Consider the following 119307-nt stretch of genomic DNA (forward strand, 5'->3'; position numbering starts at 1 on the left):
TCACGTCAAACAAATGGGCAACCTGCTCCCTGTCCTCCATAATAACTCTTAAGAACCTATCAGGAAGATGTAGTGCTGAAGACAGAAGAAGCCACTCATTATGAGCAAACCATAAAAGCTTTGTTTAAAAATCAAGGAGTGCCTTTTTCAGGCACTCAATAAATTCCCTAGGGTAAGCAGAAGTTGGGCAAGAACACTCGCTGAAAACAGGAAATAACTCCTTCATACTTCTATTAGCCCTAAGGACCTAGTGATTTGCCAGCTTCTTGTGTGGGCATTCCTCTGCTAGAAATGCACTTACATGACCTCCACCAAGGTCCTTGGTCACTCAGGATCTGTTTTCCTGCCAAAGAACCCACCCTGTTTATAGCCAATTCACATCTGGTAAAAAATGCTACATGTCTGTGTAAGTAACAGCAATTTTCAAGGGAGAGGTAAACTTCTATAGAAGCCTAGAACACTGACACCTGTGATCTAAGGAATGTGTATGTAGATTGCCGAAGGAAATATTAAGGTCTGATTAAAAAAACACGGAGAATTTTTGAGAATGTTTAGTCTTGCAGTTATAAGCTACTGCATGTAACTGAATGAAACCCACCTGGGACTTGGCCACCATCATCTTATCATATCATTTATAGTGTATGTTCAATATACCTTTGCCTTTTCAATGAAAGCACAACCAAGTTTAACTGGCTGCCTCACTAATAGTGAATTTCCTGCAGAGGTCTGAGAAAGCTGTAATTTCATATTAACAGGTTACTGTTTGTCTGCAAAAGCCATTTTCTAGTTTCAGAAAGCTGTTATTCTAATATTATGAGCCAACATTAAATTAAAAATGGTTCATTTGCCAGAAGAGCAAAAATATCTGAAACATTCCTTGGAAAAAAATGGAAATCCTTTAGGTGCATGTTAACAGGCCACATGAAGCATTCCCCCATGAAGTGGTAGCGAGTGCTTCCAGATTCTTCTATCGACATGAACACAAGCCAGTGAAATGTAGTGCCCGAATGAATGCTTAGCTCTTTTGCTCCCCACCTACATGAGGCTGGATGGTGGCCTGTTCTCTTCCCATCTGACCAGAGTGAGTTACTGCAGAGAATATTTTATATTTCACATTTGCCAGAAGTTTTTTTTTTTTTTTTTTTTTTTTGTATGAGAGATTGGATTAAAATGCACTTGTCTAGAGACAAGTGAATATTTCAGTTTTTCAACCAAAACACAGCCTTTCGTGAGACAGTATACAACAGAGTAATAACGGGCTATGCAATTACTGATATTACTGATAAAACTTTTATTCTGAATATGCCGTTTGCACAAGAACTGACACACCTCTAGGATTATAAACATTATTATCTTCTCATTCGTTTAATTGTTTTTTTTGTACAAATTTATACAAAATTGATTCAGGCTAGTCAAGTTCCACAAAAGTGTTATGTATTAAAGCACAGTTAGGGGAGGATGAGGTGTCCAGTCAGTGGCTGGGGGGAGGGGGGGGGGGCGGTCAAAACACACACCGAGCATCTCAATAGAACAGTCTGGAAAAAAAGCACGACCCTGACATTCCACACGAAGAGCATCAACATCATTGAGAACATTTTCACTTGCATCACTACATTTGATCCTGAATGGACAGCATCTGATTTTAGTACTGACAGTAGTTAATAATAATAGTAATAATTCTGCATGGTAGGTCTTTAGTGACTTTCGATTTAATGACTTTGTTATTCTAGACCTTCTACCCACTTCTCCAAATTTTCTTTTCTTTATCTTTGTCAGCTTATTTAAGAGGCAAAGTAACTTGGCCCCACTTCACACAGCTAAAGAAACATGAATGCTGTCCATTTCAGGAGATCGGCAGTAGAGCTGATGCATATAGAGAGAGGAAAGCACACAGGCTTCATAACGATATTCAGTGTGTTATACTTACGTTAATCGAAACACCGACGCAGGAGTACATGTACAGGGCTTGTTGTCAGTCACATCATGCAGTTATGTTACAGCTTGGTCAGAAATTGCCCTCATGTCACAGGACATCCCCACCATAAGGCCTGCCATATGTCTGGTGTTCTTGTGGGATTATTGTGTGGCACATATAATCATCCTCATTTCTAGAGAAGCACAGAAGTAGCCATCTTTTTATAGTGTGTTTATGTGTTTAAATTGTGAAACAAAACAAAAAAAAAAAAACTGAACGATACACAACAGCATTTTCTAAATGATACTAAATGTGCAGATGTTATTGTGAGGGTTGTTTTGGCTCCAGTCGTGTAAATGATTTTCAGAGTTGGGCAGGACTATGAGCCGCAGCAAGGCCACAGTAACCCCTTGCAGGGGATGAGTGGATGAAGTGAGCGCTCGTTTTCCTTTCTGCAATTGTTATAGAAGCGGATTAAAAGGGAGATGTGTGCTGTATGGGCAACAAGGGCTCGCAAATTCACCCTGCAATTATGTGGTTTCATAAAAGAGAATGAATGTTTTTGCAGTTGCCTGGGGGGCTATCTGTGTGGGTTTTTTGTGACTATTCTTCCACATTCACCAGAGCTTATGCATGACCTATTCATAAATACCTCCAGACTTGTTGAAAGCTGCCGACCCCAGTGGTCACTTGAGTCAGTCACCGTGCCTTGCCTGGCCAGTCCTTGTCATTCATTCCCCAACAGTTAAACCATTCAAACAAATGTGAAGGCTAGCAGTTTTAACCCTTAAAATGTAAATACCCGCATGACAGACATAAGGAATCACCTAATATTCACATGGTCTTTAAAGTGGGTTTTTTTTCTCAAAAAAAAAAGAAAAACCAGGTAGCAACGACTGTGTGAAGGTGTGCCTTTAACCCCAATGGCATCAAAGTCTGACAGGGTTTTGTAACAAAGATGAGGAGGAGGCAGGCCTTTCCAATCTGGAAAAAAATCCACCTAATCAAGTTGCTCAAAGAGGCACCAAAATGATTGCTCAGAAACCCTAGGATACATAAATCTGGTCCTAATTGTAATTCTGGAAATGTCTGAGATTTGTATGCAGGGACACAGATCTTACTTGAGCAAAAACAAAAATGGTAATTACACTGGATAAATCAGTCATTATATGGTGAAGGACAAATCAACATGAGTGATTCCACACTCAGAACACTGCATTGAGACTAACTCCCCATGGGCCAATGCATTTCTTACAGAAAGGTGTGGAAAGCCTTAAAAATAATGGAAGAAATCAGACAGAAGATGTCAAGGAGGTGAGAAATCTTATTTCTAGAAGTAACATTAAGATGAACAATAGAATTAATTTTGAATGTCTGGGGCTGATAACTTTTGTAACATCGGTTTCTGCATGATAGGTTTCACAGCTTTTAATTATGTAAGGCATGCCTTGCTCAAGTGACATAGCGCCTTACAAGAAAACTCAAATAATCCATTTTTTAAATAACATTAGCAAGTACCTGCATAAAATAATTATGCAGAAAACAATTCCCTTTAACTCAGGTTTCTATACAGTATACCATTTTATTGCACTCACAGTTACAATAAAAAAACTAAACAGGCAAACATTTGCATGCGGAAATCCCTTTCATACAAGAAAAAAAAATATACAAAAATTATTTTCATCAACAACTGAAATAGCTGTTATCAACTGAACAATTAAATATAAGTAATGTGTTTGGCTGCCTTTGAATATTTATATTGATTGCACACCAATGAAATTGTGATCTTTTTCACTGTGATTGTATCAACATGAATCAGAGATTAGGTTTGGTGCTCTGAAAAGGCCTTGATCTCCGGAGGTATGGTCCACAGCTACAGCTCAGGACGGGAACCAGAAGTGTAAAAACACACAGCTTCTTACCGCCAAAGTGACAGTGGTCACAGTTACAAAGGATAGCCGGCCATAGACTGCAGCTCACATCTTATGAATGACAATTGATCCATAATTACACGATAATCTTGTTTTTGATGAGGGATGTCACTTTTTGATCAAGGTCAGTGTGACTCTTCTAAATGTCTCACCAGCACCTGATCTTTTTTTCCCAGGTTTAGTCAGTCAGCCCTAAATCACTCAATATTGAGTTAAGCCAATCTAAGCTCAACACGCAAAAAAAAAAATAAAAAAAAAAATGAAAAAGATTTGGAAACCATATCACGGTACAATGTCTATGGGGATAACATCTTTCTACTGGAAATGTCTGGCAGTTTTATAGTATTAGATTTTTTTAAAAAAAGAAACACACCAAAAACTCTAAGATGCAAATGAGGCAGCTTCACTTCTCATCCTCCTCCTATGGGATAAGGCGGTCCACTCCTTGGTGGGGACTCTCGGCCTCGAAGTACCCCGCCCCCAATAGCCAACCTAGTCTGTAGAAAGACTAGGAGCACAGTCACTGAATTCCTGGGTGTCATCTTTTTTTTTTATGTCCTCCTTTCTAACCCACATCGACGCGGAACCTCAGAAAGAAAAGTTTTGGCAGGGTTTGAAATACACACAACTCTGCGGACCTCAGCCTGAGGCTCCGGGGTCATGATGGGTAGTGTCTAGATCCAGTCAGGATCCAGAGCAGGACCAGCTGGAGTCCCATCACAAGCCAAAGTGACGGGGTTAGCCTGGAGCCGCTCCCACAGTCGGAGTCGTCCTCCTGTTACCAGCATGGAAAAAGCCACGGTCAGGAATCACGCTTTTGCTGTGTATTTAGTCTTCCTACCCTATGCTCTATACTGCTATCCTTATGCTCTACTCTGCGAGCCAAACACTCCAAGTCTAGACTACAAGCTTCCCTGTTACCAGAGCCAGCCACGGAAGAAGTCAGATAGATGGTCCGGAGGTGACCAGTCAGACAGGGAGCCCCCAATGTTTTGAGTGGTACATAAAAAATCCAGTTAACGTTAACTGGCTGCTGGAGCCAGAGGAAGGGGCCTAGCTAGTATGCTTCTCCATGCCTTTCAGTTCACTGAATGTTAAGCTAGCATGTCAGCTACGCTGGGAAATAAAATGCCATGTATACATGCAATGCACAGCCAGTCACCAGACAGAGACTATGAAAAGACACCAGGCAATAAGGCAAACAGGATTTAAAATACCATTCACAAACAAAATTCAAGAATCTAATAGAAATCGATGTTTAATATCATGATGATTAATTGCCTTAAATTTGCATATATATCTCTTTTAAGGTTGCTCCAGTTACTACTAAGGCTGTCATTAGTACTATTACTAACGATAATGAAAAACACAGTATCCACAGAACTATGGCTTATGACTTGAGATACTGGTAGAACTATGAGACCCTGAAACAGAGCAGACGGAGGTGACACTGACCCTTGACACCACAAGAACACAGGCAGCGAAATGCAGAGCGGTGCAGAGGCCGAGGAGACGGAGCCGCGGCTGGCGGGGCACATGGGTTCATCCTATCAGCAATGTGGGGATGCGAGTGGCAGCAAGTGCGAAAGCGGCAAGAGAGCAGAGTGGAGGAGGAAAAGGGCTCCGAGAGGGGAATGAGCATGTCATGCAACAGCCACCATCACCCCACCACCGGCAAAGAAAGACAGAGAGAGGGTGAGTGAATGAGAGACAGTTTTTCAGGCTGCAGAGTTGAGAGTGAAGCGAGGGGGCACAAAGGGTGACGTGGCCAAAAGGAGGCTCAGGAAACAAGGTAAGCAAGAAAGTCAAGATTTCACACAAAAGACCCTTAATTTCAATCTGCTCGACTGGTTCAAGGTTAAGAAAGGAAGGGGGTGTCTTATTGTGTGAAAGCTGGATATTTATTTAATTACAGAAAAGAATGGAAGAAATGCTTGAAGAAATCATGGTGCATTCATAAACAACCAATGCTCGAAGCTGATCTGTGGCTGAAATATGGCTGGCATGGGAAGCCCGGTCACATGACCAGTTAAATCTGCAGACTGATTTTCTCTCTGCCTTTGAGGAGGGCAACTTACATTGATGTCGTTATCGAAACAGACGTCCGGGCCTTTTCTGTATCTAGGATTCTTGGCAAGTTCGCAAGGGTTTGGGCCTTTGGCTAAACCAAGTGTTCAGGAAACATAGGCCATCTTTAGTTGCCCCCAAAAACCAAAGTTGTCCCTTGACCTGGCCCTTATGTCACATGACCTAATAAACAATCCATCCCAAATTGTGATTAGGAGCGCAGGTGTTGCTAACAAACCAGGTTGGCAGTTTAAATCCCACAATCACTCTGTTTATGGACTTTGCATGTTCTGCAGATAGATGAATCAGCATCTCTAAATTGCAGTTGCCCATAGTGTGTGTATGTCCCCAAAACGGGCTGGCGTCCCGTCCTCTGCGTATGTCCCCTGCCTTGTGCCCAGTGTAGCTGGGGATGGCCTCCAGCACCCCTTACCCCCCACCAAAAAAAATAAAAGGACCGGAGAAGTGACTGTTAGGTTGAGGAATCAATAACGTGGTTTTAGTGCCTTGATATGTTGTGCGGGAAGGATACACAGCTGCTCTGATTGTATCAGAGGTCTCGGGTCACATGACAAGCAGGTCCCCTTGGCATCGGTGATGATGAATACTAAATTTGTGTTCTCCAACTTTTCAGCATAGTACATCCTGAAAAACATAAAAAAAAATTGCAGTTGAATTACAGCAGAGACATCCATAAGCATTCTCCAAAAACCTCTCTTCTTTTGCTAATGAAGCAACTAAAAGAATCATTTTAAAGATAAATTCATAACAAAGCTTGGTTCACAAAGAAATATCACAGAAAATCTGCAAGCAGATGCTTTAATCTGAGCAGATTCATCATACTGGTCTAGTACAGAAGCTGAAGTGTTTGTATATTTAAAGATTTCACAGTCTCACTGCAGACCTGCCGTAACGAACAGTTAAGGGGGTGCCATGTTTATACAGGTATGAGGTGCAGATGAAGTTACATGACTGAAAGATCAGCACAGTGGTCAACTGCTCTGGAAGTTGACACTTCTTTATGGTGGCTGTTAAAGTTTATGCACCCGACACCGTTAATGTGGAGGAGAGAACACAGCATTGCTGGTGCTCCACGTGGAATGTCGTATTTCCAGCCCCCCAGACAGTTTCAGGGGGTTTGCGAAAAAAGCCCTCCAAATGATATATTTATGGTTTGATGGGGCACCTAGGTCCACTTCTTGTGCAACCTCTCATCAAATTAACATCTGAAGGTGCGCTGACTTTGCAAGCAAAGAAGCAGAGCCACATCTAGGAAGCTTAGGAACCAAATGGCAAGTCAGGGAGAAGAGATCATTCTCTCAGATCATCTTTACACACAAATATCATAATCACTTTTCCACTAAATAATTCACCCAGTGGGAGTAGGGGAAGGTGCTTATCTCAGTAGCAGTCCATACTTCTGGACTTGAAGTTCACATTTTAGCCAAAGATGCTGCCATTTCCCACTTGTAGGGTCACCCCCCAGACCTAGGCTGTCCGTTACGGGGCACCTCTACCTGGAACAGTTTCCGCAGTCAAGCACTCCAGGCAAGGTCTTATCATCCTTCTCAAAGTAGTACTGAGTCTGCTCCATGATGCAGCTCTCCAAGATGACAGGCTCCTCATCATCCATGTCAGCTTGGATAGACGGGTAGACATACACATACAAGTTTGCAATTATATCTTTATGGGGACTCCCCATTCATTTCTATGAGGAAAACTCTAATCCCAACCTTAACCCCTACCCAGCTCTAACCTTAACCATAAGTAACCAAACACAATACGAGACTTTTGGCATTTTTAGTTTTTTAATTGCATTCACAGGTCTTTGTGGAATAACAGATTTTATTACATTGTGCGGAACATTTGGTCCCCACAATGTAATATAAACATAATTCACACACACACAGGCTGTCAGAACACTACCCATAATGGTTTTCCCGTTAGCCCAGAGCCAGTAGATTTTACTGAGAGTTATGCTGTTGAATATCAGCACTGGTCACAATAAACACATCTTCCAAGCCTAAGTGGGGCAGTAAACGCTATTCCATACGGTCCTCTGTGGTCCACAACACAGATATCATACTTGTTTGCTGACCATTAAAGACAAAAATATGAAACAGGCCTGCTCAACATGAGATCGAATAGATACTTTATTTGTTGGTTCTATAGCCATACAAACTAGACATCAGTGGTTCCCGTTTCTGGGGATATTTTATGTTCCACTCTGAATATATATTTTATATGGCATATAAAACTAATTCTATTTTTAAAAGCCTGTCAAAATAACATCATGGCCATTCTTTGAAATCCAAGACAATCTATAAAAATTTCTCAAGGTAAAAAAAAATAAAAAATTAAATCACATCATAAGTGAAACTCCAGAACGTGTCAAAAAAAAACACAGAAGATTGATAGCCTTTTTTTAAGTTTCTGGATATATTGCTCAATTCATCGCACGTGTATGTCGACAGACAAAGAGTGGTTCAAACACCCCGAAGAAAGATTTAAGTTATTTTAAAGCGCCCTGATAAATTTCTTCCAAACTCACCTGCAACCAGAGTCTCTGGAAACGCCAGACCGACGAGGAACTGCTGCAATAGTGACCTGTAGGTGAAAGAGAAAGATTACATGCTAAAAAGAGACTGGTTATTTATAATGTTGGACTATATCCTTCTGGTTTTGCGTTGAGGTTCAAGGTTTGGCCACTCGTCAGTTGCGAATGGAGTGGTACTTACCAAGCAGTCGTACTAGCCCACCAGCCCAGGTTCAGTATTTCCGCTATGGTGGGCTGAACAGGATAAACAAATGTAAGATGACCTTGCAGGAAAATTTAGGTCCCCTCCTCCCAAAATGGGATCCATTCCTAACAAAGCATTTTATATTGATTTTATTATTGCTTTGATTATTTATTGCATTAAAAATTGCAGGGAATGCAACATAATAAAAGTGATATTGTGACATAATTTAAACATAATTCCGCTGTTAGAGATTATCCAAACAAAACTAAGGACAAGTAGCCCTGCAGTGGACACTCACCACGAACACACGTCGGCCTGCCCCCCTCTTGCCAGTCCGACCTGGGGTGCATACAGACTGGTAGTCGTAGGTCTTGTTGAAGGTGTACAAAGAATTGTTCACCAGGTTGATCATGAGGATGGGATCGATCTCGCCGAAAAAGCGTCCGATCTGTGGCGGAAGGGAAAATTAGCAGGTCGGATTTGCAGCGGATTCTCAGTTCTTGGATATTTTGAGAGGTATCCAGAGACAACATCAAAACAAAAAGAGATGGAAAAAAACATCACTGACACATGAATCTGACTCAGAAGAAAATCTGTGTATCATATTGGATGCGACATCTGTTTCTGGTCCCGCTTTGCAATCTAGCAGAGGCCTTCAGGAAGAAAGACTCTCCATCTTGATGGATTGAATGTGACATTTTTCATCATCAAACATTTGTTACGTTGTGTTCAATCTTTTCATTAATAAGACCAGCGCCTCTTGAAATGTATGGAGCATACAGCAAATAAATCCACAAAACTGTCGCCTGGGTAACACAGATGGTGGTCAACAGCCATTTAAGAAATCCTTAATCCTCCCATTACCATTTCCATCTTTTCCATCCCATAATACTTCAGTGATTACTGTATTGTTTGGGGTGTGGTTCTTCACAGTGAATATGCTGTGAAATATTTTGAAAATATGATTCATAACTGGCTCTCCATAAAAGTGAACTCTGGCCCTCACAAAAATAATCCTGCATAAATAATAAGCTGCTGATTTATTTTCCATCCATCCATCCGTGATAAGCTTTGTTTTCTTTCAATTGTTATTTATTTAACAGATTGTGGAAAGAGAGTGACAGAGACCTACACATGATGGATGACATGCATGTGATCAGAACATGACTTAGGCTCACCTGAGAGATATACTCATCCTGATTGGACATCATCAAGAAGCCCCCATCATCCAGAATGACACAGTCAACATGCTGCAAAAAGAATACAGTCTGTGAAGGGGGAGGGAGCTGTGAAAGAGATTCAGTCCATTTTCCTCTTTCCACGTGGAAGTTTTATGTACCTTATCATTCTTCACACAACCGCAGATCTCATCCTTGCACTAATGGGAAGAAAAACACTCACATGTTGATGTTATTTGACAGAGCCATTCCTCTCGCTTAATGCATGCATCTGAAGGGTATATAGGTAACAAAGCACAATGCTTCCTTACATTAATCTTCATTGTAGCATTCATGAAGATCATCATCCAGGCCGTGACGTTGAGCTTCACGCCAACAACTGTGACCGGAGGAAAAAAAAACATAAAAAGAATGAGAGTGGATTTGGCGGCTGAAAAAGGCCCCCGACTATGCCTGATAACGTAGCCCGTGTCGGCATGTGACTGACAGCTTTACACACCTCAGGCTCACACTGTGTAAAAACAGACCGCACGGTCGGATCTGTCAAACACATTACGGCAGGGCAGTCGCGCGTTTATAAACGGCTGCCTGTAACCCGGGGAGGCTTTCCTCGGTTACACCGCTTGGATGACAGACCCAAGACGGCCTCGCGGGGGCTTCTCACCAGCTGGTTTCATCTTGATCCCTCCTATGTTCACCTCCACAGCTTTGCTGACCAGGATGCCCGATTCAAAGACGTCCACGCTTCCTGGGGATAGAAGAGCATGCTAAAATCTGTCTCTCTCTTGGTGGTGCTGGGCATGTCCACCTCCAAAGGCTCAAAAAGAAATTTGGCATATGGGGGGGGGGGGGTTTGGAAGGATATAAGTCTGATCTCTCCCACCGCAACCCAAACTGCCGAACTCCAGCTCAGGAATAAGGTGTGGTGGCTGGGGACGGGGTGCACTGTGGTGTTGGTGTGGGGTGGGGGGGTTTGGGGGAGTTTTGAATGAAAACGCAGCTGTTCCCCCAGTAGAACCCTGGACACAGCTGGCGTCCTGCACCTCACTATGTGTATGTGTCTGGCAGCAACACAATCTCAGGACACAGCCAGCCCTGAGGGGCCAGCGGTATGGAAGTGTGCATACTCCTATGGACCAATTACAAATTAATAACACACGGGAAATACAGAGGACACCTGCAAGTCCTGCCACATAACGTACTGTTGAAATACGGTGCTGTGAAGATGAAACCGTCATTATCCAGACTCCGCTTGTAGAAGCTCGACTCATACATCTCTGTGTTCTCTGTCCAGATATCCCCAGAGCTGTGTGCAAAGGAGAGAGAGAAGAAAAACAGTGTCCGGCATCAGGGTACAGATACAAAAGGTTAAAGTACTCCCAAAACTAAAGTCATGTGATGCAAATAACAACCAAATTCTGGGAAAACACAGAGAGTTTCTAAAAAGACAGCAGTCAAACTTCAGACATACCACATCTTTGGCTGTGCGTCCTATAAATACTCTAACAGCTCTACACACTGAGGCTAAAGAATGGCGAGATCTGCTTCAGAGCAAGACTGAAGCATGACAAAATGACAATGGTAGCCTTTAAGGCTACAACCACCAATTAACCATACAATACTGATGATACAGGAGCATCAAAACACACTGCAGAACGACCTTGAGGAAGCAGATTGACTCCTAGGGTCAATGGCAAGGGTTTCATTTACAAAGTGTAAGGTTCAGCAAATTTCACATCCCAAGATATGTGGTTCCCTCTAACAGAACTTCGTCTCATAATTACCTCAGCTCTAATTCAACAAATGCTTGCATATGTAGATGTGCACATGGAAGAACAAAAGGCTGAGAGGACAGGAAAAGGACAGGAGCCGTGGATACAAGAGAAACAGGAAGAGGAAGGACAGCAAGAATCAAAGCAATGAGTCTGGGGCAAATTTATCGCCATCTTTTTCTGCCCTGCCAACATGACCTAATAAAGAAGATCAAGAATGACACACAAAAGGCCTTAGAGTGGAGTAGACTGGAGTCTTCCCACCCATATGGAAAGACGGAAACCAGAATGAGAGGTAAATGGACACCACCAGTTCAAGGTTTGTCATGCCACGGAACCTCTGAATGTGAACAAGGTGAGAGGAAGCAAGGAGTACCTCTTTGGGTAAAGCCGCGTGATTCCTCCATCGGTAGCAACAAATCTGGCGAGGACACCATCTCTGCATGGGGAGATCTTCGTTACTGATTGCACCACAATCCCAGACACATTGAAAATTAATTTAAGAACTACTTCGTTCAAAAAGGGTACGCCATGCTTACACCTTTCCAGTTTAGAAATATTTAACTAACAGATGCTGCATACAGAGTAAAATATATAAATAAATAACATGAATAACTTGGTAGAATATCAAATAACATGAAAATGCACATCCAAGAAATAAAATAAAAATATAAGAATATAAAAATTCAAATAAAACAAATTTAAAGGAAACATAAAACAATAATCAACCAAAAAAAAGAAGTAAAGGGGTAATTAAAATATAAGTTCAAAGTATAGTTTAATAATTGATTTGATAAAAACCCTAGAAGCTCAAATTGACTCGAGAGCAAGAGAAAAAATGGTGGCTCTCTAATATAGATTTGAATTCATCAATAGAAGTAATGTATTGTGTCTTACACTGGTTGCATCTTCCAGACCTTCACCAGCTCACTTGTTAACCCAGCATCCAGGAGCAGCCTATTGACCAGGGCAGTCTTGCCTGAAGGGGAACATACAGACCCAGCTTGGATTTCTATAAGTAATTAAGAGACATGGCCAGGGCAAGCAGCAGGTAGCATGATAGGTAAAGAACATAGACCCATTATCTGAAGGTTACCGGGTCAAATCCCAGCCAGGACTCTAATGTCGTAACCTTGAAAAAGGTACTTACCCTAAATTGGCCCTGTAAAATACCCTGCTGTGTAAATCGACAAAAAATCGCCAGAAGTAAAAGTGTCAGTCAAGCAACTAAATATAGCAGACAAGTGACCTCTTTATTACATACAGCACGTTCCCCACCGAAACCTTTTACTAATTAGGAAGTAGCATACGAATGGCAAAAGCACAGAACTGATTTCTCGCAGCTCTGAGGCTGTATGTGATTTCTCGTCAACACATTTCAGGTTAAAAGCTTATGACGCTCACCTAACTATTACATCTTAAGAAAAAAAACACTGCAAATCTTACATCTATATTATTTTGGTCTTTACTACCGCTGTCTATCAGAATATAGCTTTGAGGTCTTTGTATACAATTGGACTTAATACATCACACATTTTACTTTTTCTAAATCAATTTCATGGTCTGCTTGATCTTCAAACAGATTCTTCAAAAGGATATATGGGGGAAAAAAACCTAAGTGTCTCAATAAATTAAACATTACTTTCAGAGAAGAAAGCTTTCAACAGCACACATTTAGACCTCTCTAAGGAAATGGCAAAACAATTCATATAAAAACAAACAATGACTAAATGTAAGCCTAGAGTGGGTTATAAATTGCCCAGATTAGATTAACGCATTCATACTCACAACACTAGGAGAATGACAGTTGTGATTTTAATGACACTGTAGAAATTGGGGTAGTTGTGATGTTCAGAATATCTGCTACAAATAATTTATATTGTACAAGTACTAATTATTGTTCAAGATTAACATTTAGCTGCCTATCAGATACATTTATGGAAAGCAACTACATATTTAAATTTACACAGCTTGATAATTGTTTTTACCAGAGCAATTTATGTTAAGGTACTATAGCAGGGTGATACTGACTTTGTCATTGATTCAGACAGTCTGTAATACATTGTCTCTCTGGTGAGATATGAATATCTGCTCTCACATTCAGATAATTATTAAAAGTGTACATTTATAAAAATTTTTTGTTCAGGTAGACACACAGACATGCATAATGTGGGGTCACCAAATACCATTCCTCCACTTGCTTTGGTCCACCGCAGCCCTCCGAGGATTCATCTCACTCAAGCATACATGCATGTGTACGTACATGTCGGATTGTTGGGCGTCTTCCTGTCTATGTACTCGTTGAAGTCCAAAAGAAACTGGGTGTTGTTTTCTGACAACTTCAGGTCCTTGCAGTACTCTCTGCAGGAAGGGAGACCTTATCTCACGTATGTCTATGGCCATACGATTATAATTCATGACCTCCTTGCTATATAAAACATCCTTGAGCATCTTATCCCATCAATGTGAAGGACACAGTCAAAAACCACTTTAATCTGACGCTGCTGCAGATGAAAGTTCAGGGAAGTATGAGGCAGCGGGGGAGCAGACTGAGATGTTAAATGACAGAATTTACTTTTTTCTCTTAAATCTTCTCTGATATGGTCAGGAAGAATTTTAAAGATTGCCACTCCTTGATTTTAACGGGCTCTGTCAACCGAAGGAGTGAGCATAACCGAGCAATGCACCACAGGGATTAGCTGGAGTCCCCCCGTGATTCAATGCACAAACACATATGGGCTTTTGGCTGCCAGTGTGATTCCCTTATTCTTTCTACACATTTTTACTGTTTAACACGAGTATTGGAGGATCGGGTGACACATTCCCGGGGAAGCCGCGAAGGTATCCAAATCGAAAAAAGAGCTCTCACCTCGGAGCTATGAATGTGTAGCCGTATTCTTCAAAGTTCTCCTGCTGCATGGTCTCAGAAACTGCATGAAGTGGAGAGCCGTAGTTAAGCAGAGTCTTTTTTTTCCCGTTTCTGCCGGAGGTATTCTCGCCGCGTGGACAAGACCCACAAACTCCGGCCCCAGACAGACAGTGCAAAACAGTGTTAGTAAAATCATGATGAAGCCTTACAGGAACACAAACGAGACAATCCTCTACAGTTGGTGTGTTTCAGGTGACGTGGTGCCTTCATGCTGCTGATTTTATCCAGAGGCACCGGCGATTAAAAAAAAAAAAAGAAAAAAAATATATAAATAAAAAAATTATTTACTAAATCTGACTGATATGCAGCAGTTGACTCAAAATCTTTATTGCATTAAAATTGTGGTTTTGCTAATTAAGTCTTTGCAGTAGTTCACTCAAAATATGTAATATTAAACCATTACCATCCATTGCTTTTTAATTAATATTAATATTCTGTCAAGACCGCTAATGGAGCTAAAACTCATTTTCACTTTACAGCCAGTCGGCTTTAAATTACTTTCCAATCCATCAGACTTATATATATATATATATATATATATATATATATATATATATATATGTGTGTGTGTGTGTGTGTGTGTGGTTTTTTTCATGCTATAAACTGTAGAGCATTATCTGACGCGTTCCCTGATGCCAATTAACATCTGCAGACCACTTGTTAATAAAGAATGCGGTACTCTGAGAGCACCATGCTGAACCAGTTAGTCTAGGTCTAATCGTCAGCACCGGCATACGGGGACTGCACCGAGGCCTGCTCATCGTCAGCACGGCTTCCAGCTCTAGGGCATTCACTCACCCCCTCCAACCGCCCCACAACCCCACAATGGAGTCAGACCTGGTCTTACTCAAGGGGCTGCCACCGGGAGGTGGGGCATCAAAGTGTTAAACACAGCACCGGGGGGTGGCAAGATGCAGCCAGCACGGTTAATGTAAAGCACTGGATCTTCAGCGAACGGGGAGTGTGTAATGAGCATGATTTAGGGGAGGGGGTTTCAGGGCACACTGAGGGGGTGGGCCAGAGGAGCCGAGAGGGTGGACAGCTCAAGCATGCGAGGAGAGGGAAGCACAGAGCAAGCATGGGAGGGGGGAAAAATGACCAACTAGATAATACTTGCCCTTTTGCCCTGTCGTGAAAATCCAGCAGAAAGAGAGATTACCCAAGAGGGAGACAGAGAAATTAGGGTAAAAACAACAGGGGGTTCAGTCAACAATATTTTATTCAGTCTCGAATAAAAATATTGCTATTCGATCAAATGGTAGAGTATACAGAATATACGGCAGCACAGAATATACGAATACAGGAAGAGGAACTTGGAGTGTACAGGAAGTGGGCATAGCATTTCTGGGCTGCTTAAGAGGCACTTATGTGCTCGAGAGGGAATAGTGTAATACATTAGAAAGTCTGCTGTGCAGTTAAATGCTCTTCAGACACTCTGGATACTAAGCATTAAATATCAGTGTCCAGTACACGCTGTTTTCCTCCCATTTTCCCTTTATCCATCACTCATCCTGGGAAACACACATTCCTCTGTGCAGAGTCAGCAGTCGTCGCTCCACCATTCCCCGGGTGCCCCTGCTAAGACAGTCCGCAGACCCCTCCGCATGCTGTGCTGTGGTAAATGTGACCTCAGATAAAGCATGCGTTTGCTGTCTGCATCAAAATTAACACAACAGACACTGTCGGGTACAATGGAACCCTTTGACTGTACAACAGCAGACAGCGATGAGACCAGGGGGTGGAGGGGTTGGTCAGACTCGAGCAGGCAGGAGGAGTGAATGGGAGGCTATACCCACTAATGCTGGGAGAAGAATTTCAGCGTTTGATAGCAGGTGTGTCAGACGCTGTGTGGGCTCAGGTAATATGAGATTCTATTTGGCATAAAATAAACAAACAGTTTAAACAATTTAAACATTAAAGGACCCCAATATAGATGAACCAAAACCAATTTCCCATGCAAAAAAACAAATGTCTGCTTTGACATTTTCATATTTTTATAGTGGACCTGAATACTTCATAAATTACAGTAGACTATAAGACTTAAAATAGTTCAGTCAGATTATAGATCTTAAAGGGGTTACTTAAGCAAACAAGGCAATAAACCATCTCAGCAAATTTGCTAGCTTTAATCTAGGTTGCCATGGAAACAGCACTGAACGGAGGGTTGTGAACGTAGGAAAAAAATTTGTTCTGTGTTACATATGACTTTCTGGTGGAAAGCCAATCATATATATGTTTCAGGGACATGCAAGGAACAGCGCAGACATCTATCCTAATCAGGGTGCTTGGCTTTCACATTAACCTCTTAAGGTGTCTGTCAGTTTTTAGTTATTTATAATGCTTGAGTTGATGTTTTCATACAACACAAACATAGCCAACTGGAACCTGTTTGTGGTAGGTAATCCATTTTTCCTTCCAAAGTAGACTCCCATCACTAGAAGATGAGAATATATAGGCCTTGTTACCCCACCATTCCCAGATGAACATTTCCTCACATCTTCTCCCGACACACCTCAGTTGCACCTACCTGACCTGGCCCATGTGGTACATTCAGTTTCAGTTTCCTTATCTCGTGTGACTGAACATACCTGAAGACCTCAGAGAGATTCCCGAGAATTTGAAAAAAAAAAAAAACAAAAAGTCACCACAAGTAATCCCTTTTGTGATTCACGTGGGACCTCCTTACGGACGAACCACTCTCATGGGGGCCGTAAAGGTCCCAGACAGATAAGCGGTTTGCACAGACCAGTGCTCTATCAGGACATCCGGAAATGCCAGAGGCCCGAGTCTTACAAGTCCAGAGCAGATACCACAAGCACTGGTGCCCTCATTCCAGATGAGGGTCTGATCCTGTGCACTGATGTTGAAGGAAAGAAACAAGTGGTGTCCATTCACGGGAAGCTCAAAGTCAATATTTCACCAACACCCAAATTTACTCCATTTGCTTCCAGCAAGAAACACAGGAAACAAGTGGTTTGGTTATATGAATAAAAGATTTGGCTTAAATAGAAAAAGTAACTGAGTGGGGGTGTAGGAAGACATCAGAGGAGGAGAGGAATAGACTGGAATATTTATAACCCCAGGGAAAGTAGGAGAAAGGAGATAGAAAGAGACGCAGAATTAAAAAAAAAACAGTTAGAGAGAGTGTAAGGGGGCAAAATGCAAAGAGCTAAACTCTTTAAAGAGAACAGTAAACATTAGGACAACAAAACATAGTTGTGGCTTGTCTTCTCAGACGTGAGATCTTTGTTGGAAAGGGTAAAAAAATTTATTTCAGGTTACAAAGACTCAAATGAAGTGTCAAATGAAGCAGGACTCCAAGGGGGATGAGGGGGCGAATCGACCCGATGTCAACATTACGGTCTTGAAGCATTACGGTTGCTTGTCCATTGAGGCCTGATCACCCTCAGTTTCAATTGGATAGAGGTATTTGTGAAACAATCATAAAGGACTGAGGATCTCAGGTAGTCCCCTGAGGTTTTCACCATGACCACCTGCCCCAATCTTACAACCACAAGCTAATGCATTTAGGTGCAAATAGAAGCAATTTCTCCCTGGTAAACAATACACGAAAACCGTTCACCAACTAATCCACCTCATCTTAACAACTTATAAAATGTGATGAAAGCATTATGCCTATGACCACAATTAAGTGTTAATAACCATCTAGTTCACAGTAGTCATTTGTCTGCTTAGACACGCTTATTACTTTTTGGTTCATTTATAGAGTAAAATGAAGATATGAAACCTCAAAAGGGTACAAACAGGAAATAAATAATTGCATTTGTCCCAGTTTGGGAAGAAGCTGGGGGAGAAGTCCAGTGCTTCAGGGACATCAGGCTGGAGAAACAGAGAGGTGGAAACAGATTTACAGGCCCAGAAACCCAGCTGGGACAACTGGGGTTACACTGGGGACCATGTTTCATCCATCAGAAATATCTACAGGAGGAGCCTATTGGAGAAATCCGAAGCAAAGGCAGACTGGGGGCGGCTGGACCGCATTCACCAGGCCCCGTTCTTTCAGCCCAGGTACTGGAGAGCTGCCAGGCTCTGAAGGCAGGCCGGCTGGGCCGCTGGGGCTCGGTTTGTACAGGAACGCGGCACAGAATTTTGAGGTCAGAATGTGCTCAGCCTTTGCGAAAGATTTCCAGACATGCTTGGCTTATATTCCTAATGATAAAATACCTGCAAGATCAAGGATAGATTTTACTCCCAAAGCACTTCCATCGTCTGGGGAGAATTTGAGCAATACCATATTTCCACAAGGCAGGGGAAAGGTGTGAGTTTAACATACTTGGGCTTTTCGAGGGGTGATCACATAGACACAAAGTATCATTGACATAAATGACAAATACGCAGTGGTCATTATGCTTCATTTTCTGCAACAAATACTGAGAAAAAAATACCTAAGGACGTGTTGTAGAAACCTTTGCTGTTGAATCTAACTACAAAAAACGCACAAAGAATTATGCTTCAAAACCTCTGTTGTACTCACATTGTGCTTGCATAATTGTATCTCCCATTTTTGCTTGAACGTAGTACTTGCTGTACTCAGGCATCACCACCGCCAAGCTAAAAAAAAAAAAAACAGAAAGTACTCATGAATCTTCATAGCATTCTTGCTGACAAAGTGCTGATGGAGGCCTTCAAAGTGCAGCGAGCATCACACCAGCTCGGACCGCCAGCTCTTAAGCAAATACTGGCGCTGTGCACCAACATGTTTTCATTTACGACTCATTTCTTTGTCCTAGCTACCTCAAAGTAACCGAAAACTTTTTCAATGACTGATCTGATTATGATGATTAACAAACTATAAATGAAGATTCAGTTATGTACAACCATCAGCAGTGCCTGGAAATACATATGCTTTTCATCAGTCAATGTCCGACGGATGAGTAATTATAATGGTGTTGTGTTACAGACACACCGCTTTATAGGGAGTTTGGCAGTTTTATGGCAGCTAGCTATATGTTAGACAGAATAAAGCGGCGAGATTTCAGCCTGGGTTCCCATTAGTCAGGACCTTTGTTACATTGTCTTTTTTAACAAGGAAAACAACCAGCATTTTCATTCCTCTCTGTTCTTGGCCTGCCGAGCCCCCTGCTCGGCTTGTTTCCTGTCAGCTGGCCCATTGGGTCGCCACACTGGCACACTGTCGACCTCTGAGGTCTGCTGCCCGTGCACAAATTCGATAACATGCAGGACAGATTCATTTAGGAATTGGCAAGTGGTGCACATGGATGACAGCAAAGCACGAGAGCGGTTCATCATTAGAACCCGATCGCCTTCCCTCTCCACTGTCATACGTATTGCATTTCAAAGTCCACCATGCGTGCCCCTCATGCAACAGTATGGTTCTCAAATGTTTTGGTGCTGTGGAAACTGCAGCCCCAATGCATGTCTTTTCAGAGCACAAAACCCTCCTGCCTCAGGCTAGATTTGCCAGTGCTCTATAAAGATAATTAAAGGTTCTGCCCGGTCTCAGCATCAGCACAGAACACACCTACCCAATTGTTTATCCAGGCGTAGTTCACTCCCTTTGAATCCAGGGGCAATCGTGTCTCTGCTGAATTTCTCTACCACAACCCGTTTTTTCATGTACTAACCCTGACTCACCAGGAGAGGCCATAGCCTGAAGGTAAAGCCTTCCTTCATTTTGCTAGCTCCCAGTGTTTAGTCTACAGCTATAGCTGTATAACGTGCACAATACTTGCCCGATAACCCTCAGTCCTCTGCAGGTGTCTTTCCACCTTAAAGCACAGGATCTGACAGCTATCTTGCACACAACTCTGGCATATTCCATTACATCAGGGTGCAATTTGGGTGCACTGCTGCCCCCAGCTGGTTCCAAAAGGTGATACCTTCTGTTCTCTTGAGCATTTTGCAGGTGGTTTTCTGTCTGGCTTTAACATTTAACACATTTAACAGACACGTTTGTCCAAAGCAATGTAGAAGTCAGGTGAATGGCACATTGCAAATATACAGGCTATCAAGGAGTCAACTAGGGACAAGTGCAGCTAGGCTGAGCCTCTGGTGAAAACCTAGGAATATGTATAAGCAGTACTGGGACAACTTCTAACAAAGGTAGAACCTAATAAGATTATTCAAGGGCCTGTGTCTCGATGGTACTATCATCCGCAGGCTCACATAGGGGTGTTTCTGTTCTCAGCTGATGGATTTGTCCTTCTCTACTCCAACAATGACACACTCCAGAGCAGTTCTGACACTGCCCCAGCTGGTGCGATACCTCACTGTGTTTCCTACCCCACTGTTCTACCACAACTGTCTAATTGCACTGGCTCTTGAATAGGGAGATGCTGCTGCTTTGGATGCCAGCCTACTCTAATACTGCCCTTCGAGTGACGTACAAGCTTGCTTTGTTCCCGGGTCTTGGCTCGCGTCACCTCATAGCCCCATGTTTGTCACCTTAGATGCCTCCAGCCCTGTTCTTGGAAGTCTGCTCTCCCAGAGGTTATGAAAATTGCATTCACCCCCAACATCTCCCTGTCAGCTCGACAACAAAATAGCTGCTGAGCGTGATGCCCTGGCATGGAACACTGTATGTGTGTGGTCATGCTTAGGTCAAGCCACCAAGTTCTCACTGCCATATTTTTTTGTATAAACCACCGAAGTTGTACGCTGTACTTCTGTAGCCTGACTTGTGGCTTCAGTTTGGTCCTTGCCGTGACACTGTCCTGACACATCTGCCATTCTATTCCTTTTCTCCATCATCCTTTAACACCAATCAAGGTTACATTGAGCCCAACATTTGTATACATGCTTCATGGTCCCTCCGAGGGTCACCACATTACCCCCACACACATTCTTCTGGATGTGTTGTCCCAGCTGAATTGGAATAGGAATGACACCAACATGAACAGATTTGTCAGATTTGTATAAATAATGTTATTTATGGTGCATAAGATGTTATTTATACAAGTCAAACAGCAACACCAGATTGTTTATTGGCCAGGCAATATCAAAACCTTTGTCAAATGCAAGATATGACATTCAACATGACCAATGGATTTTTTAGATGGTCATGACCAACATTCAAAATAGCTTCTAATGCTTCCTGATGTCTCTATTAACACCTGAAACATTCCTGACAATTACCATCTGCTCTGCAGTACCACTGACTACAGGCCCCACAGTCTCGACAAAGTTATCCAAAAGACATTTGTTATTTAGACACTGCCAACCTCAGGCTAAAGAAGTCAAAGTCAGATTGAGGATGGTGTGAAAGCTGAACCGTTCACAAGTGCAAGTTCACATGAGAAAAGCTAATTCATCACAGAAACATTACAGTACTTCGGCATCACTCAGCCTGCCACTAACATCCCTCGTGATTGGTCCTTCCGGTCTGCCCATGGACCTCCTACCCGCGCAGCCGCCAGCCACCCACAGCAGCGTTTCAAGTGACGTCAAGTTATAATGTGAGGACCCCATCACCGCCACATGCTGGGCACTTTCTGATCACCAGGTCTCCGGTTCATCACCCAGCCTGGACCCTGCCAAGCTCCGTCTCTCAGACAGCTCCTGCTGGCATTCTGAGCCGCCTTCCTCGTGGCAGCGCCGCAGACTAGCGCTGACGCAGATGTGCATGCATCGTCAGGAGGTCCAGCGGACTGGCTTGAAACATCTGGGGTTCCACCACATGCTGCTCCTGTTACAGCGTCGGGAAGGTTGCCGCCTGGGGAAAAGCCCTCTGGGTCGGCCTGCATCCGATCACAGCTGAGATCAATGGCTCCATGATGGATCCTTTCAACCATGCTGAAAAATGTGCCGTCTTACCCTTTGTTGAATTCTGAACATTGGATTTTTGGACATCCTCCGCAACTGCTCATGGCAATACATTTCTTTGTTGGGATACTGTTCTCCTAATTGCGTATTGCAAAAGTGCAAGGGAATGCTGTATTTTGGGTTCAATCCCAAGGGAAGAACAAGTTGACGGACTAATTATAATGGTGAATTTAAAGAAGCCAAAGTCGGCAACTACTAACTGCGGACTTATTGAATATACTGGTCTCTAAATCACCCTGGGCAATCCTTAAGTGCATTCAGTAGAGCAAAGATTCAGAAGGATGAAGCTTATTCAGTCTGTTTAGGTTTGCTTGTCATTTTGAACTCATTTATGCAACATGTAAAAAAGCCCTCTGATATCCTTATAGATAAGTGCTCTGATCCATGAGATACCATGAAGGAACTTCAGAGACATGAAGTTTTTAATAATGTTTAAACATACACTCTCTTGCAGCAGGCTACATTTTTAATCTGTCTGCCTTTCAGTTGAATATGTTGAGTATTCGACAATAGAGTTGCCATAAACACTCCGGCCCGTCTGTGACAAGCTCAACTGGCCAAGCGTTCGGTGGTTTGGTGTCTCAACAGCACCCTCAACAAGAGGGCAAGAGAGTCACCAGTCACAAGTCTGAAGATTTAGCCCGGAATTACAAGCACCTTCCCTGAGGCTAGTCATTCAAATGGATGGACATACTCACTAACACGTGGTAAACGGATGGGATTAAAATACATCCATTAGATGAGAATGTAAGGTATGCACTCTGTTGATATTAAAAACTATGTTACTATATATGAAATCATCGCGCCTTGCAGGGGGCTGGGGGGTTTTGCTGTGTCAGCCCTTGTGCGGAGGAGGCAACACCGTTGGGTCATCGGGGGCCACATGTTCCCAGCCAGGGTGAATTCTGTGCCACTAATGGTTCGTGCCCAGGCAAGAAGTTCAAAGCAGAATGTCCTGTGGTTACCTGTAGTCAGTGCCATTAACCGGAGCCCACGTGTAGATCCTGGTTCCTCTGTCAATGTACCTCTGCCAAAGGACACACACCAATAATGTGCCAATGCAACGGACAAAAGACCTAAGATATTTAGCTCAAATTCTGATCTAGGAAAATTAAGACTTTAAAACCTTACAACACTCAAAAAAAAAAATCTAAGCCCAAAAAAATAATCAGTGCTGCTTTACATTAACTGTATATGACTTATACATAATACATTCGTAACGCATTCATGGAACATTCAACAGCAGCATGTGAGTATCCCTTAGCATCTTAACATACATCTCCAACTTTAACATATATTCATAACAGACATTATATAATAATAACAAACTTCGTATTCATATAATGCTTCTCATTAATGTTTATTAAAGCTGTCAAGGTATATTAGGATATTAATTACAGCTTAGTCTCTATTGTCTATACAGCTCATAGACTGTACCTGCTGGTAGATTACAGTGAACGTGGTGTGAACACAAACAAGTGTCAAGACGTTTGTCTAAAAACACGAAGTAAGATTCATTGCCGCTGAAATAGAGGGACGAAATCAACACCTCATCCCAGCTATATGGGGCTTACCTCATCTTGAGACTTCACTAAGGTATCCACGGTATTTTCTCCCGTTTCTCCATCAATCATCATCCTTCTGATCTAAAAAGGGGAGAACTCTGATATTCCATCAAGTGGATCAACAACAAAATATAAAAGACAGGGGGCAGAATAGGTAATAGTTTCAACCTGTGACATCCTAATGATAAAAACAGAGCAGACGGTTTGACTGAGCACAGAAGGTGGGTTGTTCTGTCCAATCCATGCAACTGTACTATGTAAGATCTAACAACATCAAACACAACAGGTAGGCAGAGGTCATGTGTAACATCACAGGGAACCAGGACGATAGCCGAGACCCGTTCATCAAGCTTCTTTGCAATATGAGGAGCTCCACCCAGGTCAGGAAAACTCTGCATCACAGCTGGGTGCCCTTTGACTGGAGCATGAGTAGAATTCCTCTCTTTGCTCCTAGGCTCAGGAGATACCTCGATGGAAGGTCCGAGTAACTCTCACAATTATATTCTGTTCAGCTCTTGTTTGCGTCTGCTTCAGAGCTATTTCCAAAGCAGAGGGAGGCAGGAAAGGCTTACCAAGCATCCATATTCTATCGTCACATGCAAGACATGGAGCCTAGGCAATTAGCTACTGGGGTAATGGAGTCCGCCCAATGAAGTGAGCCTTCACGTGGAGCTGAAACCGGGCCAGAAACCCAACAAGATGGTCAGCGAAACCACTTCTACATACCTCCACTTTGATGTCATTCTCAAATTCGGCATCAAGAAAATCCAACGTAACCGGCTCCTGGAATTTGGGACTCTGAGATGGGAATAGACGTTGGACTCATTAGTCGTATAAAGGTTCAAGACATAGGATAAAGTTTTATATTTAGGATGAACCGTGTGTAATCTATAAACATGAAACGACGTAGAAACCTCAGAGAACAGACCTTTGGGGCATATTTACTGAAATGCAGAGCTATACGTGTAATTCAAACGGCTTTGAACTTATAACCAGAACTGAAAATAAAGAGGGATCCTGAAATGCACTTCAGTATGGTGTGTATTAGTTCCAGTTAAATAAAATCTGAACTTTAAATTCAAAAACAGCTGGATACAGCTGGGTGTAGCTCTCTATAGAACAATACTTTAACAACAAAAGAAATTTAAGGACATAGTCTAGAATCTCTTAGACAGAAGAATCATCTGACCTTTAACACGTTCAATAATTGTTATATATGAATTTCTTGAACAATGCAATTTCCCATAACATTTAATTAAATATAACCTAAATTGTTCTTCCATATTGTCAAATATGGATGAAAAAGCTAGCTGATGCTGATGGGGTGGATTTCATACTTGTGTTTAGCGAATATTGACATTCAACCTTGACCCCTCATCACAGAATTTGCAAATAAGGCGAGCAAAAGTATTGGCGAATGCTAATCTGATGAGACATCGAAGGGCCCATTTTCTCAAGACCCAGAGCAAAAACCTTAGAGGGTAAACGTAAAAACAAGAAGAGTGACAGCTGAATTTCCTGCACTGATGGGAAACAGGTGGGGGGCATGGGGGAACGAGCAAAGAACAAAACCGGGCTCTTATGAGAAACTCTAAGAAGGGTCAGCCTAGTGCAGCATGCAAAATATGACAGAGTGACAGAGCTCGAGAAGACAGATGGGGTTCAGAAAGTAGGATCTGGCCCCAGAACCCGGACGTGAAAGAGATACGTTAAAGACAGCAGGCCTTGAAACCATGTCTGTAATTATTAATCATGACAAACTCTCTCCATCTCACTCCTTGTTATAAACATCATGTTTTGCAGTAGGCGTCTGCCACATATTTAGCCTTTATAAATATGTCGGAATTTTAAACATACGTAAATAAGTAAGACTGCTAGCATTCAGTCCTGAATGCCTCATTATCGCACAGCGCTATGCTAATACAACACACCAGTACTAATATGGTCAAGCCCAGAGGGGCATCAGCTTCGATGAGCCCAGTGACTCCCTCATTTCCATGAAGCACCAAGCAGGGCTCAGGGCGTCTGGAGGCAGGCAGGTAGCTGTCGGGAGGGTAGGCAAAACCGGGCGCTAGATTCAACATGGCACTGCAGTTACTGACATCCGCACAGCTCCGCTGGCGATTCGCGCTCCACCTTGCATGCACAGGATGAAGGGATTTGTGCAGATCTCCCGATGAGCCCTTATTACGAAAAATGATCCCTGCTGGTCCTGCTTTGGCTCCGGAAATCCATCCCAGCCTGTCTAAAAGCTTACACCATCTCCCACCAATGTATTTGACAAATGTACACAGAATAATAGGATCACGGCACGTTTTCACTCTATACATGACTTGTAGTGTAGAATTGACACTTGTTGTAGCCTTTCCTGTTCAACATCTACACATATTTACAGGACCACAGTAAAGTATCTTTTTAACAGTCTACATAAATGCTGACCTTTTAATAACCGGACTAGTACATAACATATCAACAACTAGCTAATACACTGCAAGCTAGAAAACAGCATTGACCAAACCTAATACCTAATACTATTAAGTAACACAATAAGCTTGCTAAAGGGGAATGACTCTTCAGGTAATAACTGGCGGCGAAGTAGTGAAAGTGGCTTTTCACCGGAGGAAACACTGTACCAGAGGAACCAGCAGGGCTACAGGAATCCGACTGATCATCCCCCAGGGCTTAAAAAAACAGATCAGTACAGCTGACAGTGAGAGCGCTCAGTCAGCCGCATGAGAAAGGCACGCCCTCACCCCCGAACATCAAAGTCAGAACATGCAGAGCTGCACAGAGGCTGCATGGAGGTTGAAGAACATCCAACAGAGAGCAAGACTGCTGTTCTCATTTCACGCTAAATGAGGAAGGTGAAAAGGAGACATCAGGCCCAGGAAAGAGGACGGCTGAATGGTTCTGGTAGCACTTGTGGGACTTGTTCTGGAAGCCATATTAAGTGAAAATGAGCTTTCTTTGTGCAGGATTTCCCACAAAAATGAGGATTCTCTCTATCAATCATCCGTTGATGTGTAACAGCCAAACACCATATAGATATTTTGTTTTATGATTAACTATTTACATTACACTGCCCCCTGTCCCGGGCTGGGGGAGGCTATGATAATGGATGCTGTTCGTTTTGGGAAGACTGACTTTTGTCATCCTGGACTCTGTATCACAATTCCACATTTCTTGCTTAGTCGGATAACTTGTCAGATTTAAGTTACCCTAATTTAAAATGGACTTTATCTTTGATTACTAACATGTAGCTCAGATATCCCTAAATCTAACAAGTTATGAAATCCGTCTTTGTGATCCTGGCCCCTGGCCTCATGGGGGCCATTTACCATCGAGGATGTTTACCATGGGGGGGGTCTCCTGGAAGGTTCTGTTAAATTTGGATGATAATGGATTCTATGTTAGCAAAACAAGCTGGTCAAAAACGTAATTGAAAAATGACAAAGAAAACATCCTTGTGTGTGACTAGTTCTAGTCCCACTGGTCGTAAAACTTGGCTCACACAAACCTGGCTCACACAAACCTGGCTCACACAAACCTGGCTCACACAAACTGATTTAACTGGGGTAACGACACCCCCTTTTCTTTCTGTCTGTGACAACGTTCACTCCATTCTCACATTCGATAGCCTCTCAGAAGTTCCAAAAAAAAAAAGCAAAATTGTGATTCATTCACCTTTTTCACCACAAAACAAAGATTGATTTTTATTCAGAAAACAGAGCAGTAAAACAGACCTTTAACAGACCACAGAATAAATCAAACCTTGTCTTGGAATGTTTTGCATTGTAGATCTGTCTTGTATTATTTCATCGATTATGTTACGGTTTTGAATTTCGACATGCGAAACATGGTATATGTAACATTAATTCGCACATTCTGGAAAGCACGTTATAGTGCATACTCAATGACATGTACTTGGCATATGTGTACTTGTTTGGCACTATTCTTCCAATTACCTACAGCCAACTCAGGGTGCGGCTCTATTGGCCAACAAAACATACAGTATATGCCCCATAACACTGATCAATGAGGGCAAGGTAAAACTAACAACAGACAAGGGGAACAAACAAACATAAACAACCCATCACATGACTGGACATCACAGCTGGACATCACACCGATACTAAGCCAAATGTATCCTAATCAAGCAAAACGATATACAGCTGAGTATCTTAACTGAGAGATCGAACACTTGGCATATACCCTAACTGAGTAACAGGACAATCAGAATGTATCCAATCTAAGTAACGGGACGTTTGACACGTACCCCAGTGATGAGACACTATGCACATATCCTAACTGGGACATTTGGCACATGTCCTGACCAAGTAAAAGAACACTCGTCATTTGTCCTGACTGAGTAAGGGGACAACTCGGCACATATCCTAACCAGGTAACAGGACACTTGGCCTGTGCCCTTGTGATGTAACGGGACACTCAGAATGTCCCCTAATTGAGTAGCGGGACACTCAAAGTTTACCATAACCGAATAACAAGACACTTGGCACATATGCTAATCAGGTAATGGGACACTCGAGATGTACCTTACCCGAGTAAAGGGACACTCGGGATGTACCATACGCGAGTAATGGGACACTCGGGATGTACCATACGCGAGTAATGGGACACTCGGGATGTACCTTACCCGAGTAATGGGACATTCGGGATGTACCATACGCGAGTAATGGGACACTCGGGATGTACCATACCCGAGTAATGGGACACTCGGGATGTACCATACCCGAGTAATGGGACACTCGGGATGTACCATACGCGAGTAATGGGACACTCGGGATGTACCTTACCCGAGTAATGGGACACTCAGCATGTATTCTAACCCAGTAACTGGACACTTTGCCTGTGCCCTAGCCAAGTAACAGGACATTTGGCTTGGAGCCTAAGTAACGGGACATGCATCAGGGACCCTGGGTAATGGGACACGCAGCATGTACCCTGAGTTAACAGGACACGCATCATGGACCATGAGTAATGAGACATGCATCATGTACCCTAACTGAGTGAGCAGACAATTGGTGAAATGAATTGTGTCCTTCTGATCTCCCTGTAATCAACACTGTGAACACTGTGGCTCTAACGTCCTCCACCTGCCCCCTTGCTCCATGGCGACCCCCCATCGTTAACCCTCGGCCACGTGTCCAGAGGAACATGTGTTTCACATTTTTACTTTTCTCGGTGCTTGTGTCTGATCCAGATTACTTTTGTGGAGAAATGTGGAGAGAGCGTGACACAGAAGGTATGCAAATGGTGCAAATGCTCCCCCTCCCTCCCCCCCACCCCCCACACACACTTCTGCGACGACGCAATAATTAAGTATTAAGTTGTGAGTATACTTTTGCACTGGCCTGTTTGGGAGGGAAGTGGGCTGGAGATGTTCCACAGTGAATGGTTACGTTTTCAACACACAAACATGCCGCTGTTGCCATCTTACACAGGGAATGAGCCGGAAAATGAGGACGAAAGCAGCCATTGTGTTGCTATTAAGCGGAAACACATGCTAATGTGCGCTCGCTCCCCCAATGACAAAGTTAGAGGACTGTAATCATGTAGTCGCTTTCAAATCCATGGCTAGTCACGCAGGAATTCCGCAGAGGGTCCACATGCACACCACACTCCGAGCAGAATGCCGTCAAACATGCGGCAGCCGGTCGACCAAGAGCACATATATCCAAGAGGCGTGGAGTGGAAGAAATAAAAGCCCCCTACCTTTGGTTGAAGGTTGGGATGGAGCAAAACGTAGCCGTTCGGATCAATCGCGAAATAGTATCCATTGGGTCCAATCTTGAAAGGGAAAGAAAAAAAAAATCTGAAAAGAATTGAAAGTTACCACTGTGCTGGCAGATCGGCACGCATCCCTAATGGTTCGGACCAATGGAAGACTTTTATTTTGACACAGCCCCTCAGAGGAGTAAAAACACTCATCTGGAACCATGTAGCTCATACTGAACACTATTATTTATAGATGAAATATAAACACATAAAGATGCTCGCCACGCTATGTAGTCCCGTAAGCACAAGCCGGTTCTCATTTGGCTCTGTGGAGGAGACTCGCTGTCATATCCGAACCACTTAACATTGCACGCTGTCATGACAGGTGCCCTTGGCAACCCCAGGTGCTGAAAAACAAGCTGGATTATGGGAAAATGAGGGTTGATCCTGCTCAGGTTCATCTTCACTCGTAATGGAAGGAAGGTAGCTTTCATCTAGAGTCCGGTCGCTGCTTTGATTTGTATGTTTTTTTTTTCTTTTCTTTTTTTTAATGGAAATTTGGCTGATTTTGACGGACAGGCCAGACGCCATGGGAAATTGGCGGCGAGTTCCGGCAGACTTACGGTGAAGCGCGGAGTCAGCCTCTTGATGTCTTCGAGCGACACGTCGACCCCCATCACTCCCAGGATGAGCTGGTTTTGGGGCTTGGGGGGGAAATGCATGGAATCGGTAAGCGTACGTGGGAGGTTGACGCTATGGGAAGGGATTTTACAGAAGCTCGAGTTCATTGAGGTACTGATACCGAGAACAAAAGGCAGCTTCCCACAGCAACAGACACGCTGCCTTCTGGCAGTCAGTACAACTCTGATTTCAAAATGTTTCGAAAGTTTTATTTTTTTTGGTTATAAGGTTATCGGCTAAAGCTAATGGAATGCTTTATTTGACACTTTCAAATAATGAATCTGTCCAATGAAATATGTGATCAGCTTTAACCATAGACACTATGAAGGGAATCAACCAATCAGATTTAGCCAGAGATACTACCAAGTGAATGATCCAATCAGTTTTAGCCAGAGACACTACCAAGTGAATCATCCAATCAGTTTTAGCCAGAGACACTAGGAAGTGAATCATCCAATCAGTTTTAGCCAGAGACACTAGGAAGTGAATCATCCAATCAGTTTTAGCTAGAGACCCTGGGAAGTGAATCATCCAATCAGTTTTAGCCAGAGATACTACCAAGTGAAGCATCCAATCATTTTTGGCCAGAGGTATCGCTCCTCTGAATGAGGTACCTGTCTTGGGGTGCCATCTTTGTCATCCTTTACGCCTGTCTTGTTGAAGACTGGCAGCGTTCCTGTGATAACAAGGCCCAGCTCCTGTCATTCAGATAAGGAACAGAGAAATAAAACAAGAATTCACTTTGAGTGCAATATTCACTATATCACTCCATACAAGCCTGTAGCGTGTAGAAGTACTACATCCATCTAAAGTACTTAATATTCATCCATCCACACATCTCCCAAAATGTCCCTGTCTGTGTGCACTTAGGTGTGCGCAGTCTATATTGTTTATAAGCTTAATTAAAATATCATTTTACCTGTAGTAACTTCTTGTGAAGTTTAGTATTATGACTCATTGTCACATATTCCATTCCCATAAGACTGTCATTGGCCACAGGGGGCCATTTTAACGACATCGCATCTGGTCACTTGGCAGTAAATAAGACAACAAACATGCACAGCCTGCATAGCAACCGACGCATGCAGGAAATGAGGCGCGCTGCCGTAGTAACCGCTCAGACTAGATTATTCTGCAGGGGGGGTGACCGATGCCTACAAACTCAAAGTCATCATCAGGCCAGAAGCTAATACAGGGATGTCCTGGAAACTGCTTCCATAGCCTTGACTGGTCGTTTTTTTATCCCCCCAGGTTTGGCGGCAGCAGGGTGACGTCACATACCAGGGCGTCAAGGTAGACGTTGGTCCACTGGACCTGCTTGGCTTGCTTGTCGGCCAGCACCATGGGCCTCCCCAGCACGTCCAGGTACTCCTGCCATGGTAACGGTGCGTTTTCAATTCCGTGTGTATTTATAAATATGCACACTTTGCACACTGGAACAGTAGCTGTGGGCACGAGCTCACCTGAGTGTTAATCCTAATAGCTCCTATGGAGGGGATTTCATAATAGTAGCCTGGGAATAAAGGGAGAAGAGGATCAGCTCATCTGGGGAGGGGGGGGGGGGGGCATGCACAGCATTAAATACACTAAATAACCTGGAAAAGGGCCACTGCAACTTCATCACTAATGACTACATTTCCATGCCTCAAATGGGGGACCAAACATCGAATATTTACAGGTAACCAGCATTATGCTTAAATATTTAAAAAATGTCATCCCTGGGCCAACTGTGGTAATTATCCGGTATTTGCTTTCCGCTTGCTAATTGCTCAGTGTGAGCAGTGACCATAGGATGGCACTAAACACTGTGGCCGGCAGCATTAAGAAACAGATGGACCAAACCATCCAGAAAATCGCCCAGGAGCTTCCCCGGTGACTCCGAAATATCAATTTTCCTTTCCTCACAAAAACAGTGCTCAGAAACAGCTTGGTAAAAATGTACATTACTAAAACCTGAAAATGGCTTTTTGGCTCATGGTGGACATGCCTGGGGGCGCTTTGGATGTCTAGTATGAGCGTGGGGGGTCACCCACCTTTGTTGGCGCAGGCCATCCACTGGATCGGTCCTTTGTCGTAATTGTGCTGACCGACGGAGAAGGTAAATACTCGCACCTAGAAAACCGGCAGCAGGTCACAACCGTTCTGCTCCATAGCTGATGTGCTAAAAAATGTACTCTCCTACTCATCTTTTTATAAAATGTGACCTTTTACAAGCAATGGCATTAAGGTGAGTGAATATCTAGCGGAAAGAGGTGCGATCTGGCCCTGAAATTAATGTCGAGAGAGAGCCGTGACTGATCTACACCTGAACCAGCGCTACCCCGGGTTTGTCACGCTGCCAGCCTTTGACGGCGTACCTCCTTGGCAGATGTTCCAGGCCCTCAACACCGAACCGGCACCGGGGGTGACAACCCAGATTCGAAGGGGACGGTGACACATCTGTCCGTGGGACCGGAGGGCCCAGGTTAAAAACTGGGGGAGTCCAGATGTTATGGCACTAATGGGCCCATACTGCAAGGACGGGGGGAGATGGGGCGAGACGACCGGGCGTGCCCATATGTAGGGCCCAGTTAATTGGCTGGGGTGCGGCTGGGATTCCGGGGGTGAGACCGGCTGCTGGAGGCGCTAACGAGGGGGCGTGGCCAACGCTTCAAACAGCACGTCTGTGTGCCCGCACATCAAACACGGGCCACACTGGCTCCCAGGTACCGCACGCCAGAGCAGAAGGGGATTATGGGTAATGCTTCAGAGACATGTGGATCAGAACCAGGTGCGACATCAGGTGTTGAAAGGAAAAAGGTATGAAGATGCGCTCACAGACAGACGCGTACTGAATATTAAAACGGGACAGGTGAAAAGTGCACGCAGACTGCAGAACTCTTAGAAACCCAAAACTTAAAACTGAACACGAATGAGTTTAAAAGCGCCGATAGAAGTGCATCATTTACCGTGAGTTACAAACCCGGGTGCATCACGTCTGTTAAGGACTCATACAGCACCCCTAATCATTTTTACGAAAATATAAACCTGCTGTTGACATGACCGCACCTCTGCTGGCACTGGACAGGACACGGGCAACACTCTGCTCACCTTCTTGTCGAAATTGTACTCCTCAAAAATCTCTTGAGCTCTATCCTCCCCTGCATCGGTGAACAGCATTATAATCTTGTTGCAGTTTGCACGACTTACGTTCATCTGAGGGGGACACGTGAAAAGACATCTTTAATCATTGTAAAAATTTGCATAAAAATTTTGCTCACTCCATTGAAGTGAAAAAAAAAGGAATTTTTATTTTAAATAACTGATGTAATGGTAATTATAGCTGAGCAAGCGGTGCAGCTTTCTTTACGACCAGCAGATGGCGATATTTAACAAGCATGCCATACTGTCAATTGCACTACAAATGCAGCATTTCCACGCATTAACCTCAGAGTCCAGAACCGTGCTAATGAGTCATTTTGAGTTCATAATACAGGTATGACAAATGAATGGCAGCTTTCCTTTTGCCTGTGTGGTAGGTTTCTGCCAGGTCGATGCAAAGAAAAATCACAGAAGGATTTGTGGTGAGAACAGAAAGGACGGGTTGCTGAGAGAAGACTGTAAGCAGGGTGTAGAGTTGCCAGAGGTAGAAAATTCAGGTCCAGAAAGTAAAAATCCAGACCAAGATTTTGTTGCAACCAACCAGTAGAGTCCTCTGTGACTGTAACTCTTAATACTCAACTGGTTGGTTGCAACAAAATCTTGGTCTGGATTTTTACTTTCTGGAACTGAAATGTCCACCTCTGACAACTGCTTCATTAAGCAAACACGCAGGTCATGTCAAACTTACATTGTTAAGCTGCTCAAAGGCAAACTTCAAGCCCCTTTTGTAGTTGGTAATGCCTTTGGCTGAAATGGCCTGCACAGCGTCTTTGAAAACCTTTTTGTTGCGGCTGTTCGCCTGCACCAGGTGCTCAAAGCAAGCCGAATTCTTGACCCCCGTGTTGAACTGGAAGAGAAGAGGTGATGGAGGCCCATTACTAGTAGGAGCCTGGTGAAAACACACGGAACATGCAGGATGGAAGGTGGCTGTGAGCTTAATGGATGCGAGTGGCAAAGAATAAATAGGACTGAATGTGAAGGTGCAGGGCAGTTCTGCTATAAAGAGGCATCCCATTCACTATCAAAATAAAAGTACCCAGCCCAGACTTACTTAGCTGGATGAGACCCAGATTCGTGACTGTAAACCAAGAGAGATTTAAAAAAAGACACAGATGGTCTCCAAACTTCTTCAGACCAAATCTGTAAATTGTGCACAGTCATTACAAAAGACGTAATAAACAATGGAAAAAGAGAATCTATTTTGTTAGCCAGTAGCAACAAACAACAAACACAAAAATATACACAAAGCTCACATAAATATTGAGTCACCTGTATTGATTGTATGTGCAGAGCAATGCAGGTTCACTGATTTGACTCACTGATTTAATTTGCTTAATGGATGGATGGACTAACTAGACCACACATGTCGGTATGTTCATTTTAGTAATCAACTGGTTAGCTTGAAACTAGAGCAATCCTTGAGATTCCTGTTGCACTATGAATTTACCAAGTAAAGCTGGATTTCTTTTGAGGCTGAGGCTAAACTTCCTTCTGTGTCTGATCTCAAATAGAGGCTCTACTGATGTTTATAACCAAACCCACTTATGAAACAGCCATACATCTCATTCTTTCATATTTTCAGTCCGTGGTGTGTCAGTGGGGGTCTCTTTTTGCGGCCTATCAGTTACGGCGTCTGTGCTGCATTCTGCGCGTAACAGGATCCATAACACTCCACCCACCGACCGACGGACAGATGGACACAAGGGTATCAAGGCTTTGATCTGCCCCCATGTCCCGATCTGGGAGCTACTGCAGGACAGCACAGTTGAAGAACCTAGAAGACCATGGAAGCACCATTTTGAAACAGAAACTCCTCCCACTACAGAGGTCCTCGGTGGAAGAGGGGAGAAGCTGAGAAGGTCTGTAATGTCAGACCATCTAGAGAAAGAGAGAAGCAGTCTCAGGTCACCCAGTCTGACAGGCGTCTGCTAGCAGTCTGAAGGGCTGGACTAGCGGGCCTCCATTCTGAGCACAAGCATGGATTTGGCGCAGAGTGTGACATTGCAAAAAGGCACGAGGAATGCCAGCACGACCGAGCGGTTTCAAAAATGGACAGATGGGTATAGAAACACATTGGAATGAAAGGGAAACCCCCCAATCTCATGTGAGCTGGACACAACCCAGGAAAGTGGAAGGGAATCCTCCCTAAACGATTAATGCTTCACCCGATGCCGTGCATAAAAATGGGTGCGAATATCAATGCAGAATTCAGACCAGAAGCAGATCAACTTGCCCTCACTCCTTTCACCCCAATTAAGGACCAATCAACAGCATCAGGGCATCAGAACATGCTCCAAGCACAGTGGCAGGAAAGGTGAGGAGATCACGAGGACTGATTTCTTTTCCAGAACATGCTGGGGATTTTATGTTATTGTATTTATGATATTGTAATTGACCAACTATTAAAAATGAGCCGATATTTACTGCCGATAATTCCCTTTAAAATGCTGAACCATATTGCACTGCACACCTGAGTACTCAGCAGTTACGCAAATGTCTGCCTTGTGGAATTATTTTGTTAGTGAAAACGACGTTAGAAATGCATTTTTCAAACATTGCACTACTAAAATTTCAATTTCAATTACTAATTCAACGCAATAAATTTGATTACTCACCTTAAGGCAAGATAGTAAAGAATTTGAGGAGTTTCTGAAAAACAAATCCATTCCAATAAAGGAGGCTACAGTACGGCCAGTTAACGTTAGCCTGTCAGTAACGTTAGCCTGTCAGTAATGTTAGCCTGTCAGTAACGTTAGCCTGTCAGTAACGCCAACATTTGACAGCAAAAGAAAATTCAATGGAGGCAGTGCGAAATCAAAAGGTTCTACTCTAATATTAAGGAGTTTATCACACGTGACGATCAGCCTTCTCTGTTATAAGTGTTATATAAGATGTACAGTTATTTGCGCCTGTAGCCTCCAGGATAGGCTCTGGACCCCTGGTGACCCTGGATTACAGGAAATGGATGGATGGATGGATGGATGGATGGATGGATGGTACACAGCCATGATATATACTGCTCTATGACTGTTGTTGTATGCCAGAGTTGGTGTTTTCCTACCAAAAAATAAATATTGCTTCATATCTTTGGAATGTAATTTATTTATTTTAAAATTTATTTGGGTGGAGTGGCCCTTAAAACTAACTTTCATCGAACCTCCCAAACAGTTATTTGGTATTGGTGTCAGTTATCGAAATAATCGGCTATCGGTACTGGCGGGAAATTTCCTTATTCTGTGCATCACAACTTCATTTATTAGACTCCCTCAGGGCTTAGCTTCCTGCTGCTACTCAGAGGTGGAAAAACAGGAGGAACGACACGAAACTGCGGTTTGGGAGAATGATTTCGGGATGCGACACAGAGACCTGGGGCCGCGGTGTTTGTATGTGGCGAAACAGATCCATTCGGAATACAAACTCCGGCTAAAACAAATGTACACATCATAGGCCACAAACATGGACGCAAAAGCACTTGCTCACCCAACGTCAGCAAACTACCAGAAATAAAATCAACTCCCTACACAAGGAAAAAAAGACTTTCTATTTTCTTTGGTACTAATTGCTCTCTTTGCTTCCTGTCTCAACGGCCTTTTCCACCCAGATCCAAATTCGTGTCACCATTCCAGATAAGGCACAGTAGTGTCGCCGCTAATCGCTGACTGTCTTCCTGGGGGGCGGGGGCACGGTGGGTTGTTTCTCGAGCCTGATGTGGCCATCGGTGGGATTAACTCTTGTGATCCTATTACAGCTGCCAGGTTCCCATGATCAGTGACACAGAGCCAGATCGGGTTTTTATGTGTTGGGGGGGGGGGGTTGCTAATCTCATTAGCGCCTCTCTCCCATACAGCTCATTCAGACAGAACCAGGCCAAAGGGGGTGACTTAGCGAGCGACACGCCTTGCTGAAGCACATCCCCTCACCGCCGTCTGGCAGCTCTTTGCGCCGCTTCAGTCATTCATTGCGGCGCTGTTCCAAACACAGCTCTGAATTTACAGTGGAAAACGGATGTTTCTTTTCGCCGAGTTCTCAAACTTTAACCCGCAGAGCTGGACAGGCATTAAGAATCCCAAACCTTTTCGACAACTTAGACATTTGTTCAACAGACTCCTTTATCCAAAATTATCCAGACTGTCCCTGGAGCAACTGGGTTTAATGGCCTTGCGCAAAAGGCCAAAAAAGGCATCACTTTGTCCGGATTTGAACCAGCGACTCTTAATGCCTCACACCATCCCCTGACATAAGCTACACCGCTTGTCCATAGGCAAACAGGAACCGGGCTGTACCCGTCCTGTATCGTGAAGCGACACTATCGTCCATGCTGTGTATATCATGATTTACTGTGTACTAATTTAGTCTAGCAAGCCTGCGAGAATCGCTCTCTTATGTTAGCGCCAACCGCTAGCAGAATTAGCATTTGCTTGTGCAGATTTGCAGTACGAATCCATTCCATTCAGCTGTTCAATGGCAGCTTTTTTAATTACGAGGTTGGAAATTTGCAAGTCCCTAGTTATTGGGAATGTATCATTGCATCACAATGTGCGGTATTACTAATAATGAATAATATATATCATATGCCCTTTATTCTGTCAGTTAATTCATGCAGGAGTGGCACCACTCACTGGTGCCTCACACCTCTGGGACCTGGGTTTGAGTCTCTGCCTTGGTTCCATGTGTGTGGAGTCTGCCTGGTCATTCTGGGGTTTTCTATGGATATTCTGGTTCCCCCCCCAGTTCAAAAACACGCTGATGTTAGAAGAAGACGCTCTGGTCCATGTCCCTGCATAGGACAAGAGGTTACAGATGATAGATAGATCATCCATGCAGATCACTAGTATCTCTGTGCACTTTGACTGGATGGTTGGTGACGCACCCAGCTGAGTTTAGTCATGCTTTTAGCCATGTCAGCATGGGTACAGCTCACATAATTCATAATGGAAAACCATCTCGTTGCGGTTCGGCATCTTGGTGGCAGCGGACAAGTTCCATTAGACGTAAGAGTCAGACAGCTTGTTTGTATCGATTAGTTCCACCTTAACCCTTGTTGTCAATGAAGTGGATAAATTGGTCACCTCTGTTTTGATTTCCCTCAATATCTCCAAATTAGTCATCTCCGGTCCCCAGACTCATAATCTCCACCTCGTGTGAAAGATCCCCCCCCCCCCCAATTCTGTTCAGCAAGTTACTTCCCCTTGTCCATGAGTTCAGCTACTTGTTTTGATATTTCCATTCTCGGCCTGGCCCACAAGGCCCCTGCGTGACCCTGACAAAGTATTTTATAATAACTGTGGCTGCACGCTTCAGACAATATCCAGACAAAACAAAGCCGAACACATCGGCAACAATGATCTGCTGCATACTTAAAACAAGGCTGCCACCTCGTTTGATCTGTTTCACAGCGCAACCCTGGAGCGTGCAGAATGTTTTTGATGCAGCAGAGCCACGTACAGAGCACAAATAAACATATTGTGGTGAGTGTGTGAGTCGTTTTAATACAGGGGATTACAGCTCTTTGAAAATGGAAGTTCTTCTCTTTATTAACAGCCACTATTGGTTTAATACTAGCAGCGGCACAGACCGGGAAGCCAACGATTTTCAGGACACTCACAGTTACATGCCAACGAAACACACGCATTCCACGAACATAACCATCACATGGTGGCGACATTTACTATTTACAACCTAAATAAATTAATACACATATCCCCATTTGTGACGCAAAACATACCAGAAAATGCAGTGTCCTGCTGACCAACCCTGCGGCTTGATATTTGCATCAGCCAATCATGTACAGGGGGTGGGGTCAGGGTAAATGAAAACATTCGCCTCAGGGGGGCTTCACAGGTGGTGTGCGGAAGATTTTTGTTTGCTAAAACAACGTGGATTCCCTCGAATACGTTTGAAGTACACGGACACCTTACATAACCACGTTCCTCTTTGGCAACTCCCCAAGTGATGGATCTGCTCCCCTCCCCACAATGCCTTTGTGCGCTTCTGCGTATAACCATGAGGAACGCAAACAAATGGATTCCTGATCTAATCAATTCTTGGAAATCTGAAGTAGCCTCATTGTGGGCATTTTCCGAGAAATTCCCTCATGACACGGAAAACAATGATGCTTGGAAAAGCAGGAGCAAACGGAAACGTGGTGAATGAATTCAATCATCACGACAATCAGCATGCCGTTGGGAAGCCTTCGGAAGACAGATCTTTCTGAAAGAATGCTGTGCTGTGCATAAGCCTTCCAGGGGTTGACTTTGACTATTGATGACAACAGGCCCATTTTTTCTAACTGCAATTCTGTTATGGACCTGCCAGATTTAATACGGCTTCATGAAATACAAATATGGCCAAATAAATTGTGCAAATAATCACCACCGTTACTGTGTCCTTCAGCAAAGTGTTTATTTGCCTACAAAATCCATCAGGATTACAGTCTCCGTACCAGGGCTTTCCGGAATGTGCCGCTTTGCTCCACCTGGAGATAACAGTGCCGTTCACTAAACACTGCCCGCCTCGTCTGCCAGAATAGAAAAGCTACGAAGGCAGGGGGATGAGAAGAGAGAGCGTGAGAAAGTCCTGAATGTGTAAACAAGGTCTTATCTTGAATATCCTAACCAACAAAGAGAGGATTTCCCCCCACCAGCACCTGCATCCCCAAGCCTCCTTCCGGTGTTACGGGAGGCTGAGTCGCAGCATGGTAAAGCCCTATTCACAGCAGACTGCGCTCAGTCAAACAGGAGCCAGTCACAGCACAGGACGTCTGGCAAGCAGAGGTGGGCTTCAGCCTCTGCACTGCTGCGTATTTGCAAAATAATTCAAAATTTTACCTATTTACTACCGTTTCTGTTTATATAAATATATATATATATCTAAATCAAAGTACAAGTCGAGAGCAGGGTCAGTCAGTCCCTAGAGCTATTGGGATCGAAGAATGACATCACTCCACTGAGCATGGGATTTGAACCAGCAACCATGTGGTTATGGATACAGCACCCTAACCCACTTTGTCACAAACCTCAGGACCTACTAAAGCAGGTTTTTTCACCATAGTAACCAGAAGCTCCGCCTCCTCCTATAATACTCTCTGTACGGCCGTCCATCACCATCGCCTGGGTATGTATGTTTTATTGCGGCACATACAGAAATATGCAAGGACGGGGGGGGGCACGTGTCAGTACTGACAACTGATGTGTTCGATAAGGTGCATGCTGTTCCACGCATCAGTATCCCTTGATGCAACGGGGCACCGAAAGGAGATGTACCAAACAGCAGTGCGATTTTGCGATGTGTATTAATGAGCAGGGCCTTATGGGTAATTCTGGTGATGAATGATTCAGAGTGGGCTTCCGACAACAGGGAGAGGGGCCCCTAAATCACAGGGCAAGAACATCAGCGGCACCATCTGTGGAGAGAAGCACTTCACAGAGGCAGCCGGCAAGCCCACCGGATCAGACAAGCAAACAAGCAAACCGCGTTCAGGAAAAAGCCAAAGAGTCACATATAAAGGGATAAGTCCCTGCCAGGTCAAAGCAGAGCGGCGAGTCTGCCAGAAAAATGAATTTAAATAAAATGTTCAAATAAAAAACAAGAAGACTTCCTATATGAGTTAAATGTTGTGAAGCTTCTTTCAGTCAGGAGGGCAGAGGCCCACATGCCACAGGAAGGGAAAGTGAGGATTTCATCTGGGCATGAGAGATGCCTGGACACCAGCATAGGAGATGTGCTGAGATGTCAGCTTACAGGACAAAGAGACAGAGAAATGTTTCATGTTTAATGATTTATGTTATTTAAAAAACATGTGGACTGTCCACATCCTCCCTCAACTTACAGCTATAATTTAATATTCCTAATTTATGGTATAGCAACAATACCAAGTACCTATCAACAGCTGGAGTTTAAGGAGTGGGTTCAGATTGGATTAGGCCAAGTTATTGAGTTTTTTTTTTTTTTCTAGGGAAAACGATGAAGGTGAATGTCTGAAAGTACAGCCGTACGAATTCCCTGTGGTAGCAAGGATGCATCTTCCCTGTAACACCTGTCCTGTAATACAAGTTTCAATTTCGAGTCCTAATAAATTGAAAAAGCCACGTCGAAAATTAACGGCTGACAGAAAATGGTTGGTATCAATTGGGATTCGACTTTCCGTTTAATGGAAGCAACTGAAAGCAAGCCGAAGGTCTCTCGGAGAAATCTCCAGCCATAGAGTATGATGGATGGTGATTTCCTTGGTCCCACCTAACTGCCCCCCCACTTGTCTAGTCCACAAACATGGCCTACTGGAGGAATTTCAATTCAGCTCACAAACCGGGCCGCTGGTGATTTCATTAAACTCCCGTGTTGGAGTGGAGAAGTAAAGTTGGATCCATATTTCATTATTTCTTCACTGTCTCCTCTGACTGCAGAAATGAGACCTCCAGCATTCAGACTCACGGTCTCTGAGTTTAAGCCCTGACCACCGAAAGTGCTTCCTGCTCTTCTGAGAGGATGAGTGAGATGCTCAATGTTTGCTATCTGTTTCTGCCTCATCCAGAATTTGTACGGCCATTTCTGTCTTGAGATAAATGGCACACTGCTGTGAATTGACTAGAAAATATCAAAAAGTAAAATATAATGAGGATGAGAGATCTGGCATCGTGCATGCAAATAATTAGCTGAAAACACCGTTTTGTGTAGATCCAATCATCACGCCTGACCGTGAGATCACGGTTGCTGCCTTTTTGTTTTTTTTAAATATATTTTACTCGAAATGTTGTTCAAAGCTCATGTTCATTACTGTCACAAGGCTGACATCTTTTCAGCTGCTGAATATGGCTGAATGAAATCCATCTGGCATATTCTCAGCTATATTTGCAGACCAAGGTTTTACTGTGTGGGAACATCGCTGAAGATGAAATGACCTTTTGTTGGCAATACGTGCTCAGCTCTCGCAGTATGTACAAACCTTGAACACCGAAAAAGACATTCGGACTTCAGAACCATTAACCCTGAAATTACCACAAAGGGTGCCGGTCATTTGAGAAGAACCTTTCTAACTAAACAAGAACGACATGTAGAGGTAATGCCTCTAGAAATTCATACGCAATACTGACAAAACAAATTACGAGCGTAGATATGTCATGAAAGAGGATTAACTGTAGGATGAGTGGTGATGCTTCTGAAGAATCGCTTGGTTACGCCGCCCTCCCGGATACTCACATAGAGCACGTTGACATAATCGTCATCCGACAGGGTCTCCAGCATCTCGTTGACTGAGGTCCGGATCAGTTTCAGGGTCAGACCAGAGACACTTCCGCTCCTGTGAAGGATGTTGAGGAAAACCATGGGACACATTGCGATCTGTGTCATACTGGCTGAGAGCTATTCAAATTACCGATGGGGGGGGAATATTGGGTAAGCGGGAGATCTGGAGCCACACCCCTGGGATGAACTGGGCTGATTTGTTTTGGGATGAACGCCTTTATAAAAAAAATAAAATTAAAATTAAAGACAGAGTCCTTGGTAGGTGATGGGGGGCACAATGACTCATTTGGAGCAGGGCCTGCGAATGCCCCCCCACCACGACCCCGACCCTGCCCCCCCTACACATACACGCCTCGAACAAGCAAAGGACTGCCGTCACTTGCTAAGTCTGCCTTTTAGTGTTCAGACTCTGTCAGCGCCCATTACAGCAGGAAATTCTTAAAATCCAGCGCTGATCACCACGAGGAAATGAGAACAGCGAAGCACTTTCACTTTCACACATCCAGGCCCAGCACGGCCCCCCAAAGCTCACGATGCCTGACCGCAGATTCGCCCATTAGCCAGCGACCAACCGCAAACCATCGACGGAAGGTGGTGTCACGCCTGAGGCAAGGGGGTCTTGAAATTTTCACACATTCGGAGAACAGTCCTCCCCTTTCAGAAGATCGGCCAAGACAATACATTCAGTCATATTCACCATTTCCAGACAAATACAATGTCCCTAGCCGCTAAGCTAATTAGCTAATCACAAACATGAGATGGTTATTCTTGTGTGTAGTGTGTATATGTCTACATGCACGTATTCTGAGACAATGCAGGGTTATATGATGTTATGTGAGAAGGGCGGTTTCTTCTCACAAGCCCTGCATTTGAGTTTAACAGCCCATCCCCACAGTCTACCATTGCTCCGAAAGACATCACCTTAAACGTAACAAATTTTTCGTTTTCATCGCACCAAAGTTGATTATCCCGGAGTCTGAAGGCTGTCCTCTGCACCACAGACGGCAAATGAGAGGCCAGCCATACGCAGCTCCTCACCGTTTAACGGAGGGTCTGACATCCAGCAGAGAAGCTATTTCTGCAGGCTGCGTTTATTTATTTTCTGTAGAAGTTCTTGCCGATGTTCTGCTGATTTTTAAATTCATTTTAAGCAACACATGCCCCTTTTTAGGAGGCAGCAAAACTCACCCGCCTGTCCATTCACCCAGAAACCTTCTCCTCCACACCTCCAGGGGGAACAGCGGTAGAGAGAAAATCTCTGCCCCCCTCCTGAACACTTCCTGAACACAGCGAACCGACTCTGCAGCCCAGTTGGGGCCCAAGGCTGACGTTCCTAACAGGCCGGCAATGGCAATGACCTGATATAATCACATTTTTAATTATTTTTAGGTATTCTTCATAAAATTATGATTTTCATGCGTTTTGTGTTTGCCCTGCTGATCTTGAGCAAACTGTCCTTCCCATTAGCAGCGGTCTTAGTCCCAGCTCACTAAATCACTGGATACAAAAGGGGTCTTTTAAATATCTTTAGCACTTAGCACTTAAATTTAAATAACATTATTCTGTTAAATTATGTTGAAATACGGAGGGTATTTAATTTACGCCTGAGCTTTGTTCTGGGAAATGTGGGTATTTCAAATTTTAAATGAAATTCTTCACCTCAGTGAAACAAAATACAAATTTTTAAAGCATAACAATGCAATTCACGTGATCACTGGAAAATATACTTGAGGCGTTATTTTGAAATCACATTAAACGAGAACCCACTGTCCGTTTGGTGCGAAAATTGGTTGTATTCCCTTGCGTTTTTTTGGCAGGAAACAGAGCCACTCACGCGTCCACAAGAATCACCATGTCCTTTGGAGATGCAGCCCCCTGGATGTACCTGCAAACAGGACATTTCATTATTAATGGACTCCATGGGTGGGATGCCAGTCCGTACCGGAAATGCACCCCCACACACTACTGGCAATTCAGAGACACGATCTGGCCTCACTACTCGTCTTCAGACCATGTTAGAAAAGCCATGCGATACAGCAAAAGCCGTACCCCGTCCGGTGTATTGTAAGTAAATCAGCTCCTTATTCTTAAGAACAACCCCACTGAATGCATTTTCCAGCAAGATCTGACATCTTCTGATGGTACAGAAATACCCACCACAATTCAGCAAAGCGTTTGCAAGCACGACCCACTCGCACCGCGGTCTTACCACGGTCGTCGTCGCACGTCGTACAGGTCGATCTTCTTCCTCGAGTCTGTCCACGGAGAGGCTGCGATTGAAGCATACGTGCTGTTACGCTTCCGCGGTAACGATGATCGGGGCTCATTATGGTCAAAAAGGAGAATCGCAGTGCGTTACTATTTATGAAACAGGGATAACAAGGATGTTCTGACAGGTTTAACCAGGATCATTTTAACTGAACAAAGCAGCTTCCATAATTTTATTAGGGAATTTTATTAACGTGACCCTCATTCAGGGGTGTAATTGTGTATAACCGATAAGGAATCTCGCCCTGATAAGTTACAGCTTATGGCCTGTTGGATAATTAGCCCTGGTTCTTAGCGGGTTTGCCGAGTCACCAGGGGAAAGGCAATTGGTTCCTGCCCTCCCGACAGGCCGCGAGACCCGCGAGACCTGTCCTCTGGCTGTCAGGTGACATACAGAGTGGTAGGGGGGTGACATCACCCCCTCCCCTCCCCTCCCCTCCGGCTTCCGGAAAGGTCAACCGTTATCGCTGTTGCTACATAATCAATAGCCATGTTGGCACAGCGGTCAGCGGTACGCCAGCCCTGTGTGAAGCAGTGTTCCTCACTAGGGTGGGTGGGTGGGGGGGGGTTCCTATCAGATCCCCTAATGTTCTGTCACAGAAGCACGCTGTCGCCATGACTTGAAAGCGCCTGTGCATTTCGCCAGAGCCAGTCAGGTAGCTAACTGTAACGAAGTGACGTGACGCCCCCCTGTGGCGGGAGGGAGGGGTACTTCTGTTTCATTTTTATATAAATATGCATCCAAAGCAATGGAGCAACAGAAAAAGCAGGGGTCAGCCGGTCCCTGGAGTGACTGGGGTTAAGGGCCCAACAGTGAAACCACGGGATTTAAGCCGGCGACCTTTCAATTACAACGACAACCCACTGAGCCGAACTCCGCTCCCTTCCTGTTTCCATGCTTCAGGTGAAAACGTGATAATATTTATAATTCCAAACTAAATCCCAAAACACTTCTCTACAAAGATGCCCTCTCTTCCGTTTTTCTGACATTTTATAGCACGAGGCCCCCACTCTCCTTCCTGACTGATTGCTCTGTGGCCAATTAGAATCATTCAAACTGGGGCGTTTGTCACAATGTATAATAAGCACAAATGGAAAAAGGTCACGTTTTATTACCGAGACACATTTGCGACGACATCAGCAAGAAAAAAAAAAAAAAAGAAAATGCGGGAAAAATCAGGCTTCAGACTAACCTTTCACCGCCTATTTAAAGGGAATTTTCATTGGCCACCCGCCATGGTTACCGCACCCACTACAGAAATGCATACAACGTACTACAAAATAGACGATTGGGCTAAAGCCTGGCCACACCCATTATGCAAATCGCAGCTGTATTATTCATGAGCCTCTCACCTGGGTAATAGCGGGTGAGGCCAGTGGCACTGCCGAAGGCCTGCCACTGTAAGGTGGGGTCTTCCTCCCAGTTCTTCTTAAACACATCCTCCAGGGCTTCTGTCCAGTTCAGTTCATTCAGCATGATCGTGGCTGGCAAGGCGAATGAAGAAGAGAAACGCTTCTTATGAATTCGATCCACACAGAGAACAGCCCGACACGCTTACTGTACCTTTTCCGTGTATCACATAACAGCGTTTCCCAGTCCGGACCTCGGGGACCCACGAAGGTCCACGTTTTTGCTCCCTCCCAAAAACCTGAATTGTCTGTAGGTCCGTCATATAGAATAGCGATCCTTTATTATTCCATGGGTAAGAGCAAGCCTGAGGGTCACAGTGCAGGGCCGGCCAGCACGCAGCTGGGGGTTATGGACCTTCCGCAAGGGCCCAACTGCGCCATCAGTCAGGGGATTCAAACTACTCAAGGGGATGGCAACCTCCCTATCATGGACACCGGTTCCTAACCCACCGAGCCACAAACTGAACCAATAATCGATATTAATAAGCTGCACACTCCGAGAAGCTGTAAGTGAAACGGGTAAGCTTTGCTTTACTCCTGTGGAAACACATTAGCTTTTCAGGTCATCAAAAACTCCTTGGCGTTGAAGAGCGACAATGGCGTCCGCACCCTGGGTAGTCGGCTCCCTCTGGCCTGATCTACTTCCCGGATCCCCCAGGAAGATTCCAGAACACACGCATAATTAACACCCCCAGAGCTGGATAAATTAAAGACAATATCATCTTCCAGGCAGAGTATTGATGTGTGTCACACTCAATTTGCCAGCTGGATTGGTAAAGGAATCCCGTATGTGTGTTAATAAATGTCCTGCTCTTACAGCACCCCCTATTGTGCATACATGCATTAATGCAAAAATATCTTAATTGTGCATTTAATCTTTTAAAAATAGAAAAAAAATGACAAAACCTTTTATAAAAAGTCCTGCCTGCAACATAACCCATAGGTTCTGTTATTCTAACTATCCGCCCTCCGCCCCCGTCTGCCCCCCACCCCCCACTCAGCTGTCTTCTACGCACAAAGTCCCCATAAGACTGTCTGCTGCAGACAGATCCATCGTTATCACACATCTGACACTTATGAGCGGGAGAAATGGTCTCCAGCTCATTGGCAGCAACATCAATCTGCTCTGATGATGTCTCTGAGATCCCAGCCTTCATTCCCCTTCGCAGGTCAGCGTCGGACACAGCGGACCATACCAAACCCTGTTTAGAGGGGGTTTCAGGAATCCACGAAACAAAAAAACATCCTTCCTCTGAAATGCACGGAAAGAATCAGGCACAGTGTTTTAAACTAGCTACAAGGATCAATCACGGCACGTCGCGTTTATGATGCAGCTGTTTGGATTCCACCTGTTATGTTGCACATGTGTGATACAGCCTAGAAACTTTCCTACTGGTGGAGATTAGACCAAAAACCAGTCAACCAATCCTTGCCCATCAACAAGGAGCACAGGCACACAGACCGGCAGCTCTAACACGCCACGCGCGCATTCTTCATAGCACCTCGAGCGCGCGCGAGCCGGCTCGAGGCGTCGGTTTTATACACCCACGTGACGCCGATGGAATCGTTGGCCGAGTGTCTGACCGGCTTTGACCTGCCTTGGCAACATTCTGGAACTTTGTTGTGAGCCACCAGTGGCCTGAAATCGAGGAGCCCAGATGGTCGCCTGGCAGGAGTCCCCATCCAGCTATTGGGACACGGGCATTGTGACGTTGCCGCGGAATCCTGCCCGGTCACCGTGGTTACACACTCTCGGGGGCCAGTGGCCGCCATGTGTTTCTGGGCTTAGCGTTAGCATCAATCCATCACTCCAACCCGTAAGCAGCACTGTCTGACCTTCTTCGTTTAACTGTGTGCCGACCATTAAAGGACATCCATCCATCCACCTTCCATAACCCTTCATTCACTACTGTGTAAACGGGAACTTTGGGTCCATACCAGATGGGGGTGCCGTGTATGGCATCGGCCACCTATCTATCACACTGACGGCAACGGGATTTATTTGACAGACTCAACGTTCAGGCTGGAGAGCTGCAGACGGCTGCATTCGTTACGGCGCAGACACACTTTTCGGGGCGAGATCAGATTACAGTGTTAGCATTACACACATCTGATGGCTATGACTGCATACGCAACATTGACACAGATCAAGGCCCAGATCAGTAATAAGCAATTTAAGCTACTCTTAATATTTTTCAGGTCTGTACGTCTATCTGTATTTCTTCAGCCCTTTGATCTTGAGTAAAATCTCCTCCTATGCCGAGCCGTCTTAGGAAATCCACTCCGTAAGTTACTCGCTGTAGAAAAGGGTTTCTGAATGAAGATTGTATCTTTCAGTTCAAAAACAGAGAGCTGTTAGCCGTTAGCGAAGGACAGGTGACAGAACTGCTCAGCTTCTTTTGATACTCTTAAAAATTACAAACCATTCAAATGATCACACATCACAAAGTCATTAGTGTTATGTTTTCTTAGTCCACGAATCCCAAGGCTGATACATCCGCAAGATGTTTTCAGATGTTTTAGCAACTATGGGAAATGGATTGTAGCATTGGCTCAATAACCACTCGTTAACACAGTTAAGACTTGCTTTTATGAGTTTAATTTCTGAATAATTTATAGGGCTGAACAAACAGAGGAGACAGATTAGCATAATTATAGATCCCTGACTGAGTGCCAAAGTACTGCGTGTCACCACTGAAATATTGGTAACGGGTTCGACTCGAAGGGAACAGGTTCAGAATAATTCTTGACTTCCAGGAAGAGTGACAACTTCTTTTTTCTGCTGAACAGCAAATTACAAGTGTGCCCTAAATTGTATACTTGTCTGCTATGTAGTAGGCAAAATACAGCATGCAATGTGAGTACTACATTCCATGAAATTCTGAAGTGTGCAATCGATGGATGCCACTGTATGCTATCCCACAAGGGCACTGGAGTAGCGAAGAATGTCACTTGCGTAGAAATCTTTGTCAAGGTGGCAGAGGAAATGCCATTTTCTGTACAAATTAGAATCGAAAACAATGGCCAGTTAAATGACTCGGATACGTATTTTTTTTGTTGATAGTTTTTTAACATATTATTACTTTCGAGGGGGGTCAAGCTACATCATTGGTAAATATTTGGGTCAGCTAATATGCAAGATGGCGACCACAGTACGTCCGAGTGCATGCATACTGTTCTCATGCATACACACAGTACTCAATACATTAACAGTTGAGGAGTAGGTTTCAGTACCTACTGTGTGAGGATGCCCTGTGCACTACCCCAGCGGTCCATCAGAAATTCCCGCCCCTTTATCTCCGATAGAGTGTGGAAACCCCCCACCAGCAGGTCCAAGATATGGCGCTGGTAGCAAATATCTCCAAAATTCACATTCACGTTTAAGCCATTTTCTGACCCAGAATGTATATTGGGAAATAAATATGCTAAAGATCGGTACAACAGCGACGCGGCTTCCATGAGACGCCGGTTCCTTTAGAAACCCAGAACACCAGCAGCTCCCCCATCCATCACCGATCGCTCCGTTATTTAATTTCCCGAGGGGCCAGACCACGTTTACATATCAACGGCCTCGCGAATAATCAATCGTTATTTCCGGCAGACGAATCCCGGGCCATGCTCGTTAGCTCTAACGGGACAGCACGGGGTCCTAACGGATGTGCCCGGCTCCGCTCCTGCCTTGATATGCCAGACCACGCTCCGGATTGCGGATCCGCTCCATTCTGTCCTAATGGAGACGGAGGAGGCGTCGGTTTATCACACATCCCTTAAATCTGGGCCAGGACTATTCATCTAGCTGGGCGCCATCCAGTTGTTTTGGGGCTGTGCGTCGGTGCGTCGCACCATGAAATCGCTAATGGCCGCTCCTCCCAGCGATTGACGGCGGTGGCGCGACGGGAGAGAGGCGGATGCCCCAGTGCCCATCGATCACACACACTGCGAGCCGGCTATCGATTCGCAGCGCTGGCGTCTCCACTCCCCCTTGGCGAGGTGCTGGCTGCACCCCCGGCCTGGGCGTGGGCCCCACGCGAAGCCTGAGACCCACCATGGAGATCTGCACATGTTCTCCCAGAACGTTCAACCTTCGGAAAATGGTCAGAGAGTCCGTCCCTAACGGTACTCTGCCTGTACCCAGATAACGATAAACGTGTAGATACCAAAGAGGCGGAGCTTGGCTCAGTCTCACACCCCCATAGTTGTGTGTGTGCTCTGTGATTGGCTGTCATCCCACCCAGGGTGTCCCCAGCCTCATGACCTTTGATTCCTGGGATAGGCTGCATGTGACCCTAGAGGAAAACGGTACAATATCGGGACCAAAGTAATAATAATAAAACAATAGGGATCCAGTAAGAATAACAGAGAGAGCAGTGGGTAAGAATACAAAGTCTCTCTGTATTGTTCTGGAGGGATAAATGCAGTTAACAATATTACTGCAGAAATGTGTAAAACAGTTTCCGCTGCTGTAAGTATATTTGCTGCGGAAGCAGACAATGGCTTCTAGGACACAAAGCACATTAAGGAAAGTGCTGTTGACAAATGCAGAGACAGACCATCCCTCCCCCCTGCAGAAACTCACAGCTGCACAAATCCGTGGCTTAGTTAGGAGGTAACACGTAATTAACTGGATTTTCGCAAGCTGGAATTGATTTTGGTGTCCAACCCCACCCCGTTCAATAAGTGACAGGAGTAAATTGACACAGTACACTCTCCTGCTAGCTTGCTGTAAATGTAATCTATATGGTATAATCCATGTAATCTATAGACTTCATCCTCAAACCAGAGAGTTCTTCCAGTGACAGACATCACACTCCTAAAGGCAAGAACTGAGCTCAGCATTTACATACGGACAATGATGGTGCCGACTGTCCTCCCAGTAACCTGCAAACACGTAATCACAATCCTTCACTTTATTATTCTCACCCATTTTTCCATTCTCCCCCCCCACCCCCCACCAATTCTGAGGAGGCATCATTTAATCAGGGAAATCCCACCTGCAGGCTTTTCTCATTGTTAAAAGGACCAAAAAAAAAACATTTAAAAAGATCCTGATCCAGCACCGCTGAGGCTCAGCCCCCTAAAAACAGGCAAGCGGATGGAAAATACCAGAAGGCCTGACTGTAAACTCTGACACCATCTATTTCTTCAGGCGTGAGAGAGGAAGGGAGGGAGAAAGGGAGAGAAACAATAAGTAAGTTAAAGTGTGAGCCAAATGTGTGGGAAATAACACCAGACCCTGTACTAGACCTCAATTTTCTGACTGACAGGCTGATTTTCTTACTTTTGGGTCCCTTCACAGGGTACAGGCCCCAGAAAGGCAATTTGTCTGCCAATCATCACACTTCTCATAACAACGCCAGAACACGAACGCTTCGATCGCAACGTCAACACTTCAGCTTGGGATATCCTGCTCCTTCGCCAGCCCTGATGTTCCTGCTCCCCTCTCTCCTCGTGTGACCCTTATTGCTGCAGAATACAGCCGCCAAATTCCCCTTCAAGAGACCGACGGGAACCAGTGGGACCGGGGTGGTCTGGAACTATTCTGGCTGTGTAAGAGACAGCAGTGGCGCGATTACAGATTTACCGCGGGGCACATTCGCAAGATCACCCGCATCGGCCTGGATCACCCCAGGATATGGAAATCAAGCACCTGTCACCATGTACATACCTGAGCAAAATCCCAAATTACTTATAAATGATACTGGTGGTCAATTTAAGCAGCTAAAGCACACTACTGCACATGGAATGCAATACATAGGAAGGCTGACGTCAAGAGAAGCGATTTACCAGTGTAATAAAGCTATAACAATAACGAATCTCTTATGGCCAAAGAACCAGCTGTCACTGTACAGAGATCCATACTTCGACAAACAAGGAGGTCCGGAAATGAACCCAGGACCTCCCACGAGGTATCCTGCTGTCCACCGGTCACCGACCATGGTGCTGATCAATCAAATCGACTGAAAACGTTTAAGATTTTAATTAAAATCATGCGGCACAAAATGCAACATAAAAAAATCTGACTTGCGTTGTCCAACCATTTTAAAGAAATTGTGACTTTGCCCAAAGTTGCTCTCTATTAATTTATTTTCAGTATCAATGATTATACGCTGGTAGCCCTCGAATAATTATTCGAAAGACCCTTGTTAAGATTTTAGTAAGTGCAGTAACATGTAATGTGAACTACGTTTTTAAGCTGGTTGAGGCAATTGAAAGCCTCAAAGTAATTCCATCACGTTATTTGAACCATGCAATGCATTCAATTAACATCTCAATCACGCCTAATTAAGAGCTCAGCCGGACTAAACACTAGAACACAGGTTGCATGTCGTGAGCACAAATACGGGCTCACATACGCCATTACATCACACACTTTAAAGTGTGTCTCTTTATGTGAGCACATTGCCCCCCAAGGGCAATCAGAGAGTGAAGAGGTAAAACATAGCTCTTCTAATTTGCTGGGTAGGCCCATGGGATACTGGGAAGTGGGGAGGGGGGTAAGAGGGCGGTAAGGGGTTGATATTATTGCCACCCTTGGGATCCTCCCGGACGGCAAACATCGAGACTCACATAAGAGGTTCTGCTCTCTAACTTGAGCGAGCCATGCATCAGTCCTAACACAAAAACAACAAACTTCACTATACCTGGTAAAATCGGTAGCAGGGGGGCACGGAGCCTCAGTTTTGCCCCTCCCACTAATCATTTCTGCATTTCACGGTAAATGATCCAAATTTTTACTGTCATATTAACGGAAGAATATTATGGGTGGATGTAAAGTCTGGAGACCAACTGAGCCGATTTCCAAACAGATTTCCCCCCCCAGGGGTGACGCCCCCCTCTGTCACTGATGCCCCGTCCCTGGTTCCACATTCAGGTGTTGCAGCTTTTTAAGACCTGAAGTTTCAACCTCCAAAGTGAGGCATCCTGCTAAACCCGGTCTTCCATAACTGGGATAACATCCCACCCCGAACCTGAGCAGGAGAAGGTCTGGGCTCGCCGACAGAAGAACAAATCTCATTTTAATTACCGTTGTGGATTCGAGCAGCACATTCACGTTACTACCGCCTTCATAATCCCTTCAGAAGCTGCTGAATTACAGTTAAGCAAAGACGCGCTAATGGCGGACATGCTCCTGGATAGGAGGCCTCACATAATGAATTACATGATCTAAGCTAATTAGGACCGATTTAGACAAGGGAGGCCGGAAATTCAGTCACCACTCCTGTTTCTGCCACATTTATCCTATTAATCCGGTTTATTGTGGAAGGCATCCCAGGGCAATCAGACGCAAGGACGCTTCTCCAGACGAGATCCGATAATTAGGTTACCCCCTTCAAGACACGTGGCGAGTCGAGGCTGCGGAGTTCGGTTTCCATGGCAACGTGGGAGGCGATCGGGTTTACGGGCCGCGCTGAGGCTGCATGCGGGAATAATGAAGACGCACCTCGCGAAGGAGTGAGGGGAGGGGAATCAAGGCCGACTGAATCAAGCCCACCCCCCCCAAATATTTCTAGACAGAACACCATCGCAGTATCCGTGGCATCCTATGCTGAATCTGAAATTCCTTAAAATAATAAAAACCTAACAAAATGTACTTCAGTTTCGTTTATCTAGCAGATGCTTCTGTGAAAAGCGAGAACACACATTAAAACTTACAAAAACACATTAGCTGAGGTGCAGATGTACTCAGCGTTCCATAAAGCATGCCAAACGTGCACCAGGTGTAAGGATTCGTTTTCTGTTTTTATGCTTTTTAAGGAACACATCTGGCCTGATGATCCAGAGTGCAGGAGTTTCTCAGTTTTCAAGCCGTCGGCTCTGCTGACAGGAAGCAGGAGCCTTCGCCTCATTACTGCACCGTCTGGAGAAGGACAACCTGGGTACCCTGTCAATCACTGACCTGTAAAGACTATAGGATTATCTAATCGCTCTCCTGGGACAGACACAGAGGAACAACTCTCCACCTCCTCCCCCCCCCTCCCCCCCTGCAGCCATTACCACCACATCTGGCTCCACCCCCCTACTCAAGACATTCATATTCGATATAGGGATGACAGATTTTCCCATCAGCCCCTGCTGCGCCATTCAGCATGCTGCTCCTTGGGAACCTGCGAAGGTCTGCTGTTTTCAGAGGAAGACGTTTATGAAGGTGCCCAGACATGGGGGCCATTTCCCAGGACACTGGCTAGACCACCTTCTTTAAAGGCCTCAGGATGTCGTTAAGCTTTTTTCCTCCAGTTCTGCCAGCAGTGCTCTTCTGTTTTTCCCAATTCCATCTGGATTCACCAGAAGACACATTGCAACAACTTTCTCGTTAAAATGTGCCGCACTAAATAAAATTAGCATGTCCGATTGGGTGTCTGGGTTGATCTCTCCAGTATTAGAAACAGAGGGTGAAAAACAGGGAAAAGTTCAAAACTCCAGTGTTAAGTTTTTTCTTTTTAATCAGCGGCAAGAATAAAATGCCTAAAAGAAATTTGCCATAGTAACGATCTTAAATGGCATCTCTGGGCAGCATAACTGCTACATCAAGGCAGCTAGTCTTGGGGGAGTAAACCTTACTGTTAAATGCAAGGCTTGCACACGTCCATTCACAGCACATGCTAAACCTCCTGCCGGTTTATGTGAAATGTCGGGGGGGGGGGCAGGCCCACCCTGTTTCCCCTTACGGGGGGAGCGTTTATGCCAGGAATGATTTGCTGCTGTCTTTCAACCCCTCTGCTTAGTGACGTTTTCCAAGGGGTCGCTCTGCGCTTCGCGACACCTCGTCAAACCGATCAGCATGACTCACGATGACATGGCATGAGAAAGAACGCGGCGGAACGGCATAAAACAAGTAATTATAAGCGAGGAGAACCAGTGGCAGTCAGACACGGTGTTATTGGCCTGCCATTGATGGTGTAGAGGTAATTATCCCAAACGGTCTGGCAGCGATTCGCTGTTTCTCCCCCATGAGTCAGGTCGAGCGAAAGACCACCCTGGGGCCACGCGGGCCGGCGGCCGCCGCGCAGAGGACAGGACACCGTCAAGCTGTCGCTTTTCGGAGCGGAGTGGTCCAGCCGGACCAGCACTGGAGAAGATGGACAGAGAGCAAATGAAACGGGGATGTTTCCTGTGCGAGTCCAAGCAAAACCACCACTTCGGAGCAGCAGGGCTGTAGTGAGTGACAGGAGAGGGGGCAATCTGGGGGCCGATGAGCTTTCTGCTGGGTCCGGTCTCCGCCCCTTTATGCAGCCCTGTTGAGACCGCCAGTCAGCAACGTATCTCAGAGTGATAAGTGAAACAAATACATTTTGTTTTGTAAAATTCAGTACATGCCATCGGCTGGTGTTATTCACGCTTAGATGTCTGTAATCTTTCATGGCTGATAGCTGCTCCGATCGCCATCAAATGTGTCAGCGGTATCACAACAATCCTCCTCGGCCCGAACGCGACCGCCCGCGGTCTTAAATTAAACACGGCCACGTGTGGCAGCCGTTTGCAGCGCTGGCGTCCCGCATGGTGTGACGATTCTGGGGGGGGGGGGGGGGGGAATGTAGGGTGTGAGAGAGCATAAAGGACAGGAAGGTGTCTGGGGAGGGGGGTGGAGCTACATTTAGGCACCCTGTCTGCCAGATCTCCGTGGTCCGTCCCCTCGCTGCTTAACACCTTATCATTTGGTGAACAATAGGAGCGCGTTGGAACTGTCTGCCGTTACGCAATAGCAACAGTGGCCAGCGACCGGTTTCATAACGAAGACATCAGGACTGATGGGAAACGAAGCTTCCGGAACACCAGGCTGCAAAAGTAACATTTGTTGTGTAATTGTATTATGGTTTCGTGCTGAACAGAAATAATAATAATTAAGCAACAGCTGATGCAGAAGCGACTATTTCCAAAGGATTTTTATCGGGCCACTCTAACTGGCCATTATTCATCCCTGACCAGTCAAAATCTAAAAGTGGGCAGAGAAAATGGACGGATGGAAGTGCGACATCTCAAAAACCCTCTGAAGATCCACCAGTGGCAGTAAAATGAGCGGGACCAATCAGATAACCATGAATATGGGCAGTGACCTTACTCAGTTATTACCAGTAACAGACACCACTTAATTAATGGGACCAGTCACTGTCCTCCGGGTCCTCCAGTCCAGGTACCTCAGCCACACAATGGTAAAAGACATCCCCTCTCGGGGCTGGGTTCGAAATCGCTCATGCCCCATGACAATTATACAGCTTTCTAGAACATTCAGCAGCAGCTGCCATATTAGCCACAAAGCATAGGACATCCATGTTGGAATTAGGGGCCCACAGTGAACAGATGTAAAATGTCTTTTTTAGTACAACTCATGTTGAAGGCTTTAGTGGGGAGATAAGACTGTGTGTAGCACATCCTTTTAAATATACAACACAGCATATAAATATAGACACCAGGAAAGTTATTACACACGAACAAAGTTGGGAAATACACGTGAATTTCTAAAGAAACCCAGTCCTCCACACATGTGGATGCAATATTAATGCAGCAACATAAAACGGCCAAGAACGCTCAGCATGGCGAACCGGTAACGTGACGCAGAAGCAGGCAACTGCCACTCTTTCAAAAGCAGCGATGTTAAATCATACATACGCGCGATATTAAAACAGCAGGACACGATATACAGCTTAATATTAGTCGGGAGGGGCACGCCCATTAAAGTTTAAAATTTGTGATTTTACGATATAACAGCCCTTAACATAAATTTCCATTATAGACTTTCTTTAAAGTAAATCTCCGTGTCGCTTCCTGCAGTAAAATAAAATGAGCGAAATATTTCGCTGCGTCTTTGGGCAGAGCAGGACGATCCTGCGCCCATGTGTTTCAGGGCCCGCAGCGCACGTATCTTTCGCCACCTGCGGTCCCGATATGCGGTATCGGCATCAGGATCCTGCAATCGAACCGGATCAGACTCCTGTGCAAACGTCAGCCAGCTTGCGGAACATAGCGAGGGAGATTAAATGGTATAATTCAAACCGGGGAGAGTTTACATTAATTGGAGTACGGACTTCCCTGTAAAAAAGATGAAACAGAAATACTAATTACCTTATTTGTTCAATGATAGTGTGATCAGATATATACTAATAGTAATACACTTCCATCGACACAATGGCACGCCTCATTTGGCAATATTTGTACCGCAAGCCATCCGTTATATAGTGAGTTTTGCTTGGGATTTAAATGTTGAAAACATGCTACGAAATTGCTAGGAGAAACACCGCCGTCTTAGTATTTAACTATGACTGATTGCTAAGGGCCATCAAACTGCTTCTGTTCATCATCAGTCAATAGAAGTTACGCACATAATTTTGGATGCTCACGTCCCATTTAATAACCAGAATGACATTAATAAATGCGTAGCTCACTAATACACTGCAGTTACGATGCTTTATCTATAGCGGCATCACGAACATGCAGCTAGCAGACAACGAAGAATAAGTGAACGTCTAGTTACGAGCGTAGCTTTTCAGTGTCCCAGTGTGTTTTGCAAGACCTCCCCCCCCCAGTCCCATGCCACCCCATAGACAAGTGTCCCACATTCAGTCATCTTTTCACCCAAGACGTCAACATCTTGTACGACTTCCCCCATACTGCACTCAAACTGAAAGGCCAGAACAAACGCCAGAAGAAAGCGCCACCTACAGGATTATTGTGCGTAGGAGGCTGAACACTTATAGCAGCCTTAAAGGTAAATGATAACAATATTTCCAGGAATAACCAGTCTGTTTTTCCAGTATTTATTGTGGAAGGAAACATGAAATCAATCACACCAAAGACAGAAATAATCACATCAAAGGCAGCAATAATAATGAGGCCCAAAATTAAAGCCACCAAACATAATTATCAGCCCCCATTTCTCTCCACATGTCATAACTCACTTTCAGTGTCGGGCTCCATCCCAGAAACGACATAAGACACTCAAAATGGGATGCCAGCCCATCACAGTGCCCCCACATGGACACACCACGCACTGCAGGCAATTTAAAGACACCAATATTCCTGACCCACTTGTGGGGAGGAAGCCCATATGAACACGCAAACACAGCTGATGGCGTACTCACAGCCTTCGTAGATGTCGGTGGGAATGTGGACGGCTGTGAAATTGTAGGAGATGAGCCGCTTGAATGAGGAATCCTCTTTGAAGTCCGGCCTCAGCCTGTTCTTTGGTGTGTAGGTGTCATTTTCCAGCTGTGGGTCGAAGCAAGGAAAAGCCGTCACAGATCAGGCAGGAGAGCGGCAAGGGGGTGTGGCCTCACACCCCGGGACCTGGGTTCCCCAAAATCCTCTGATCAGACATCGACAGCAGCCATAAACCGGCGCAAATTCTGACGATCTTTGGATTAAAGAAGGGGTAACCAGCCGCCTGTCCCGGGACTGGGGGAGGGGTTGTTAAATTTCCAAAAAGAAACGACACACTTTCAGTCTACGCCATTTTAAGGACCTCTGACGGTAATAAGCAGTCAGCAAACAAGGCTGATGATATTTTCCAATTAATTGTGCGTAATCTTAGCAGTGGTTAGCAAAAGTCAGCTAAAAAGTTACCAAACAGTTAGCAAACAAGATAAGATGCTGGTAATATTTTCATATTAATTGGGTGTAATGGTGTGTGAGTGTGCCCTGCGATGGGTTGGTGCCCTATCCTAGGATGTTCCCTGCCTTGTGCCCGTAGCCTCCAGGATCGGCTCCGGACCCCCAGCGACCCTGAATAGGATAAGCGGTTTCAGGAAATGGATGGATGGATGGATTGTGTATCATCCTGGCATCAGTGGCTAGCAAAACAGTTAGCAAGTAGTTAGCAAACAAGCTACGATGTTGACAATGTTTACAATATTTTTGTATTCATTGTGTGTCGTCATCCATTCCATGAAATTTTTTGCACAATGCATGTCGGTCCACTGTCATGAAAAGGTTGGGACCCCCGAAATTAAAGTGTCGAGTAATAAAACATCACATCAGTGAAGCTGACATAGAGAACTGGCATATTAAGAGGCAGAGCTCAGAAAGCCCTTTAAATTACTAATACCAATATTCATTGCATATTTTATGAAGACCTCGTTACTTAACGGGAATGACATTTAATGAACATTTCCAGCACATTAGCATAGAGATGAGGCACCCGTCCTGTGCGGTTTTCGTCCGGCGTAACGTGTGCTGTGATTTATTTACTTGGATTCCTTTTGCTGTTTTTATAAATCGCTTGAAGAGTGTGAGAGCAGGACGGGGTGACATGAGGTTACTGGGAGCGAAGGCGATAATGAAAAACCCAGAGCTGCCAAGAGGACAGGAGGAAGAAAAGAGAGCGAGACGGAGGTCCAGAGATTGAATTACAAGACTCAAACAAGACCGAAGATCTCTCTCGATACGGAAAAGCCACCTAGCAAAGGATCAGGAGGATTTACATTGTTCTGCACATGGCAGAAGGTTCAGGACGAAAAGAAATAAATAAAATCTTGACGGAAGAAAGTCGAAAGAGGAATAAAACCGAGACGTTAGTTTGGACTCGCGGCTGAAACCGGCCCGTTTTCTCTCCAAGCGGCTGGATTTAAATTCTGCCTGAACTGGAAAGCAGAAACCACAAGCTGTGAAGCGTCCCCACTGACTGGCGAGACCCCCACTGACTGGCGAGACCCCCACTGACTGGCGAGACTGCCACTGACTTTCCGGAAGCCTCCATCAGGAGAGCCCAGGGAACGTGAGGAAATGCTGGCGGCGTCTAGGCCAAGGTTTCAATGTGGCAGGATGCCTGGGAATTTGACAGGTAGGCGGGGGGGAGCACCCCTCCAATCACAGATGATGTCTGCAGGTCACCGAGGATATGATTTCGAGGGGTGAAGAGGTGAATGTTCCAATCACGCCGAACGAGCCAATCGCAGCCAGTGCTACAAAGATGCCGGACATGGTAATCAGTACTTGCAAGAAAAACACAAAAAAAAAACAAGACAGTCTCCCATGGGATGGCAAACAAGAAACTTAATTTCAGTGTCTTCCGCTCCATCAAGTACAAATGTTTCCTCCAATTGCTAACAACGGCTCTCGGAAGGCATGCAAAACTCATTTCCAGAATGTTTCCGGACCACCATACCAGACCATCTGTCAGCCGATACTGATTAATTCAGGTTAATGCTGCCATTTTAATCAACATCCAACAGTAAAGGAACAGCTATATGGCAAAAACAATGCTCTGATTTCCCTACCTAAGCTCTGATCCTACTTTTATATCAGTTATGTGTAATTTATTTTTGGCCACACCCTCTCAACGTCACATGACACCGGAGGGTTGCAGGCAGAGCTGAGGTGGGGGGCAGGCACAAAAAGCAACGGACCGGGAAGCAAGAGCTTGCTGAGAGTTGGTTCATAATTAGCATTGTGCTAACAATAAAATGAGGGGAACCATGCTCACCCCAGTGAGCAAAGAGGCTACCTAGCGAAGCACGCAGAACAGATCACAGACTGAAAAGTGACAGGACTGCAGCTGTGGGGGTCTCTTCCTAACAACAATCAATCTTATATACTCCAAGTGTTCAAAATTGGACACAAGTGGTTGTCCTAACTCAACGAGAGGACATGGACCCTCACCAGACAATTCTCCACTGACAAAAGACCTATCTGGTGATCATGGGTACAATGCATGACACGATGTCTTGGCAGGACCCAATTAGAGCCTCACAAATAAGTGTGATGTGTGGACCTGCAACTTTCCATCCTGACTGTCCGGGGAGGGGGGGTATGCACATTATTCTGAGCACATTTACCATGGTTTTATAATGTTCTGTTTCCAAATAATTATTTGGCAACACTCCTCTCCAGAGGACATGTAAAGAATTGCAAATAGGAATATTATACATAGCCCTGAATTTTCTGATGGAGTGGCGTGAAATATAGAGCTGTAACCCGGCTTCAATGGGCCACAATGGCAAATGTAAGGGCTTTCAATTCTCTAATCAGGCTGAAGTTGTTTTCAATTCACTTTTAAGTTAAGGTAGACTTCATTGATCCCAAGAGTAAATTCTGAGAAAGTTTAATTAGAATTTGTTATAAAGATACAACATGAAGGTATGAACATTTACACAACAGTAAAAAAGGGGGGGGGGTTGATACTCACATTATCCTTTGCATTGTAATAAGCTATGTCTTCAACCTGAAAAAGGAGAGAACAGCAATCAGTGCAAGAAAAATGTAATTAACATCATGATAACTGGCTCCCTCCCCCGGCCTGACACCTCATGCTGTTAAAACAAAGTGCAAGGTGGTGTAGATTTGCTGTGGTGCGTTTTCACTGGCATAAAGGAACAAATAAGTACCTGACCTGTACCACAAACTGGGACCAGTTACGGCTCGGTTCCAGCTCGCTTTGGTTTTCCACTGCAGAAGGGTCGGCTTGGTAAAGGCGTTGACAGATAGGAGTGACAGTGATGTAAACCCAAAGAGATGCTTATTTGCGGTGCACATGGTGTACAGCTGTGCTCGAACTCAGGGACTGCATCCTCGACGGATGCGTAACCTTCATAGGCTGCGTCCTTCGAAGGTCCAACAGAAAGCTCTGTCAAATGCGATGGTCTGGCCTACGCATACTTTCTTATTTACGTCACCAGATGTTCCTGCCCTCACCCTTGAGTCATGAAGCGCCCTTCCTCTCGCCTCGCTGGGACGCACCACTTTACCTCTGAGCGATGAATCTTGGGATATGTTGGGCTGCGATTCAGCAAAAGGAGGACGCATTGCTAGACCGCATTTGAAGGAGCCTTCGAAGTGGGACAGCCTCGTCGCATCGCTGTGACACATTCGGTCTTCGAATGCGGTCTTGGAAGGATGCAGCGCCTGAATTCAGACACAGCCATCATGATTTACTATGTGCTAATTTCTGCTAGCACATCTGTAAGAAACACCAGTTACAACTTAGATTGTGAAATTAGTGGGTATAGTATATGAAATTATCTTCTGTAACTTTACATTAGGAATCCATTCCATTCAGCTGCTCGATAGTACTTTCTTAAAGAAGGTGGTTGGAAAGTTCCGAGTTATCAGGAATGCATTAATACATCACATTGTATTAACGCATCACATTGGTCTGCATTCGACCAATCAGATGGTGCTGATGAAGCCATCTCCTTTTCGTCACGCTTTCAGCCCCGCCAGTAGGCAAAGCCATGTCTGCATGAGTGCAGCTCGGATAATTTGCACTAGAAAGCGGTCAGGTAGCGGTACAGCTCAGGTACGACTCGGTTCTCGGTGGCAGTGGAAAAGCATCATTAGACTTGCTCAGAGCAGTGGGAGGGGCTGCAAAATGGGTGCCCAGTCACTGCAAGGTAACAAGAGTGGGCCCAGGTCATGACACAAAGAAGCCCTCAGGGGCAAGGGCGGGGGGTTGAGGCACACGCGGTGACGGTTCACGGGGCGCCGCCACACTTGGGGCACCCTCAGCCCTGCGACATCGCATTACTGCACGCGCAAGCACAGCTGGGCCTCGGATATAGCAAGCTGCATCGCTAAACATGAAGTAATTAGCTCCACAAACACTGTCATGAGCACCTGTGCTCCCTCCTTATCACCAGGAAACCCCCCCGGCAGGGTGTCCCCTGACCCCACGGCGCTGTGATTTAATAGCCCGTAATTCTTAACGTAAAATAAACATGCTGCTCTTAAGTGGCAATAAATTGCTAACAAGCTTTCAACCAAGATTATTCCCGTTATCTCATTTAACGGAAATTCTTTTTCCGCTGAGGTGAGGCCCCTGGGGGAGGAGTTTTCTATATGACAGTATGATTCATGCATTTTGAGTGAGTTCCTTCATATATGAGGATGGGACGATCACTCTGAACTATCGAAAATGACAGTGAATCAAGGGATCAAGTGACCAGATGGATGCATAGGGGGGTGGGTGGGGGTAAGATCCATCTTTACACACAGGTTTGTTGTTTCTGGGGCCCGACAAATCATTTTGGTGCCCCCCCCCAAGCATTTCGAGAAGCACTAATATAGCAATTGTTCCCTGGACGGCAAAGGGCCCCAAGCCTCAGGGGCCCCACGCAAGTATGTGATTTGGTTGGTGCTAGACACTATCATTATTTACAGCAAGTGTATCAGATAGACGCAGGTGATGGAGGGAAAATTCAGGTGGTGATGCAGACAAGAGCGGAAGTTCCTCTTCCCACGAGGCTGGAGGGCGTTTCCATGCTCGGTGGAAAAGTCTCCACCATGGAGATTGTTAGTGAACGTGATTTAGCCTAATAATCCAGAACACAATTCCAAAAGAGGGAAAGATGGGACAATCATGTCACTCTCAGTATCGCAAATTAAGCTACATTTATGACAGGTCAATTTATATAAGATGTGAATGTACATTAACGGCTGAATGCTGTAGCAATTAAATACCAACAGATCAACAACCATCGAATAATTCTTGCCGAATTAAGAAAAAAATCTCCCCTGGGTAACAAAGCCTGTGTCAAAAGTTAAAAAAATGAAGACAGATGTAGAAAAACCAAACAAATTATGGCCCATTTCCTACATCATTCTTCAGATCCTGGACCAAACAGGAAGTTCTTCAATTTATTTGAACAAATGCGGAAACCACTGTCAAAGTATATAGGCATTATAAGACAAGAGCCCAGCTCTCCATCTGAGTCTCTGCAGGGCCAGTTTTACAATTATAATGCGGAGGTCATGTTTAATTCACCAGCCCAAACCATGGTTGTACTATAGAAAATACAAAGAGATAGAGTCATTTATTTTGCAGGCTCCTCCTGTCTCAGGGATTTCCTTTTCCAAAAAAGCACCAAAACCCCTTAATACAGGAAGCATATTAGGCACTGGCAAGCAATATTGATGTCGAAGAAACGTAGTTTTTCATTGCCCGTCTATTTGCTACAACGGAGCTTCAACACCCTGCATCCACATGTCAAATAAGAGTTCAATTTCAGGAGACAGCCTGACATTTCGAAATAGGATGATACGTCTATCCCATTTAATCTATCTTAATTGGTCTAAACTAATATCAGCAATATCAGTTCGTGACCACGTGTGGAGAAACCTTTTAGGCTGATGACCCCAACGCGGAGATAATTATCCTGCCTGAAAACCAACCCAATGTAATGAAACCTTTAGATGAGAACTGAAAGCTTGACTATTTGCCTCATAAACTAGACAGATTAATGTTACCGACGTCCCCGATCGTCTGCGTTTTCTAACGAGACAGGCTTCATACAAATGTTTGCACGCATAGATTTAAAACTTCTAATCATGAAATGCGGTCGGCAGTTACAGCGCTTTCCGGGAGAGGCAAAGATAATGTGATAATAGGGGACGGGATGACATATTTGTCTTTGAAGGCAAACAGTGCGGCTAGGTTTAATATTACTTAGGCTATGTATACCGAACATAGACGCAAATTTGAAACGTAGTGCTAATAATGAGATTATACATAATGTCCGCCAGCCCGCTCGCATCGTGCTTATATTAGATCCCTCTCCCAAAAGCAGACAAATAAAAGCCGGAGAAAGCGCGCCGGCATGAAACCTGTTATTCTGCCTTTCATGCGACCATAAAAGGCAGCGCACTCAAATGAAAACCCATTAAAGGCCAGGCTAGAGCCGCTTTTAGCGCCGCATCTTTTATTTAAAGAAAAACCAGGCTGGAAGTATTTATCAGAATCCATAAATTACATTTATATCTGATATAACGGAAATATTGGACCTGAAAGTGAGATCGTTCTCCTCCCAGTTTTCAGAAACAAGAGTAGCCCTATTAGGATCCATTTTATAAAAGCAGGTGATCTTTTTTTAAAACAATAACGATCTTAGAATCTTGTTTTGGTCAGTGAATGTATGACGCATTTATTTTTTCCTTCATAATAATGAATAATCCAAAACAAAGTAAACACAAATATGTATTTTTTTAGACTATCTAATTCTGTACTGAGTTATTAACAATAGGATTGTTAAGACCCATTTTGCAAGGCGAGTAGCCTATTTTACATTTAAGGGTATTTGAGTACGGCGTTATTGCTGCTTTTTGCCAGCGCGGTGTTTTGCAAATCATATTTCGGCATTTAATGGGTGCAGATGCCCGGGGATGGAGCGGTCAGGCATCTCCTGTGGCTCCAACACCCTTTGGATCCCCTAAAACCATCATGCATCAGGCAGCCAAGCAAATTACAGCAATAGATAAACACCCAAGCAACTGCGAGAACAAAGAATAAATCCCTTAACGGTCTTAAGATCACAGAAATCCAGTCTTAACATCCGCCTAAATACATGATGATAGTCTTTTAATATAATCTTGGCATAGCCAGCGTGTCGTTATAATAATGTTGCCGTACATAACAAAGCACCACCCAGCAGCACAGGCAGTGTGAGGCCCCGTGATTTAAATGCCAGCTTCTCTGCAGCAATAAGAAGCTGCATTAGGACATCTGCATACTAATAATATGCTACTACGCTATATAGGTCTATATGGTGCATTAATACTATGGTGTATGGGCCTATATGGTGAATTAATACCATGGTGTATAGGCCTATATGGAGCATTAATACTATGGTGTATAGGCCTATATGCTGCATTAATCCCATGGTGTATAGGCCTATATGGAGCATTGATACTATGGTGTATAGGCCTATATGGTGCATTAATACTACGGTATATAGGCCTATATGGAGCATTAATACCATGGTGTATAGGCCTATATGGAGCATTAATACTGTGGTGTATAGGCATATATGGTGCATTAATACTATGGTATATAGGCCTATATGGAGCATTAATACTATGGTGTATAGGCCTATATTCTGCATTAATACCATGGTGTATAGGCCTACTGTATATGGTGCATTAATACCATGGTATATAGGCCTATATGGTGCATTAATACCATGGTGTATAGGCCTATATGGAGCATTAATACTATGGTGTATAGGCCTATATGGTGCATTAATACCATGGTGTATAGGCCTATATGGAGCATTAATACTATGGAATAGGGCTAAATGTATGAATCTTACCCCCAGATCACTCTTCCACTGGTGCCGCATCTGGAAGTTTTCAGCTGCTGTCGCCAGCTCCTGAAATGTAAAAAATAACACACCCGTCGTTATTCATAAAGCTTTCACACGTGCTACTTTTTGCTTTTGAGGAGTGCTAAATTACGACTCGGGTGAAGCCAGCGATTCGCAAGGCTTTCATTAAATAATTACCACCATGTAAACGGAGTATGCTCCAGCTGAAATAAAATTGGGACGACTGTCATTAAAGGTTTGATTGATGGGTGTTACAGGAAATAGCTAAGAAAACAGTAACTATATAGGCCTTGGCCACTGCCCATTACGCTTGCTAATTTGGAAAAAATAGGGACGAAAAGGAATGTATAATGGATTATGTGCGGTGTCAGGCACCACTAGGAAAAACTTTGTATATTTATAGATCTATGTGTATTTAGGAGTGAAAGGAAACAAGAATGCAGCTAGAACAGCATATGATCCCAGGGTAATTACTGCATTTCAAATACCACATTCCTGAATCTCGGTCATATGTTTCAGCCTGCAGTGAGCAGTGTCAGGCTCCCGCGGGATCGAGGGCAGGGAGGTGTGCCGAAGGGGCTGAAAATGAACCATGTTCCCATCCTCATTTCCCCCCCCCATGCCTCCCCACAGACCCGCTGTAATAACTCAGTTAATAGCATTAAAACAGGGAATGTCCTTTGTCTGGCTGATGAAGAAATCCGTACAGAAAATTTCCCCTGGGAAAACGTTACAACCTGATTTCATCTTTGCGCGACTAAATTGCATCATTGCCATTATTATTATTTTCACGTGACCAGTAAAATAAATAGCACAGGTAAGGCCATTCGTCAGGTCTGCACATTTCGTGTCGTGACAAATGTGTCACAGCAAAGAACAAATAAATGAATTAACACTATTACATGCACTACAGCAGAATGAGTGTCAATGCAGAAACCGAATAGAATGATTGGCTGCGTACCGTTTGCGAGCTCCGTGAAGTGTCAAATTAAACAGGGCCACAATGTCTCTATAATTATCAGCACAGTACTGGCATCATATCAATATCCTAAATAATAAGGCGCAGATGACTAACAATCCACTGCCAGCTGATAACAAAGCGGCGGCCCCCATCATGAGAACCCATCTATGGCGTTGCTGATTTATTTACAAATGCCTGATTTAATACACGGTAATGATCTGAGGTCTAAACTGGTGTGTCGAGGGCTATTTGGCTTTCTTACAAATGAGAGAAGGACACTGGTGAGCTGCATCCCGGGGCGACAGAGCCAATAGGAGCATAGCCCAATGCAATCCGGCGGATTTCACTCTTCTGCCCTGGGGGGCCTTATCTTACATCTCTTGCCCAATTCCAAAGTACCGTCTTGCAGGATGTAGAACAAGGCTGCGATCCACTCTCCACCGGCATATATTTTTAAATATAATACACTGCTGCCAACACCCCCACCCCAAGGGAGCACAAGGCGAAAGTTGATTGATTTTACCACCAATATCCAAGAAAGGAGCTATTGATGGGGTGGGGGAATAGAAGAAATAAAGAAATTTGGAAATCTGCCCCCCAGTTATAATTTCAAAGGCCCATGATGCAATGTTCTCTCTGTCCCACCCCCCAAGCACCACTACCAGGGAAACCAGTACAGTACATTTTATACACGTCCTGCAGTTTGGAATGAAAATGAAATGGTTTTATTTTCCATTTGTACAAGCACAGGTACTTTGTATCGTGTTTTTTCCCTCACAAATCCCATCTTGCTTTTCTTTTTTAAAGACACTGTTTCTCAGGGAACCCCTGACAGTCCCTGTCTTTGCTGCCTCCCTGCCTGACGACTGGGCTGAGAAACACTGTTTAAAGACATAAACACTCAGAGGTGAAAGCGAAGTCTGAGGTCTGAGCGCAGGGGCAGCTGTCCATCCCGCTCTCTGGCAGAATTTTTCAAGGGTTAAGGCCTAATGGAGTTGTGGCTACTCTGCTGAGCGAGTGGATTGAAACTGGTGACCTTCCGGTCACAGACACCTAACCCGCTGAGCCACGTACCACCAGGCACAGAACCTTCAGAGGACACCAAGTGTAGCCTCAGCGGTGACTCTAAGCCAAGCTCCAGAATGACCTGGAAGCCAGAGGGGACAGACAGTCACCTCAATGTTCCGTGTTTTCCATCAATGCCATGGAGTGTTTCTCAGCACCAAGAACACGAAGATTGTACTCGTCGTCTTGGCAGACCGGTGTTTGCTAACTTGCCTCCCAAGAACGAACTTGGGGTGCAATGAATCATGGGACTGGTCCCATTTGGCGAGGATGACATACGGGGATTTTTACAATCCTCTGTACTACTGTTCTTAGTATTGGAACTGGCCTTTAGCGATGAAAGATGGAAGATGGAAGATGACATAAAGCAGGCATAGAAGAACACAAGTGCAGTCAAGTATGCATGACAAACACCCAGTCTGTTTGGTGGTTGAAGGTGCAAGCTGTACTTCCTCCACAAGTGCCACTGTCCTGCTGGTGCACACAAGTTGTCTAACTGGTTACCAGTGTCAACGTGGATGTTCTTCAGGTCCAGCAGCCAAAACTACCTCCAGCTGCCCTGCACTTCCCAGCTCAGCTCCAGCTTTACAGAACTCAGTCCAACATGACTGTGTGCCTCTGATTCAGGTGCAAGATCTGAAGTATCCATTCATAGATTTTTAACACATCATAACACATTACTCCACTTCATATGTGGCTGTTTGCAGTCTTACCAGTTCCTGTGCTTAGTCTGCGGATTGTACAACCCTTACGGTGCATGAACGGTAAGTAAATCTGGGTACAGTGACTGTTCTGGTTACATTTATGTTTTGTTTTAAGTATCTAAAGACCACATCCAGGCAACAGCAACACCAAAGCCCCCACCCCCCACCCTGGCACTATGAAATCCGGATGCATAAAGCAATATTTCACACTCTTGTTCTGTGGCTCTGTTCACTTTGAGAAACCTGAGCTTGTTAGTAGCACACAAGCCCTCAGACAAAGTGCTCCTCTAACACTCTCATTGCCAAAGGCCTCATGGCCTCAAAAAAAAAAAACTGGTCTGAATTATGAGAATTATGTAATATCAAATTTTGTACAATAGCGTCCTAACATTAGGGAACAGTGCCGGAGAGGCAGATGTAAAAAGCACCAAACAATAAGGTCATTAACGCTGGAAATCCTCACCACAGCAATGAGGACACAATCATCCTATAATTATGACTAAGACGCTATATAATTAATACAGTTGCGATCAAATATGCTCAAAGACACTGCCTGAACCGGCAGCGATGCAAACGATTAACACAGATGAATGGTGGGTTTTCTGTACGCATCAAACAAGCACATGCGTATAACATAATGGATAAATAAAATAAAATTTAAAAAATCACCGTATGCAGAAAGGTTACTCCATCCAATTCTTTGATGTAGACAGGTATAAAGCTTCTGTACTACAGGAAAGCTATGTCACAGAGTATACCATCAAGAAACTGCATCAAGATGGAATCAAGAATGAGATGATTTCAGGACCTGCATTTAGGCAGCGACACCGGACAGCCCTAAGGCCATGTAATATTTATTATAACGGTAACTCACCCAAAGGCCATAAGCTATATAAAGCAGCAACAATTGTGTAAAAACTCTTCACTCAACCCAACAGCATATTAACATGTTGTAAGATATAAGAGATACGATACCAATTTATTCCTCCAGAAAAATATTATCATAGACATCTGGTTCCTGTACTAAGACAAGCCTGCTTTCTATAAGAAGTGTGATGTTGCCATAACAACCTCTTTAGTTGGGATGTATTAAAGCCCATGAAAAAAAAAAGAATCTCTCTCGACAAGGAGAATTTGTAATCTGCGGAGTGGAATCGCACATCCAACATGGGGGCCCTTGCTCTCATCAAAGGTATCAAACTAATTAAATTGGTGGACTTTGATGGGCCCAGAGCAGGTGCCTGGGTAGTCAGGGGCAGGTGTTTTGATTTGTAAATTTCCGGATTGCTTTACTACACTCGGACAGCACTTTTCTACATAATCTTACTGAAACGCTCAGTGGGAGAGAAAAAAAGACACAAACTCACTTTGACTGATACTGTACGATATGTGGGCCCTACTCAGCGTCCAGAAGCTCTGCATCTCTCAGACCCCTCCATTCCTTCGATACGGGTGCGAGACCTACAAGCGTAACATCATGTACAGACTGCAGGACCAGTCGTTTTGCTGGGTAATTTATTTTTTAAAAGTCAATCAAAATCAGACACAAATACAGGAGTCAGGGAGTGATCAGAATGATCAGAATAAAGGAAGGGAACCACTGAACGAGAGAACTGAACGAGTGCAGCTTCTGTAACCTGACCCCCCATGACGACACCCACTCCTGCCGCACACATTTCAATTGAATTAAACATATTAGTATTTGTTTATAAGCTTCTCAATATATATTTATTTTGTGAGAATACATATATATCTAGATATGCCCACTGTCCATCACAGGAAATGCTTTTCTCTCATTTTCTTTTTATTCTCTGAGATGGGAGATAATGCGAGAAGGAGGGATCACAGCAGCATGAGTTGTGCACATGAATAAGCTCTTCTTCTCGCCCATAATAAAGTCTGGTGCTGCAAATCCGCCTCAAAACCAAAGCTCAACACCTCAAACAAATTCTTCATGTCCTTGTTCCAATTTCCGAATTAAAAACAACCAGAATCCAGAAAGGTCAAGTTTTATATTAAGACATCCATCTTTACTTGATAATCACAATAATATACTTTTGCTTAAGTAACGGTGGCCCCCCCCTTTTTCCCCACAATGTTGTTTACATTTCTGAGCACCTTATTATGAAACTGGGCACAGGGAGGGGTAATCGGAGGCTTTTCTTGCATAGAATTTTCTCTCATTTATGAGGAAAAACAAAAACTGCAGGCAACAATATTTAGAAATCTTTAAAAAATAAACAAGATGCCCAATTCAGCTAATCTATTTTGATGCGTTCCTTGAAAACTGCCTGGGGGGGGGGGGGGGGGGGGTAAATAATATTATAAAAAAAGATATTTATAAAAGGAGGGGCCTTCCAGCCACTAGCTCATTGACTTCAGGCTGCTGAAACCCATTGATTTTTTTGTTCCATTTACTGCTAAGGATCATAAATTATTTACTGGACATGTCAACGTGTGGATGAAGACATTTCAGCTCCTCCAAGAGTCATGCAGATTAAGACAAACCTTGTGTGTGTGGTGGTTGGATCATGATGTGCTTTTAATCCATTTCATGCATATACTGTATGTGAGACGCTGAATAACCTAAGCAATCACCCCCCCCCCCATAAATATGTCTAGCCAATGGCTCTTCACCTTCATGTAGCAAATAGAAAAATACACAACATCCACAATGCAGCTCAACAGCTGTTGTCTTAGCCTGCCAGTGAGCTTAGTCTACTATTGAGATACTACAGTTACTTGTTTAAAACCCATTAAACCTGTTTAATGAGAGCTTATGCAGTGATCACTGATGTTTTTCCACAAAAGTAATAGCAAATGTTACACGTTTATACAGCTTGGTGTTATCCCACCTTGCTTCAAGAACTCAAACGCATAAGCTTCAGGTTATGAGTCCGTGTGCTTAATCACTACCCATCCTATCCCACAGACAATAAGCGTGAGACTCCCTTTGGACAGGACAGCCGACACAATGTGGCACCAGAATGGGAGGAAGAAACAGAAAATTCATTTCAGCAGATGGGTTTACAGAAGGAAGGGAGGCCAGGAAGCAAAATCGATTAAGTCTGATGATCGGGAAAGAGAAATCGGCGAAGTGAATCTCCATGCTTGTCACCTGACTTATCTCCACGCCGACCCAGCCTCAGTCCTCCTAATCCTGGCTGGCCTCTCCACACCAGCCAAAAGGCTGTCAGACTGCGTGTAGGGCACCGGAACTGCCAAGCGATACATAATTCTGGAAGGCAGGCCTCCAAATGATACTATAATTAACTCATCAGTGCGCACTCGCCACCTATAACTTCCATAGCTCTCGGTTCTTATTTAGTTCAGTAGAACTCTAAAAAAAACCACATTAAACACTTAATTTGCACAGCATCTGAATGCAAACAGCAGCATTGCACAGTGTTTGGAGCTGGAAACTTCCTCGGTTTGGAAAGATACAAAATCAAGAAATCATTAGTCACAGATGAGCAGTCACTGGGTAGGTTTTGGCTTCTACTAAACCAGCCTCTCCCCACTCAGGTTGTACAAAATGGCCACGTCCCTCAAAATTTTGGAGGGTTTAACGAGCTTTTGCGGGAATTAAAGAGCAGCTTAATTATGCGGACACTCCTTCAGAAGCCTGCGCCCATCGGAATTCTGGGAATCTCAATATGGCAAAGACACAAAGGAAAACCGACTGTATCATCAAATCACGGAACAGACATTGGATCATCGTATACAAATACAGTTTGGACATATTAATTGAATGATAGGACACTGAGCCATTATTCAGCGATCAAGGGATATTATTGATTGGCTGGATGCATTTTGTGTGAGTTTGACTAAAGTTTATGTTTAAAATGACATAACAGGTTAGGCCTGACTACACCTAGTCTTTACCATCGTGGACTAAAGTATTTCTGCTAAATTGTGACTTTTATAGAATGCATAATCAGCATGAACAATTAGCTAGAGCATACATAATTAGCAATATGGCATGCATAATTAGCATGCATAATTAGTTATAGTCCTAATTCTAATTCAGATGCAGTGATAAATTTTTATTTCAGGGGAAATTAAAATCACGATATCCCAACAATACTAAAAATCAGCCAATGATTTACTGACGTGATTGTCCAGCCGAGGGGAATCATACTTGGTCTGTAAAATAACACTGGATTGCAACTTGACTTTAAGTGAACCTCGCACGTTTCATGAGGCAAGACAAAGATTACTGACCACTGAGTGAATATTTCAGGCGTTGTAGGAAGTACTTGTATTTACGGTAACTTTATGGAGCCAAATAACAGGAGCGCATGCAATAACACTGAAAACCACTGGAACACATCTGGCACATTAAGCATAAGCATTGGTCTGAGACTGCAAACACAGTGGTGAAATTGCGCACTAACGTCCAACTAAAGAACAAGATTTGTGGACGCAAACATTAAATAGCACAGAAGACGTTACATAGGGACGAAATATTATGTAAGAATTGCATAAGAGTAGCTTCTTGTCCAGTTTCTACCGTCCTCAACGTATGCCAGAAAATGAAAGAGGTTTGTTTACCTACGTGTTGAAGGCTTCGCCACCATAGGGGGCATAAACCTAATTACTGACGCTATTTATTGCGAAAAACTAACCAAGTAATGTCTCCAGATAGCAGCGCCCAGCCAGCCCTAGCTGGGTATTTAATACTCTGATATCACTTCATTGAATTAACATGTCAATGAGCCCATTTATTAATTTTTCCTTTTACCTTCCCCCAAAGCGAACCTCCAAGAAAATCATTATTTCACCATGGCTATTTTTTAATTTTTAAGCTCTTGGTTACACCGCATAATTCTGCCGACTCACCCCCGTTTATTGCTCTCCGCCCCCTCAGAGCTATTTTTTAAGAAGTGATTTTCATTTTTTTTGTCGCCTCTATATTCAACAGCGGACTTGGACGGCTGCGTGTGCGAAACCTGCCTAATTTAATACAGCGGGACGCGGCGATCGATCGGCCGCCAGTCAGCGCCAGACGGAGGCGCCGCCGCCGCCGGCGATCCTCCCCGGGATGAGCGGCGACCCGCGGCCGCCCCACCCGCTGCGCGCTTCATAAACCCCACGCTCTGCTTCTGCATAAGCGACTCCTGAGAATTTCAGAACATCCATATCTGAGAATGCGCTGTAGTTGACATCCAGTGTTTCTGCAGCATAAGTGCTGTAACGGGCGGGGAAACATTAATATAATTGATTGAATCTCACCCTGGTTCTTGCACTAATAACCTCTGTCTCAAGCTGTAATTTACACATCAGCCACCCCGGCCGGCTGTCTGATGAAGTGGAGGTCACACTCATCCATAATCCTTTGCTTTTCTCCTATTTTATGGGAAGTCCTTCTTTGCCCTAAGGCCGTCTACATGCACATTATCAGCATCAGCTTGTCAGTGCGTTCACGGTGACCGTCTTCAACGAAAGTGACTTACTGTTTCACCGGTGTCTACAGATACATGTGTTACTGAATCAATGCCTATTAGACAGCCTGCTCAAGGCTACCATAGAAGGTGCCTTACTGTTAATCATCACCTTTTTAATGAATCCTCAGCTTCAAACGCTACGATCCTCAGTGGTACAAAGAATATTCAAATTTTTTTAGGCGAGTTAGCCAACACGACAGATAACAAACATTATGTAACTGCTTTAGTCATTCATCTGGGTTTGTATACTTTTTTTTCTATATTTGTCGAAATTAAGCATTGTAAATCAATGCTAGGTCCATGTATAACAGCTACTAAAATAATGATATCCATTTAAACTTTCTTGTTAATTTATCAGCTGGATGTAGTTCAAACGTTCACAAGCTCGGCGCGCTACAAAATGAGCGACGTATTTATTGTGTTGACAGCGCGGCTCAGAGCTGATGGATCGGTCAGCTTTCAGTATGATTAGCGGTGGTTGTTGCGTGTGAGGCTCACTGCAAACCCCCCCTACTTTACCTTTGACCTGGATCCCATCAGAGTAATCAAACCAGACTATCACCCCCACCCCCCATTCAAAACCATAAATCAGAGAGAGGGGGGCATGGTGATGGTCTGTGAACCCAATACTGACAGTAACTATGTGAGATTTCTGCTTGAGAATAAAATTGGCTGGGTTACATAGGACAGCTGGGAATATCTAAAAATTAACACTGCTGAACGCTTCCCAGCTTGAAAGCCATGCAACGGGGCATTTCATCCTGTGCTATTCTGGACGAGTTAAAGAAACTAATGAAATGTCTCCATGGTGCAGTAAAGGCCAAATAATAACACGATGCCTGGGATTAATTACACAACATTTCATGAGGCAAAAGTAACTCAGAGTGTCTAACCCTCAATAACACTCCTGGAGGTATGAAGTAAGCCGTTCACGGGATGAGAATCCCCCCTCCCCCCACACGTTTATATTCATATCTTTGTGGGGACCGTCCTTTCATTTCTATGGGCAAAACCCTAATCATGACGACCTGAACCCCCCACCCAGCCGTAACCTTAACCATACGTAACCAAATAAAATACAAGATTTTTGGCATTTTTCGTTTTTTTTTAATTTTTTTGTTTCCTCTTGTGGGGTCTGAAAAAATGGTCCCCACAACGTCAAAATAACGGGTTTTTACCACATTGTGGGGACGTGTCTCAACAATGTACATGTACATAACCCACGGATACATACGCCCGCACACACACACACACACACGCATGCACACACACACACACGCACGCTGTCGGACAGCCTGGAAGCCAAGCTGAAGTCGTCCCATCAACGTCTGACCATGAGGGATCTGAAGCCAAGGAAGGATGTTTCATCTCCTACCTGCCATGTTACGACGGAGAATAAAGGCAGCAGGTCGGCTAGGAGGCTATGCTAACGTGTACGACCGCCGAAACGACTAAAAAGGTGTCAGGCAGAGCTTCAGAAGCGCCGTTAACATCAAGCTGGGGGCATCCTGCCCCCCCCCCCCATTAAGGGTACCATGCTGTTATTTTCCCTTCGTGAGCGCACCACAAAAGCGGTAATTAGGGTGATGGCTGACAGAGTCACATGATTTGACGCATCCAATGGTAACAGGATCGCCACTTAAAGAAATATCAGCTGTTCAATTCGCCGACACTTAAATAACGATTCCTGACATCAACCAGAACATGAGCAGAACTCACTTCCAAGGTAATGAGGCTCCTGTCATCCAGAGCACCCCCCCCCCCCCCCCCCCATCCCTGTGCCCGGTACTGCCTGGGATAGGCTCCAGCCCTGATCTAATGACCCTGATCAGGATAAGTCATTAGAAGATGGATGAATGGACCATAGCGGTGATGTGGTGGCGCAGTGGTTAGCACTTCTGCCTCATAGCTAGAAGGTCCTGGGTTCAGTCCCGGGTCCGTTTGGTGTGGAGTTCACACTCTCACTTTTCATCAGGGGCTCCGGTTTCCTTTCACGGTCCAAAAACATGCAGGATAGGTTGGTTGGTGAGTCTAAATTGGCCCTGTAGTTGGGCGACTGCTCCATGGTGAGTTGGCAACTACCCAGGATAGCCCCCCCCCCCCCCATGACCGCAGTTGGGATTAAGCAGTTTCAGGGGATGGTTGGACAGTAATACAGCTGATGGCTTACTGAGGTAAAGCATTAACTAAAATTCCCTCATTATTTTGTGCTGCCCAATTTCAGCGTACGATTCACGGAGATTAATTACAGCCACACGTTAGATGAAAGGAATTGTGGGGAAAATGACAAAATTACAGCCAAAGCAAAACCCCAAGCCAGGTTTTTATTGCAATTCAAATTAAGCAAACCGAACAGACACAGTTCAGAGAGGAGATACGTCTAATAGGGAGTGATTATGCAACGGAAAAGCTGCGATATAATTCATGGTCAAGTCTCATGCCAAAGAGCGAATACCCACTTCCTCTCAATGTTCCGGAAAAAAGCATTTCCATTCAGATTAATCAAGGTTCCTCACTGGATAAAACAATACCAAGGGCATCTCCAAATTCAAAATAGCCCCGACTCCCAACACGCAGGTGTGGTTAATTGCCGGAGTGTTTCCGGATGCTACAGTGAACTCTATCCTCCATCTCATTAACTACCAAAGGCGAGGAACCTTCTGGAGAAGTAAGGAAACCCAACTCAATTTGGATCTACTCCGTCTACCTGCCTCATTCTTGGGGGGAGGGGTTACTGTCAGAGTATTCTGAGAGAAATTACACACTGTACCGTGTTCAGGCAAGAGGCCAGATCTTGAGCAACTGTAGCCCAAACTGGCAACACTTGAATCAAATCTGATTCCACACTTTGAAAAAGTTTTGCGGCAGAGGTTAATAATGCAACAGCAAACAAACTCCAGAAGGTAGCCGGAGCGCAGAGGCTCTGCGCAGATGTGAGCATCAAAGTCACGTTGGCTAAGCAGACGAGAGACTCTGAAATAGCAAGTTACTGTGTGACGCGCTGAGCGTAGAAAAACGCTTAAGCCGGCAATAGGTAAACGTGGACGGACGCTGCATTTCGCCTCAGGAATGCATGACTGCTGTAGTCGTGAAAGGAAAAAAGAAATAATTCCTTGCGAAAACTTTTCCGAAAGTGTTTCGTGGCGATGGAAGCTGGTCAAGCAGCCACTCAGCCTGCCAGCTTGCCTGATGGGGTCACTGTGTGTGCTGCAGCTGGTGGGGCAGTGTGCATGTGTAAAACTGGGGTGGGAGACAAGTCAGGGAAGGGGCACACCTGTTCAGATCACTGCGTTCCCTAATGTTCACCGTTTTCTCTTGCATTCACACCACCTATAGCCCTTCCAATGATCTGACAATCGTTTCGTTTTCCTGTGTTTTCTCAGTGCTGATTCCAAAATCACTACCTTTGTTTTCCTTCCACCTGCTAGTTTAACCTGCCGCTGTGCCACAACAAAGTCTCAGATTTTCTTTCCCATTCTGGTGTCACACTGGCACGCCCTGGAGCAGAGTGCACTGCTTCACACAGTGTAACTTGTGCCCCCTGTGTGACCAGTACATGCCAGTGTAGTAACCCTTCACAGTGATCATATGAAATAAACTGCGCATTACAATATCTCAACAAAAGACTGAACCTTCAAAACTGTAGCGGACACTATCAAACATAGAATCAGATCCTCTGCCACTGAAATGGAGCGTGGGCGGGGGCTTTCAGCCCACCGAACGCCCTGGTTCAGTCAGTTTCCAGAGCGTGGGACCGAGGCGTCCAGCCAGGCGGAGAGCTGGAGGACGTGCCAGCATCCTGGACAGCATCGATCAGCCGTTCGCAGGATCCGTGCGCTTCATCTGCCCACGGTCCTCAATGGACTACGTGGGAAACAAAAGACAAATCCAAAAGGTTCATTTCTTGCACAGCACCACAGTGTCAGAACGTGCCAGGATCCCGGTCCTCTTCCTTGGTGGACTGCTACTACCAGCCTACAAATTTAGCCATTTCAAAGTGTCGGGGGCGGAGGGGCGTGGGTCTCCAGGTCACATGACCATCCTAAGGAAAAGCCGTAGAAACCAAACTGAATTCAAAGCCTTAACACACAGGAGAGTGAGGCCTAACCACAGTCTTGTTCATCCATGTAGGGAACCGAAGACCCAAATCCTGAGATCAGATACGCGTTCATGTGAAGATAAGATTTTGTCATTCATACACTCAGCCCAGCACTAGGTTCTGGAGGTCCAGTATCTATAAGGATACAACAGTACTGGGATCTCACGGGGCGAGGCTGCTACCATGACTACTGCTTGTTGCTAGAGCCAGCTGGAATGGGTCAGGCAGGTTGACGAGGCCAGCAGCTGCTGCAGACGCAGCCCTGAGCATCTGCTGCGGGAGGAACGGAGCCCAGTGAAAATGCGGAGTTGAGGCCGTGACTCTGGGGCGTTCGCCGTGAGGTAGACCAAGCCTGGCGATACGGAAACCGCTTCTCATTAAATATCCGCACAGTGCGCAATGTAAGGAACCCAACCATGTGCTGGATGGGGGGTGAGGAAGCCCATGATCCAGAACCACCGCCACAAGATGTACAGAAGAGGAGACATGTGTCATGTGAAAGACTGGCATGCTGTGATAGAGGGCGCCAGAGAGCTGAGTCATCCCCCAAGGTAACTCAGCACCCCCCATGCAACAAACCTCATTAGCAAGGTGCCCACACTTTTTTAGTGTGTCCATTAAGCCAAGACCGTGTTTCCTAGAATCTATCATATAGGCTATATTTTACGGACAGTAAATGAGCAAGGGTCACTATACAACGTTTTTGCGGTTTTATTGGCTTTTCGCATCAATTCAAAGAGATTTTGGTGCAAGTTTTCAGATCCAGTTAATTCCAGCTTTGGTTCCTGCAACTTTCTTGCCATTGAGTTATTCGTGTTTAATTTAGAAATGACGGATTGGCCAATAGGCACACACTGAGAAAATATCAGTTTTAACAGATATTAAACTGAGGCATTATTAAATAACAGTGCCACATTACATACCACTGCCCTGTAACGGAATGCTAACCATAACTGAACGGTGCCAGACAATATTGAGGTGATCAGTCACCTGTCAGTCTCCACCCACTTGAAATAAACGCACCTCTAGCAGGCCAAGACTGATTTAAAATGTTTTTTTCCCACATCTGTATTGGATCAACAAGGCTTGACAAACACAGATTCTGTTAGCAGTGGCTTATGGGAAAATGGGGGGGAGCTTATTTTCACCCCGGCTGATGTCATTCGATGAGGACAAATCAAGCGGTCAACCACATGTGAACAATGTGGCCGGCATCTGCAATTAAGCCAACACATGGGCAATATGCAAAAAGGCAAAACGCTGGGATTAATCTATCCAATCCAACGTTCAATCGCTCAGGCTCGTTTGGCTGAACTGTTTTGACGTTTCCAGTGGGGCTGCAGACACCCATTTTCGAGCGTCTCCCAGACAGGAGGCCAATTGTGGAAGAATCCAGTCATACTGAAGCACTCGAAGCACGTGCAGGTATGAATTTCCTCATTATCTTACTGCCTCATATACCAAAAACAGGAACATTTTCATGGTTTTCATTGTTTCTTCATGCAGAAGCACCTGAAAGTGAAACTCGTTCTCTGACTTTTATATTATTCTACCTAAATAGCACCATCATGGTTGTATGACAATAAGAATCTTCTGATTAATTAGCATTATAAATTAATTATGCTGCAGACTCCGGTTCCCCATCTTGTTTTGTTCCACTTTCTCGTTTTATTCGAGATTTATCACCTTTGAGCACCTAGAAGACAAGATCTCATTTGTCACCAAGCAGGAGCTTTTAGCTTTGCCACCCCGGAAAATCGAGCATGTTTCCATGACTTCAGACAAAGGTCAACCTGCAGCTGCTCCTGACGTTTCGGCAGAGAAATGCCAGCCAGCCGATCGCGTTGTTTTGCGGCCAACGTCAACTTGACTGACAGACTGGGGAGGGTGGGGCGGTGTGGGGGAGTAAATAAACACCCTTAATATAAATAGATTTCCTCTTACAGCTCACCCTCCTCCATCACAGCAAGTGGGCCAAACCATAGCAGAGCAGAGATGTGGGTCTGGATGACACCTGACCAATCACAGCAAGCCCGTCAGTACTCAGGCTGGTATTCGGATATCAGCAAGGCTGCACCATCTGAAGATACGTACTGGTACATATACACTTATGAGAAGAAGGTCAGTCACTTGACCAGAATGGACGTCCTGGAGAAGAGGTCTCACTCTAACCAAGCTTGGAACATACAGTAAAAGGCTATTTCTTCTCAAACACCTCACAGCCAATCCTGCTTCTCCTTCATGGGCTAATTAGTCCAACTGGTACCAGCTGGGTTTCATTAAGAGCCGCCCTTAGGAGCAGGGCCTGGACATCGGCTGTCACGGAAACCAGTACACCATCCAAACTCCGGTCCGTGCCATTGAACTACCCTCACCGGCGTCCAAGTCATCAGTAAACAAACAAACAAACATTTGGAACAAACCAAGCTTTGCCCTCAAACTCTGGTGAACCTAAATGACAAGCATATTTTTCACTATCTATGTTGATAAATGACATTTACTATTTTTGTCTTCAACAATACGGCTCTCTAAATCACCTCAAAGTACCTTTCGAGATTAGTCGTAGCAGCAAACAAGCAATGTGATGCATTTCACTATTGGTGAAACCTAAGTGTCTCCCAGACTCAGCACTGCACAAAACCCCTCATCAATAATTGAGAGGAATGTGAACGGTCCAGTTTATGCACTCGATAAACTTCATAATGATAAATGACCCAGACTGGGATGTCGTTTTGGATGCCATTTGTCTTAAGGTGGCTCTCGGTGACCCCAGTCTAGGGGGCCTCATGCTGGACTTCCTTCCGTCTTCAAGTCCTCCATCAAACACGATTTTGCTAGTCAGCAACATTCTCTTCTTTGCTCTCGCAACAGAAATATTTTATATACAGAATTTTAAATATTATCTTTAAAATTGTCTGTGATAGGTTCTGCCCCCCATCCTAGGTTATTTCTTGCCTTGGTCTATAGCTTCCAGGAGAGACTCCAGACCGTCACAATGCTGAAAAGCACAAGCAGGGATGGAAAATGGATGGATGCATGGATGGATATTAAAAACTGTACGAATTTGAAACTGGAACCTGGATGCTGCGTGTGCTTATAAGTATGGACTTGAACTGTAATTCAAGGAAATTAGCGTTAAAGCATCCATCCGCATTATACAGCTTTATTTACAAATAGGCCAATAACGGTGAAGGGACCTGCTTAAGCCAGAGATTTTACATTTTTATTTGAAGCTGGGATCTCCCTAGGGTTAGGGCTGTTGCCCTGGTAACCATATTTTACCAGAGGTGTTATTACAGCTTGGAGCGAAGTCTGGAACACGCTCCCTCAAAGTGTGAATATACTTTACAATCATCAAATGTGCGACATCCCAGCTTCCACAGCAAGACAATAGGTGTCTGGATCTTACCCAAGCTGGACTGCCTGTGAGGATATGAAACTAGAATGGGAACCGTCGGTTAAAGAGTTTACATGAGAATGGATGTCAGCTGCTGAAACGAGGCTGCAGGGAGGGTTGGCGTGCGCTAACGACGAGTCCTCTCTGTAGCCTAATGGCGTCTCTTACTACAGATGTCGTGATTTATACATCAGTGGGAAGGCCTTGGCATCTCCGCGGACAGAAGCACATGACCCAGGGATCACACAGATGACCGTAGCGCTTTGTGGGATTCCCTTTAAAGGCACAGATGGATGCAGAGGGCGCAAATGAGGGCTTTGCTTTCGTTGAAAGTGAAATTAAATTTCATTGATTTGAGTTAATGGGGGAAGGCAAACCAATCAGAATAGAACAATATCAACAGTAAAACAAGGAAGGGGGCAAATTTATGAAAAGCATTACGGACTTTCCTGAGGGTGTCCCAACTGTCAGAAAACAATACCCTAAAAGACGACGTGGCAAATTTACTCACAGAATCCTGTCACGCTTCTTCAATTACAACAGGCAGGATTCTGCAAACACTGGCATAATCCCACCCACTGTGAAAATGAAACCTTACTCTGAGCTGTAGCTCAGCTGAGAGATTGATCGGAAGCCAAGGCGGGCCAAATCTCCACGGTGAGTAAGACTCGGGCCCGTCCATAACATCGGCAAAAATTCGACAACAATAACACCCGTAACAAAATACGACTCCCACTTTCAGGCTTCTATCAAACAAGTAGTTTGTCTTCTAGTCAAATCATAAGATGGAACGCGGAACCAGGAACGCGGAACCAGGCATGCTTAAGCGTGATTAACATCTAGTACTTAATCACGTAGAACTGTATCGCTTGTAGGACGACTGAATCCTTAAATTATTTGCAACGCTAAAAGAGGCATTCCATATTTTTCTCAGAAATATGTCCGCCTACGCGATCGGCAACAAAAAAGACATCCCCTTTAAGATGGCTGCAGCTGATTCAGCTGTCTGGGTCGGACAAGTGACCAGCTGCTGGAAATGACCGCGAGTGATTCGCCGTGTAATTGGTGGCAGAGTCTGGGGCTGTCGCCGGGCAGGACACTCGCGGGCTAATGAGAGCAGGTCACAGTCGGACAGGGAACCTCAGGACACGGAGGCAGCATGGCCTCAGGCTCCGAACCCTCTATGTCTTGGCGCAGCACTTATTGAAATCGCCATCATCGGCTTAGAGGTGATTTGCGCTGCCCAATGGTGAGGTCCTGTTCATCTCCATCAAGGATAATCAATTAATATAATGGGCACACTGTTCATTTATGTTTCACTGTTACAGCGTTGGGGTCACATATCTATCTACAAAGACAAATCCATCAAGAGACAGTGGGCCTCTGGTTACTGCTGGTGTATGCAGGGGCGGGGCCACTGGGGCACTGGCCTGAGCTGAAATTTGATTGGCCCCTGGTCTGCCCCATCTTCTGTCACTCACCAATTCAAAACATATTATTGGCTAATCATAAGGTTGGCACCACTCTCACGCCCCTCACCTTAAAAATATCCGCGAATTACCCATGTTCATTCCAAATACTTCAAGTAATGCATTTGCATCCATTTTACCTCTAAATAATACCCTGCCGGCCAGAGAAAAAAACAATGCAATGGAAGCGTAAGTCTCAATCACCTCATGAAGGGTACAGGTAGGTCTGATTAACATGTAAAGCCAGCTCTGACAGGCTGAAAGCAGAGACGCTGGCTTCAGACTGCAAATGGTTTGAAAGCCTCTTGAAAGATTAATGAAATCTGCTTTCTGATTAAAGCCTGATTCGGGCCGAAGATGGACACTGAAATATCTCTGTGCTTTCAGCAGATGGAATAATTTCAAAGAGCACTGTCTGATGTGAAACTGGAATCACCTCAGCCATAACGTTTCTCCCCTAAGCATCTTAGCTTTTTTTTCCCTTCCCGCTGGGTGTCACATGTTTCAGTGCAAAAGCACAGGCTTACAGGGAACGCGGGTCACACCTGGTGTCATGGATATTAATGTGGCATTTCTACAGCGCTAACCTAACCACTGAAGCACAATAAGGCTAATTTATTAACTGTAAATAGACAGCTAATCTTCTCTTCTAACTCCTGAATACTCCAAATATATCTCAGTATTCCAAAGCACAGTGTCTGGGGGCCTGGTGTCCCCCCCAGGCTTCCATACCACTGCGGCTCCTGTGGGTTCCTCCCCCCCCCCCCCCCCCCCCCACCAGTGAGGCCTCGCTCTTCAGGAGAGGAGGACGAGTTAGTGGGGGAGTGAGGGAGATGTTACACCTGCAGGGGCTGTAAATACAGGGACCCCCACCACGCAGAAGAAAACAGGGCTGAATAATTAATGGCGAACACCGAGGGCGGGGGGCGAACCCAGATCCCGCGTTGGCAGCAGCACTCGCTCCCAGGGTCCCGGCGGGGCGGAGTAGCCTGATCCACACAAAGGCTCTGATTTATTCGCATAAAAGCAGCTACTGACCGACTTGCTATGGCCTTCATGACGAGTCAGCCAGCTATGGTCTCCACAAACCTGACAAACACCCACGCAGACGAGGGCAACTGAATGCCATCATGTCACCCCCACGACAACCAAGCACAACCATGTACACAAGGCTAATCAAAAGCTGCCATATTGTCCCCCCCCTCTCCCATGACAAGCGAACCAACAACAATGCGCACAAGCCCTACCGAAGGCTAACGTGTTCCTTCCAAACATCTGTCCCAGGAACATCTCCATCAGCCTCCAACTCTCCATGTTACCGCAATGCTCTTATGCTTGCGCTTCTGCGGATTTGAATAGTGATCTTGTTAGGTTCTTCCTTCGTTTGGTAGATATTGTTTAGCTCTTGCTCCGATACTGCTTACACTAGTACCATTCACTGAATGCTGGTCATTCCTCGGATGCTCAGCCTAGCTGCACTTATGCCTAGTCAAACCCTTGACAGCCAAATCTTAGCAGTGTGCCATTTTCCTTATACGTAGCTTTGGACTGCTAAATAAAGTTCCCCCCACCCCCAACACCAAAAATCAACCTTCTTCCTCCCTGAGCTTTTCAGTCCAGTGATTTCATAACCATTAAACAGAAGCAGATGAAGCCCCCCCATGACAGTTATTAAAGATTCAGGAGCAGTACTGCTGGACTGGTTGTGTGCGGAAGGCCAGGCTGTCCACGTGTGGCCCCCTCTATAGGGACAGAACATATGTTACCATCATCTACAATCTTATAGCTCGGCCACCATCCAGACGAGACAATGATATTACGTGCTAAGAATACAACATGGACGGATTTAACTGCCACCCCAGAACCAAAGTATCTGACAGTCTGGATACAGACTGACAGCCAAAGCTGAGAATTATGGGATTCCACCTTGAAGAAGGATTGAGCAGCGGGGGCACAGGACCCGGAGCAGGAGGTGGGAGACGTGAACCTTTGTATTTAAATTATGAAGCTGTGTGCCTCCCGATATCAAACTCTACCACAATCTGGTTCCCTTAAACGTGGGTTACTTCACTAATAACAATAAATGCTAAAAAGTTACTTTTACTAAAAAACCGATGAACTCAGTGAACCAAGGTGTGTGTCTGTGTGTGTGTGTGTGTGTGTGTGTGTGTGTATATATCGACACGTTATATAGATCAGACACATCATCAGTTTGAAGAAGACAAAGGAATTTAGCTGTCAAGGATAAAAAAAGATCCAATGAGGGATCTGCTGTGTTCTCTATAAAAATCAAAATGATATGAATCATGAAAATGGGGGGAAAGGAAGCCAAAGGTGTTTGAAAAGCAAGGTTCCGCTTTGCCTTCCGCACAGTATTCAGAGCAGGGCTGTGTTTGCGACATTCGCTGACTTTCGTCAGATAGTCAGAATCGAGACCGACGGATGCATTCTGGCATGTTTACTACCGGAGAAAATGGAAAGGTTGTTCTATTTTCTATACATTGCTCTGGTAATATTGTATATGTATTAGCTTTTATTATTTGTTTTCATATGAAATTTGGGAGATGTCAGAGTGTCATGCAGCTTAATTTATGTGCTGATCAGAAGGAGTCCCAAGCCAAGGGAAAGGAGACTAGAGGGATGCAGCTACTGGCCACTCAAAGCTGCTGGAAGGTGGGCAGTGCCCCCACTGGGGACAGCAGAGCCGAACGGAAGGCAGTGCGTCTCGTGGTACGCAGCCCCCACACATCTGCAGCGGGCGCCCCACCCCTGAGCTGTCTGCGGGCGCTCTCCGTACTGTGTCGTCTGGCATCTGCCACGCCGTGAGGCACACTGAATCGCGTCCCTGCTTCCCCATGTCGTTTCCTGCCCAACGGCGACAGCCCGACGTAACGTGCCGATCGTGCTCCGGTTTCAGTGAGCAGGGATTCCATAATTAAGGACCAGCGTGTGAATAAGTGCACTGAGAAAACAGAATAGGTGGCGATGAACACGAAACATCCACCTAATAACGTGGGTCTTACCTGGTATTAGCTATGTGTACCTAATAACGTGGGTCTTACCTGGTATTAGCTATGTGTACCTAATAACGTGGGTCTTACCTGGTATTAGCTATGTGTACCTAATAACGTGGGTCTTACCTGGTATTAGCTATGTGTACCTAATAATGTGGGTCTTACCTGGTATTAGCTATGTGTACCTAATAACGTGGGTCTTACCTGGTATTAGCTATGTGTACCTAATAACGTGGGTCTTACCTGGTATTAGCTATGTGTACCTAATAACGTGGGTCTTACCTGTTATTTGCTATGTGTACCTAATAACGTGGGTCTTACCTGGTATTAGCTATGTGTACCTAATAACGTGGGTCTTACCTGGTATTAGCTATGTGTACCTAATAACGTGGGTCCTACCCAGTACAAGCTATGTGTAACTAATAACGTGGGTCTTACCTGGTATTAGCTATGTGTACCTAATAACGTGGGTCCTACCTGGTATTAGCTATGTGTACCTCATAACGTGGGTCTTACCTGGTATTAGCTATGTGTACCTAATAACGTGGGTCTTACCTGGTATTAGCTATGTGTACCTAATAACGTGGGTCTTACCTGGTATTAGCTATGTGTACCTAATAACGTGGGTCTTACCTGGTATTAGCTATGTGTACCTAATAATGTGGGTCTTACCTGGTATTAGCTATGTGTACCTAATAATGTGGGTCTTACCTGGTATTAGCTATGTGTACCTAATAACGTGGGTCTTACCTGGTATTAGCTATGTGTACCTAATAATGTGGGTCTTACCTGGTATTAGCTATGTGTACCTAATAAAGTGGGTCTTACCTGGTATTAGCTATGTGTACCTAATTACGTGGGTCTTACCTGGTATTAGCTATGTGTACCTAATAACGTGGGTCTTACCTGGTATTAGCTATGTGTACCTAATAATGTGGGTCTAACCTGGTATTAGCTATGTGTACCTAATAACATGGGTCTTACCTGGTATTAGCTTTGTGTACCTAATAACGTGGGTCTTACCTGGTATTAGCTATGTGTACCTAATAAAGTGGGTCTTACCTGGTATTAGCTATGTGTACCTAATAATGTGGGTATTACCTGGTATTAGCTATGTGTACCTAATAACGTGGGTCTTACCTGGTATTAGCTATGTGTACCTAATAACGTGGGTCTTACCTGGTATTAGCTATGTGTACCTAATAACGTGGGTCTTACCTGGTATTAGCTATGTGTACCTAATAACGTGGGTCTTACCTGGTATTAGCTATGTGTACCTAATAAAGTGGGTCTTACCTTGTATTAGCTATGTGTACCTAATAATGTGGGTCTTACCTGGTATTAGCTATGTGTACCTAATAACGTGGGTCTTACCTGGTATTAGCTATGTGTACCTAATAACGTGGGTCTTACCTGGTATTAGCTATGTGTACCTAATAACGTGGGTCTTACCTGGTATTAGCTATGTGTACCTAATAACGTGGGTCTTACCTGGTATTAGCTATGTGTACCTAATAACGTGGGTCTTACCTGGTATTAGCTATGTGTACCTAATAATGTGGGTCTTACCTGGTATTAGCTATGTGTACCTAATAATGTGGGTCTTACCTGGTATTAGCTATGTGTACCTAATAACGTGGGTCTTACCTGGTATTAGCTATGTGTACCTAATAACGTGGGTCTTACCTGGTATTAGCTATGTGTACCTAATAACGTGGGTCTTACCTGGTATTAGCTATGTGTACCTAATAATGTGGGTCTAACCTGGTATTAGCTATGTGTACCTAATAACATGGGTCTTACCTGGTATTAGCTTTGTGTACCTAATAACGTGGGTCTTACCTGGTATTAGCTATGTGTACCTAATAAAGTGGGTCTTACCTGGTATTAGCTATGTGTACCTAATAATGTGGGTATTACCTGGTATTAGCTATGTGTACCTAATAACGTGGGTCTTACCTGGTATTAGCTATGTGTACCTAATAACGTGGGTCTTACCTGGTATTAGCTATGTGTACCTAATAACGTGGGTCTTACCTGGTATTAGCTATGTGTACCTAATAACGTGGGTCTTACCTGGTATTAGCTATGTGTACCTAATAAAGTGGGTCTTACCTTGTATTAGCTATGTGTACCTAATAATGTGGGTCTTACCTGGTATTAGCTATGTGTACCTAATAACGTGGGTCTTACCTGGTATTAGCTATGTGTACCTAATAACGTGGGTCTTACCTGGTATTAGCTATGTGTACCTAATAACGTGGGTCTTACCTGGTATTAGCTATGTGTACCTAATAACGTGGGTCTTACCTGGTATTAGCTATGTGTACCTAATAACGTGGGTCTTACCTGGTATTAGCTATGTGTACCTAATAATGTGGGTCTTACCTGGTATTAGCTATGTGTACCTAATAATGTGGGTCTTACCTGGTATTAGCTATGTGTACCTAATAACGTGGGTCTTACCTGGTATTAGCTATGTGTACCTAATAACGTGGGTCTTACCTGGTATTAGCTATGTGTACCTAATAACGTGGGTCTTACCTGGTATTAGCTATGTGTACCTAATAATGTGGGTCTTATTCAGTATTAGCCATATGCACCTAATATAGTGGGTCTTACTTATTACTAGCTAGTTGTAAATAATAACATGGGACTTACCTGGAACTAGCTATGTGTTCCTAATAAAGCTGGCCCTACCCAGTACTAGCTACGTGTATCTAATAATGTCAGTACTACCCAGTGGTAGCTAGGCATAGCTAATAATAAGGCTGTGGCAGGGTATCAATGTAGAGCTACTCCCAGCATCCTTTGCACAGCAACAGACTGGCCAGCAAAAAAGACACTCTGCAGTAACAACCAAAGGCAGAAACACACTGAATGTACTGAAAGGGGGGTAGAAGGAGAGCAGAGGAAAGAACACAGGATGAGGGGTCTCACAATCTTTACGTTGACTCAGATTGGGAAGGTAGCTTTCCAAAGCCTCAGTACACAGTGTGATGTAACAAAACGTTAGATTTCCACACCAGAGATACATGCAATAATGCAAATGATTTCCTGTTAATCTTTTCCACTATGATATACTACTCTAATATAAGCACTAGTGAGAAAGTGCACATCACAAAATCCCCCCCCAATGTATTGTCAGGAGGGGGGGTGGCCATCTCTAGAGTACGAGAATTAGGTGACCAAGCTTTGACATGTTAATTAATGCCAGCAGTCCATCATTCTGTGTGACATGTTTTTTCAGTCCTGTTGTAAGCTTAGGTCCTGAACATCCATACACCCTTTTTATAGTGACCTTCACTTGGCCTTATGGATCCACGATGACCCTGAGGAGAGCTTCTCTCTGCAGGGGGATGTCACCCAGTTACTAAGATACACGCGTTATTGTACTGAGTCCCACAGCTAGCCACACACACACACACACACACACACGTTTGTATTCATGTCTTTGTGGTCCAATTGTGTGAATTGATGGTCCAATTCATTTCTATGGCCAAAACCCTAATCCCAACAATGACAGCTTTAACCCTAACCCAGCTCTAACCTTAACCATAAGTAAGCAAACAAGATACAATACTTTTGGTAAATCACTGATTTTTATAAAAATTGAATTTCCCCTTGTTGGGACCGAAAATATAGTTCCCACAATGTCAAAATTACAGGTTTTTATCACATTTATCACATTGTGGGGATATAGGAACCCTACAATGTAATGTATACTGTACCTGGATAACTCTCTCTCTCTCTCTCTCTCTCTCTCTCTCTCTCACACACACACACACACACACAATCTACCACCGTCTTCTGAAGACCACATCTTCTGAATGATTCACTAACATGCAGATTCCCCAGAGAGGAAGCAGGGCCCAGATTCAAACCCACAAGACTATCACAACAACTCTGTCCATAAGAGTCATAGCATCATCCATATTCACCAGTACCTATTAAATAACAAAGTCCTGCTGCCTTATTTACAATGACGCACCTTCTCCAGGAAGGATTTGCCATCCTGATTCACATGCGGGCCTTGGCTTCTCACCCCTGTTCCAATCAAGACATTAAATTGTCGGATTCCTCATTAAAACAGCCGACAAGCACAGTTTACATGATCATAGAGCAGCCGGCAAGTTTCGAAAAAAGGTGATGAGGCCTCAGGGGAAGGGAGCCAACTGTGTGTTAGATCGTTCGTTACATCAGCTGCAGAGAACATAGTCGTGGCCCTGGAGAAGAGGAGAAATGATGCCTATATACCCACTGGGGAAATCTTACTACATCTCTTACTGTATTACTATATGACTATACTCTTATTCAATCTCACACTGTATTGCTACATGACTATACTCTTATTCAATCTCACACCATATTACTATATGACTTTGCTCTTAATCTCTCACTGTCTTGCTATAATACAAAACTCCTACACAAACTCTTACTATATTACTATATGACTATACCGTTACTGCTTCGTGCCGATTGCTTCCAGGATAGGCTCTGGACCCCCTGCGACCCAGTAGGGTAAGCGGTTTGGAAAATGGATGGATGGACTATACTGTTACTCAATCTTTCACTATAACACTATGCAACTATACTCTTACTCAATCTCATACTATATTACTATATGACCATATAGCATATACCCCTGCATATACCTCCCTTTTATGACTATACTCTGATTCAGACTCACTATATTACTATATGACTATACTCTTCCTCAGTCACTCACTATATTATTATATGACTATACTCTTCCTCAGTCACTCACTATATTACTATATGACTATACTCTGATTCAGACTCAATATATTACTATATAACTATACTCTTCCTCAGTCACTCGCTATATTACTATATGACAATGCTCTTACACAATCTCTTACTCTACCACTGAGGTCCCATGCAGTATAGGGACACCCACCTGAACAGGTAACAACACATATCAGCGAACACCAGTGAATCCAGTGGCCACCGTTAAAAAGATATAAAAACGGAAATGCCGATTCTCATGTGAACAAGCTATAAACAAATCTTATAATTAAACCCTTCAATACTTATACAAGCTGACAAGCCATCAGGCGTGAAATTGTCAGTTACACAGACGCAACACAGTGACTCCCGTTGTGTGGGTCGGCAGACAAATATGTGGTTTCCTTACAAAGACGATGACTCAGGGTCCGGGAGATAATGTCAAATAAAACATAAAAGCAGGTTTACGTCTCTAACTGTGATTTAGGCATCTGATTCACTGAAACGGCAGGAAAACAACTTACATGAAGAACATATAATATTGTGTCATAAAACATACATATGCTATTCTAGTGCACATTCATATATAACGTACAGTAAAATTGTGGCAAGCAGCATAGTCAAACTTTTCAAAAGAAGGACAACCGGGTGTGTTGAAGCCTATAGTAGGCCCACAGTGCTGTCAATCACTGCCTTACAGTCAATCAAGTGACATCCCCAAAGGAAACCAATAGAATAACCGGGAAGACAGTCAGTTGAATGATTGGTCGCATGCGATCTACCCTGCACCTGTTGGCTTCCAAGGTTCACTCCTTGCATTCAGACACCCAGACTGTGAACAGACATAAGTACAAGTGATTCTTACCTCCAGGGTCTTGGCTCTCTTAAGCAGTAGTTTCTCTATATCCCGGGCTGCATCGGCTACTAGCTGGCTTGCGGAGTTTGCTTCCACAGTGTACAGCTTCCTGTTATTCTTGTATATCTGAAGGGGTAGAAGAGATCTGGCCTTTAATCCTGGGAAAAGCTAGAGAAGCCATGAGCTTCAATGATTCAAACAGAAGGCAATGCAATGCAGCCATATTGCATTGCAGGTAATATAATCCTGGTACACAGACTGGGGTCATCCCTTAGTCCTCGCCCCAAAACCTCATAAAGCAAAATAATTCAATACAATACAATATACATAACATATTCAGAAATTCATATAGGGGACTCTGAGCCTGTCCATCTCCATTTTGCAGCCGTCTCGCTCCACTTGACCAAAGGGCATCTGTGGTGGACAACGGCTTTTCAGCTGAGGACTTCGACTCGCTTCCAAATCAATTGCGTTGTTCGAACCTCAGGCAGCAACTCAATGAGACGCTCTTACTTATCAAACATATCAAAATGGAGCACATAGGTTAATAAAATGAAAACCTGGAACTAAATATGGATGGTTTGGGGTTTTTCTTGTATAGCAGTTGCCTTTTCCGCACTGAGACCCACCTGGATATAATCCTTGACTCCACTTGCCGTATCTACTAGGTTGAACAGTTCCTTCTGCATCTGTTCCACCCATTCTTTAATTCTGAGAGGGGAAGAATCAAGGGAGAGTCAAGTCAGAAAGAGTGCAAACAGATCAAACCGGCACCTCGCTGGCCAGCCGCTGGGGTCCTAAAGTCAGAAGGCCTCAGCCCTGACCAACCACTCCCAAGGACCTTCTTGGCCAAAGGCTCGTCATCCACATTCATCAGCCTGAGTTGGCTTGTTTCCTTTCGGTGCCAATTATCTGCTTATTTTCTCCACTAATAAAAGTTCCACATCAAGAGGACGGGTAAGAACATATGGCAAATTAGCAAGCACCTCACTGGTAGATGCAATTCCCAAGGCGCAAAGCAGACAGATTTCCTGCTGCGGATCTGTGACTACAAAAGACAGAGGACCACCAGGCATCTTATTTTAAGGTTCTGCTAAGTTTACTTTGTTGGTCTGGCGTTTTGCCAATGAAGAGGGTGATTTCATTCTTTTGTAATATTTACTCTTCTCCATTGCATATATTAAAACAGCTCAGAAGTGTAGGAACAGCTAGAGAGATCCCAGTGTCTTTCCACTCCATCTCCCTTCGATAAAAAGCGAGATCAGTGCAGCGCAGCGATGGGACCGGCCGCTTTTGTTCACAATTCCCAGATCTCTCCCCTGAGAAATCACTTCTGAAATTCGTACTGAAAGCTCAGGCGGACCCAAAGAAATCTCACTGCTGGCTATTTAACTCACTTCGACTCATTTATGTCTCATTTCATCTCTGTCTTCGGGTATACTGAGAGGAGATTACCATGGGATGTTGACAGACTCCCATCCAGACAGCGACTGATCATTCATCTCCATCCAAAATCATATACTGCCCACTTATTTACCATTTTTAAATGCGACTTATTCTCCAGCGGCAGTTCTATGACGAATAATTCAAATAAGAAAAAGAACAATGTCTCTCAGACAATCATTACCGCATAATATATAAAATATCCTGTTACCATGACCAAGGAATGCAGTTAGAAATTGATGAAAGTCATTCCGGACGTCCGTTCCTTTTTGGGGAATCCATGAACCCCGCAACCATATGACTCATTCAGTCACTAATTAATTTATACACAGACTCATACTGCATCCAAAGCAACGGTGACTCAAAAACAAGAGCGATATGTTTTTAATGAGTAGGACTCCTGTAAATGCACATTTCATGGGAGACAAACGTATGTGTGTCAGTATGTCAGACAAGGGGGGGTTTTTGTGGCGTTTATATTAGTACCGTTGAAGTTATATCAGCCTTGAATCAGCCCAAATCATGCCAAGGGTTTACGCCTCTGAAAACCACACAGCACAAACCGCGATGAAACTCCGCCCACTTCCTGTCGTAAAGCCTGTCAACAAGTGACGCCTCGCACTCCCGTCCTGGGGAAAAGTCATGGCCTTCTTTCCATTACGTGGACATAATGGAGCGGAAAACGATATAATGGGAATACAGGATGACAGCAAGAATAAACTCCTCCCTATTTTAAGCGTCTGTCCTCGTTTCGGTCAGCATTTTTAGAGACTTTTCACACATCAGTGTTCAGAATAACCCAGAGCCTGCTGATGCACAAAAGCACTAGTGCACAGACACAATCGTGATACTAATCACCTGGTTACTAGGTATCCACCAGTGCTCACCATGGATGGCATTTTCCACCCTTTACTCAGGAAATCTGAGCAGCGACGGTTTTTACCAAAGCGCATTTGCTTGGGGCCCCTGAGCTTTAGGGGCCCCTGTTGGCCGCACGCAGTTACTACACTAAAAGCGTATTCCACGATTGCCCAAACCAGGCGGCCACCTACGCTCTTCTGACTCTACTTGGTACCTATTTATATGCGGGGGGGCATTTAAGTGACGTTTTGAGTGGGGCCCCAGATACAAAAAACTTGGCCCCTGACGCTATATCCATTTGCTCTTGATGGCGAGCACAGAGGTGATCGGTGCAGTGACATCAGGTGGGCATGGGATAGGAGAAGGAGGCAGCAGGGAATCGAGAAGCTTTATTAACCAACACCTGCCTCGTTCTCCTTAAACTCCTGCCGTTCTCCGGGGAATCCTGTACTCAGCCAGCATTAGACATTAAATGACAGCCCTGTTTCTCTAGACAGCTTAATTTCTGGGAGAGCTGTGAACACCCACCGCGGAGTTTTTGGACAGCAGTGCCGGAAAGTTACCAAAAAGCACCCTCACACCCAATCACTTAGCTTCACAAAATTTCATGAAACTGTAACACCCTATCTCTACTGAGTTATTAGTTTCCTATTATAGTCATAATTAATAAAGCTATAATTCCATCTTAGCTATGAATTTTAAATGCGTACAAATGGAATAAGGTCTATATAAATATATTTCTCATTATACCTACAAATTATATCTGGAATTAGACTACATAGCATGTCATACACAAGCTCTTACAGGTTATGTATGAAAATGTGAAGAAGCACAGTAATTCTCAGATATGTATCAGAGAAAAACCAGCATGAATATGTGCTGTTTTTGTAAGTTAAGTATTGGTGTTAACCGTATAGCATTAAGTGACAGACGTCAGACAATCACTTGGACATGTGTGGCTTCAAAGGAGAGCCTGCGGGCTGCTTCCGCATTAAGAATCAGAGAGATTACAAAAATAGCTCCTCATAAATTTCCCATGATTCCTTACTTCGTATGTCGACCATCGGAGAGAAAAGCGAGCCTGTTAATAAGTTAACTAACGAAACAGCCATATTCGATGGTGCCAAAAAATGTCTATCGCATCATATGGGAAGTTACCAAATAAGGAAGGTTCGAACAAAACCAATCGTGCTATATTTCGGTTCCTCTGCTCTTCTGTCTTATCGCATTCTTTCTTTCCTTTTCCCCCTATTTCATGCACAATTTTTATATTTAAAAATGCAGATATTATGGTGACTGTGAAAGGCGCTATATAAAAATAAATCGAACTGAATATTCTGCCATCGTGACCATCAAACTGCCGGTGGGTAGAACAAGGCAGCTCTGCTATGAACAAAATCACTACTGATCCTAAGTCTGAGGACATGAACACGTCCCTGAAGGACTGACAATGTCCAGGCCTCCCCTCGCCCGTGGCACACATGTGCCTTCCCTACCGTCCCGGGGCATTGCTCATTTCTCCTTGTAGTCGGGGATATATCATCAATCGGGGTGTGCTGCTTCACCCCACCCTCACATTTCCTCTTCGGAAAACTTCATACAAATTCCCATCAGCTACACGTACCACGATTCCTCAGATCTTAAAAAACGAAACGCACCGTCCCGAGGGCGTCCAGCGAATGGGAGCTGATGTCGGCTTCGCTGTTCCTTAAAGGGAACTTTACCCTAATTTTGACCAAAATGCTGTTCCTGTAGCGTGAACTGTGCTGCAGATCTGCAGTTCCACGAGGGTTTGACTCTTAATTAAATTTCTCCAAGGATTCACGGGAAACTAAAGATTATGTAGCGGGAACCCATGTTGAGTAACATAGACATCTCAATATAGATGCACTGCCAAATAATTAAAGCAATTAACAATAATAGTTGAATGGTATCACAGCTACAGGTTTTCCCACGGTCTGCATGACACACAATCCATACATTTTCTATAACCTTTTATCCAGTGAGTCATGTGATCCAAGGCAGGCGAACTCCTCTGACGGGATGCCAGACCACGGCTGAGCACTCAGCCTCACGCACACAAACTATGGACGATTTAGCCGCATCAGTTAGGAAAACTACATAGTTCATGGAGGAACTGTGGAAATGTATCAACTCTATAAAAAAAAATAAAAAATCGAACCCACAGCCCTAGAGGTATGACGCCACAAGTTTAGGAATTATCCAACCTGGGAATCATACAGTATGCTGGGGACTTACTGCAAGGGACTTACTGTAAAATTCTTCAAAAAACAGACAGAGAAACATGTGGCATGCTGTTTTGATGCAAAGTTCTTGAGATGATGGTGAGCAAAGAATATGAAAATATGTCACTTATGAAAATTTATCCACACCTCACCGGCACTGAAAGTGACAAATCTGAGGGTGTTTTTAGCATGCTAACATGTTAATGCCACAGATATGAACCTGGCCTGTCAGGGTGGATGCAGCGGAAATGGTGTGTGCTCTGTCAGGGTTATTTCGGACCAGAGAAGGTGGTCTAAAATCCCCTACCAAGAATGTGGGGGTATTGTTATTATTATTATTCAAAACTATTTTTTTCTGTTAATGCTTATTTTAATTCCTTTCTTTTAACTGTCTGTAAAGTTTGTAAACCATTCACTTAAAACAGTACTATATAAATAAAGATTGATTGACTCATAGTGTTAGTGACTGTGTGGTGCAAGTAAGAATTCCAATAAAAAGTCTTGAGTCTTGACGGGGTAAGAAGGCCCCCCCCCCGCAGATAGCGCTTGTTAAAAATCTTCATAACCACGACAGCTGGAAAGCACATTCAAGAGTCATCTGACTGAAACGGGTTCCTGAGCTCCAGCACAAACCCCTGCCTCCCCAGGGGACCAGCCATCCAAAGTGGCCCTCGGGATGTGTCGGCCGTCCAAAGTGGCCCTCGGGATGTGTCATCCGTCCAAAGTGGCCCTCGGGATGTGCCAGCCATCCAAAGTGGCCCTCGGGATGTGCCAGCCATCCAATGTGGCCCTCGGGATGTGCCGGCCGTCCAAAGTGGCCCTCGGGATGTGCCGGCCGTCCAAAGTGGCCCTCAGGATGTGCCGGCCGTCCAAAGTGGCCCTCGGGATGTGCCGGCCATCCAAAGTGGCCCCCGGGATGTGCCAGCCATCCAAAGTGGCCCCCGGGATGTGTCGGCCGTCCAAAGTGGCCCTCGGGATGTGCCGGCCGTCCAAAGTGGCCCTCGGGATGTGCCGGCCGTCCAAAGTGGCCCTCGGGATGTGCCGGCCGTCCAAAGTGGCCCTCGGGATGTGCCAGCCATCCAAAGTGGCCCCCGGGATGTGTCGGCCGTCCAAAGTGGCCCCCGGGATGTGCCGGACGTCCAAAGTGGCCCTCAGGATGTGCCGGCCGTCCAAAGTGGCCCTCAGGATGTGCCAGCCGTCCAAAGTGGCCCTCAGGATGTGCCAGCCGTCCAAAGTGGCCCTCGGGATGTGCCAGCCATCCCACCCCCACAGACAGGAGGGGTCTGTACTTCATTACCCGGCATACAGCCACAAGTAAAAGCAGCCCCAATCCCTAAGACTAAAGTCTCCTCAGAATGTTACAGGACACGCCATAAACACAACCCTCCCCCCTCTAAAGTCAGCAACCAGGGGCATGCGGGGGGGGGGGGGGGACAAGGTGAAAAAGGGGATTCAGAGCAACAAAAGATGAAAGGTGAAAGGCTCTAACCAGAGGCGCTGCAGTTACCGCTGAAACGTGACGCGTCTCGTTTAAATCATAATTGCAAAAAATAATTCAATCTCGCTCAATTACATTCTAATTTCGGCCGACTTATATTTGGGGACGAGGCGGCTGGTGGCGGCAGCTTGGGGGGGTCACCATGAAGTTCAGCACATTGCTCTCCACTCAGGCATGTGTTAAAGCTTTGCCCCCCCTCCCTGTACTGACTGCAGGAGGGTAAACGAAAACAACATCGCAGCCCCCACCCAACCACAGCTGGGAAGTGCCTTTGTATAAAAGGACCTGTATTAATATTGCATGGCTGGGGAGTAGGTGGTACCGGGGGGGCTTTGTGCAGCATACGCTCACTTGCTCCCCCGCCCTCATGCGGTGGCGCATGCGTGACGGAGCCCCACTGAACATATGTTCAGCATCCCAGCAGCTCGCTACGTGTCCGATCCATAAATTCATAACAGCTATACACCTTCATATAAACACAGGATTTTACATTACAGTCACATTCCACTCATTTTTTAGCCGTTTTTTAGGTTCTTGTGAGCACAGATTACACACCCAGCTGAGTGCTGGGACTCTCATCTGATCTAAGCCTGCAGTCAGCTGGTCCGACGTACAGCTCCCCGCCCGCGAGGGCGTATACTACCCAGACTCTGCAAGACAGAATAATTAGGTCTGCAGGGGAAAAACGGGTGGGGAGGCGGGCGGGGGGTGCTTTCCTCCCTTACGCTCCTCCTAATTAAAGCTTCACAGCCTCCTGACCACGGACATGCTTTTTCCATGTGATACGGTCACGTGGCGTGTAGTTGGCCTTTGTGGGTATATCAGGACCGGTGTAGAGCGTGCTGAGTGGACGTTTCGATACTGTATCCACCCGCGATTGCCGGTGCCACGTTCCCACTCGAACCCGAGTGTCGTCGGCTGCAGCGTGACCCAAAACCAGCAACGCTAATGATCTGGAGCGCCGGGCTGTCTGAGCACATTTCCGATTTTTAAAAGCAACACACACAAACAAATAAAAAGCTAGTGGGAATGTGGAACGGAAAAGCAGAAAACATCTCATTTCCGGCCCATTCTGCCCCCTTGGGTCATTTCCAGCGCCCCTCCTCCAATGGGAATTAAAGGGAAACACACAGGAAAAAAGTCTCATGGTCCAAAATTATTCACTGGAAGTCAGTGGCACCATCCCTGGCCCATCTTGCTCTCAGTGAGACACACAGACTGGTTGAGAGCGAGACCCCAGCAGAGGGTCAGATGGCATGCAGCACACTGGGGTTAAGAGCCTTGCTCAAGGGCCCAAAAGGTATCAGTCTGCCAGCCACAGGATTCAAACCCACAACCTTCTGATCACACACCATCCCTACAACAACATATGAGATGGAAGCAGGTTAGACGGCTTCACACTGAAGCTCAGTAGCTGGACGATGCCTTAGCGAGGTGCATGACCGTGGAGTCTGTACGTCGCTTAATGGCTTAATCTCGTTAACGGCACCGTGGTTCCAGTAAGCACAAGATACTGCCCTCGAGCTACAATCTTAAATAACTATAATCCCTTAAAGAACAACACAAGATTACGGGGTTTGGCAGAACTTCCACAATGGTGTAAAATGCTCCTTGGGGCTCAACTCTCACACGGAGACAGAGAAACTGAAACATACAAACATCCATCTTCTATCTGGTTATCCTGGTCAGGGCAGCAGGGGGGCCTGAATCCAAGCTCAAGACACCCAGCAAGCTTCACCACCGGCAGCCTCCTAGACAAACTGAAACTGACTTAAGTCTGCGCCCCCCTCAGAAGATGGCACCCAATGCAGCCGCCCATGTCTCCTGATGTGCTGCGTGGTACTAGGGAGACCCTGGACGGGGTGCAAACAGAACCGACCCATAGTCTTTTAATGGAGGCAATGTTAGGGCTGACTCATGATCGGTGGTTAGTACTTGCTACTGGTTAGACTAAATTGATCAATATTTCCATAACTATCAAGAAACACAACTAAAATGGTGCTGTGTCAGAGGTTTAAGAGATTATTACGAAACAAGAACCCTTATTCTGTCATGATGGACCAGTATGGAGGAATCTACATGGGCAAACAGCTTTGAGTGCTGGGTGGGGGGTTTGGATGGACATACTGAGGCAGACTGTAGCGGGAAATCTGGAGGGCAGGAATATGCATATATGAGGTGAAAGATCACATCCAAGAGTGAGAGAGTGAGTCTTCAATGGGAGGCGCTAAATTGCAGAGGCGTGCAACATGTCTGTCCGAACACAGATATCAACGTTACTGAGCAGAACACAAGAAAGCACCAAAAAAAATAATCGGGGTCTGAATCGATGCTCACTACAGGGACACAAAAAGCCTTGGGGAAATAAAGCTGATCTGTTCCAGCTTTGAGGTCAGCCCCTCCCCCAGTGCATCCATGCCCAGAAGCGAGATACTCGAATAATTACTTCAGCCGGTCGGGCCCACGGCCCAAGAAGAGGCACCGGTGTGGATGGAGAAATCGATAAGACATTAATAGAGAGGCGACGGCTGTGCTTAATCGCTCATTAGCGGGTAAGGGCACGTACCGTTTCCGAACACCAGGTGCATTGGCTCCGGAACATCGTTATTCCGAGTGGCAACAAGAAAATACAAATAGTTCCATTAAGCTGCAGAATTCGTTTTCATCCCGGCACGATTAATTACTGCCGAGTGCCACGACTAAAGCACTAAAGTGGTAATGCAGGGAGCTGAATCGCTTCAAGGTAGGAGGCACCATTGACGGGATGCCAGATCGTGGCTGGGCACTCACTCTCACGCACACAAACTCTAGAAGATTCAGAGACATTAACTCGACAAACCGCTTGCTCTCTGATACCATAGTTCACGGAGGAATTGTGCAAACGTGCCAGCTCTACCAGAGGTGTAAAGTTCAGGTCCAGAAAGTTCCAACCAACCAGTTGAGTCCTCTATGACTGTGACTCTTACTACTCAGCTGGTTGGTTGGAACAAAATCTTGGTCTGGATTTGTACTTTCTGGACCTGAACTTTCCACCTCTGAACTCTATACGCAAAGAATCGAACCCACAACCCAAGAGATGTGAGGCCCCAACATTAGGAATAATCCAGCCTGGGACACATACAGCATGTTGTGGTCAGTCATCTTGAGGGACTGACTGTAAAACTCTTCACAAAACAAACAGCCGTGAGGTATATGTGGTATGCCGTTTTGGATGCGATTCTAGCAATGGAGACGACGTCACGCTCGAGGTGGAGTGCATCATCCAGCCGGCACCGGGGCCAGCACCCGCGGGTGCAGAGTGACTCGCCGCTCCGCTCCCGCTGCACCGCCTGCGTCTCGGAACATCACGCCTATGCCACCGCCACACGCCGAGCACCCTGTAAGCCGACCCGACCAAAAGCGGATTCAGGGTGGCGCCGCCATTCAGTCATTTTAATTATGTTGCTATGGGATACCAGGTGAGCGTCACGATGCATGACAGAAGGGAGAAGGGTCAGCGGAGGGCAGCTGGAAAGCGTTACACTAACGCAAAAAACACAGGCGGGGTTCCTACGGGATGGTTGCGAGAGCAGGTAGGTTTTGACGATATAAATATCCACACGACTGCAAGCCAGGCTGGGAGGTCTTACGTCTGCTTGAACAATCATCAGCCTGGTGACGTACGCATGGCTTTAAAGGAGCAGGGTACAACACGCCAGGGATCAATATGACGTCCTTTGTGAGATTGAAGCTTCGGTTTTTAGGCTAAAGGAATGAACACCATCATTCGTAACATTCACAATAGCTTATGCCGTTTGGGCTGATGTTTTGGGCATAAATCAGCTACATAAAATAAACTACGCTAAAGAATCATCGGGTACGCACCAAACCGGCACGCGGCAACATTGTATTAATTATAGAGAAGAAACTGGAGCTCAGAGGGTTATTTACGGACAGTGGTGTAGTATTCAAAACATTATTCCTTTCTTTAAGCTGTGTCCGTCCTGGAAAGATCCACTCAAGACCGGCTCAACCCAAAGGCCCACTGTATGGCCATTAGAGTGGTACTCTGTGCCGGTGGAAGATCGCCGGTTCAAATCTTGTAGCCGGTATAGTGATTTCACCATTGGGCCCTTGAGCAAGGCCCTTACCCCCAATTGCTCCAAGGATGCTGCTTGACCCTGCTATTTAATCATCAGCGGTACATTGCTTTGGAAAATGAAGTGTCAGCTAACTCACCGTAATATAAATTTATAGTAATCAGGAGCAATAAAGGCTATATTACGTAAATAAAAACCAAATTTGTGCTACACAATATGGACGTCTCCTGCTCTTGTCTGTCTGTTTCTGAGGTTACACAGTTCCTCAGACGGCATTTATTTGACCTGACAAAGCTAACATCTCCCACAGTATTAACGTCTCTTGGTGCCACGTCCAATTAACTCCACCAACTATTAGGCGAGACATCCGAATTAAGGTCCACAGTGACTGTCAGTATAACAGGCTAGCATAAATGCTCCGTCCCTTGGCTGAAATACTAGTAAGGCACCCAGGTCTGAGAGCATGAAGTATGCATGCGCTTCTGAAAAATCGTGACGTCACAGCGATACATTTACCAGGGTAGTGAGATCAACGTAGCGTCAACGATTGTCTGCTCGCTGCTTAAACGAAGAGGAAGGCATTCGGCGTAACCCGGATATCACACAGAAGATGTCATATTTAGAACGGAGTCCTAATTTCACAGCCCCTGTGGCATCAGATGCCTGACGATTAAATCTTATTAGCGACTAATCACTTCAGGTAACGAGACAAAAGTTTTTAATAGAAACTGATTTGTGTCAGGGGCAGCTGAAAGCTCCGGGAGATTTAGTCTTTAACGAAAACAGCATCACGCTACCGTAAATCCTGCAAAACACAGTAAATAATGTTGTCAAAAGTTTTGTTTCAAGGGTACTAGCTTGACTTATAAGAAAGGACATTATTTACACATAGGATCTCCCTCATGGATTCTGGCTGTCTCCACAAATCTTTCTCCCTGGACCATGATGAAAGGTGAGCTTAATTCAATCTGATGTCAAGGTGAGCACCCCCTCCACCCCGACGAAAAACCGGCAGACTGACAAAAATCAGAGTCACCCACTCTGCCCTCCGCCCCAAAACCACCCCTTCATGACCGCAGTCTCTCCATGTTGCCCAGCATAACCCGACTGCGAGATTTTTTATAATAAAAAGACATCATCCGCAGGTGAGACAGTCAAGACAGGCTCAACAAATGAAGAGTTTAGCACCATGAGACTAACTGGCATTTTGCTGCACCAATAGTATTTCAAATAGTATTTTCCCAACAGGAAAATAAAGAACTATTTTAACAAAGAAACTACCTCTTATTCTGTGACAGGCCTCTAACATTTAATAACCGTGGATAGACAACAAAACCCTAACTAGGGTTCACCAGGACTGAATGTGATGCGCGATTTCAAGAGGATTCTGAGCTCAGCACTTCATCACAATAAACCTTACGAGTCAAACCCACGCCTTGGGTTTTAATGGTGTTGGTGGTGACAGATTTCACCTGTGCACCAGACGTGAGGCACTGTGAAGTCCTCTAACGGCAGTACTATGTCAGCATCGGCAAAGCGAGAACTCAGCCAGCCGCTGGGGATTCTCCAGGGATGCCAGGGAGGAAGGCGGAGCGCAGCGTAAACGTTTGTTTGGCAAACACCGGCTCGTTAAATGCGTGATGAATTGTCGTTGTGGCGACGCTCACATGTGGCAGCAAAACCCGCAGCCCCTTGCTCGACTTTCGAGATGATATTCATCTCTGCATTGGTACCGAGATCGATGGGGCCTTGAGAGAAACATTTCTGCAACCGCCGTTGTACATTTGGCAAGGACACAGGACATATGAGGGGGGCAATCTTTTAAATATCCAGCAGCACATCAGACAGCTGTATAAAGTGAGAAATGAATAAGATGTAGCTGCTGCTTAGATTGACAGCATTATCGACCAATCAGTGCTGAGGCTTCATTGATCACCGTTAAAACCGCTGAGCGTCTGCATCATTATTCCATGCAGCTGTGGTCAATCCCACTTTTTCAAAATTCCGACATTTGCAGGCAGGACAGCAAGGCGAAGTAAGGCCGAGCCCCACAGACGGATCGATGGGATCTATATTTCATTCACTGAAACTGGATCGTCTGCAGGGAGGCCAAGGACCAACCGGAGAGCCAGGTAACGGCAGTTCCCAGGTTGTCTGATCCCAAGATTCGGATTCAGAAAAAGGCAAACCGTGGACAAAAGAGCAAAAGTTCTGCACATTACTTCGCCGATGCTAAAGCATACTGAGACATGAGGTGAACATTCTGTAAAGTTCCTTCCTCAGACCACACCCTAGGAATGACTGCAGCAAATCAAAGAAAGCCAGTAGCTCGGACTGCCACTCGTTCAGGATCTTCTGGGACCTCCCAGGATTTTGATCATCTGTCTTGGAAAAACAAATTTCATTCCGGGACACAGAATGTTCCTATCAATGTCCCAATCAAACAGACTTAAACAAACCTTTGGAAAGGTGTTACTATGTGCAATATTTTTCGTCAACAACTGGGTATCCAGGATTTTACAGGAGTGAGGTGGCAACCCCACCTGTAACCTGGGAAAATGGGGTGGCAATACTGCAATAGAATCCAAGCAGAACTATGCTTTCCCACAATGCATTTCTCAAGCCAGTATGGATGAAGCACTAAATCCAAGGCAAATCGGACCTAACGCTACCCAAACAGAGTCAGGATGAACAGTTGCTCCAAACTGGACCAGTATTACATATACGACTGGCACCAGTTTAGCCCCAACCCAGATGTGCCTTTTTGAGGGTGGGGTTGATATTCTGGGATAGGAAACACAGCCGGCACTACATGCACCTGGTACACCTTACATTTCAGCATCTGTCAGCAAAAACCAAGTTTTTTTGTTTTTTTTTCTAAGGAGCTGGGGGGTATATTAATAATGAAGACTACCCCTCCCGCACTGAAATTCGACTTCTATTGGAAGGCCTGTTTACCGATTCTGTGAAAATCTGCCTTTCCTAAAAACATACATCCGTTATTGTTATTAATACAGATTAAATGCATGAATGAGATGCATTAACAACTTTCCGCACTGTCCCCTTCATGGAAGCCATTGATCATAGGGGTCATGCTGCCTTCTGAAACTTAGCAAAATGTATAAGGAGATTGCATGATGTAAATCTGGTTGCATGCCACATAACTGAAACATACAAAATGACGGCCTAACCCTCATCCCGTTTCCTGCCGTGTTCAAGGTGTGTTCCTTTCTGGTCGTCTGTAGTAAACCTATCTTCAGAGACGCATCTCAGCCTTCCTTAGTGACTCACCCAGCAGAGACATTCTTAGTACAGAGAGTCCTAAAATACACCCCAAGTTTTGACAGTTTTATAAATGGGTAGGAGCGTTTTTTTTTTTTTTTTAACGCCTACCAGGGCCCTGCCAGGTTTACCTTTCCCTCTTCAGGCGCTGTCGCTCCTGCGTCGCAAGAGAGAAATGCGGCCGGTAAAGGCGGCCATCAGCTGGATAAATGCGACTGATTTGGGGAGTCACAACAACGACCCGACTGGACATTGGGCTGTTCTCATTCATCAAAAAACACAGGGTAGAACGTCCTCAGAAGTCCGAGGCTGTGGGTTTGATTCCCATCGCTTCCTCGGGGTGAGGACTGTGCATGACCTCCACATGTTTGTGTGGGAGTCCTCCTACGGCCCAGAAACATGTGGTTAGCTGGTTCTGCGCTCATGGCGTGTGAGTGTGTGCTGTGATGGACTGGCACCCATTCAGGATGCCTTACTGTGTCTGTCCAAACTGAGTCCATTTGTATAAAGGTACTTTTTTGGCAGTTAAGGGAAATGGACTAATAGATGGATGGATGGACATGCAAGTACCAGCTCACGCCAGATCACTCATTGCACACCTACACAGGAGGCTGACACCCCATCTCAGCTTGTTTATGTACTTACATGTTTTCTTCCAGATACAACTACATTCTTTTCTTGCTAACTCCTTTCACAGATAACTAGGCAGATATCTGCTGACTGGCATCCTGTCAAGGTTGTTGCCCCAGGCTGCGAGTGCCCCCCCCCCCCCCTCGGCAACCTGACCTGGATAAGCGCTTAGTAGATGGATGGATGGATGGAAACCCTGCTATAACAGAAGCCAGAGCTGCTCTTTCCTACCATCGGCACCCGACAAAAAATTTTAATATGCAGGCTTCTTGACCTCAGGATGAGCTCCTACCCTGCTCTACGCTGGAGCTCCTTTCCAAGCCAGCTGGCCCGAGCCCATCATGGCTGGCTCCCTTCCACCGGCACCCACGGACCCGAGACCCTGAGCCAGCCTGCCATGAACGACGCCTGAGGACCACAGAGCGGCGTCTGTGGTGACTGGGACACTGACCAGACTTGCAGGACGTGGGACAGCCAGAGTGAGGCTAAGCCTTTGACCTAATGAAGATGGGGGGGCAGCAGCGACCACACAGGTGAGTGGCCTCATGCGGCCGGACCTCAGCAAGAGGGCAGGAGGCACACCGCAAAGGGCATGGCTTGTGTCAGATCCCCAAAATGATAAATAAACTGTAATGGAGAGATGGATTAGAAAGGCTGCAATGCAGCAAGATGAGAGAAGGGGGCGCCATGTGTAAAGCGAGATGCTGTGCCCAGGTGGACCCCTCGCGTCGTCACCCTTCTTGGCATCACAGAGGAGATTACAGCACCGTATCCGTGTCACGAACAACGTGGGGGCGCTAATGACGCCAAGCGCAGGGAACAAGCAGTCCGATCAGTGTGAAGATGCCATGAAGATTCCAGAGCTTTCCGGCACGCTGGACAATCACCTTCTGACTGCTGATTTCTGAAGCAGATCACCAATTAAGAAGCACAGTATCTAAGAGCCACAAAATGCATCCGAAACCCCCCCGCATAGTAAACACCTGCTCTCCCAGGAGGGGGGGGGGAGCTTCTCACCAATGCACTGATTGGTCATACATCAGATTTCCCAAACAAAAAGAAGCCTGGTCTGGACCAGCAGAATTAATTAGTCGCCAAATCTAGACACTGAAACCTGCCCAAAATCAAAGTCCAAACCGAATCCATTATGAATTTACGACAAAACAGCTGATTACAGATACATTATGGCGCCAATGTTTCCTTATTTCAATGATGGATGGATTAGGGAAGGTAGGATGTACTTTCATCCAAAAAGACAAAAATCACAAACATGTATTTTCCTATAGTTACGGTGTCAGTGTAGACAATTAATTATCTGCTGACACATTTAAAGACGATTATCTGTTTCAATCGATGACATGTACTGCGATTATCAGCTCACTTAAGCAGACAATTTTACAATAAAAAAAATATGAAAAGCTGTAACAACAACACTGATGACATTTTGTCACTATTCCATTGCAATTTCAGTACCGTTCATCTTATTATTTCCCACTTTTGTCCTTTTTTCATTGCTACGTGACATATCTGGAATTGCACTGCCAGATCCCGAATAACAGGCTTATTTAAAACACGCTTGCAACAAGTTGAAGACACTGTGCGACCGTAAAGACGCCCAAGTTTATGTCTGATGTTGTAAGGTTACTTTATTGTAACGCTGTGATTTCATAAGCACTGAGTGTTTTATTTCATTCGTTATAGCTGCCCAACAATCACATAACGGAAGTAAAATAGGCTACCTGAGACGTTAGAAATATAACGCTGGATGTTAATGAAATAAGCCTCAAGTCCGGTATCTGTTATATATGAACAAAGCCTTACAAGCGAAAGTTACCTGCAAACGAAGGCGCTTCTGCTTAAAGTAGTCAACTAATGCGCCGGTATGGCGTTCGCTCAGTTAAACTGGTGTTTACACATGCCGTGTTCACTATAAGCGAAACAATGGGGCCGTCATTAAAACAATATTTTATCCCGATCGAGTTCCGTATCCCTAACATCCCAGTATGCGATAATATGCCTTGACGGAGACCGACGCGCTTCCAGTTCATCCCCAGCCGCACGGACCTGTGGCAAAGCCTTTAACAAACATCTGGGATACACTATCTGGGATCTCTCCAACCCCAACCCATCCCACCCGGGATGCTCCTTACTTACATAGCTGGTGTAGGAAACTGTGCTGAGGAAAGGCGACTGAGAGCCACAAGGAGCAGCAGCACGGCCACTGAAATCCTACAAGTATCCATGGCTGTGGGTGGGATCCCACGCAGAGCGCAGTACGCCCCGATCCCGGCAGGAAAAACGCGTCCACCTCCCGTAACGACACTTCGCTGTCCCCGCTAGCTCGTCTGATCCGCCGCCATCGAGGCTACTTTGAATCAAATATCAGCCGAGCTTTTTATTGTTCGCTTTTCGTCTTCGCCGCCGCCTTTCCGGTTTCCATGCGAGGGACCCGGCGTCCAGATCTGACGGCTGATCTCCTTATCTCTCCAACCTCTGCAACGGGAAGCCCATCTGAGACAGCGGCGGATCAGTTTGCATGGGTACCTCCACCCCCCCCCTTCGGCTGATGATGTTCAAGCACTGCCTTCCATACAAGGAAGAGAGAACGGCTCCGCAAGTCTGTACGAGCGCCGCCTTATCTGATACAGCGCCTCAGCCTCTTCTACGAACACGTCGGCAAACTTGGAGGTGAGAAAAACAAGGAAATCTCCCTTCCTCCCTCCCTTCCGACGGGCACTGAACATTAATACTTCGTAATAATCTTTAAATGATATTTACGTGCCGCAAGAAAGCCCCTAATTTAGGGTAAGATGTGCGGCTCTCGCTTTTTTATTTATAGGGCTGGGGAGGGTGAGTGGGAGGAGACAATTTGTCGTCAAACTATAATGAATGCAGTGAGTTACTCTGAATGAAATTAATTTCAAGTCACAGGTGTCAGGCTTTTTTTTCTGCGTCGCTGCCTCACTGGGGAACATTACGAAGTCCTCGCGATTAGTATCACAGTAGTAGGATATTACTAAAAACGCCGCGGTTCATTCTCGCAGAGTAATATTTTAACGCTGAGTCAATAAAATGAGAAAGTGTGACATGCACTATACTCAGCTGAATCCTTGCACTGCAACATCAAACACCAACACGCAAATAAAAAACGGGGTCGGCTGAGGTATCTCACGTTTTGAAATGCTCACTAAAACAAAATAGCTATACGTTTAAGATATAATGGCACAGATCAATACTGATATTTCCATTAATACTATGAATGACTATGTTTTACACAAGTAGGCCTATACAATATTTTTACAGAAAGAAATATTAATTAAATCCAAAAACGACTAATTAATATTTACACCAGTCTTTCAACTGAGTCCAAAGACAAAAAAGGGGAAAAAACCGTAGAAATACCACTCATGTTATACCGAAAACATTACCAGCGGACTACTTACTAAACAAAAATATTTTTTCCATTTGAAATATGTAATAATAATGCATAAGCCTATTGCATGTCAGATCCACTGGGAGGTGGACTGGGCAAAGAGAGCTCACCTTTTCAGCCACTGATGACACACACCAGAAATACTATTTCAATACAAATTCTTTGTTCGCTTTTTGCTTGACAAATACCAGATTTCAGTGGCTGACGTGCTGAATAATCATATCCCTTTGCTGGGATCTCTGGTCTGAAGGCCATTTCGCCTCCGATGCAGTGCAGCCCCGTTACGCTCCCAAACACCTTCTGAATTTCACAGCCTCTGCCTGAACAGGAAGGTGCGTTCAGCTCTATACTGTAGGTATCTATTGAGGATTATTATTTAATTATGTATTTCTGTACATAATACGTGCATAATTCTACCCAGACCAGTGGGAGGTGATCCTGACACATTTTTGCGATTGTTAATGACTATATTGGAAATTGCACATAATGTAAATTTCTGGCATTTTAAACCACTAAACGAGTACAATGAACCATAAATGGCAATAAGAACAGGAATTGCAAATCTAAAGATACCAGGCTTACTGATACATCTACAAATGTAGGATATTAAGTGGCGAAAGGTAAGTCAGGGCGGCCTGTTTCAATGAAATATCCACGTATAAACGGCCAGGCCTAAAGAGTAAGTAGCCTTAGATTCATTTCCAATCGTTTACGTAACTCCTTTACGAGCTGGTGAACGTAACATAGGGTACTTAGAGGATCATGCAGATCTTATATTCGTAATCCTGTGTGTCATGTACCCTGTATTAACGCTCCATAACTAACAACTGCAATAAAAAAATGAAAACGCCACAAGGTATGTGCTGACGTCATGCCGACTTCTTTTTCGTCAATCACAAAATGCTTTGACTAAGTTAAAGAAAGATCGGTCGGTCAGAGCGAAACGGAGTGAGCGCTGCTCTCCCGGCTGCATGGGGCTGTGTCAAGGTTGGGGGGTGGGGGTGGGGGGTTAGACACTAACCTACGGGCAGATGGAAATCAAATTAAAAAACACAATTTCAGTAGTTTTATTGCTGTGTGGGAGAAGTCATATATTTGTGTTACTCGCATTTTGTACTGTTTTTAATTAAAATATTACATGTAAATTGGTACTATGGAAAGTCAAATGCATGAGAATGCAAACACAACTGGTGTTCGAGTAATTTCATAAGTATTATGTAAATATATGTAAACCTCTAACATTACTGATTTACACACAAGAGATTCTGCACAGCTCTAACCTGGAAACGGATATGGTAATTAGGCCTATGTAATGTAATTATACGCGCGCGCGCGCACACACACACACACACACACACACACACACACACACAACCGACTTGTTGGTATGTGCAGCCAAATTATTTTGTTAGATAATCCGGTTAGGGTAGAGCTCCGAGTTAAGTGAGACAAATCTGGTTCACCGACAATATTGCAGTTGTTTTATTAGCAAAAATGACATGTTTGGTACTTCCAATCTAAATCTGAATTAAAACAGACTATAGTATGGGACAACGGTGCATGCTGAATCCTTAATCTGGGAGAGTCGACTGACCCGGAGACATGGACCCGTGAAGCATGCCACTTAAACAGATTAACGCACGCAATGAACAATCACGCCGGGAATGATGCCTTCGTGGGGTACCAACTCTCCGGGCGGCAATGGAGCACCTCTTTCTGTATCTGTTTAGCAGCAAACCACATAAGTGACATACAATAGCAGAAAAACTAAGATCGAAAAATCCACCTGTTTGCATTGGAAGCGAAGGCTCCGGAATTTTATGAGGTTACTAACTCACTCCTTTAGTCGCAATTTACGACAATTTACCGCAGTCTCTCCCCAAAGCTACAGGCACGGGAACATCAAAGGAGCCTGCATTGTGCTCCGCTAAATCAATGACTAAGTATTAATCCTTTCATGATACCCCTAATCTAAATTTCTAACAGTCCTTTTCAGATTATTGAAAATGTGGAGAAAGCAAGCGATACAAAGGACGACGTTTCAGACTTTGCATCATTATGACAACGGTGACTAAGGGAAATTCCATTCATTTAGTCAACGTGCCACTTAAGATTAGCCTAGGTCTGTATGTATAATGCAGATAGCCTACTGAATTCGGTAAGAAGTAGAGAATTTGCTAAAATACTCTAAGAGCAAGTATATATATATATATATATATATATATATATATATATATATATATATATATATATATATATATATATATATATATATACACATACATACACACACACACACACACACACACACACATATATATATATATATATGCATACACACACACACACACCACTGTTCTGGTGTGAGCCTATTAACTCATTATTAATTAATTTTCATTAACTTTTCAATTCATGCAATTAGGCACTCTACGGGCCTACTTTAGCATATACAAGAACAGCATTAATGTAATATGCATTAAGCAGATACCGAATGGAGTTGCCCATAATACATTCAGCCCAAAGCCCTTGCATCTATAACCATACTGTAAAGAGGAAGCCGAAAGGAGGACACCTTAGACGGCCCAGTAAGCCGCGACTACTACGGCTTCATCTTCCCACCGTACGTTCTTAAAAGATACCAAAATAGGGAGATTAGAGCCGATTTCATTTTATTTCTATTGTTGGCAAAGGCGACGAGAATCGGTGCCTGTCGTTTAAGGCGTGCTGAATGCACTTTCACGGCCGACGATTTCATTAAATAAAGAAGGACGCGGAGGCAGGTGGAGCGGTCCGGGGGGGGTGGGGGGGGGGGGTTAGTTGTTGCCTAGCGACGGCACACTGCCTCCTCACAACAGCGAGCGCACCTCGGAGACCCGCGGATGCTGATGCAGGTGGAGCGAGACGCTCGCAGGAAACATGGATTAAAACAGGCAAAGATCACAGTTTTACTGTAACTGGGGTGACCGAGAGGACGCAGCCGTGGTTAAAAATACCCGGCATTCAGTTTGCCTGGACAGTCCGTCTAATGGCGGAAAAGGATGGGGAAGTTTATGACCTGAAAACGCATTAGTAAGATAAACTTACCAAAGGATAAAGGCTAAGGCTATAAGGGGATCGCTACAGCAGAGAGATTTCAGGGTAACGGGAATATAAAAAAACCAACTGGGGCTTTAATATGCAGAACAAACGAAAAATACAATAATTTGCACCACGTTACTAAAAATTAGCCTCATAAACACATGAATGGAAAATACATTTCCTGACCGCAAAACGATTTGTATTTTATTATTACATTTTTGATTCAGTTCTGTCCTATAAAAAGCTGCAGGCTTTTGCGAACAGAATAATACTTTTTAGGATAACAAAGCTGGCAGTTCTCTGCTTTCCCGTTCGGCGTGCCTCGGGGGGGCCTTTGCCCGATTTTAACTTTAGGCTAAGCCATGTGAATTACTTTATATGTAAAACATTACACTTACAAAGATCGTATATATCAAGGCCAGGAAAACCTTTTAAATTGGCGTTTATGTACAAATTAATATAAATTCCTTAAAAGATTAGTATCACCTAAACATTTAAGTGAAAAAAAAGCTTTTTAGGTTTATTTTTTATCCACTCAGTTCTCTTTGGCTAAAAACCTTGCAAAAAGTCTTTGGTCATTTGCTTTTTAGCAAGAATGTTTCCATGACAACAAGTTATTTTTTAAAACTATATTGAAAATGAAATAACATTGTCCATTTGGCAATTGGCATCTGCCAAATTCAGTGCAACACAAAGATAATCATTTATACCAAGCATTTGGTCTGGATGAAAAAAGAAATTAAATAAAAAATAAAACTGAACAGAATACAAGTAACACAAACTGAATGGGGGGGGGGGGTAGGGGGGGGCTGATGAACAAGGAAGTGAACCATATTCAAGCGCAATTTCTGCTGGACGCACCTTTTCCCCTAAAGCAATCTTAAAACAATACCCAGTACGAGCACATGAGAGCATATAGGCAACCACGTAAATCATACAGAGTGTAAATTATTCATTTAAAAAACCACTAATTACACAGATACGTAAGACTAAACAAAAAAAAAACCTTTCAAAAAGATCTTGCCAAGGCAACCACGCCTTTATGACTGAAGACAAAAATGGCCGCATGCTCATTTATGAAACCGTAAACAAATAAGTTGTCCCAAGACAACTGCCGTTTGTAAGGAAAGTGCTTTAAACGTGAGTTTATTCGTTTGACGCAGGTTACCTGGGTTTGTGACAGGTCAGTGCCACTGTATTGCTAAAAGCATGACGTAACCCTGAAAGGTAACCCTTCCCGCTCTTACGAGAAACGCGAGAACCACTTTCCGTCAAAATAAACAGGGGAAAAAGCGTAACAAGGTGGGAGCAGGCAAACATCGGTAACCCCTCCACCCCTGTCCCTCCCCCAACACCCCCATTGCCTGTAATGGTTTCCCACAGGGATCTCTGGGCTGAGGAACCACCACACGTGCATAGACATAATGGAGAGCACATCTCTTCCGTGATGATACGTTGTGTCCAAGTGTTTTCCGACGACTGAAGAGACCAAATGTGGCAGCGGCAGGTGCTCCACATCAAAGAAGATCACGTTCAGATGGAAACACAATTCAAAGCAAGTTCTACTAAGCATCCATCGCACTAATGACATGGCCCACAAATTATATCATGGTAATACTATCAATATTACTGTGGGAGGGTAACTGGGCTGCTCGACTCTCCCTAACACCACTCACAAACGGAGGCTGTGTGTGTGTGTGTGTGTGTGTGTGTGTGTGTGTGGTGGGGTGGGGGGTGTGTCGCTCACGAGTCTGAACTGCTGGTGATGTGAAGCAGAAAGAAGCTGAGCTCCTGTTAAGCATGTCTGGTCGCTGTCACTACAGGACGACAGAAACACAAGCCTCTAGAACCGCTGCTGTAATAAACCATAGTGCACAGTTGCATAGTGCACGGGCGTTAGTGAGGAGGCAGCCTTAGCAACAGAGAGTAAACAGACACAACGACAACGTGGGAGCGTCAACTACACAAGAATCTCCACGACGAGAATCTTACTCTCTCCGTACTCCCCGCGACCCCCATACTGGCAGAATACGTCTCACTACATAATTAAGATTTAATAAATAGATGATACTTCCAGATCCATTTATATTCTAGCCCACGCTTTTAATTCAAAATTCATCAACAAAAAGGCGTCCCTCACACGATAAACATTATGCTAACATAAAGCGATTCCATTTTTTTTTTTTAAAAAGGATAAAAATTTAAATCTAAACTAATTATGAGTAAATGAATGGAAAGTCAGGATACAGAAAGCAAGGCAGAGCAAAGAAAATTAAATCATTTTCTTAAATCATAAACCATCTTAAATCATAAACCATCTTAAATCATAAACCATTTTATTATGCAACGCCTCGGAGACAGTGCTGTTAAAAAATAAGAATCATATTATTTTATCACCCATCGTAGCCACTTAACCTGTCTGGGATCATGGGAAGCTTGGATCATATCCCAGGAATCACAGGGCATATGGCAGGGGGGCACCCAGTGAGGGATGCCACCCAAACAGGGCACTCCCTCACACAGGCAGTCACACACTGTGTGTAATTTAGAGCCACCAATTCCTGCAACCACATGTTTTTGGACTGCGGGGGGGAAACCCATGTAAGAACCCGACAGAGAGATTTGTCTCCCCCCACTTTTAATCATGCACAAGTATCATTTCTACAAGTATGTAGAATTGCGCCACCTAGTGGTGTGGGTGTTCAGCCGCATCGTGTGACTGATTCACTTTCGCGGGGATCCGAAGGTCAGCAGTTCGAATCCCAGTGTCAGCAGAGAGGTGTCATCATGGGAGCTGGGAGCAATGCCCCTTAACCCTACCTGCTCCGGCAGCTGTCTGTGATGCACATGTTTGGAGGAACAGCAATAAATCTCACACAGGAACCCTGCACCAACTCAACTGGCTTGAATCATAACCAACACAATGACAGGGCCTCCCTTCCTGTGAAGCGTGTACCGATTACATGACAGTCCCAGATACTGTCACAGGTTCTCAGAAGAACAGGACATTACAGGGATACACTGGAACTTCAGAGGAGTCATCGCTCACAAAGTCAATGCTAAATCAATCGCGGCTTGGGCGGTGAATCACGAATATGCCAGATCTTGTTTGCAGAGGCACGGAAATATAGGAAGAGCAATGGAAATTGTTCCAAAACAGCTTTGATATAAACTCCTTGAATACACTAATCTGAGGCACACTGCTTGTGAAATGAGCAGATAGAAAGTCTGATTCATCTTGTTACATAATAGACTGTCCCCTCCGGGCAAACTAAGTACCAAGTACATCTAGTTTTTCTTATTACAAAATTGCAAAATATAAAAAGTAAGAAAAAACTGTTGTTTTCTTTTTCGGTTCGGAACAGATGGCGTGTGGTTTGAGCTACAACCAGAGCCCGTTAATGGCGAGACAAAAATTGCCACTACACAGGTACTGCCAATGGCATAATTTATCATCTCCATCCTAATGCCGTCCTTCTGGGGATATCACATGCATCTGTCCCTGCATGTGAGATCAGGCTGGAATTGGAAAAAATGAAGCATCCCCTCTGTTTAGTCAAACCTTCCCTATAGAATGTAGAGCAGTCGCCCCCTGCTGGTCTCCTAACCCCAGAATGTCAGCCCCGAAACATAAAAACCTCTTCCAATGTAAATATTGATGAACAGACCATAAACCATTTATCTCGGACTAACATGCAGCAGCCGCTCACAGCTTATTAATACTGTCCATTGTTTTTTTTTATAGGCAGACAACAGTTTAATATTTTTAAAGCTGGAAGATGATCACAAAGACTATAACGAATGAAAGAGAAACGGTTTTTGCGATTGTCAGCACACTGGTGAATTGCTTTCAAATACAAATTTTGAAAACTGAATCCCAAAACATTACATTGTCATCTGGTCCACTGTCACATGACACTTTGTACTCAAGAAGCCTTTATTTTACGGAACGTCTTAAACTTCACTTAACCTTTCCGGCTTTTATATTAACTTCAGCTTCTGAATTATGATTCCAAGAACGGCTGCTTAAACGTATTTCTTCATACCCTACTGAGCGCAAGGCGGTTCAGATTAGATCAGTCCTACACCTATTTTATGCAGGCTGAGAACTTTAGATCTGCTATACGGTGTCACATTTCACACTGGCTTTTAAAAAGGAACAGGCTGGCTGTGACCGTAGAGCCTCGTCTCAGATTATCCGGAGCGGCTTACGTAAAGCAGATTACAGTTTTACACATTAACCCGCGGGGCGAGCGAGCAGGCAGTCACCAGTCGAAAGGGGAGGTTAAATGAGCGCCGGGCCAACAAGGAGCAAGAGGAGTGCTGGCAGGAAGAGGAGGTCTTCCACGAAATGACCGAATGAGGCTCATGAAGTGTCAAGCCCCAGGACAGAATGGCCACGGGGTCAAATCCCCCTGCCAGTGGCATGATGCATCCTCCATCACTGCAGCCAAACGCTAAGACACCGCCTACGAAGAGGCTCTCCAGGGGCGAACATGGCTTTGTGGCTGAGCAGCTACCCCCCCCCCCCCAACACGGAAGGCCAGGACCACCCAATTCTCGGTGACGCACTCGGTCATACACACTTCAGGAGGCCTTTTATAAACACGCCGTATGCAAACCTGAAATACAGCTCCGGATAAACATTCCGCGCTATGGTCCCAGACAGCCGCATCTTCTCTAAGAAAGATGTAACCTTGCTTATACTCCACACACTAAAAAACTGCCTTGCTCTGCAGTTTTAGTGATAAGGCTGCTTACCAGACATTAATGAGGACTCAAAGAATAATACAACCCACTTTTGTTTTGAAAGGGATATAATTTAGAGATGATTTAAAATGTATATTTCGCTGACTCTAATGAAATACTCAGCGAAGCAGTCATAGGTTAACACACTATTCACATTGATGCTAATGCAGCATAATGTAGCGGAGTGCAGCTGGGGAAGGCAGGCGTGGTGAGAGCAACCAGTGACATCGGAATGGTGACATAACCAGGCAGGGGTTGTGCCCAGATGGCTTTGAGTCGCACGAGCTCGCAACATGCAAGAGCTCCGACTGGACCCGATCCAGTATCCATTTTCCTCCAGTGGCCATATTGCGCTTCTGTGATGCATGTGTGGATGGTAGCCCATGCCAAATTGGTTACATTTCAGCATTAGTTAACAAACCTCGATCCCTCTGAAGAGTATGCAGAAGTAATTCATGATGATCCCCTTAGGCTCCGGACCCCCCCGCGACCTTGAAAAGAACAAGCGGTTACAGAAAATGGATGGATGAATGGACCATCCATCCCCTTTTAACTAATGTCTCGAAGCATGTCGACGTGAATCTGTCCAGTTTATCTTATTCACATTTTGGACTCCAAAGCAGCAGATGTTACTGAGAAATACCCGGAGACTGAAAACCACGATTTAAACGAAACCCATAAATAGACCGGTCATACTTAAAAGGTGCTGATGGAGCCCTACGTAGCTCTTGTGATCCCGTAGTCAGTTACAGCTGTATTCCCTCATTCCACAGCTGTGAGTGCATGCACGCCATTGAAAAGTAGGCCCCATCTCTCAACATCGTAATACACCTGTAAAGTTAAAATCTCACGCAGTATTATTAAGATCCCGGACCTGACATTAACAAATGACGAAGCTGAAACACAGAGCTGGGTCCTCTGTCATTTGTACCCATTGAGACAGGAGAAATTGATCACCCATAAACTTCATTTTAAGAGCGTGACAAACCGAACCTGGAAGGGAAACAGCGTTTTCCTTAAATAAATGTCATAAGGAAGAACACCTCATACAGAATTTCATCCCCGCTATAAATAGGAGGCAGTGAAAGGTACCAGAGTTATTCGTGGGTATCGGAGCCATACCAAGTCACATATATGTTTGTAAAATGCATAAAAGCCCACATGAGAAGTTGAAAACATCTAAGGCGGATAGATAAGAAGTCTATTCTCGACAGGCAGAGGAAAAACAAAGCAGAAAGTCACTCTTTAAGTGGCTTTTTTTGCCGCAGCGCAGAGAGCAAACTTTCTCAGTCTGCGAAGCAGAAAGAGGCGTCTAGTTAAAATGGGTTTCATATGTTGCAGCGAGGAAAAGATGCTTCACCATTTCGTCTTCCTTGGGCCCTTTATCACCTACAAAACAAATGTCAGGAAATCCCCAAAGAAGCAGATTCCGTTCGGGGCATAGAGGTGGTGATAATGCATGCAGGGGAGGGTCTTACAGTACATCCGCAAAAGAGGAGCTGGCGTGTTTTCTTTCAAACCGTTTGATTTTACACCAAAAAATTAATCATCGTTGTTAGATGGACAGTGAAAAAAGCAGAAGAGATTTTTTGTAGTGTTGGTTGCTGTGAGGGGCATTCAATCATATATCTTTCTGTTTAAGTGTCTGGATTCTGTTTTAAAAAATAGAAGCCTGGTGTGTTTGTGGCGCCCCCTGCTGCCAACATCGCAGATTTTTTATAAATCTCACAACGGCGTTCGCCTTAGGCCCAGTTGTTTCACGTTGCTAAAACCAAAGTCAACATATATTACGGGTTTCAGGATACCCCAGTCACTAAATTTCACCAAAAAAAATCCCTGCTTCCTC

At 44.7% G+C, this 119307-nt stretch overlaps 1 protein-coding gene and 1 long non-coding RNA gene across 2 annotated transcripts; one reads left to right on the forward strand and one right to left on the reverse strand.

The window, feature by feature from the left end:
- Nucleotides 1-1276: 1276 nt before the first annotated feature.
- On the reverse strand, nt 1277-109019 carry LOC125742531 (voltage-dependent calcium channel subunit alpha-2/delta-1). The gene is made up of 38 exons (XM_049014633.1): nt 108356-109019; nt 92792-92873; nt 92172-92288; nt 66387-66446; nt 61493-61528; nt 58452-58578; nt 46321-46452; nt 44909-44969; nt 44534-44584; nt 42655-42754; nt 34148-34306; nt 33409-33513; nt 32352-32430; nt 31782-31831; nt 31600-31689; nt 30933-31016; nt 30261-30341; nt 29635-29709; nt 24628-24699; nt 23911-23982; nt 23302-23363; nt 19029-19105; nt 14474-14534; nt 13868-13965; nt 12502-12583; nt 11981-12043; nt 11035-11138; nt 10497-10580; nt 10144-10211; nt 9994-10032; nt 9833-9904; nt 8953-9102; nt 8652-8704; nt 8465-8520; nt 7431-7551; nt 6446-6558; nt 5925-6007; nt 1277-4621 (listed from the first exon to the last, which is right to left on the reverse strand). Exons 1-38 carry the CDS (start codon nt 108442-108444, stop codon nt 4505-4507), a joined length of 3225 nt encoding a protein of 1074 aa, XP_048870590.1. The 5' UTR covers nt 108445-109019; the 3' UTR covers nt 1277-4504.
- On the forward strand, nt 108769-116613 carry LOC125742561 (uncharacterized). The gene is made up of 3 exons (XR_007398131.1): nt 108769-108889; nt 116078-116142; nt 116458-116613. It is a non-coding gene; the product is annotated as an uncharacterized LOC125742561 (long non-coding RNA).
- Nucleotides 116614-119307: the final 2694 nt, after the last annotated feature.

Source organism: Brienomyrus brachyistius, chromosome 1, assembly GCF_023856365.1.
Source record: "Brienomyrus brachyistius isolate T26 chromosome 1, BBRACH_0.4, whole genome shotgun sequence".
Classification (NCBI taxonomy): Eukaryota; Metazoa; Chordata; class Actinopteri; order Osteoglossiformes; family Mormyridae; genus Brienomyrus; species Brienomyrus brachyistius.

Coding starts and splice junctions, on each gene's coding strand:
- LOC125742531 (XM_049014633.1), bottom strand. CDS start 108,444: ATGGATACTTGTAGGATTTCAGTGGCCGTGCTGCTGCTCCTTGTGGCT. Junction 92,289..92,791: donor GAGTCAAGGATTATATCCAG/GTGGGTCTCAGT, acceptor CTACCCCTTCAG/ATATACAAGAATAACAGGAA. Junction 44,970..46,320: donor CCTCACCCGCTATTACCCAG/GTGAGAGGCTCA, acceptor CTTCAATCGCAG/CCTCTCCGTGGACAGACTCG.